This window comes from Bos grunniens, chromosome 1 (genome assembly GCF_055505025.1).
Source record: "Bos grunniens cultivar Pamir isolate PY7600 chromosome 1, Bosgru_T2T1.0, whole genome shotgun sequence".
In the NCBI taxonomy this organism is placed as follows: domain Eukaryota; kingdom Metazoa; phylum Chordata; class Mammalia; order Artiodactyla; family Bovidae; genus Bos; species Bos grunniens.
Genome location: NC_141165.1, coordinates 84179001 through 84287357, shown reverse-complemented (window position 1 = coordinate 84287357; position 108357 = coordinate 84179001). Strand labels below are relative to the sequence as shown.

At 38.7% G+C, this 108357-nt stretch overlaps 2 protein-coding genes and 1 long non-coding RNA gene across 7 annotated transcripts; 2 read left to right on the top strand and 1 right to left on the bottom strand.

The window, feature by feature from the left end:
• Window positions 1-7668: 7668 nt before the first annotated feature.
• LOC147379782 (uncharacterized) lies at window positions 7669-9001 on the bottom strand. The gene is made up of 2 exons (XR_015163597.1): window positions 8829-9001; window positions 7669-8573 (listed from the first exon to the last, which is right to left on the bottom strand). It is a non-coding gene; the product is annotated as an uncharacterized LOC147379782 (long non-coding RNA).
• A 16-nt stretch (window positions 9002-9017) lies between these two features.
• ATP13A3 (ATPase 13A3) lies at window positions 9018-88510 on the top strand. 5 transcript variants are annotated; one of them, XM_086399154.1, is made up of 34 exons: window positions 9018-9512; window positions 10620-10663; window positions 30700-30798; window positions 31261-31434; window positions 32301-32483; window positions 32776-32846; window positions 34607-34687; window positions 35857-35926; window positions 38655-38789; window positions 39468-39540; window positions 42397-42528; window positions 43682-43861; window positions 44012-44169; window positions 44850-45038; window positions 46576-46637; window positions 50354-50504; window positions 52988-53104; window positions 53720-53737; window positions 53881-54034; window positions 54131-54251; window positions 57684-57808; window positions 59478-59653; window positions 60189-60311; window positions 60389-60468; window positions 61391-61433; window positions 61522-61631; window positions 61913-62009; window positions 62925-62997; window positions 64657-64834; window positions 65753-65940; window positions 71897-71985; window positions 76969-77049; window positions 78868-78957; window positions 85099-88510. In XM_086399154.1, exons 3-34 carry the CDS (start codon window positions 30748-30750, stop codon window positions 85294-85296), a joined length of 3771 nt encoding a protein of 1256 aa, XP_086255280.1. In that variant the 5' UTR covers window positions 9018-9512; window positions 10620-10663; window positions 30700-30747; the 3' UTR covers window positions 85297-88510. The 5 variants fall into 5 exon arrangements, with proteins under 5 accessions (XP_086255280.1, XP_086255301.1, XP_086255295.1 ...); XM_086399175.1 differs by lacking the exon at window positions 78868-78957; XM_086399169.1 differs by lacking the exon at window positions 34607-34687 and having other exon boundaries at window positions 9019-9512.
• A 4962-nt stretch (window positions 88511-93472) lies between these two features.
• GP5 (glycoprotein V platelet) lies at window positions 93473-95609 on the top strand. Its single transcript, XM_086399189.1, has one exon. It carries the CDS (start codon window positions 93591-93593, stop codon window positions 95208-95210), a length of 1620 nt encoding a protein of 539 aa, XP_086255315.1. The 5' UTR covers window positions 93473-93590; the 3' UTR covers window positions 95211-95609.
• Window positions 95610-108357: the final 12748 nt, after the last annotated feature.

Genomic DNA, 108357 nt, shown 5'->3' with positions numbered 1-108357 from the left:
ATGGGCTCGATAAAGGACAGAAATGGTATGGACCTAACAGAAGCAGAAGATATTAAGAAGAGGTGGCAGGATACACAGAAGAACTGTACAAAAAAGATCTTCACGACCCAGATAATCACGATGGTGTGATCACTGACCTAGAACCAGATATCCTGGAATGTGAAGTCAAGTGGGTCTTAGAAAGCATCACTACGAACAAAGCTAGTGGAGGTGATAGAATTCCAGTTGAGCTATTTCAAATCCTGAAAGATGATGCTGTGAAAGTGCTGCACTCAGTATGCCAGCAAATTTGGAGAACCCAGCAGTGGCCACAGGACTGGAAAAGGTCAATTTTCATTCCAATCCCAAAGAAAGGCAATGCCAAAGAATGCTCAAACTACCGCACAATTGCACTCATCTCACACGCTAGTAAAGTAATGCTCAAAATTCTCCAAGCAATATGTGAACCGTGAACTTCCTGATGTTCAAGCTGGTTTTAGAAAAGGCAGAGGAACCAGAGATCAAATTGCCAACATCCGCTGGATGATGGAAAAAGCAAGAGAGTTCCAGAAAAACATCTATTTCTGCTTTATTGACTATGCCAAAGCCTTTGACTGTGTGGATCACAATAAACTGTGGAAAATTCTTCAAGAGATGGGAATACCAGACCACTTGACCTAGCTTTTGAGAAATCTGTATGCAGGTCAGGAAGCAACAGTTAGAACTGGACATGGAACAACAGACTGGTTCCAAATAGGAAAAGGAGTTCGTCAAGGCTGTATATTGTCACCCTGCTTATTTAACTTATATGCAGAGTACATCATGACAAAAGCTGGGCTGGAAGAAACACAAGCTGGAATCAAGATTGCCGGGAGAAATATCAATAACCTCAGATATGCAGATGACACCACCCTCATGGCAGAAAGTGAAGAGGAACTCAAAAGCCTCTTGATGAAAGTGAAAGTGGAGAGTGAAAAAGTTGGCTTAAAGCTCAACATTCAGAAAACGAAGATCATGGCATCCGTCCCATCACTTCATGGGAAATAGATGGGGAAACAGTGGAAACAGTGTCAGACTTTATTTTTGGGGCTCCAAAATCACTGCAGATGGTGACTGCAGCCATGAAATTAAAAGATGCTTACTCCTTGGAAGGAAAGTTATGACCAACCTAGATAGCATATTCAAAAGCAGAATTACTTTCAAAGTAATTTCAAAGTAATTCAAAGCATTACTTTGCCAACAAAGGTTCGTCTAGTCAAGGCTATGGTTTTTCCTGTGGTCATGTATGGATGTGAGAGTTGGACTGTGAAGAAGGCTGAGTGCTGAAGAATTGATGCTTTTGAACTGTGGTGTTGGAGAAGACTCTTGAGCCTCCCTTGGACTGCAAGGAGATCCAACCAGTCCATTCTGAAGGAGATCAGCCCTGGGATTTCTTTGGAAGGAATGATGCTAAAGCTGAAACTCCAGTACTTTGGCCACCTCATGTGAAGAGTTAACTCATTGGAAAAGACTCTGATGCTGGGAGGGATTAGGGGCAAGAGGAGAAGAGGACGACAGAGGATGAGATGGCTGGATGGCTTCAGTGACTCAGTGGACATGGTCTGAGTGAACTCTGGGAGTTGGTGATGGACAGGGAGGCCTGGCGTGCTGCAATTCATGGGGTCGCAAAGAGTTGGACACAACTGAGCGACTGATCTGATCTGATCTAGGTGCTAAGGATGGATGAGTTGGGTATCTGCTCATGAAAAGTCAGGGTCTGGGTGCTTCAACAGATAATCCAAAGGGTTTGGATCCCAGAGGCTGGATCCCTACAGCTTCATTTGGTTTTACTGATCAAGAGTTTGACCCTGGAGCCAAGCTTCCTATGTTGAATGCAGGCTGTGTGTTGTTTATTAGCTCTGTGACTTTAAGAGAGTTACTTATTAATAGTATCTTTTCCTACTCTGTAAAATGAAATTTTAAGCTTTCCTCAGTTTCATCTGCAAACATTGAGATGATGATAGTACCTACTTCCTGAATTATTCCAATGATTAAATGAAATGATACATATAAAGCTACCTTCCATTTCCAACTCAGGGATTGAACCTGTCTCTTATGTCTCTGGCATTGGCAGGCAGGTTCTTTACCACTAGTATCAGGTGGTAATCAATCCCTTGGTTGGGAAGATCCCCTGGAGGAGGGCATGGAAACCCACTTTAGTATTCTTGTCTGGAGAATCCCATGGACAGAGGAGCCGGGCGGGCTATGGTCCATAGGGTCGCCAAAGTCAGACACCACTGAAGCAACTTAGCAGCAGCATGAGTGCCACCTGGGAAGGCCATGCAAGGCTTCATCTAGTGCTAGATCTGTAGCGATAAACCAAACCAACTCAGCAGCATGAAGAGATGGCTTCCTGGGAGGGCAGGGGAAACGCTTTCTGTGTCCCTTCCCCTTAATTCCAAAACTCCTTTGCCCTTTATAAACATGGATAACTGATAACTTTTTCAGTCTTATGTAAAGTGCCATGCAAACATAGCCTCAAGACAAACCATTTCCTCTCTCAAAAAGACTACTACTTTTAAGCCCCTTCTAGAAAAATTCTGGCACCGTAATAAGTCCTCATCTTTACAGAGTTGAAATCTGGTGGGGGAGATAGTGTTAAATACATACATAAACTCACAGGTAAATAAAATTGGGATGATGGTTATAAAGAAAATAAATGGAGGGCATCAGAAAATAAAGGAAAGAACGAATAGTTAGGGAAGGCCTTTATCAAGAACTGATGTACACATATTTAAGCCAAGAGCTGAATTTGAGAGGGTTAGCCAAGCAAGGAAACAAGGGAAAGAGAGAAACAAATGGTTGTGCAAAGCCCCTGAGGGCAGGAAAGTGCAATCTGTTTGAAGAACTGAAAGAAGGCTTGTGATTAGAATGAGGTAAAGTGGGGAAAGATCTAGGCTGGGAGGAAGGTGAAAGACAGGAGTGCCAGGAAAGGTGTAATGTTGGGCAGGCCACATCCAACACTGGACTTTATAGGTCAAAGACGTTCACATTTTATTTTCAGTGAAATAAGGAGCAATTGAAAATGTTTATCAGAAGCTATGCTCCAAGTCACACATAGTAATTCACTTTGCTGTCGTGTAAGAATGGGATTGGAAATGGGTAAGGATGAAATGGTTTCTGGGAGGGCAGGCTTTCCTGATGTGAAGAGCCAACTCATTGGAAAAGACCCTGACACTGGGAAAGACTGAAGGCAGAAGGAGAAGAGGATGGCAGAAGATGAGATGGTTAGATAGCATCATAGACCTCAGGGACATAAATTTGAGCAAACTGTGGGAGATAGTGGAAGACAGGGAAGCTTGGCACGCTGCAGTCCATGGAGTCACAAAGAGACACAACTTGGCAACTGAACAACAACAAGGATGAAATTCGAAAAATCAGTTGGAGGGTAAGGCAGTAGTTCCAGGTGAGAGATGCAGGTGGCTTGAATTATTCTAGTGGAAGTAGAGATGGTGAGATATGAAAGGATTTGTAGTGGATTTGAGAATGAATTGGAAAGAATGACCCCTAGGTTTCTGGTTTGTGGAGCTGGTTAGGTAACAGTGCCACCAGACCAGAAAGCCTAGGTGAATGTCTGGTTTGGGGAAGAAGGGCAAGAGTTGAGTTTTGGATGAGTGAATTGATGAGGTACTACTGAGGAATTATGTGACATATGGCTCATGGACATACGGCCCAGGGATTCTGAAGTGAGACCCGGGCTACAGATACATATATATATCATTATGTTATAAATGTACATACAGATGATAGCTATCACCATGGTGATTGATATCATTTGGGGGAGCAAATATAGATAAGTGCTCTTATCCTTTTGGGGGGTTCCAGATGACTTTGAAAAGCTGATAGAAGCTATACTTCTTCCTTTAAAAGTATTTGTTTTCATTCAAGTTTAAGGAACTTATAGACCTCCCGAAGCCCATCCACAAGTTTTGTAAGGTCCATAGATGACAAAACCAAAGCAAACCAAAACAAAGACCAAAATCCAACAACACATCCACACAGACTGTACAAACAGAAAAATGGGCCCTGCATTCAGCCTTGGGGAGCAGCACCGTTTAGAGGTGAGACAGAGGCAGTAGCCACAAGAGTCTGAAATGATACACACAAAGAGGGATGTGGAAATAGGAAAGAGACATCCAGATAAAAGTGTTTCAAGAATGGGAGATAAAGTTGCTGAGAGGGCTGAGAGATAAAGACTAAAAAGTATCCACTGGAGCTGGCAATAGCAGTGACCTTTGGGAGGCCCAGGACTATACTTACAAAGGGTTAGAGCTCTTGGAAGGAGGCACTGTCTGCCCCTCGGCAAAAAGGTGAGCGAAGGAGATACTCCATGCCGGTGTGGGTTAATGCATAGATTTGTGGGTGTTCCCTCTTGATGGTCTACAATTTTTTTTTTCAATGAACTAGAAAGGTAAGATGATGTAAGAGGGGAAGACAATCGAGAATAAGGGTGGAAAGTGAAGTGAGAGCTTACCAAATGACTGAGTGACTAAGCACATGCACACATGGAGGACTGTTACTTATTTGGAGTTGTAATTGGAGGTTGGGTCTCAAGGAATGAGTAGGATTAGAGGAGGGAAGGGCTGGGCTCAGCATGAACAGAAGTCCAGGCCCAGAATTATCTTGGGCCAAGAACCAGCCAGCCTTCCAGAACTTTTCAAGCTTCACTCCACTCCCTTTCCCTTCATCTTTGGCTTCTCCTTTTCTAGCTTATCTTTCCCCTTAACCTATAAACATGCTCAAGCTTTTCCCAGTGACTCAGGAGCTCCTCCCATCAGTGTCCAAATTCTGTTCTTTCCTACCCAGAACATCTGTAACAGAAAACTGTTTGAAATATTCAATTGCCCTTTTTCTTCCTATAGCTTTTTCTTGTTTGGCCATGTGTTGCCTTATTTTGGGGATGTTGGCTGTTTCTTGAAGTTTGGACCTCTCTGTGGTCTTTTAAAGGCAAGAGTGCATTGACAAGTTCCTGTTGCGTTCCTTGGAGATACATGTAACAGCAAGACACCAGGGGGAACTCCTGCAGGATTTTAGATCAGTTCAGTTCAGTTTCTCAGTCGTGTCCAACTCTTTGCGATCCCATGAATCGCAGCACGCCAGGCCTCCCTGTCCATCACCAACTCCCGGAGTTCACTCAGACTCACGTCCATCGAGTCAGTGATGCCATCCAGCCATCTCATCTTCTTTCATCCCCTTCTCCTCCTGCCCTCAATCCCTCCCAGCATCAGAGTCTTTTCCAATGAGTCAACTCTTCGCATCAGGTGGCCAAAGTATTGGAGTTTCAGCTTTAGCATCATTTCTGCCAAAGAAATCCCAGGGCTGATCTCCTTCAGAATGGACTGGTTGGATCTCCTTGCAGTCCAAAAGACGCTCAAGAGTCTTCTCCAACACCACAGTTCAAAAGCATCAATTCTTCGGCACTCAGCCTCCTTCACAGTCCAACTCTCACATCCATACATGACCACAGGAAAAACCATAGCCTTGACTAGACGGACCTTTTTTGGCAAAGTAATGTCTCTGCTTTTGAATATGCTATCTAGATTGGTCATAACTTTCCTTCCAAGGAGTAAGCTTTAATTTCATGGCTGCAGTCACCATTTGCAGTGATTTTGGAGCCCCAAAAAATAAAGTTTGACACTGTTTCCACTGTTTCTCCATCTATTTTCCATGAAGTGATGGGACCGGATGCCATGATCTTTGTTTTCTGAATGTTGAGCTTTAAGCCAACTTTTTCACTCTCCACTTTCACTTTCATCAAGAGGCTTTTGAGTTCCTCTTCACTTTCTGCCATGAGGGTGGTGTCATCTGCATATCTGAGGTTATTGATATTTCTTCAGGCAATCTTGATTCCAGCTTGTGCTTCTTCCAGCCCAGCGTTTCTCATGATGTACTCTGCATATAAGTTAAATAAGCAGGGTGATAATATACAGCCTTGACGTACTCCTTTTCCTATTTGGAATCAGTCTGTTGTTCCATGTCCAGTTCTAACTGTTGCTTCCTGACTTGCATACAGATTTCTCAAGAGTCAGGTCAAGTGATCTGGTGTTCCCATCTCTTTCAGAATTTTCCACAGTTTATTGTGATCCACACAGTCAAAGGCTTTGGCATAGTCAATAAAGTAGAAATAGATGTTTTTCTGGAACTCTCTTGCTTTTTCCATCATCCAGCGGATATTGACAATTTGATCTCTGGTTCCTCTGCCTTTTCTAAAACCAGCTTGAATCAGGAAGTTCACAGTTCACGTATTGCTGAAGCCTGGCTTGGAGAATTTTGAGCATTACTTTACTAGCGTGTGAGATGAGTGCAATTGTGCGGTAGTTTGAGCATTCTTTGGCATTGCCTTTCTTTGGGATTGGAATGAAAACTGACCTTTTCCAGTCCTGTGGCCGCTGCTGAGTTTTCCAAATTTGCTGACATATTGAGTGCAGCACTTTCACAGCATCATCTTTCAGGATTTGAAAGAGCTCAACTGGAATTCCATCACCTCCACTAGCTTTGTTCATAGTGATGCTTTCTAATAGGGCCCACTTGACTTTTAGATACGTTTGTGTTTTAGATAGTTCACTCTGGAGGCTGAGTGGAGGATGAATTTGTCTGAAGAGATTGTTAGGAGGCTACTGTAATAGTTCAGGTTGGAAAGGATGACTGGAATGTTTGCCAGTGGAAATGGAGGTAGAGATTTGAGGCTTATTAAGGAGGTGAAATAGAAATGACTAGATGATTGGATAAGACAAGGGGCTGAATCAATAATGACTCACACTTGGACTTTTCTAATGGTTCAGTGGGTAAGACTTTGCCTTCCACTGCAGGGGGAAGAAGCAGGATGGGTGGGCAGGTTCCATCCCTGGTCAGGCCACATGCCCTGCTGCAAGGCCAAAATAAAATAAAAACACTCACATTCATTCTCAACTTTCTAATTCTGATGGCTGTGGATGCTGGTGCCAACAGCTGAGGGAAGGGCTGCTTTGAAGGCAGAGGGCAAGTTTAGTTTTGGACAAGCTGAGTTTGAGGCACCCCTATGATATCTAGAGCTTCCTGGCAGGCAGTTGGATATTTGGGTCTAACTCTTGTGGAAGAGGTCTGGGCTGCAACTGCTGATTGGGTAATTGCAACGTGACGTTGGAGGTGATCCCCTAAGAGTAGAATGAGAAGAACTGTGGGTTTGGAGTCTTGCATATAAGGTGGAGACTCACAATTAGTGGCACTTAAGGATGCCCCCCAAGGAGGCAGAGGCCTTATTTACTGAGATGTGAGAACTGGAAGAGTATACTCTTCTGCAAACCAAGAGAATGTTGAGATTCCAGAAGGTGGGGGTCATCTGAATTGTCAAATGTAACAGAGAGACCCAGAAAGAGAATGCCTGCAGAATGCCTACTAAGATTTGGGAGAATGAAACTCAGGGGTTCTCTTACCCAAGCAGGATGAGGAAGGGTGTGTGTTGGGGAGAAGAGGGGAAGCTGGAATGCCCAGTGAGGAGAAATGAGGAAGTGGAGACAGCAGAGAGACCACTGTTTAAGAGGTCATGAGAGGGAGTGGAGCCCTTGGAAGCTAACTGGAGAGGGTACTTGGAGCGGAGGTTGGGCGCCATAGTTTTGTTTTTAGGAGCTAAGCTTGTTTAATGGCCGAGGGAAAACAGCGAGGATCCAAGTAGCAGTGAGAGGTGAGGAAGGAAGCTTTATGGGCTCAACCCCACCAAGACAGCTTCTTATAGTTTGCCCAACAACGACCACACTCCTTATCTCATTTACTCATTTGAGGGAGGAAACAGACAGTGAGACTGATCCCATGGGCTAGAGAGAGGGCTACAGATCCATCTGGGTACAGTGTGCGCCACACGACGCGGTACGAGGAAGTGCGCGTAAACTGTCCGGCTCCAGGTGACATAGAGGCCCAGGAGCGTGTTCCTGACTCCTGGTGAGGCGACATCGATGTCATGGGTGTGTGCTGTCTCAGATGAGGTGTCACCACGTGTCGTGGATCAAGGGTAGCAACCCCCGACTTGTAGGATCATGTGCCAGGAACCAGAGCCTGACAGCTCCCAAGGGCGGTGCACCAGAGGTCCGGAGCCTCTTCCGTACTTCCGCCCCTGCAGATGGGAGTTCTGTTGGCCGCGAGGTGAATGACACTAACAGTGATGGTGGGGCCTAAAGGGCACGGGCGAGAGTCTTAGGGCGAAAATATGGCCGGAGCCCGAGGCAGCAGGTGGCTGAGTGCGCTCCTTGTGCGGGTCGCCCAAGGGACGCCGCGAAAATCGAGCCCGAGGCAACAGGTGGCTGAGTGCGCTCCTTGTGCGGGTCGCCCAAGGGACGCCGCGAAAATCGAATTTGCGATTTGCTCACGCGGCCGGAAGATTTGTTCATCTCTGTACCCCGAGATAAATCTTCTGCTAGGGGAAGTATTTAATTTGCATCCAGCGCTGTCGGAAGAAAATCCCTATCACTGGAGGAGGTGTAGTGGGCGCGTGGGAGCTTTCTCTTGGGTAAGCCTTCCAGTCCTCCTCGCAAGGCTGGGCACCGCTGAGTCGGTTGTTAAATGCGATCTATAGTTTTTGGTTTCTGCAAGGGGGAGTGTAATGTTAAGGAACCGCGAGCCGAGCCAGGATCTGACCTCCTCTCCATCATTCTTGTACAAGCTATCTCTGTGACCTTGACTCTGGGCAAGTCAGGCTAGGCCCCTCACTACAACTCGGTTTCCCTGTTCATAAAATGAGGATTTGGACTGTAAACTGGTCTTTGCACGGCGGCCAAGATGGCAAATATCACCTCCTCCCGCCAAAAAAAAAAAAATGCCGTCCTGCGTTAGTAACCTACCCAACACACAGCTCCTCAGCAGCGTTCTTACTCCCTCTTTCTCTTCTGCTCTGGCCTGGGGAAAGGGGACTGAAGGGGAAGATGTGGGCGGGGCCTGGCCATCGCCCCCGCCCACTCCGGCCCCGCCCCTCCCGGCGTACCCTCTGCGCCCCTCCGCCCTCCGCGCTGGATGAGGCAAGCACGTGACCTCACATCCGGCGCGGGAGTCCCGAGCTAGCAGCGCGCGCTCTCCTGTCCGCTCGCTGGCTCTCCCCGCAGCTTGATCCGGGCGCCACCGCTGAGGGGAGGGGGGTTCGCGTCGTCGCTGGCTGCGAGAGGCAGTTTCGGAGTGCAGAACGCCCCCCTCCCCTGCCTATCTCCCCCTGTCGCCCGCCCTTGTTCTCGCCCTGTTGCGGCTGCACGCAGCCGCCGCGGGCGCAGAGGAGGAGAGCGCGGACGCCCCAGCGCCCGGCTCGGCCCGGGCCCCGCCGCGGCGCCTCCCTCCCCTCACCCGGAGCCGCAGCGCGCGGCGGCGGCGGCTCCTCGAGCTCGAGCGACCCGCGGCCGCCGGCGCCGGCCGAGGGCGATGGGGCTGGGCTGAGGTGAAGCGGCGGCGGCTACAGCGGCGAACCCGGCCCCGGCCCCACACGGCTCTTTGGCAGCTCCGGACGGGAGGCCGCCCGGGAGACGGCGCCGGGGCGCCAGGTGAGTGGCTCCAGCTTCCCCGTCACGGCGGAGGGCAGGGTGAACGGGACGTGGAGCGGGTGGTGGTGGTGATGTGGGAGGTTGGAAGAGGTCAGTGGTATTGTTGGGGGTGGCGGGCACCAGGTCGGCCTCCTTGGGCCGGAATTGGCATCATTTTTCGGGAAAGGTGTGTGTAGGGTGAGGAGGGGAGCGCTAAGACTGTTGATTGTCTGGGACAGGTGCGGCGAGAAGAAGGGCTTCACGTTGTGGGTGTGAAGGCCTGGATAGGAAACGCCGCTAGTTGGGGAGGCAAGTGTGTTGGGATTTGAGAGTGAGATGGTGAGGTGGTCCAGCGCTTTTAGAAAGTCATGGAGATGGTGAGATCGAAGGTAGCAGTATTGGCAGGGAGCTTGATGGGTTTGCTTGGGTGCTTACTGAGGAATCACGGAGTAATAGCCTTGCCAGTCACCGCATTAAGCCGAGTGAGGCCCAGAGGGGAAAAGTGACTTAACTTGCCAAAGGCCTCTCACTTCGACTCTAGAAACACCTAGGGCCCTTTCCTCCAGTAGTTACGTGACCGCTCTCTTTATAGCTTTTCCTTCTCCCCACGTCTTCCGAAAAGCTAGGTTCTGATGGATGTGTGACCTGGTTTTTTTCTTTTCCTTTTGCGGGCGTGGGGAGCCCAGGGAATCTGATTTTGTTGTTGTTTGCTCATCAAGTCGTGTCCGATTCTTTGCGACCCCATGGACTGTGGCACTCCAGGCCTCCGTGTCCCTCACCGTCTCGGAGTTTGCCCAAATTCATGTCCATTGAACGGGTGATGCCATCCAACCATCTCATCCTCTGTCGCCCTCTTCTTCTGCCTTCTATCCCAGCGTCAGGATCTTTCCCAATGAGTCGGCTCTTCGCATCAGGTGACCAAACTATTGGAGCTTCTTCAGCATCGGTCCTTCCAATGAGTATTCAGGGTTGATTTCTTTTAGGATTGACTGGTTTGATCTCCTTGCTGTCCAAGGGACTTTCAAGAGTCTTCTCCAGCACCACCAGTGATTGGGGATTGACAAAAATTCAGAGCTTCCGAATTTGGAAAGCTTTTGTAACAGGTGTTTATCATTCCTTTTCCCATAGATCTGAAAGAAACATCCTTGGATCTTGGTGTCTGGACATAGGAGGTATGAATCACTCACATAATTAACTACTTTTAATCATCAGTGTTTTAGAGCTATATTTAGTGGTTATATTAGTGCAAAATGAATGGGTATGGGGTTGTAAACCTAGAAACACAAACCTAGGTTTCCTGCACATGATTCCAAACTAAATGAGTAGAACATTTGTGTATGTAATGGCTATTTTGGATCTCTGAGTCAGGAAGTTAGAATTTTTTTAAATCTTTGAGAAATGCAGGAACATTTAAGATTATTGCAAAATGAACACTTTTCTGAAGACTGCTGCTAATCTGATTTGATTGTCTTTTGAAGAGTGATTACCTAGTTAAAAATGCTCTGCCTTTGCTTAAAATTCAGCACACGTATTAATTTTGTTTCACTGGAATATATGTGGTATTCTTAGGATTGTTGCTTTGCAGAATAGGCTATAGTTGCCAAAATAAAAGTTTGTGAGCATCCCATTATGGTTTAGCAACCCCTTTTAAAGGCAGTTGCTTGAAATAGTGGGCCTATTATTAATCACTGTCATGCAAGTTTACTTTTGCTAGTGTCCTTGTTTTTGCATTACCCACCATTAGATCAGGTGAGGGTGAGACAGCTAAGTGAGATTTTTGAACATTAGAACAACAAAGCCTGTTTTTGATCAGAGAATTGAGTAGGAAAAATGTTGATCCTGGTTACTTTAAATCCTAAGTAGTGCAGTTATAATAAAAATATTAAGTAGCAATTTCTTTTGAAAATAAAGTTGACAGTCGTTGCTTTGACTCCGTGTTCAAATTATGTAGTAAGAGGGCTGAGTTCTTTGTCCAGGAAGCTTTATTTGGGGTAGCTCTGGTTATTAAAATTATCATACTGTTCCTTTGCTTAACTTCCCTGTTCTTTTTCTTTCTTGTTTTATTAACAAAGGAGAATACTAGTACTTACATCACAGTTTTGAGGACCTGCTGAGAGCATATGTAAAGGAAAGAGCACTCTTCCTGGCACGTAGTAAATAGTTTTTTTGCCCCTTCAATTCTATATACTGACTCTGGCTGTGCTTGTTTAGTATGGTGGTTTTGTAACCACTGTAAATATAAAGTTTCAAGATGTGAATATACTTTATTGCTAAAGTTGATGGCAGTCCTAGGAAATGGGCAGTGATGAGTGATATGGGGCATCCTGTGGAATTCTGTCTTTCTTTTGTAACTTTTCCCACTGGTCTAGGTGATGGTGGAAATGGGAACTTCATGCCTGTAAATGACAATGAGGGTTGTAATTTCTAAAATCTTAGGAGACAGAAATACAATTTCGTAATGATATTGATTACTTGGTTCATTTAAAGCTGGTTTCTGTTCACTGGTATACGGAGTAATCTAAGCGGATGACCTTGTGAATGGATCTTAAATTGAATAGGAGTTAGCAGCTTATCACTTACTGAAAACAACATTCTTAAAACAACTGTCAGTGGTATGCTCAAGGAACACAGTCTGATGTCTGAGATCTACTTGGTACATATTCAGGTTTGTTCCAGTGATGGAATGTGTTCTGAATGTGCTAGATAGCTCATCTGGTTCAATCTGGATCTAAGAGTTAGCTGATGAGATTTAGTCTTTGGTTTTGGAACATAGTTTTTCTGTGTGAAATGAAGACCACTGGTTTGTTGGAGAGAGTAAATCTGTAGTTATCAAACTGTATTCTAATTGACCCATTTAACTAGTCCAGGTAATGTGCAAGGAAATGATAGGTAGCGTCTTTTTGTGTGTGTGTGTGATAGTGTCTTTAATCTTCATTTGTTGAGAGTAGAGGAATAAGAGAGGATCAGAATTGGGCCACGTATTTTAACATTGAGGTTAAAAAATAAAAGGTTCTAAGCTTTTTAATCTGGAGAAAAGTCAGTATCATTTATAAGGTAGAATATGTTGAATTAATGGTGAAGTAAAAGTCGTTGAGTCATGTCCGACTCTTTGCAACCCCATGGACTATACAGTCCATGGAATTCTCTAGGCCAGAATACTGCAGTGGGTAGCCTTTCCCTTCTCCAGGGGGTCTTCCCAACCCAGGGATCGAACCCAGGTCTCCCACATTGCAGGCAGATTCTTTACCAGCTGAGCCACAAGGGAAGCCACAGGGAAATTAATGGTAACTAGTAATTATAAAATTGAGATAAAAACATTTGTATTAGTAAGATTAAACATAGAGATAATATGAAATGTCATGAATAAATGCTAATTGGAAGAAACGATCACTATTACAATGGTGAGTTGAAATTACTTTTTGATCTTCAGTAAGAAAGGAAAAAAGTGGAATGAAGGAAAAGGAGAGTTGGCCAGGTGTCAAATGTCTGAGAGTGAGGAAAGTTAAGGATGAGGAATGCTGAAGAGTTTCCATAGACCAGCTCTCCAGAGAGAACTTTCCTAACACCAGACCTCATGATACTTAAACCCAAAGGCTTGTATTGGGGCCTTTGCTAGGTGAGATGGTAAGTCATTAACTCAAATAACAAACTTAGAGACTGTCCAAATTTAAAAAGGACTTAATGTACCATAAGGTGTCTCCCCAAGGGAAGAGTTCTTGCAGATTTATGAGAATGGAGCTGCCCAGAGGCATGTGTCTTTGAAGTTACAGGTGAAAATGCATCTTTCACCCCTTCTGTCACCAAAGGCCACTAAAACTAGGATGAGCTGAGAATGCAGGAAGGAGTAGTACTCTGTTTGAAGTCTCTTTTTTGCATGTGACCTGAAATGCGTGAAGGAAGTTGTAATCAATCTCTTAATCAAAATTTTTGTCTAGTTAACCCTTTCACTTACTTGCTATGGATCTTGCTTTTAAATAATCTGTTGAGGGAATTGCCTGGCAGTCCAGTGGTTAGGACTCTGCTTCCACTGCCAGGGGCCTGGGTTCAGTCCCTGGTTGGGGGACGAAGATCCCACAAGCCACGCCCTCCATAACCCCCCACCTCCCTGGGGAAAAAAAAGCCATTGACAGTCAGATATTAGTTGGGTTAGAAATAAAATTTCCAGGAACAGTGAGTTAGAGTAGAATTTCCTGAGTACATGATGTGAAACTTGCTGATGTCTATATAATCTTTCTCAAAATTTTTAAATAAAAATATTTCTGACTGTTGTTGATAGCGAAGTGAAGAACTGTTCTACCTTAGCACACTTGATTAATTGACTCATACTTAGTTTTTCTTATTTTTTTCACAAAAGATTTATGAGTTGGACATTGAAATAAGGAGGTATGAGATTGGAAAATAATAATGTTGAACAGTCAAAGGTTATTTAGATTAGTCCCTTCTTTTTATAGAAAAGGAAACTGATGTCTGGAGAGGTAAGTGACCGCATGTTGGTAAAGGAGAAGCTTTCTGTTGGTTGGGTATTCTTTTCACCCTGTCTTTAGTTTGAACTGTGTAGTAATGGTACACCTCAAAGCTTGGTGGATGTTTGTGGGTTTGTTTTTTTTCTCCGTTGAGAACCAGCTTTAAAGTATTGCTTTTGATCATTTGACAGACTTCTATTACATTTTTAGTTTATTTTAAAGTAAGTCATGGAACAGCTCTCACATGTGTTTAGTGTGGCTTCTTTACAGCATCCTATTGCTCTCTTTTTCCCACTTGTAAAGTGGGGTGAAAAATAGTAGCTTACTCTGCTATATAAAAGACAAGTGTTTTGGATCCTAATTCTTTCTGATCTGAAGTCCTGAGTAAAGTGAAATCCAGTTTTGTGTAGGGGCTTTGGACTTAAATTCTCATTTAAGGTAAAATCCTGTGTAGTCAAAATTACCCGTGAAAAAGTGGTTTAGGAAGGCACCAGTTTGAAAACTGGTTAACCAACGTACTGTTTTTCAGTTCTCAAAAGCTAGTGTTTTCCCCAGCTGTTAGTACAGGTGACTTTTTTTCTGGAGTCGTAATCTCCACGGGGACTGGACTTTGGATCGACGGAGGAACAGCAGAGTCAGTCTCCATTGCCTGCGCACTCTGGTACGAGGATGTGAAGGCAAGCATCCTACCACCGTTATTTAGAGTGTTTTTCTTTTTTCTTGCAGCACAGATAATTGGATTGATGTAATTAAATCCACGTGTGATGTGATTCTACAGTGTGAATAATAGAGAAAGAAATTAGGTGTTTAAGAAAATCTATTTCCCTAGGGTTATACTGGGTGTTTTATACCACACACTAGCAGAATTAAGGGCTAAGGAATAAAGTTGGGATTATTGGGGCACTGTTGGTACTTTTTGTAATTTTAGGTGGATATTCAGCTACTTTCAGTGTTTTTAAGAGTGAATGTCACCTTACTGGGAGCAAGATTTGCTTTATCTTGAAACAACTATAAGTTGTTAATATTTTCCATGAAGCTTAAAGTATTTGAACTTAATATCACTCTGGGGGTAGCACAGTAAGAAGACCCCATTCTTTAAAGAAATGTCATGGTCTCTAAAGATTTAACAGTCATATGCCCCAGTAGAGGGCATGGTATATTGGTTAAAATGTGATCTCAGAACCTTATACATATAAGAGATTTTGAATTCCAGCCTCATCGCTTAACTACCTCTATAGTTAAGTAGTTTTTAGTTTCTTCATTTGCTGAATGGAGATAATAAAACCTAGAGAGTTCTGAGGGTAAGAGGCCCAGTAATTGGTAAATTACTATTGTTAGTTTAATAATATTTAACATAGTCAAAACAAGCCGCCCTGTGTGTGTGTGTGTGTGTGTGTGTGTGTGATGAGAGAGTGTGTGGATTGTGATTGAGGATTTCTTTTTTCAACTAGAGTAGCAGGCCATAATGACATACTGTTTAATTCAGGCTTTTCATAGGAAAAATACCATGATTTTGTGTCTTTGGTAGCAACATCCTAAAAAGTGTTAATTCCATGTGTCTCTTATACATTTGATGTATATTTTTATCTTGATGTTCCTGGGTGTGTCTTCAGACTCTTCACCCCCCTATCCTCTGTATTACTGTTACCTTTTTTTTTCCTCTCCCTGGCTACATTATAAAATCTAAAAATATGTTTAATTATGTTTTCTTAATAGGACTTTATGTTCCCTTATTTAGAAATTCTGGTTAGTGAAGTATGTCTTCATCTTTTCTTTAAAAAGAGGGCTTGACATTTGTTTCACTTCTGTGGCCTTTGGATTGATTTCGTTAAAATGTGAGTCACTGGTTCTTCTTGGACCAAATATTTTTTCCTTACTATTTTTATTATATCCCCAAGCACCAGAGTTCTTACTTGACTGCTAATTATCATAATATAATTCAGTTTACTAAGTAAAATGTAAAGTACTACAGGCAGGTGGCTTAAGTAGCACTTAAGTACTTGAAAGACTAATCTAGCAAATTCTTAGTTAAAATAGATTTTTATTTTATCTATTTGTTATTTACTTATTTTTATTTATTTGTCATTTACTTATTTTTATTTATTTAATCTATTTTTATCTGAGTTCTTTTGATGTGAAAATATACTTGTTATAATCCACAGGTATTTTCTGTTCAGTTTTTAGTGAGAAGAATAGAAAAACTGCTTAATTTTGTCAGGTTCAAAAGCATCTTAATGTGTTTTTTCCCCAAATCCTTTCTCTGCATCCCATAGCGAGTGACCTTTCTGCGTGTTCTTTTAAAAGTTGTGGCAATTACCACTTACTGTAGTGCATAAGAGTTGTGATTTTATAGGCAGTAAGGAAGGAGGCTGGGTTAGGGCTTCTTAGTTGAGCCCTGAGTTTGTGTTAGCATATCTAACTATTGGATACTTTGTTAGATCCTGTCGGTGCCCAGCACAGGACCGAATGTTGGGTATACACTGATAAGTGAGTTCTGCCTTCTTAGAGGTACACAGTCTAGCAAGGGAACTCAGAACTGCTGCACTGCACCCCGTTCACATTGTATTCTTTGGGAATGTGGGCCCCTCCTCATGGCCTTGGGTCTCTTTCAGTTGAGAGAAGTTCAGAAGCTTCATTACATACAAGTTAATCCATAACTTTATCAAACAAGGTCTTTCATCATAATTTGATTCTGTGCCATCTTTTAAAGCTCCATTTCCAACCATTCCTCAGAGGCCATCCTCTGCTCCAGCTAGTTCAGGCAACGTGTATGCCCTGACGTTTTCTCAGATTTCTTACCTTAGCACTTGTGCATGTGGTAATTCCTCTACTTGGAGTCCATCCCTCTCTCGTTTCCCGTCTTTGTACGGCTTGTTTGCCTGATGAACTTCACCGCTCAGGTCATCAGGTCTTAGATCAAGGGAGAGCTAGCTCTTCTCTGCAGACTTCTCTGTCCCCTTCACGCCTCGTCCTCCCTCCCTGTGCCCCTCCCTTCTCTCAGTGCTCCCGTGATGCATACTTCACTGCAGTATGCAACCGCTTTGTGTGATATGTTTGCTTACTTGTCTAACCTAGATTTGGCTTCTTGAGGTTAGAAATGTAATCTTTGTAATCTCCAGAATGTAGCACGTACTTGGCATGTGTGGACATGACATTCCAACAAATGATTTTTTATGAAATAAGAAGTAGTGATCAACCATAATGATTCTTGCTGGAATGCTAATGTAATATTATTAGATTTATTTTGAAATATTAGAGTACTTTGGCAAAATCTTGGTGTTTTCAATTTGCCTTTCCCTAAATCAAACAATTGGTCTGGGGTTAGATTTCAAGATACTAATACTTGGCTAGGATAAAGGCCCTGTTTTAAGTTCATTGATGAACATGTTGGGAGACTCTCTGTCCATAATAATGAAAAATTGTCTCTAAAACAGAAACAAAGCTTTTCAGTCCAAAAAGAATGAGTGATCCATGGGGTTGCCAGAGCGCCAGCTCCATCTACTGCTGCCAGCAGCACCCCTGCTGCTCCTGGGTGGGAGTGGGTGAAATGACGATGGGGAGACCCTTCAGGGAAACTCAGTCAGATGTACTCTCGACTCTTACATGAGCCAGCCTCTTTGCGTGCTAGAACCACAATGCCTGCTCCATACTTTATAAGAGAAAAATTTCATTTCTTAGAGATTCATCAGAGCTTCCTAGAGAAGGTAGTTGACCATGGTCTGGAAGGACTAGCAGGAGGTCTTCAGCCAGACTAGGTTAGGTAGGGGAGGGCATTTTTTGCAGAAGGAACAACTTACATAAAGGAATGGAATGAGGAATCAGTAGGGCTCTTAGAGGAACTGCAAGCTGTGTTCTGTATAGACTGGATTAAGGTTTGTAGGAGGTGAATAATAATCACTGTTGACTGGAGGAGGATGTTGACAGCTAGGCAGGCCAGGCTCCGAAGGACTTTGTCTTGGAGCCTGTCGGGCCTCTTCTGCCCATTTCCCATGGAGGGCAAACGCATAGTAGCAGTGTGCTGTAAACTTTCCAAAGACTTGCTAGTAAAAGGCTGCTGCACCTTGTTTAGTTCAGTACTTTTCTTCAATTTATATGAGCAGGCAATGCCTTTAAAATTTTGGAGGGACTTTTATCAATTGGGAAATGCTGCTGCAGACAATAGCAAGCTCTGGAAATTTTAAACAAAGAGAAATGATGCTATCTGGTTCTTCTATTGGTTTGAATGAGGGAGACTGGAGAAGGCTCTGGACCCGAGCTGAGGCATGCCTGTGCAGATAGGGGAGGTGGGTATGAGAAAAGCAGAGATGATAAGACAGAGCCCAGATGGATATAGAAGGTGTGGGATAGGTAGGAGTCTAGGGTGACTTCCAAATTCCTGGCATGGCTTTTGAGGCAAGGGCTATCTTATCTGTTAAAGGGGTAGAGGGGAGCTAGTAGTGATGGCAGCAAGTGGGAGAGCAGGTTTTTGGAAGATGAAACAAGCCTTTTTGGTGTTAGCAAAATGTGGTCAGTAGATGTTTGACTCTGTGGGTCTGGGAGAGAGCAGTGCTGACAGTACTGATTGGTGGTTGCCATGGTTGATGGGACAGTGGTATCACCCTTTGCCCCTGACAGAAACATAGAGAATATTTATGGCTAAGAAGTGGGCAGAGGAAGTGGAGGCTCGGGAAATATTAATAATTAAGAAGTGGGCAGAGGAAGTAGAGGCTTGGTCACCTGGCTACCTGCCCCATGACCCAGGCTAGTATGATAGGAAGTAGAATTCAGCTGCATTGTGGTAGGTAAAAAGGTCATTTGTGCTCTGTCTTGGGAACTTAGTCACTGTTTTCCATATGAAAGCATGCATTTCAAGTATGTGTTGCTTTCAGATGAATTTTTGGAAAATGGATGGTGCTATCTACATGACATCCCTTAATGTGTTGGTAAGGCTTTTCTATATAAAGTCATTCCGTGCTTGGCCTTCTAGGGAAAGTGCAAAATGCTGATCTTAGTTAAGTGAAGATTATTTTCCTTCAGTTTTTCAAAGACAATATTGATTGAAAACTGAAAGTAGATAATGCCAGTTAAAATATTTTGTAAACTAAAAATCCTTCTACAAATGTCAGTCAGTAGTACCCAAACACATTGATTTTTTTCTTTAATCCTGAATAGTGGGTTACAGAATGACCACAGGAAATGAGGAAGTTTAGGTTTCTGTGATAGTTGTGCCTTGAGTAAGGCCATTATCCTCTCCAACAGAAACTTAAAGTTCCATATTATTGAAGTATTCGTTGAATGCAGATATAAGGGCTTTATACTTGCTTTCCGTGCTGAGTCAACTTGGGTAGGTTTCAAATTGGAGAAAAAGGAGTAAAGTGGGTTTTCCCACATTCACATAATTGAAAAAAGCTGATCCAAGTGCCTGTCAGTTATAGCTGTAAATTTGCAGGATTGGACTCTTTGTACAGAATGGTTTCCTGGTGATTTTGTGCTTCTTTGTGGTTGAGTCTTTATAATGTTTGGAAGAACGAAATGTGAGCCATACTGTAGTATAGATCATGAGTAAATTTTATATTCTTACAAGCATAATACAGTAATCCTGAAGTGAACTGCTGAGTTAATGAAGAAAAATTATTTGGAGTTTGTTGTTATAAGAAAAATGAACAAATCTGTAGTCCATGTGTGACTCTTTAACATACTGAAGATTTAGAAGTATAATTCTCTGGAAAGTTCTCCTGTTCACCCCTCTTTTTTTTTCTCTCTCTCTACTCTTCTCTGCCCCCGCCCCTTTCTAATCCTAGTCCTTCCTTTCCACCCTGCTTCTCTATTTTGATACTTTTCTGCACAAATGATCACTTTATGTTTTAATATTCAACTACAGTGTAGTCTTTTGGAATACTTTTAATCATCATCTTAAACTGAGCATTGTAGTGCAGTAATGCACTTCACTCAGCTGAAATGACAATGCTATAAACACTGTCCTAGGAGCATGCATTGATGGCTGCATCACTGGGGTCAACTGTCAACTGCAACAGTGACACCTAAGCTATATCCCAGTTGTAACTATGCTAAAATGTGAAAGATGAGTCTTAGAATTAATGTGTCTAGATTTCAAAGACCACCTTTTAAATTGCTGATTGAAATGTCAAACAAGCTATTAGGGATTTGGACTAACAGCATTACAGTTTAGAAGAAATAGTTACTAATTTGCATTAAAATAGAAGAAACATTCATGTATATATTGCTTAATGAAAACCTTTACTGCACCTCTATAAAGTAACTTTTTAAAATTGAAGTATAGTTGATGTACAATATTATGTAAGTTACACATGTAAAATAATAGTGATTCACATTTTTGAAGATTAGGCTTCATTTATAGTTATCATAAAATATTGGTTGTATTCCCTGTTTTGTACAATGTATCCTTATAACTCACTCTATACATAATAGTTTGTACCATTTAATCCCTTAACCCTAAAAGTCTAACTTTTAGTTTGGGAATTACTAAACAATTTGATTTAGGCTCAAACAATTTGATTTATTTACATAGTTATTAGAACTCTTGATTTGTCAGTTTCTTTTGTATCAAATGCCCATGCTATACAGTTTCTTCTGTGAGTGTTTAAAATACTCTCATTTGTTTCAACTAGGTTTTTTGTTTGTAAGTACCCAGTCTCACTCCCAAAGGAAAAAAAAAAGTGCAAAACTTTTATATTCTGTTTCAGAAGTCTAAAAGTGCAGAGAGGAATTTGAAGAAAGGGTTTGTGATAACATACACGTATAGGTACATGTGTGATTTCTTATTGGGATTGTTGGGTCAGAGTATGTAGGAGGTTTAAGTTTTTGTATATCGTCAGTTGATTTCCCAAAAAGCTAGTACAGATTCACTCTTAGCAGCAATGTATAAAGGTGCTTTTGTTGTTGTTGTTGGCAGTTAAGATAAGTAATTTTATCACATAACTTCATACTTTACCTTATCCTGTTCTCCAGTAGGATCATGAGCTTTAACTGTTACTGTTTTCCCTCCTCCCTGGTTCTACAACATTGTACCCTAAATTCTAGTTTCAGATGAGTGTGATTTTGGGAGTCTGTATGAAGGGAATAATATCTGCCTTCCCCTCCCCATTATCATGTGTTTTATGTTTATTGTGATGTCTTATTTTCCATCGAGACACATGCAACAGAAGTTCTATTATGAGAAGCTCCTACTTTGTCATATTAGTATTTGCATTGGTACTAAAAAAAGTGTATAAAATTTCTTACCTTTAATCATACTTAAATCAGTGATTGCCTTGTCCAAGTTGTGAAACCTGTCAGTCTTTCTTACCAATGTTGGAGCACCACCTAATGGTGAAAGAGCGCAACAGCTGGCTATATACACAGGCAATACTTCAGGAGGTCAAAAACTTTCATGGTTGGAATGAATGGTGATTTATTACAACCGTCTCATTTTAGTGGAGAAATTGAAACCAAGATGGGTGAAGGAACTTGCAAAATAGTTCATGTGGAGTTAGTTGACATTTAAGAACAAGTTAAAGCTGACTCTTGAGTTCTGTACTCTTCTTTCTGTTTTGTTTTTGTTTTTTTGTATTTTGGGATAATGTATATCTCTTACTGTTCCTAATATAGTAACGAACATGGCATATATGGTCACTTAAGGTTTATAGATGAATTAGTTTGATAAAATAATTTAAAATTTGCTGTTGCTTATGCTGTATCTCTGGTTAGTACTTTTCCTCAGTGGAGCCAAAATATGGAGGAAATAGAAAAATAAAATAATAAAAAAATAAAAAGAGCCAACTGTAGCTTTCTTGAAATATATTTGTTAAGGGAGCCTTCACATGGCTACTTTACTGTGTCTGGGGTAAAATAACAGTGAGAGAGTGCTGTGCAGGCACAGAGTGGAATGCTTTAATAGAGACCATTGGAGGTTCCCATAGGTTCAGGCCCACAGGTGGCCGTGTGTGGGAGAATTAGAATTCTGTACATATGCTCAGTCTTTCTTCTTTCTCTCCTTATCTATTTAAAAATATTATTGCACATAGATGGTAGGAGCATTCAAAGAGTACTGAAGTCTCTCCCTTCCCATCCTGACACACTAGCTATGTCACCAGTTTACAGATCTGTTCAGCCTTTTGTTTTAGGGGTGGGTGCCAGTTTTCTTTTGAGGCCTTTTTGGTTCTGCCAGTTTTGAATATTCACAGTTTAGGACTGGTCTTAACCACAGTGAGCCTGTCTACTAGTAAAGTTTTGAAATAAATCTAGCAATTACAGTACTTTGAAAACTCTCCTTGAGTAGGGAGTTTTAGAAAGTTGAATACCTGAGGAAGATTTAAGGGGAAGTATAAAAGTGTTAAGATCAGAGTAACTTGAATAAATGAAAAAAATCTCATATTAAGTAAACAAACTTAATTATGCAAACTTAGTTATGATGTATGTAAATGATTAATTTTAGTCATTTCCTTTTTAAATTAAAATAATGAAAATAAAGCATAGATGCCATTTGTCATTTCAAAGGTGCCTTCTCCCAGTTTGTACTGATTAAATGCTATACAGTTGACTGTAATACTCAAAGCCATTATGTTGTGTAATGATAGTCTTACCACATGGAGTTTCTCTGAATAAATGGGTTTCTTTCTTTTTTTAAATAGTGTATATAATAAAAAATTATTAAAATGTATGCACATATGCTATAGTGCAGGTTAAGTTAGAACTCTTAATGTTCTTAAATTGACCCTAAGACAGAAAATTGGATTACCTTTCCTAATTATAACTTATTTTGTTAAGCTATCACATTGTTTTGTAACTCACAAAAAATAAATTATACAAAGACTGCACTTTGCAAATGTAAATACAGTTTTGGTTTGGTGTATATTGGATACAATGGTCTTCCTTAAGCCTAAACACAGAAACAAAAGCATGTATTATAAGAGAAAGTTCAAGATGGGAAGTGATAAAATGGGTATTGAGTAGAGCTTTGTTAAAATTTAGCTGGTATCCTTGTAAAATTTCCATGTATTCACTAAATTATATTATGTCATTCTTATTGTTAGGAGCTGACTTGAGTGTTAAGTTTTACCCTTTTCACAATTTTGTTACTGCAGTTGGGAGATTGAGATTTTTTTGTTCTTTTTACACAAATATTTGTATAGATATTAAAATTAAGGTTGTACAGTGAGTAAAGATTTCATGTTTGTTAGGGCACATTTTATTTCAGTTGACTACTGCACATTTTATTTCAGTAGAACTGTTCTTGAATTGCAGAAGGTCATCTTAATTGCTGAGGATGCTACACATTTGACAATGAAATAATACTCAGAATGCTGGCTGTGCTGTTTATTTTTTAGGATTTTTATGATACCTTTTGCTTTGTGGTCTTGAAAGATGTATTTATCAAATCTTTATTTAACATGAGTAGGTATGTTTAATTCTCCAGAAAAAGAATCTAGAACTACAGAATAAAGTAGGATGATTCATTTTGTTTTTCAACAATACAAGGTAGCCCAAAAGTTTAGTGCAGTTTTAATTTTTAAGACTTCAAAAGTACATGTTTACAAACTTATGAAGCGTATCATTTGAGAACTTTTTAACTCTTAATTTTGTGAACATTAAATAGTATGTTTTTATTTCTTTTAACTCCAGTCTCCCTGAAGTTGGCAAATACCAACTGAAGTAAAAAATTAAAAATATTTATTCAGAATATAGTTTGCTTGAGGTTTTACTTGAGTGGCAGATCATTAATGAAATCACCTTGTAAAATTATCTACTTTGGAATTTTAGGCAGGTACATGTCCTCAAAGAAAACCCGCCACACATACTGTTATAATATTGTTACATACATATCCTCTAGGCACATACATATCCTCAAAGAAAATCCTCCACACATACTCTTACAATATTGTTACAGCTCCTGTGAAACTCAGGTTTGAAGCAAAGATACCTTAAGTTTTGGGATTTCTGTTCTTGTTGAGGCCAACTCATCCTGTTTTAGGAAATGAGATCTGACTCTTATTCTAGATTTAATACTATACAGTAGTAGAAAAAAGTTAACTTTCACAAAAATTAGATTTAGTGAGTTTTATTCCTGATAGCTTCATCTTGTCCTGTGCTGCTGTTCTTACTCAACACAAAAAAATCAGGTTCATTGTAAATGCAAGGAAGGGTTTGGTTAAGCACAATAGCCTATAAGCTGCTTGCTGTTTAGATAACATCAAGGCTCGTCATGCACTGTGGAATTGGGACTTCAATACACTAGCTAGATGCGAGTTATTCAGATATTAGGAGCTCTTCAGTGGCGGTCAGATGGCGGAAGGTATATCTTTTGAAAATCCACAAAAATTGGTGCATTAAAAAAATTCTGAATTTTAGTGTCTTAGTCATTTTGAAAACAGTTCAAAAAGAACTCAAACAAGTACGTGGCAGAAAATTCTCATTTGAATGAATTTTTATGTGTAGTTTTATTTTGTTTTTGTTAAGAGCTGGCTTTTGAAAGTTCTGCTAATATCACAGTTGGAAGGAATGATGATATAGTGCTATTGGTAAGAAAAATTTCTTTGTTTTTTATGATCTAGAAATTGACTTGATTAAAAAACACATGCACTCAAACCACCAGAAGTTATACTTCTGTAAGTCAGTGGATTTTAGAAGTTTGATATCAAAGCTTTAAATATTTAATTAGATAATTAGTAGAATAGTGTTTAACATGTATTTTCACCTTTATAAGTAATATATTTTGAAATGCTCATGTAGATTTTTATCTTCATAGATATGTCATAGAAATGATAAGGGATTTCTATTTATGTACATGTTTTTAAAATTTAAATATATATTTTCAGCATGTTTATGTTCAAATGTAAGCTGTTGCAGTTGTCTCACTGGGTTTTACTAAAAGTTTATGTGAAAAGTGAAATCTTGGTAATTTCCTTTGAAGTATAGTATGTCTAAAGAGACTAGTAATTGGTGACTTTTAGAGAAACTTTTAATTTGAATTACTTAAATTATTTTTACTATTTCAACTTTGGTAAAACTTGGTAAGACATAAGAATTTTGCCTTAAAAAGTAAGTTAAATTTCAGAAAAATAACACTTGTAAAATGAGTAATGAGGTAATATGGTCAAGAATTATGTTTAAATAAGTGGGAATTCAGATTGTTCTAAGCAGTGCATCATGTAATAGCTCATTTAAGTATTTTTGCTGTGGTCATATGAGATGAAAATGTAGTTATCTTGGACTAATGTGTATTCTCTCAGATATTTTAAATAGTTATGAGTATATGAAATTAATGAAAACATTGATTTTTAATGGTAATTCTTTTTCTAAAATTATAAAAGCATGCTTATTTATCTACAAATATATTCTGTGTTGAAAAATTAGAACTTATGTAAGTGAGAAAGTGCATCAATATTTGTAGGCAATGGATAAAAGACGAGAGTGAAGAAGGATTAGATTCAAAACCCAGGAATAAGAGTTTATGGATAATACCTGATACATAATACATTGAGTCAGTAGATTTGGGACTCAGAGGCAGAGTCCTCAGGATCTTATCCCTTCATGCCAGGAATGACTGTTCTCTGAAAATTTTCTTCTGTTTTCACCTCAGATGGGTGGCTTTTTTAAAAAAATTATTTTATTCAAGTATGGTTGATTTACAGTGTTGTGTTAATTTCTGCTGTATAGCAAAGTGATTCAGTTATTCACACACACACATATACATTCTTTTTCACATTCTTTTCCATTATGGTTTATCACAAGATATTGAATATGGTTCCCTGTGTTATACAGTAGGTCTTTGTTGTTTATCCATTGTATATATAATAGTTTGTATCTTCTAATCCCAAACTCTCAATCCATCTTTTATACATATTAAAAAGTAGGAAGAATAGAATAGTATCATTATTAAAGAGTAGAATAATTAGTATAATGAACTCTAATGGACCATCACTGAGCTTTTAAGTGAGCTTTAGTAGTTACCAACTCATGGCCATTCCCTGGTCCATAATAATTTAAAAGAAAAAAATTTTTTTTGGAAGTAAGTTCAGACCTGCAAAAAAGTTGGTATGTTTGTATAAAGTTGCTTGTTGGTTCCTTGATTCTCCTTCTGATGTCTGCATAATCTAAAGCAGTGTCTCCTGCCATAGTGCTAATATTGATAATTGTACCCCCCACCCCCACGTGCAATCAGAAATGATACTTTTATTGATGTCAAAGAACCAGCTTTTTTTCTTTAATTTCATTTATTTCTTCTCTAAATTTTAGTCTTTCTCTTAATTGCTTACACTGGGTATTCCTTACCGTTCTTTTCCTGCTTTCTTAAGAACCTTATGAGAGAGTGCTTTCCTTTCTCAGTGTTCTCTGTGCTGTTGTTGTATATAATTACCCACATAGTTACCATGTCTGGTTTTTTCAGTCCTTTGTAGAGATCTGTATTACCATCAGTTATCTTTTTTACCCCCTGTGTCTGAGGACTTCCTTTAACTTTTTATAGTGTAGGTTTGCTGTTGGTGAATTTTTACCAGCTTTTATATCTGAGAAAGACTTAGTTCAATTTTGATTTTGGAAGATATTTTTTTGCTGGGTATAGAATTCTCATCATAGTTTCTTTTTCTTAACACTTGAAAGATCTTGCTCTATCTTTTTACCTGCATTGTTTTTAGCAAAAAATTTAATGTCATTTTAAATTTATTTTCATTACAATTTTGAGCAGTTTGATAGTGATATACCTTGATGTAATTTCTTAATGTTTTTGCTTAGTGTTGGTTGAACTTCTTGGATCTCTGGGTTTATAGCTTTTCATATAATCTGGAAATTTTGGGGCCATTATAGAATTATTTATTTTTTGTTCCTTTCTACCTTATGTGTATATCAGAGTACTTGAGGTTGTTTCACAGCTTATTGATGCTGTTATGCTAGCTTTTCCCCCCCTCCTTAGTCTATTTTTTCCTCTCACTTTTTAATTTTCAATATTTCTGTTACTTTGTCTTCAAGTTCATTGATTTTTTTCCCCAGTAATATCTAATTTGCTGTTAATTCCATCTAGTATATTTTTCATCTCAGATATTATACTTTTTATTTTGTGTTCAGTTTGGTTATTTTTTATATCTTTCATGTGTCGGCTTCACATGATTAGTCTTTCCTCTTGTTTTTTGAACATGTGGACTACAGTTACAGCAGTTGTTTTAATGGCCTTGTCTACCAATTCTGTTACCTCTGTCAGTTCTAGGTCCTCTTTTGTCCATTGATTTTTCTCATTATGGGATGTCTCTTTTTGGTTCTTTGTAAGACTGTTAAGTTTCAATTGGATAGATAGCAGACATGGTAACTAGATAGTTTGCATTCCTGTAAATCTCCTTGGACTGTGTTCTGTGAAGCATTTACTTGGAAACAATTTTATTCTTTAAAGTCCTAGAAGTTTTGTTTGGCAGGACCAGAGTAGCTTTTAGTTTGGGGCTAATTTGAACCTACTACTGAAGCAAGGTGAAAGTCGCTCAGTCACGACTTTTTGAGAAAAGTCAGACTCTCAGTCTGACTCTTTGTGATCCCATGGAATTCTCCAGGCGAGAAAACTGGAGTGGGTAGCCTTTCTGTTCTCCAGGGGATCTTCCCAGCCAGGTCTCCCGCGTTGCAGGCGGATTCTTTACCAACTGAGCTACCAGGGAAACCCACTGAAGCAAAATCCTCTGGGTCCTCCTGATTCCACGCAACTAATGAGGTTTTCCATTGTGGTTGGTGGGAACAGGTACTCTCCCCCATGTGAACCTGATGCATTCTTCCCTTAAAACCTTTTGAATGGCTTTCTCCTGGTCTTGGTAGTTTTCTCACACAGAAATGCTGATCAGTATTCAATTGAAGACTTGAGAAGAGTCCCCATGTTGCAAATTTTTAGTGTTCATTCTCTGTACACACCTCTTCTCTGGTAATCTGCCTTGCAAACCCAGTCACTTTGGCACTTCCTTAGACTCACAGCTTCATCTCTTCAACTCGGTTGATTGCTGGGCTCCCCCTAGGTTCCCTGTCCTACCTTTTTTTTGTGTGGCATCCTGTAATTACTCAGTTTGTAAACTGGGACAATTCTAGAGCTCACCTAGATACTTCCCATTTTTATATCAGTTTCTTCCGTTGAGTGAAACAGTTGTCAACAGTTGAAAGAAATGGTGACACAGTTGAAAGTGACAGCGTTTTTTTCTTGGCTCAAAAATTACTGCAGACAGTGACTGCAGCCATGAAATAAAAGACGTTTGCTCCTTGGAAGAAAAGCTATGACAAACCTAGACAGTGTATTAAAAAGCAGAGACATTACTTTGCTGACAAAGGTCCATCTAGTCAAAGCTATGGTTTTTCCAGTAGTCATGTATGGATGTGACAGTTGGACCATGAAGAAAGCTGAACTCCGAAGAATTGATGCTTTTGAACTGTGGTGTTGGAGAAGACTCTTGAGAGTCCCTTGGACTGTAAGGAGATCCAACCAGTCAATCCTAAAGGAAATCAACCCTGAGTATTCATTGGAAGGACTGATGCTGAAACTGAAGCTCCAGTACTTTGGCCACCTGATGAAAAGAGCTGACTCATTTGAAAAGACCCTGATGCTGGGAAAGATTGAAGGCGGGAGGAGAAGGAAACGACAGAGGATGAGATGGTTGGATGGTATCACTGATTCGATGGACATGAGTTTGAGCAAGGTCCAGGAGATGGTGAAGGACAGGGAAGTCTGGCGTGCTGCAGTTCATGGGTTCGCAGAGACTTGGACATGACTGAATGCCTAAACAACAACAAGTTTGGTTGACGTCCAGTTCCTTGAAAACTATATAGTTTTAGATATTTTATTAATTTTGTTATTTTATTGGGTTGGCAAAAAAGTTCATTTGGGTTTTCCATAATATCTTACGGAAAAACCCAAATGAACTTTCTGGCCAACCCAGTAGTTAGGATGGCTAGTCTGGTCTGTCTTTACATCTTGGTTGGAAGCAGAACTCTCTTCCATTTAAGTATTTGAATAAGTTCTTCCCCTCAAGAAGCATATTTTAGGTGGTGATGGGAAATGGGTGTCAGAATTATATGTTTTGGTTGTTAAAAATGACTCTGGGAAATCCTGAGTGATGATCCTGAGATTCAGGCCAGGATTTAAGGAAGGAGCACAGATTAAAGGGTAAGAACCCCAGATTGGATTCTTTAGTGGGGACAGTGTCAGAGCAGAGAGTTCCTTTGCCTTATGCTTTGAAGGTAGGCATGTGTACCTTTGAAACCTTGCAGGATTGGACTAAACCTTACAGGCTCAGGCAGCAACAGCTGACCTTTTCTGCACGGAAAGAGGTTGGATTTGCTCATTCTGCATGTAATCTATGGCATCAGGTGTATAGCCCTTGAGAACAACTGCTACCTCAGGTCATATTGATTTGATGGGACAAGCTTACATTGGTGGGATGACTCTAATATTGTACTTTTTTAGGGCTGCAACACACCCTAGTGTGAGAAGAAATTGTCACTAAGTTACCTAAAAGGTTTTGGATGATAATGTGACTTGCTTTCCTCTGAAAAACAGGATAACTCTGAGGCTTCTTTTCTAAGATGGCACCAAGTCCAATGTATATTGTGTGTGTGTATGTGTGTGTGTTTGTCATCAAATTCTTGCATTTTATTTCTGTGGAAAGTCCTGACTCTACTTAACCTCTGGCCCTGTCTTCAGGGCTACCACAAGGTAGAGAAACTTTGAGTGCCCATTCAGGACACATCAGTGTTTTTTATTGGTCATTTTCTTGATGACATAAATCAGGAGATTTCAGTAGTCTGATGTGGGGGATTAAGTTGAAATTCTGCAGTTGGTTTACTTTGCTATTAATTCATATCAGATAAACATTATATAGCTAAATTCTTTATTAGGTCACTCAGGAAGTATTTCTTGAGTACCAGCCATGTGTCAGGATTGTGCTGTCCACCAGGTAGATGAGTGGAGGCATGGCATCTGGAATGAGGGAGGTAACATTTGCACTGTGTTCTGCAGAGGTCAGCCATGTCTAAAGCAGTGGCTCTCAAACTCATCCACCTCAGGGCTCAGACCTTTTTACATTCTTGAAAATTATTGTGAACTCTAAGAAGATTTTGTTTATATGGATTATATCTGTTATTGCCATATAGATCTTTAAGAATATTAACTTACTGAAGCAGTAATAGATAAGTACATTTTCCCAAATAAATATATATATTTTCCAGAATCCAAAAAAAAAAAGCAAGAAAACCTGCATTGTTTTACATTTTGCAGCTCTCTTTAATGTTTGAATTTAATCTTTTTTTAGTACAGGAGATTTTTTTTGTCAATGAGCTCAATAAAGTTTCTCCTAGAAATGAGCATCATGGGTAGTCAGGAACAATAAGATTACTCAGTGGACTTGGAATCAGGGTGGTCTCCAGTAGGGGTCCACGTGCATTAGAGATTGACCATTGGCCAGGGATTGCCATACATGTGATAGGTGCTCAGTAGATGAGTATGGAGAGTGAAAAAGGAAAATACTGTAATTTCTCTTAGAATTTAAATGACTTAGCAGCAGGGCTAGTGCTAGTATAAATTAATTAGTGAAATATATCAAGTTTTATGATAGTAGTAAGTCATTCAGTTTCAAGAATTGGCACACCATTGAAAATGTTACGAGAATCAGTTAGCACTTTAGTGATTACTTAAATATCAGTTAAACTTTTATCCAAACAAGAAGTCTGATAGTATGCAGTTACTATAAGATACTATAATCTACTAAGATGTTTGTTCCTCTTTCCCTCAGTTATCTTCAATTGTTCTGAAGCACACGACCTTTCCAACCACTGTAGATATGGACAAAGAAGAAAGAAAGATTATCAACCAGGGTCAGGAAGATGAAATGGTAACCAGTTTTTACAATTTACTTGTGAAGTGTGAGTTTATTTTTCTAGGGAAGTAGAAAAGTACATTTAAAAAAACACTAAAATAAAATACAATAAAACAGCAGCTAAGTCAGTGTGATTTTTTTCCCCTTCTGGCTGTGTTTTTGAATTGGGATTATGTAATACCTCTGGTATTAGTATGTTCTTGTATGGTTCTAGTGTGCTTCGTATTTCACTTGTGAACTGTTAAAACTCAGAGGAAAATGTTTTTTCATTTGATATAACTTAAGAAGTTATGTTAGCTAATGCTTATATATAGTCCTAAATGCAAAATTTCTAATTTTTCCTTTATAAGAAAGTTTAAAATCAGCTTAGTAAAACTCAACTCTTTCTTGGTGGTGTATGTAGGGGAAAGATAGGGTTGTTATGTTGGAACTCTCATAACATTTGATATGTGATTATTAATCACTGTGTCCATGCAGGAGATTTACGGCTATAATTTGTGTCGCTGGAAGCTTGCCATCATTTCTCTTGGAGTGGTGTGTACCGGTGGCTTTCTTCTCCTGCTCCTCTATTGGATGCCCGAGTGGCGGGTGAAGGTGACCTGTGTGAGAGCTGCAATCAAAGACTGTGAAGTGGTGCTGCTGAGGACTACTGTAAGTCCACAGGATTACTTGTAGTGAATTATTTGTGGGGTAGAATGATGTGTTTATGTGTATTCTGTTCAAAATAAAATATGATGAGAACATCATTGCTAGGATACAATGAGAAATACTAATCCTGGTATTTCTAAAGCATTTGTGTTCCAAGTGACTAATATCCCAGTGATTTGAGTTTAAAGGAATCTTGAAAGTGAAAAAAAAAAGTGAAAGTGTTAGTCACTCAGTCGTGTCTGACCCCTCGTGAACCCATGAACTATAGCCCACTAGGCTGTCCTCTGTCCATGGACTTCTTCAGGCAAGAATACTGGGTGGGTAGCCATTCCCTTTTCCAGGAGATCTTCCCGACCCAGGAATGGAACCCAGCTCTCCAGCATTGCAGTGGATTCTTTACTGTCTGAGCCACTCAAATCTACCCTTTTTTATAGCTCTTGATGCACTGAGAGATTAGATAGATGGCTGGTCTGTCAAGGTTACCCGAAAGGGCTGTATCCCAGATCTCTTCTACTGTGCAGTGCTGCTGCTCCCCAGGTTTTGTTTTGTAATCCTACTTGGAAGCATTTTATAAGAGGCTTTAATACCCAGTCTCAGTATGTAGGTGGATTAAATCAAGAAATTATGCATAATCTTTTATGAGATCCTCTATCAGTAAAGAATGACGTATATAAAATGCTAAGCGATCAAGAACACTTTATGTTTGAATTTGTGCATCTTCATGAAATGGTTTAATATTTAGTGAGTAGAAAGTGACGCTTTCTCATTTAGAGATTAGTGTTAATAAATAATATATCGTGTAAAGAATGGAAACTGTATATATGATTATATATAATTGACTCTTTACCCTTATTCCTTTCTCTTTGAAGGATGAATTCAGAACGTGGTTTTGTGCAAAAGTTCGCTTCCTTTCTCTAGAAACTCCCCCATTTTCAAGTTCAAAATCTCTGGTTAATAAAGTTTCAAATGGCCATGCAGTTCACTTAACTGAAAATCTGGCTGAAGAGAATAGGCTTGAGATGAATAAATACTCACAGCCTCAGTCACAACAGGTATTGTGATCTTATTCTCAATGTTTCTTTAAAAACTGGAATTGTTACATTTTATGCTACTGTAGATAGTCTATAATTTTGTACTTATTTTTAAGATAAAACTATATGCATATAAAATACCCGTTTATCACTATATGTAAACATTTTAAATATTTACTAGAAGAAATGGATTATGTCACATGTGATTGCTTTAATTTTAATAGTTGTTATATGCTAAATTTGTGTTAGTAAACTTAATTATTAACAAGTGATGATAATGCTTTTTGATGTAACCTTTTTATATGTTCTACAGGTTCGCTATTTCACCCACCATAGTATGAAATACTTCTGGAATGATACCCTTCACAGTTTTGATTTCTTAAAGTAAGTATTCTTCTTTTGTTTGGATTGTATGAGTGTCTTGATTATGTTTTAGATAGAAAATAATTCATTTTAGTGTTATATAAGATGGAAGATTTCCCTTCACTTAATTTTAATAACTCCCTGGTGGTGTTTGAATACTCAGTAATAACTCAGTAACCAGTTTAGAATAAACCCCATCTGCAAGTTGTATCCTGGCAAAATTGACACAAAAGTTAAAAGCACCATGCTCCCAAAATCCAGTCTGAGTCCTTTTCTTTTTGAGGATTCATCTCAGAGTAAATTTTGAGTATACCTTTTAGCCTGCCAGAGTATCTGAATTATCACCTCTCAATTTGCTGATGGTTTCATCCATTTGTATTCAGTACTTGAGGGATGGAGTAATAGACAAACATTAAATTTAACTTTCATATGTGGATAAAGATGGGACATGGTCAAATGTGTTAAGCCTTGGGTAGGACAAATTGGAATAATTCTTAAAATTTCATTTTTATGGAGACTTCAAGTTACATCAGGACTGAATTTACTAGGATTTTATTTATTTATTTTTGGTTGCACCACACAACTTGTGGGGTCTCACTTCCCTCACCAAGGATTGAACCTGGGCCACTGCAGTGAAAGCCCAAAACTAACCACTAGGAAACCAGGGAATTCCTTTAGGGTTTTATTTTTATTGCTGTTAAAGTGATTATAGTAAATACCCATTAAGTGTTCTTGCTTGAGAGTGGCAAAGGAATTCTTAATATTAGCAGTAAAAAGAGAATCACCTTATGAACATTTAAAATATTCATGCTTGGACTTTTTCCCTTAGACATTTCCTAAAGAATTAGATAATTCCTAAAGAATATTGCTAGTATTCCTGAAGAATTGGAATATTATGGAATGGAGCAGGGGAGTTCCACCTGCCTAGTTGTAAAGACCATTCCTAGTTAAGAACCATTGCTTATTTTTTAGAGAATACTCCCAGTGAACTGTCATTTTGTGCTTAAAAAATTTTTGACTTGGAGTGCCCTGGGGGAAAATAGCAAACATGTTTGCTGTGTAGCCTTTGCCAACCATAGCAACTTGTAGGATTTAAACTTATTCCAATGATAGCAGTTAATTAGGGAGCTTAGTTTTTTCTTTTGGAAAAAGTAGAAAAAGATTGGAGTTAAATGATGTGTTAGATTCTCTATAGAGTTTTTGGGAATAGTATCTCAGTTAAAATAAGCCTTGAGAGGAAAGCAGGTATGTTAGTCGAATCCCAGTTTTAATCATTACAGATTTTAGACATTGTCTGTGACTTAGACGGATTCTGCACTTCTCCTTAATGAGAGAAGAATTCAGATTGATGCTTTTTGTAGAAAGAAAAATAACTGAGTAGGACTTACTAGTGTGAAGCTTCAACATTTAAGAAGGGAAACTTGATAAAAAGTAAAGTTTGAAACACTTGAGTTAGTCATACTTTACCTTTAATTTTTTTGGTTATTAACTGTTACAGCTTTGGCACAGACTTAAAGGATAATAATATTGTTATATAATCTTATCCCGTGATAGATACATTGTGTAGCTTAGAAGTTGCCACATTTGAGATTTAGGCCTTTTATTACTGTTTATCTTAGGAAGTAGAAATTTAAAAATTGTCATCCATTGTCTCAGTTTTTGTTAGGGGTTTCTATTTGTAAGGAAATCACACTTTAAAATCAGAAATATAGAAAAATGAGGCATTAAGAAATTTGGATATTTTAAACTTTGTTTAAAGTAAAAACTTTGGATTTATTTAGGGGACTGGATGAAGGTGTTTCTTGTACGTCAATTTATGAAAAGCATAGTGCAGGACTGACAAAGGGGATGCATGCCTACAGGTAATCTTTATCCAACTAAAGTTAGCTCTATTATCAAAATTCCGAAATAAAGTAGTATATATAGTTTACCCTTTTACCATATAGTTGTAATGTTAACAATTATTTAAATATTATGACATAGTAATTGACAGCTTATTGATATTTTATTTGGGTGAGACTCTTCAGTTTAAGAATTATAAAAGTGTTGAAGCCGATTTTGAAGTGAATATCCCTGAAAATATACTGTATTTCATCATTTCTAAGGTGCACACTTTCCTACATTTTAACATCTCTAAAAGGAGGGTGTGTCATACAGTGGGTGAAGTGTCACCCTTTACTTGACAGCATTTTAATCTTTCTTGATAGTACATAAAATCATGGAATGTCTTACAATTGATAGCATCTTCGATTTACTGAAATATTGGGAATTGTAAGCATGAGCTCAGATGTACTAAAATGAAAATTTGTAAATTGGGAGACAATATCTTTTTTATAGTGTTATTCTTTGCTAAGGTATAAAAGTATACCAGTGTATTATGTATTGTAAAGATAATGCCGTTTTCAAATTAAATTAGGAATTTTTTTGTACTTCTGTAGCATGTTCTTTTAAAGGGTTGCAATATAAATTCATTCATTCAGACTTCTGCTTCATAAAACACGAGAATTAATTTATCATCTAGAAAGTACTATTATAAGGAATTTAAGTGGAAGGTTTTAAGCAACTTTTCTTAAGCATTAAAAAAAAGTCTCCAAATGTATGCTGTTTTGAAATAAACATTTTTAGTGCAGTATTCTTATTAGAAAAATAGTATAGGACACCTCAAATTACTTATGTAGTCTCTTGAAAAAATTAATTGCAGTTCAGAATTGTTGAGCTGTATTGTGTTTATGGGTGGAAAAGAAGATCTTTTGCTGATATGGTTTATTGTAGATTAGTGGGAGAGGTACTTGTCACAAAAAGGATAAAATAATAACAGTGTAGTTATCCAATATTGACTATGTTGATTTAAATACTGTAGATAGAGAATTTAAATTGTAGAAGACAACTGTTTAGAAAAACGAATGTTTAAGTTCCAGAATTTAGGAGCAGTTGGTGTTTTGAGCCTTATCTAATGCAGTGCCTTTGGTAAATTGTACTGTTATAATACAATATAATGTAATATTATTGTTATTATATTTTCCTGTTATAGAAAATTGCTTTATGGAGTAAATGAAATTGCTGTGAAAGTGCCTTCAGTTTTTAAGCTCCTGGTTAAGGAGGTAAGACAACTGTACCTGTCTTAACATTTGTGATCAATAGGTTTGTCAGTTGAAAAGAGTCAGGATTTAAGTAATAAGAAGATATTCTTGTTTTTTCATTTCCTAACTTCTCTTTGCTTATTTTTTTACTTGGAAGGTCAGAAAGATCTTTCTCCAGTAGATCAGTCATTTGGGGGCATGATTACTTTTTTATTTTGTCTGATTTGTTTGCTTTTCTTGTCGGTAGATTTTTTTCTTATTCTCAGGAGGTTGTGCATCTAAACCGTGCCCTATTTTGCAGATGTGTACCTCTGTCTGCCCCCCCACCCCCCAATTTTAAAAATAATTTATCATGTTTTCTTCATGTGGTACACTCTTAGTGACTAGGCCTCATGCCAGATGTTTGGAATAAAAACATAACATGATGAGTGACAGTGAGGAACTTGCACTTTAGCCTAGGGGGAATGCATGTCGGTAGTTACTGTAGTGGCTTCAGTCTGTAAGAGCCACAGAGGAGGTGTAAGTAAAGGGGTGCGGCATGTAAAGAAAGAGAGTGAGTGGCTTTGCCTGGGAGAGTTAGGCTCTCCAGTCTTCTTTCTGATTTTGGGCTAAAGATCAGAATTAGCTGTACTGGGTCAATACTTTGAGTAGAAGTTAGATTGCCTTCCATCATTTCTTGAGAGTAGCTGTGTAATGGAGCTTTAGAGCACAGCAACATGTAAGGAGTTGGAATTAGAAAGACTGGATTGTAACATGACTCCATCAGTAACTAGCTCTGATCATTAGAAGACTTGCTGCTCTTGTATTGGTAAAATAGTAGTAAATTGTAGTAAATCCTTTAATGGCCTTATTTGATTTTGAAGTAAAATAGGATTACGTATGTAAAAGTGCTTTGAAAAGTACAGAAACATCAATTTTAAGATATTGGAGATTATTAATGAAATTGATAAAAATACTATAAAATTTGGGTAGTCAAAGTCCTTTAGCAGGACTCCTTTTTTTTTTTTTTTGAAGTAAACCTGCCAATTGGTTTTTTATTGGCCAAATCAGATGCAAACATCTTTTAAATTTTTTTAGATTATGAAAGTATGATAACACCTTTACAGGAGACTTGGAAAATGCAGAAGAAAGTTACATATAGTTCCACTATACATTACAATTATTTTTTTAAGTAAATTAAGGTTTTAATTGGAGTTTTAATATCAAACTCTCAAAAATTAATAGAATAAATAGACAGAAAAGTAGAAGGATGTAGTAGACCTAAAAAGCAGTATGAACCAATTCAACATAGTAATAATTAAGATTTATATAATTTTCACATAACAGCAGGATACAAATTCTATACAAGTTCCCATAGACTATAAACCAGAAGACACTGGAACATATCCAGGGACATAAAACAAGGTGGAAAAATTTCATGGTCTAAAGGTATTGAAATCACACAGTCTGTTCTCTTTATCACTGTGGAATTATGTTAGAAATCAATATCGAAATATACTTGAAAATAACACACATACTTTCAAGTGCTATGTGATATTTACCGTTAGAGATCTTTGACTAAGCCATTAAAAGCCTCAGTAAAGTTAAAAGACTGAAAAAAATTCAGAAGGTGATTGCAGAGAAGAAAGGATTTAAATGAGAAATTAATATCAAAGATACTTTAAAGGTCTCATGTATTTGGAAATTGAATGTCCATGTTTAAATGATGGGTGTATGTAAGAAGCCATAGCAAGGAAAGTTAGAAAATATTTGTAATAGAATAAAAATGAAAAGAGAATTTATCAGAATTTGTTGCATGCAACTGAAGCTGCTCAATGCAACTGAATGTGGAGTCTTGAATAAGGTATGAAAACAAAAGAATGGACAGTAGCATAAAATTTTGTGAAATTTGAACAAAATCTGTGCTTTTGTTAATAATACTGTATCACATGTTAATTTCCTGGGTTGTTTTTTTTTTTAATATTTCTTTATATTCTCAGAATTGGATTCGAAATTTCAAACCTCTGTCAAATTTTTTTTTTTAAGTCACTGAAATAATAAGTGTGGAAGTGCACACATGCACATGTTTTCATCCACCCAGCCAGCCTATGTTTTTTGGTTGGTGCATTTAATCCATTTATATTTAAGGTAATTATCACTATGGGTGATTCTGTCACTAATGGTTTTGGGTTTTATTTTTGTAGGTATTTTCTGCTTCTTGTGTTTAGCAGGACGCCTTATCTTTTTTTTTTTTTTTTCATTCAGGTTTTAATCCTTATTTCCTTAGAGAAAGCAAAGCAGTGTAACTTATCTCATATTTGTCTTCTCTTTGGACTTCAGTGAACTTTTGACTTATAACTAAATTAGTGTTTCAGGTTCATAATAAGTAAGTGTTTGTTCCATTTGGTAAAACATTTTGTACTCTTTTGCAGCACAGTAATTATTGAAAGTAAATGTGCTTTATTCCTAAGGCAAAGTGAAAAACAGCTAAATTCACACATTTTAGCTGTTTCTAGCTGAATCTGTATTTGGGTTTGGTATCAATGTAACGGGATGCTCCCGATTTCAGTTAAGCTTACTTAGTCAAATTCTAGTAATTTAATGATTCTTTTCTAAAAAGGTAGTATCTTGCTCTACTCTTTGGGTAGTTAGTTACATGTTGCCCTAGGGTACTATAGAGCTTATCCTATTAGTATCATGTTAGTTATTTCTTAAATCTGTATGGTTTTAAATATCTCATTCAGTTTGACTTAAAATTTTTGTTTTTTAGGTTCTCAACCCATTTTACATTTTCCAGTTGTTCAGTGTTATACTCTGGAGCACAGATGAATACTATTACTATGCTATAGCCATTGTGATTATGTCTGTAGTATCAATTATAAGCTCCCTGTATGCCATAAGAAAGGTGAGTCCAATTTATTATGGTTTTCACAACTGTATTTGTACTTTGTAATAACACATAAGGTGTGCAGAATGATGTTTGGTATAAAGCACGTTCTTGATACAGTTTTTCTTTTAGTTATGTGAATATGTACTCCTTTGCCCTCTTTTTGAGGTGGGGGAAGGCAGATGCTTTTTAAAGTCGGAGTATCACTTGATTGCTTTGGGACTGTAGGGGTCTCTAGTTGCTTATCTTAGACTGGAATACTGGAGGGCTGAATCTCCTGTTTTTAGGCCTGTCTTGTTAAAATGCTTCTTATTTTGTTTGGGGCTGAAACATGGAATGATCTTTGAATCTTTTGGTCTTGACCTTTTTAAAGGTAGAGTAATATGTGTTTATTATATTAGCTTGTGTGCTAAGTCACTTCAGTCATGTCTGACTCTTTGTGCCCCATGGACTGTAGCCCACCAGACTCCTGTCCATGGGATCATCTAGGCAAGTATACTGGAATGGGTTGCCATTTCTGCCTCCAGGGGCTGTTCCTGACCCAGGTATCGAACCCGAGTCTTGCATCTCCTGCATTGCAGGCGGGTTCTTTACCACTATATATTAGCTTAGCTTATTTTATATTACCCTTGCTTTCTAATAGATTGAGGAGTGAGTTTATATTAATGAATTCAAAATTTTTTTCCTCTGATTCAGCAATATATTATGTTACATGACATGGTGGCGGCTCACAGTACTGTGAGAGTTTCAGTTTGCAGAGTAAATGAAGGTAAGTACTTCAGTTTACTCTTAGAAAAGTAAATAGAAAAAAATATCCACTGTGCACTAATGTGTGAAGCAAGCCCAGTATATTATGCATATACACGTAGTTCCATAAGAAACAAAAGTGTGTGTTTGGATTTATAGTCATGTCTCTGTATCAAGTTCATTCATTTAGCCACTATACTAGGCTCTCAGGATGGACATAGTCCTTGCATCATTGAACTTCAGTCTAGTTGGAAAGACAGATGAAAAACAGAACAATGAAGTGTGATAAATGATAGGGAGAGTTCAGGGAACTTAGATGTTAGAGCTCATTTAATATAGGTGTCTTCTATATAGACATCCTTCTAATATAGGATGGCTGCTTTGAACAAGTATATATATTTTATTTTATTTATTTTTAATTTTTAATTTAATTTTTTAACTTTACAATATTGTATTGGTTTTGCCATATATCAACATGAATCCGCCACAGGTATACATGTGTTCCCCATCCTGAACTCTCCTCCCTCCTCCCTCCTCCCTCCCTATACCATCCCTCTGGGTCGTAAATGATTGAATTAGCCAGATAAAGTATAGGTGAGAAAGTGATAAGGCAGGGTTGATGTGAGAGTTGGACTGTGAAGAAAGCTGAGCGCCGAACAATTGATGCTTTTGAACTGTGGTGTCGGAGAAGACTCTTGAGAGTCCTTTGGCCTGCAAGAGGATCCAACCAGTCCATTCTAAAGGAGATCAGCCCTGGGTATTCTTTGGAAGGAATGATGCTAAAGCTGAAACTCCAGTACTTTGGCCACCTCATGCGAAGAGTTGACTCATTGGAAAAGACTCTGATGCTGGGAGGGATTGGGGGCAGGAGGAAAAGGGGACGACAGAGGATGAGATGGCTGGATGGCATCACCGACTCAATGGACATATGTTTGAGTGAACTCTGGGAGTTGATGATAGATAGGGAGGCCTGGCGTGCTGCGATTCATGGGGTCGCAAAGAGTCGGACACAACTGAGCAACTGAACTGAACTGAAAGGGAAATAAGAGGATTCTAGTGCCCAAAGGCCTGGAAATTAAAGAGAGTTTGTTCATTGCAATAACTGGAAGAAATTCAGTGTGGCAGATGCAGCATTTAGAGGGTAGACAGTCTTTTAAGGCTTGTGAAGGAATTTGGACTCTCCCAAAAGGCAGTGGAAAGACATTCAAGGGTTTTAAGCAGGAGAGTGATAGGATCATATTTGCCTATTTGAAAAAATTCTTCCGATTGCCATATTCAGACTTACTTAGAAGGAAGTAATATTGAAGGCATGAAATGAATCAGCGTGAGGGTTGTGGAGATGGAGGGTAGAGAGATGGCTTTGAAAGATACTTAAATGTGGGCATTGAACAAGATTTGCTGATAGAGTGGTGTCAGGCTGGCGGGGGATGGATGTTGGTGTCATTTAATTAAATAGGGAACACTGGAGGAGAAGCAAAATTGTAGGGAAGGATAATGTTTTGGACACATTGGTTTGTCTGGTGAGGTATGGAAGAGGTTAAGGATACAGGGGAGGCAACTCAGTATCATGGGTCTTGGAGACAGCAGCCTCTTTGATTTATCAGGAAAACCAGATCAGTCTGCATTCTCTTCAACTTGATATCCCTCATCCAAGTGTGAACCCAAGTTAGCCTAGCAGGTTGTTTTCTTCTTTGTGCTTCTTGGTCACTTGCTACTTTAGCTGATAATATCACCTTTCCTAGCTGCAGTCCTAAGATGTGTGGTTTATTGGTGTTCTCCCCTTCCCACTCTGCCACTGCCAAAGATGCTGGGCATCTCTCAATGTATTTCTTCCTTACCCCCTCAGTAGTCCAACAGATTATTGATACTTAGTTTCCCATATACCTAAGGGTTAGAATTTCAAGTGGCAGGAGGGTATTGAGTCAAGTTTTTAAAATAAAGGATCATATTAAGAAATGAAGAGTATTATACTTAATACATGCTAAATAACTTTAGAATTCTTTGCTCTTAGCTTAGTAAACTACTTATACCTTTTTTTTTTTTAAGAAAGAAAAGAATATTTGTCCTAAGGGCCAACATCACAAACAGTAGTTTTCTCCTCATCCATCTTTGCTTAAAAACTAGTAGTGTAAGTCTCTTCTAAGCATAGTTTAATAAAATCTAGGGGTAGGGGAAGAAAGAATGCCCAAATATAAGGCCACCTTTTACTTGAGAAGATCTTGGAAAAAGTGTTTAACTAACTTGAATATAATACATAAATTTCTAAGGAAATAATGAACTATATATGATAGTTTTATTTTATACATTTATTTGAAATAATGTCTGAGATATTTGGAACTATTTTAGAAATATTGAGAAGACAATGAAACAATATGGATTATAAATAGTAGCCGTAAGGAAAAGAGTGCTGTTAGAAAAGAAAGTGCTAAAATTTCAGTGCTTTTCTCTGTTTCCAAGGGATTATAGAAATCTGAGGTTATGTACCTGTTGCAGGGGGGTGTCCTGGGTGGACTTACTGCCTGTTTAGCTCACAGGGCTGATAGCTAAGATTGACCATCCACTGTTGAAATGAGTGTTGAAATCCACCCATCTCTTAGCTTAGAGGGGACTTGGCATTAACTGTGTGCGCTTGGCGTACTATCCTGGGACAAACTAGCTGACACGTTATAGACACTGTGCTCTGTTAGCTTAAGGAATAATAATTTTGTCTGTCAGTACTCTTCATCTATTGAAATTTTCTTATTTAACTCCAGTATATTTTTAATGTCTTACTGAGATCAGGTGACCTTTGGATAGATCTTTAGTTTGTTGTATTTTTATTACAAGTTAAAGAATATTCTTTTCAGACCTTTCTTTGTTTTTCTTTCCTTAAATTCAGAAATAGAAGAGATCTTTTCTACAGACCTTGTGCCGGGAGATGTCATGGTCATTCCATTAAATGGGACAGTCATGCCTTGTGATGCAGTGCTTATTAATGGCACTTGTATTGTAAATGAAAGCATGTTAACAGGTAAACTAAATTAAATGAGTAAAAACTAGCTGAGTTGCTTATAATGATATTAGGACTAAGTAGTTACTGATTAAGCTTGTATCAGCATTAACTATGCAGTTTGTATCCTTTACTCACAAATGTCGTGTAATAGATATTGAAGTTTTTTTTTTTTTGAGGGGACCAAATCCTGCATTATACTCAGCTGTAATACTAAAGTATAATGCTGGTGCTTACATCTCTTGTCCAGCTTCTGTTAATTCTTCTGACAGGAGGAAATGCTTTATAAGAAGGGACTAGGAAAAAAGTTCTTTCCCCACAGCATATTTATTGCTGTTCACTTTGATGTGCAAAATGTAGGAATAAAAGAGTTGATATTTTTGTTAAATTGGGGAGAAATAGACTTCAAAATAACTTCCCTTTGGAAATTCAGAATCTAGAGGTAGAGCTTTATACCTTTTTATCATATGACTTTTTTAACTGTCATAGTCAGTCTGGCAAGAAAGTGATTCTTATATAATACATTTTTTAACTATTAAGAGTCTGTCTTAAAACACAGTCATGCACATAAACATCCCTGCACACTTGTTGCCCTTGACACAAGAAGTGTAGATGCTACAGAGCATAACATTGTAGCAGTAAAATGATTTGTCTGTTTGTTACTATTAGAGGATTACCGTACTCCTCTTTGCTCAGATGTCTGTTCTCTTTGTGTGTGTGTGTGTGTGTGTGTGTGTGTGTGTGTGTGTGTGTGTGTGTGTGTGTGTGTTGGGAGGTGAGGGCAGATAGGACTGGATCTTCACATGTTGTGTGTTCTTGGGGTTGCAGAGTGCTTCCCAAGTTAGTTCTCAGGGGTGCTGTGGTGATCACAGAACAGGTGCTGAGGTGATGACAACAACCTTGTCTTCTTATGAAACTTGATGTAATTATTTCCAAGTGATTACATTTGAGTCACAGATGACTTTCGAGAAATACTGTGGAAGACAAGATTTGCTATTTCTGGGTAAGGAAATTGGAAGACAAAAGGCTGATTGATTAAGCTGTATTATTCACATTTGAGAACTTTCAATAACTGTTGTCAACAGTATTTAACATTTAGTAAATGTAACAACTCAAGATTTGTATGTTTGATACTGATTTCTATGCTTTAATTTATGAATTTTTTTTTTAAAAGGAGAAAGTGTTCCGGTGACAAAAACTAATTTGCCAAATCCTTCAGTGGACATGAAAGGAACGAGAGATGAATTATATAGTCCAGAAACACATAGACGACATACTTTGTTTTGTGGGACAACTGTTATTCAGACTCGTTTCTACACTGGAGAACTTGTCAAAGCCATAGTAGTTAGAACAGGTAGAAAATACTTAATCTTTTCTTGCATGGTTTAGCACATTTGATGCTTATTGCATGTTTAAAAAGAGATTCTATTTTGAAAGATAATTGTCATTTTCTTATAGAGTTACTATAGAATCATTTTCTTCTTTACTTTTTTTTTTAAAAAAGGATTTAGTACTTCCAAAGGACAGCTTGTTCGCTCCATATTGTATCCCAAACCAACTGATTTTAAACTCTACAGAGATGCCTACTTATTTCTACTGTGTCTAGTGGGTGTGGCTGCAATTGGGTTTATCTACACTATTATCAATAACATTTTAAATGAGGTATGTATGTGGGAAACCCTTAATAGAGTTTGATTCTTAATTATCACGTGGCTATTGAGGATTTGAGATGTATCTAGCGAGACTGGAAAATTGAAATCCTAATTTAAATTAATTTAACTTAGAGCCATATGAGACTTGTAGCTATTATGTTAGAAAGTACAGATGTAGAACATCACCATCATAGCAGAAAGTTTTTATCAGGTTTAGATGGTCTTTTATTTGCTTTCTTGTGACTTAAGAGAGGAGTGATCACATACTCACCAAAAGCTTTCTTCTTTTTTCTTTTTTTAACCTCTGGCATATACAGCATTAAAATTACCGGTGATTACTGAATTGAAGATATTTCTAAGGGACCTTGTCAGATTTCTTTTTCTATCACTTGTAAAGACTCTGATAGTAGTAAGAGTCAATATCTAAAAATGTTTACTTTGAAGTATGTAGTGTATGAAGTATATGGGGCTATTAAAGTAGGAATTTAAAAAAATAATAGCTCTCATTTCACAGCCCACTGATGATTCATTGAGCTATTTTGCAGCATCTCTAAAGGGGAAAAAAAATTATAAATAATTAATAGATGAATATATATGCGCTTAATAAATATATAAAATTAAAGAAATACTCATTGGATTAATAAATTTTAATATTAGGGGGTCTGACATTTATTTTTATGTTAACTGTAGGTTGAAGTTGGGGATATAATTATCGAGTCTCTTGATATCATTACAATTACTGTGCCGCCTGCACTTCCTGCTGCAATGACCGCTGGCATTGTGTATGCCCAAAGAAGACTGAAGAAAGTGGGTATTTTCTGTATCAGTCCCCAAAGGATCAACATCTGTGGACAACTGAATCTTGTTTGCTTTGACAAGGTTGGTTCAGTTTCATAATCATTCTTAAAGGTCACTTTGTAGTTTTGTAAAGCTAAAGTATTTAGATTAATGGTTTCTGTGTTCTTTATCAACTAATTTGCACACATTTTAAAAGAAATGTTTTTCTAATTTTCCTTTTTTAAAACTTACTTGGCATCTATCATTTTTATATTATTTTTTCATTTTTAAAATTTTTATTACTTTGGATATTGCTTATTTGCCCAAATCTGCAATTAACCAGTTCTTCTAGAATTATACCTTGTAGTAGTAGTTAAATTTATTTGCTCTTTCATGATTTTAACAGAGTAGACTTCATATAGATAATGTTTTCTGGAATGTTATTGCTATGAAGTATATACATTTAGTGTTTGCTCTATGATTTTATTGAATGTGTTATAAAATTACAAAGGACACTGATTATATAATTTCATGTGAAAATGACAGATTTTTTTACTTGTTTGAAATACAGAGGGTTCTCCTTTCCTCACGTGGGATCAGTTTTTCTGAAAGTTCAAAGAACTAAATCTTGACCAGGTTCTTCTGGGTAACTGATATGATACACATTTGATTTTTGTGTATCATCTTTATTATCAAGAAAAAAAAAAAGTGAGGTGTATTTTGTTAAGAAAAAAAGGAAGGTCGTAACTTAATGATTGTTTCATATTAAATTAGTCTGTTCAGAAAATTTTATGTTTGATCTTTTTCGGAAATGTTTAAAAAGTTTTTAAGCAGACCCAGAAGTGGAAAAAAAGATGCAAGTGAAATAAACCCTCATTTACCCATTATCCTACTTAAACAGTTAACCAGCATTTTGTCAGTCTTAACTTTATTGTCCCCTCATTTTGAAGGTGGCAGCATTAGACATTATATTACTTTATCCATATACTTCAGTATGTAGCTCTAGAAGATAAAATAATGTTTTAAAAATACAACACCATTATCACTGCTTACTACTACACTTAACAGAATTAACAGCCTCTGTATTACCTAATATCCAGTACATATTCAGGTTTCCCTGCTTTACAGTCTGTGTTTTCAGTTGTAATCCAAATACAGATCGCAACAATTGCAGTTAATCTGTAACCATTGTTTTTCTTGCCCTTTTTTTCCAGTCATCTTATTGGAGAACCCAGGTTATTTATTTCCTGAATTTGGCTGATTACACTTCTTGATGTCATTTAACCTTGTTCTTCTTCCCTGTTTTGGCTCCATGTGCCCTAATCTCTCCCTCCTGTGTTGGCATCTTTTGTGATAGGTTGAGTGGCGCATTGTTCCACTGTTTAATAACAAAAGCACATAAGTATACATTTCTATACATATCTCCCTCCACCCCACCCACATAGAGGAACTGTACCAAGGGAGTATTCTGCACCCTTTTCCTCAATTTTGTCCTGAAAGTTATTCTCTGTTAACACACACACACAGATCTTACTCATCTCCTTCCCCCTTTTATGTCTGTATAGCACTCTATTATGTAGACATAGCATAGTTCTTCATGATTTGTAAATGTGTGCTTTTTTTTTTTTTTTTTTTTAAGACTGGAACCCTTACTGAAGATGGTTTAGATCTTTGGGGAATTCAACGAGTGGAAAATGCACGGTAATTATTGGCTAGACTTGACCATTTATTGTTGTTGTTGTTGAGTCACTCAGTCATGTCTGACTTTTTTTGACCCCATGAACTGCAGCATGCCAGGCTCCCCTGTCCTTCACTGTCTCCTGGAGTTTGCTCAGACTCATGTGCGTTGAGTTAATGATGCCATCCAACCATTTCATCCTCTGTTGTCCCCTTTTCTTCCTCCCCTCAATCTTTCCCAGCATCAGGGTCTTTTATTAGTTTATTTCTAATAAATATATTAATATATGAAACATTCAGACTTATAGAAAGTAATACGACAGACAGCTCTGTACCCACTACTGAGATTAAACAGTTGACATTTTGCCATGTTTGTTTCAGATCTCTGAAGCAGAAAGATTTAAAAAGATTTAAAACATTACAGATACTGCTGAAGTCTTACCTATCCTTTTGTCTGTCCTTGCTGTTGTTCTGAAGTTGTGTTGTTATCCTTGCCTAGTTTACTTCCTGTGTATCTACCCATAAACAAGATCTGTCCATAAATAAGTATATACGACTGATATGTACTGTATGTGTTTTTGCCGCCTTTTGGCCTCCTAACATTGTTTCCAAGATTCCTCCATGTTGATACGTATAGATCCAAATTATTAATCTTAACTATTGTTTAGTATGCCATTGTGTGACTAAACCGTAATATTTGTGCTTCAGCCCAAGGGCAGTTTCAATTTTTTTCCAGTTTTCTTTCCATACTCCTAAACAGTATTGCAATTAAAGTTCTTAGGGTTACAACTCCTGTGAGTATGTGGTTGAGTTTGAGTAAACCCATTTCTTCACAGTTTCAGTACTGGATCATACAGCACATGCATGGCCACAGCTCTAGTAGGTACTGTCTGCTTACTCTCTAAGTGATGGTGCAAACTCAGTCTCCTTCAGTGTATGGGTGATCCTGTTGCCCCACATCCTTGCCAAACTTGGTTTTTCCAGACTTCTAATTTTCCCAAATGAATAGCTATGAAATGTTATTTTATTGTGGCTTTGTTCGGAGTTTCTTCATTACTTATAAAGCTGAACATTTTTTCACATTTTTGGAAGGAGGATTATTTGGCATTCTGTGTATTGTCAGTTTATATCCTGATTTTCTTTTTTAATGATGTTGTTTGTCTTTATCTTATTCATTTATTAGAAGTCCTTTGTATTTTCTGGGTGATAATCTTTTTCAGTACTATGCGTTATGAAAATATTTCTCCCGTCTTTTTTTTTTTTTTACTTTATTGCTATCTTTTGATGCTTAGAAGTTTTACTACTATAGTTGTGTTTTTGCTGGTTTTTTCTTTTCCTCTCTTGAAAGTATGGAATTTTGGTTTATACAGTTTGAGAGACTGTTGTTTGGTTCATGGATTGTCAGAATTGGCACATCTTGGTAAATAGCATATCACATTGTGAACTTACTTATCCCTAATGAGGCCTGTTGCTTTTAATTCTGTTTCATCGAATATTTGTGTGCTTACATACCAGCTTGCTCTTGCCTAATATATACCTATGTATCTTTTTTTTCCATCTCTTTTCACTCTTTCTCTGCCATTGTGTTCACATTTATTGTGATTTCAGATATATTTGAAATTATTTCTACCACCGACTCTTACCCCAGTTCCCACACAGTTTTCATATTTCTCTCATTTTTTTCAGAATTTATACATCCTAATCTTTATTACTTGCCTGTAAGTTACTAATATTCATATTTAGAGTCTGTGAAGGTTTTTTTGTTTTTGTTTTTTTTTAAAAGATTTTATTGCTTCTGTTCTAAGTTTTGGGTTTTTGGCCCCAAGGCATGTTGGCTCTTAGCTTCCTGAACAGGGATCGAACCTACACCTCCTGCATTGAAAAGTGAAATCTTAACCCTGGACCGCCAGGGAAGACCATATGGGTGTCTTTATTAGTTTCTAACTCCATAAAACCTATGGACTGTAGACTACTTTTACCTCCCTTTTTGTATGCATTTGTTGTATAGCATTTTATGATTTTTATGATTTTGGTTTTGTATACAATCTACATGCTAAGATGTACCTAGGTTGATGGATGGCTTCGGTAACCAGTTTCTTATATCCCATTCCTGTGGATTAAATTGCCATGTTTGTAGATGTCTTAGTCTTCTTTAGTAATTTTTTTTCTCCTTTGTTGTTTAAAAAATACGTCTCTATGCTTGATTTCTGCAGTTTCACTATGATCTCTTTTTTTGTTTGTGTGGGACTAATTTTGCTTCTTGATTCCAAAGATTCATTCTTTTCATAAATTCTGGAAAAGAGTGCAGCTTCTTTTTATTCCCACTGTGGCTTTCCCCCCATTCTTTCTCTCCATCTGGGAATCCTAACCATATCCTGGATAATAAATTTTATTTGGTTTTTTTTCAAATCTGGCTCTCTCCTTTCCCCACCATGGTGTCTTGTTCTTTTTCGAAGTCTATAATTTTAAAATGCCTTCTTTGCATTCTTTCAGATCGCCATTCTATTATCTCCAGTTTATGGGATTCTAATTTTGTCTTTGTTGTGTCTGTTGAGTCATGAGAATTATTTCCTGGTTCATTTTTAAATTATGGATTCATCCTTAGCAGAATTTTTTTGTGAGACTCCTTTGTAGCTGTGTTGTGGGAGTGCCTCTCCCTAGAGTTTTGACCTTTCTTGGCCAAAAGTAGTGTCAGTGGTACCAGGCAAACTTTAATGTTACTTTTATAACTTGGGGATTTCTGGACTGGACAGAAGCATATATATTCAAACCCAGATCCCATCCTGAGCAACTTAATGGTTTAGAGTTCAGGCCCTAACACCAGACCTCTTGTGTTTGAACCCTTGCTTTGCCACCTGTGTGCTGTGGCTTGGCAAGTGGCTTAAACCCTTCGGCTTCAGTTTCCTCATCTATAAAATGGTGATAATAAACACCTTTCTCTGGTATAGGATGAGATGAGGCAAATAAATTTAAAGTTCTTTGAATAGTGCCCAATACATAGTAAATATTACATAGATATTAATTATTTTCTTGAACTTTGGGTGAGGGGAAAGAGATAAGCTTATTCTTACGCATTTGAGTCTATGGGTGAATCTTTTCTTTTTCCAAGGTTGTAGTTCTTCAAGAGCATCTTGGTGAGAGGGATTCTCTCAGTTCCAACTTCCTACTTTGTATGTGGCCAGGGCTTTGTCTCTTGTTCTTGTGTGGTTATTAAAACCCAAGGCCTTAAGGGTACTGAGAGGGCTCCCCTCCCTTCTTCCTTCTCCCCCCGTAGTCACAGCATCTGTTTAAGGTCACACCCTTTTGGTTGTCCTTTTGCTGTTTTTGGCACTTAAAATTTTCCGTTTCTTTCTTACAAGCTCAGTTTTGTATTTGAAAGGTAGTGTGTTACACAGTCATTTTATGTTTTTGCAAGAGAGTTTTTGTGTGTTCTAATTTGCCATATGTCCATAGGCAAGAGTTTTAATTATTATTTAGTATGTAGTATTTTCTGTACTGGTATGTCTGGTCTAGTTATTTAGAATCTAAGATAATACTATATTTTACTCATGTATAATAATTTTCATGGAAGAAAATGTTTTTGAATGTCAGAATCTATAATGAAATGAATACATGCAATATGTACATAAATGCAAACATTTTATTTCTACTTTTAAAATAATAAAACCTGAAAAGTTCTGTTAAACTACTCTCTTCAGTCTTGGGGTTTATGAGTCTAATTCAGTGCATTTTCTGTATAGTTTTCTTTTGCCAGAGGAAAAGGTTTGCAGTGAGATGTTGGTAAAGTCTCAGTTTGTTGCTTGTATGGCTACTTGTCATTCACTTACAAAAATTGAAGGAGTGCTTTCTGGAGATCCACTTGATTTGAAAATGTTTGAAGCCATCGGATGGGTAAGTTCAATGTTTTAAAGTACAGTTAACTTCAGGAAAATAGTAAAAATTAACTTGCAGAAGAATTATTTCTTCAACTTGTTTTGATTTTGGTCTGTCTCATATAAGGAACTATGTAATTTCTAAAGGTGTGTCACCGGGGAGATAGTTACAGTTGTATAGAAATTCTGTTTTAGTTTAATTGACTCATTCAAACAACCTTTCATAGAGGAAGACCTTTAATAGAGGACCTGCTCAGGGCCCTGTTTTATGTTTACAGGATAAAGCGGAATCAGTATCTTGAGGCAGTAGGTCTAAGCAGTAAGGTGATCTCAGTGACTCAGTTTGTTGGCCATAGGGAAGAAGTATAGAGTGGTCATGTGTCTTCAGTCCCCACGTTCTACTTCCTGTGTCCTTTCTCTCTCTCTTTCTCAACACACACATGTCCACACACACATGCTCACAGAGGTTTCTGTTTGTTCACTTCTTTGTTTTGTCATTGATTATTTTAATTTCTGAGTGCTTGCTCTGATTGTTAGTGTTTTCCAGCATCCAGTTCTTGTTTTACAGGTATTAGTTTGTATTTAAAGTTCCCTTCTTGCTTCTGAATTTTTCATTTTCTCTAGGTTCAGTTTTTTTCCCCCTTCCCTATACTTAATCGTCTCCTTTATACTTTTTTAAAAAATTGAGGTGTCATGGACATCTTCTTGTTGATTTTCAGTATATTTCTTCATCCTACTTTCATATTTGAGAGTGAAGGTTTGATTTGATACTCTGGGTAGGTGCTGCAGCAAGGTTTTTATCCTTGCCCATATGTATGTTGGTCCTGAGAAGTATGTTGGTATGTTGGTTTTCCTGGGAAGGGTCTTCCCTGAATGGGAAGGCTGCCTGGGGGAGCCTGTTGTATTGGGGCCCCATCAGCAGGCCTTGAGTTCAGGAGAGAAGCAGTAGTCTTTTGGTTGCTTTCCCACTCTCTTCCACAGTGCTTGCACAAGCAGTACTCTGGAATACTGCCCCTCATTTTAGCAGCCCTTCCTCCTCTCAGGGATGTAGTTTATCTCTCTATAGGTATGACCTCTGTGACTTTTTTTTTTTTGCTTTTGCTTTGATAAGCTATTCTGACTGATAAGTTTGATCCCACCTCTCCTCTATGTCCTTTGTGTTTATCCTGGGCTACTGTTTCCTTATTGCTGTGTCCACCATTGTATTTCAGTTCTACTCTGTTTACTTTTACAGTGTTATTTCTTTTCCTGTGTGTTTGGTTAATATTTTGAAAGGTGGGGGTAGGGGGATGAGTGACAAAGTTCTCTGCCGTCTTCTGAAAGCCCACAGTAAATACTCATCAACTTTAATTCCTTAAAAGAGGCCCACTTCTTTTATAAAGAGTAAAACAAAGTGTAGTTGATTCATCTTGATATTTTCTAAAGCTTTTCTCCAGCTGATTTCAGTAGATTTATTGCTCTGTATGTGACCCTTAAAAAGTGGGCTTAATAAGTCAGTTTGTATAGTAAATAGCGTGCTTTTTTGACTCTGAGATGTTTTGATATCTGATCTTAGCACAGAGTATCTATGGAATGTTTTTACATAACTAGGCACTGCTGTTATTTAAAGTGATTAATACCATGTAAGATGCATGACAATTTCAGAGGTGTTAAAATGTTTCTTAAGAATTGTGTAAAATTGGCTAATTCAGCATAGCTCTCTTCCCCATCATTTTCCCACTCATGATTCCTTCACTTACAGAGTGAAATTAGTTTCTTATTCATATATGTGTATTCAGTATAAGTTTTTTTATTGAATTTTCCACCAAAAATAGTTTAATATTAAATTTCAAGGAGCTAGGATAATTGTGCTTTAATTAGATGTGTTCAGACTGGGAAAACTGGGCTTCCCTGGTGGCTCAGTGATAAAGAACCCACCTGCCAATGCAGGAGATGCAGGTTCAATCTCTGGGTCAGGAACGTCCCCTGGAGAAGGAAATGGCAACCCACTCCAGTATTCTTGCCTGGGAAATCCCATGACAGGAGCCTGGCGGGCCTACAGTCCATCAGGTTGTGAAGGAGTCGGACATGACTTAGCGACTAAACAATAACAACAAGCTGGAAATCTAAATTTACGATTCCTACCTCAGTGAGGTCCTGACCCAGTGGTTCTACTAAACATATCTGAGCTCTGCATATATTGAATCCTCTCCTGTTAGCAAGGAATCTCTGGATGATAGACTAAAAATTTTTGAAACTGCAGGGACCTTCTGTATTTTACAGAACTAGTCTCTAGACTTAATTGGTTATAGGAACAATATTAGAAGTTTTTCTCTATTTCTTTACTAACCTCTGCCTCCCCTCTCCCACAGGTTACTAGGACTTTAAAACTAGCTTTATTTATATTTTGTTTTACTTAAAAAAAAAAAAAACCTTAACTGAAGATAGCCATAATGTTTTATTTTAAAATGGAACCAGTGAGTTGAATTTATGAGTTTCATGTGTTGATTGTTTTCCTTTCAGATTCTGGAAGAAGCAACTGAAGAGGAAACAGCACTTCATAATCGAATTATGCCAACTGTGGTTCGTCCTCCAAAACAGCTGCTTCCTGAATCTGCACCTGCAGGAAGCCAAGAAATGGTATGGAACTGCTTGATAATACTTTCGGTGCTCACATTTTCTCCTCATTTTAAAATACTGCTGGAAGATGGAATCACACGTCCTTTTTAAAACTCTAATGCAGATATGAATATCTTTACTGCATTTATCAGAAACTACGCCTGGCGTGTTGGAGGCATTCCATGTAAAACACTGAGATTTAATTCTCAGTGCTGTTCTTTCATTCCTGCTTACCAAGCAGCTTAGAGCCTTGTGATTTAGATACATGGTGGTGAAGACTTTTAGTTTGCATCTGTATTCCTAGGATTTAATAAAAAGAATATGTGGAAGCCTTTGTTTTTAGGTTAATTTTTGAATATATACCTCTTAGTTCATTTAAGAACTTAATATGTTAATATTCCTAGAATAGCAGAGTGTTTTAAAATACTCAAGAATAAACTTTTCTTTTTTAAGAAATGGGAGCTAGTAGAGAAGCAATCTTAAAACCTGACTTTGAAATATTAAAAATTCTGTGTTGTTTTCCAAATAATTTTTTGAGGATACGCAGTTAAATTTTTTTTTCACTTGAGTGTGTTAATTGACTTAATCTGTACTTTTACTTTATTCTTTTTGTCTTGTTTTTTTTTTTTTTTTTAGGAGCTGTTTGAACTTCCAGTAAGTGAAGAATGTTTACTCATTACCTAAGTATATCTTAAAAAAAATTTTTTTTTAATTGCGGTATAGTAAATATACTGGTATATCTGTTTTAATTCTTTGAAAAATAATGAATGGTTTGTGCATCTTTTGAAATTCCGTAGGCTGTTTATGAGATAGGAATTGTTCGCCAGTTCCCATTCTCCTCTGCTTTGCAACGAATGTGTGTGGTGGCCAGGGTGCTCGGGGACAGAAAGATGGATGCCTACATGAAAGGGGCACCAGAAGTCATTGCTGGTCTTTGTAAGCCTGAAACAGGTAAGGACGCAGCAAGGCTTTGAGTGAAATTCTGGTATTTGTGTAAGCTGGTAATCACAGTTCTAACAATGACCTCCATTTTCTCTTTTTTAAAAGTTCCTGTTGATTTTGAAAAAGTTTTGGAAGATTATACCAAACAGGGCTTCCGTGTGATTGCTCTTGCACACAGAAAATTGGAGTCAAAACTGACATGGCACAAAGTGCAGAATGTTGGCAGGTAAACGTTGATGAATGGTTTTGCCTACAGTTTTTCCAATAAGACATCATTTATGTTTATGAAAGTCTTGTGCAATCATTTATATTCAATTTATTATTTATTAAGTAAATGATTATTGGATATGTGCAAATATATAGCATAATTCAGTGTTTTAGGCAATTGAGATAAAAGTATAACTCCCTGGAACTATTTTTAATTTATTTTTTAAATGTTTATTGAGTGCCTGCTATGTGTTGGGCATGTTCGAGGAACATAATTATGTTTTTGGTAAACATACTTCTACAGAAGTTTATTTTCCAATGATCTACAGTTATTCCTTGGTATCTAAGGGGATTGGGTCCTGGACCTGCCATGCAGATTCAACTGTGGATCTTGTACTGATAGTATTTATTGAAAAAAATCCATGTGGAAGTGGACCCACACAGTTCAAACTTATGTTATTCAAGGGTCAACCGTACTTGCTTTTGCCTAGTAGTTGAAACCAAGTGCTCATTTGACCAGAGTATCATGAGTCACAATAAATACACCTTCCACCCTCACCGCCAAAGGTCAGATGGCCATTACCAACATCACATTTACCTCCAGTTATAGCTGTATTTCACATTCAAGGATTGTCCTGTTATAGTAAAACTAATCTAGCCTGATCTTTTGAAAATAACACTTTTGGTTAGGAATATTTCATGCTGTACCTAGCATTTCAAAGCAGAAGGAAAGATTTATTGGCTCTCCTGCTAATTCTGCCTATCAAATAGCCTTTTCTTTTCACATCCCCACCGTCATTGTCTCTGATTCAGGGACTTAGCTTTTTTCTCCACTTTTTCTTTTGTCTAATCTGTGTACCACACTCTGTCCACTGAGAGGTCTTTAACATTCAAATCTTATACCAGTCTTCTACCTGGAATTCTTATAATAAATGGCTCCCCATCACCTTTCAGAGGAGTTCTTGATCAAGAATATAAATCAGGAAAGAAACAACGAAACACTTAATTTTTAAAAAAGGGTAAATGATACAGATAATTATCAGAAGAGGGCATATAAGTGGCCACTGAACACATGAAAATAATGAGACACTTCAGTGTTGGGGGAACTACAGAATTAACCACAACCAGAGTTTTTTCTTAAAGTTTACAAAATTCAAAAGATTGATGATATCAAGTGTTAGCGAAGGCTTGAGAAAAATTTAACAAAAATACTGCTGCTGAACTATTGTAAATTCATAAAGAACTTGCATAATACCTATTAAAATCTAAATTTACTTATGCAGTTTGACCCAGCATGTACAGTCCAAGGAATTCAGCCTAAAGAAATATGTCTATGTTAGATAAGATTCAAGTTAAAATAGTGTAAATATCATAAATATGATAGTGGTTAAATTATGAAGCATTAATACTTCTTTTAATTATTCTGAGCTCGTTAAATGAAAAGCAAAGTGCAGTGTTTATAGTGCAATTCCATTTTTCTGGATGAAAATTAAGGGAGTGGAGTGGATAGCTAAATAATAACTGAAAGGAAAAGCAACTTTAGGAATTCTACCCATTAAAAGAGAATATTAGGGGGGATTTGGCCTAAGAAGGGGCATAAAAAAAGCAGCAGTAATCAAATGGTTTGAGGCATATTTGTGATTAGGAGCCACACATGTAAAATACTGTATCCTAATTCCTACGAAGAGTACATTAGAGTTGCCTTTCTTTATAGCTTTGCCTTTTGCCACTCCTCCTCCCAGACCTTAAAGACTGAGAATTGAGTTGCCTCTAGTTCTTGAGCCTCTCTTTCAGGCAACCTTCCAGCGTTGGACCAACTATTCCGTCTGCCCAGGATACCCTACTCTCCCTATCAACTCTTCTCTCTCTCTGATTCCCTTCCTCATCTTTCAATCAAGATCGTCTCTGTGTTTCCATTCTACCTGTGGGAACAGGTTTTGGGATTTCTTTTATAGCTTGAACCTGTGTATCTTGAATTGATTATTGTACTCTTCATTAATTAGAGGGCAAGATTTCTATGACTGGTATCATTCATAGAAGAGTTGGGAAACCGACTGCAGGCAGAAACCAGTACCGGAAAATGGTTACAGAGCTTTGACCCAGTAGTTTCACATTGGCACAGCTTTGTGCTTTGAAATGCATTTTCAAGTTTCAAGACTTATTTCTCCTGTTACCTCCAGCAGTATCATTTGTATAAAGTTTTCTAATTATTCTCTTAATATCTTTACCACCCATTGTATAAATTATATAATTTTAAAGGTATTTAGACTTAGTTGCTGTTTACTTAAGCACCCTTATAGTTTAATTTTGTGTAGAAAAATCACTTGGTTAATCCAAGTCTGAAATTTTGGTCCCTAATTTCAAGCCCTGCTTTCTCCATTGAAGAGAGTATTTCTGTAATAGAATCCTATTACTTAGGATTAAACCTATAGGTTTAGTTTAAGAATGCTGCTATCGCTGAACAGACTTCTCCATTACAGTACTGAAGCACATATTATTTTTGTGTGATCTCTTTGCTTGCATGTCTGTTTCCCCACAAAAGGGTCTTGAGAGGAGGAAGAGTAGTAGTGTTAGTCACTCAGTTCTGTCTGTCTCTTTGTGACCCCATGGACTGTAGCCTGCCAGGCTCCTTTGTCCAAAGGATTCTCCAAGCAAGAATACTGGAGTGGGTTGTCATTGCCTTCTCTAGAGGATCCTCCCAACGCAGGGATTGAACCCAGGTCTACATTGCAGGAGGATTCTTTACTGTGTGAGCTACAGGGAAGTTGAGAGTAGAGATCATGGCTTTTCATCTTTGACTTTCCAGTGACTTGTGTAGTACTTGGTGCATAGTAGATAATCACCTCTTTGAAGGAACAGCATCTTGATAACTACTGAAAATTAACATTGTAGAAGACCCATCTCTGGGTCCTGAATAGATCTCATTGTTGGACTGCTAATAGTTTTTGCATCGTACTTCCAAGATTAAGATTTTGATCAAGAGTTTTATAAAATTCCCCAAAGACTTGATAGTGAATTCAGTATAACTGTTGAATGTGCCTGTGGTACAGTTTTTTCCTTTTCTCTTAACATTTAAATTAAGGTATGTTGTGTGAGAGGACAGTAAGGAATAGATATATTTTATGTTCATTCATTTTGTAGGTAGGATACAAGATGAATATTCCTTAGTACTAGAAGAGTTCTGTGTCTTATTACAAAGATATACATTTCCTAAGAATCTTTATATACCCATGTTTCAAAGGGCAGAATTTAATTTCAAAATGTATTTCTTGGGAATTACTTTTTCAGATTTAAATTTTTTGAGGTTGAACTCACAAACTTATACATTTATTCAGCATATAAAATGTTTTTAATTTATAAGTGATGGCTATTTTAAATTGCATTATCAACAAAGTGAACAAATGCTTGTTCTCTTGACTAAATCATTACGTTAAAATTTCTTTTTCTGCAGAGATGCCATTGAGAACAACATGGATTTTATGGGATTAATAATAATGCAGAACAAATTAAAGCGAGAAACCCCTGCAGTACTTGAAGATTTGCATAAAGCCAACATTCGCACTGTCATGGTCACAGGTTAGACTGTAAAAAAGGACACACAAAAAAATTGAGTGTGATTCTTAGAGGTCACGTTATCCAATATTAAGGAATGATCAGTGCATTATAAAAGCCTACTTGCTACTATAGAATTCCATCTAATACTGCATTATTATCTTATAAGTCAAGTAATTAGATTTATCATAGAGTATCTCCATCCTACGTTGCCCTGTTTCAGCTCTGAATACTTTTCTAAGATAGAGGACAACTTCACAATACACTTTGGAAATCCTTTAGATGTGTTTATAATAAGTATAATAAACTAGTGAAGGACATACTATAAATATTTAGCTGTGCTCTTTTTTGTTATCTCTCTTTAATCATGTTTCTTATAGCATTTATTTTCCTTTGCTTGTGTTAGTTATTTGTAGATTTGTTTTCTCTACTAGAATATAAGATTTTTGAGGATTAAGAATATGATTTGACTTATTTTGGGATTGTCTATAATTTTTAGAACTGTGCCACCAGATACATGGGAAATGATTGGTTAGAATTATATTTTTATATATAGAATAGTACATGTATTATTGTTTGAATGTGTAATAGTGAAAAGAGCCATTTTTTGGTTTCTTTCTTGACTACTGCATTCAAAGGATTCTCTTGGTGTTAACACTGTTGATAATATTAGATAATTACCATTTCTTCACTGTATGAAATTGTGGCAGCTCTAAAGTTTTCTTTCTTAGCAAAGAATCAGATTTAAGGCATTCACTTTATAATGTTTATGTGTTCAGTAAGAGACTTAAAGAGAAGATCTGTGTATGTTTTTATGTTTAGAAACTCGGAGGTCCATCTGATACCAGATAGCTTAAGTAACCAAATTTATTAGCGTCCCAGCAATTCTTGGTTCTAGTGACTTTGCTTCAAAGCTCTTTCTGTCTGTATCGCTTGTCCTTGCTGTCTTGCCATGACAGAATATGGTGTGTCCCAAGAGGATCTATCAGGTCACAGGAAGACATGCTTGGAAACAGTGGGTAGGATTAAGGGAAGAGGAGACAGTAGTACCTCTGTTCTGGTAGCAGTGGGCTCCCCAAACCTTTGCCTGCTTCTCCTGTACATTTGTATTTTCCTCCTTGATCTTGTCTTTACCAGTGTCTTTAATACTTTCCTCTCATGACTGAGAAGTTGTCTGTCTTGCTTCTCTTTATGTTTTATAAAGATTGTATACTTGTTACTTTGCCTTTTTTTGTTTTTGTTGTTTTTGTGTGTGTATGTGTGTGTGTAATCTTGCGTTTGTAATTGACTTTTTTCTTTATGTTGTGCTCATATTCTTGTATAGATTACCAGTCACTCCTTGGTTATTTCAACAATACTTATTGAGCACTGTGCCAAGCACTGAAGGGGTACCCCTAGTGCATGACTCACAAAGGTTGAGAATGTATTTGACTTTAACAGTTGTGGGTGAGAATGTTCTGACTATTTAGTATCTATCTTCTTTTGATTTGAGGCTTCCTTTGATATATGTATGTCCTGATTAACTTTTAACTCCAAGATAACTTTTAAATTCCAAGAGTAAGGACTATACATTAACTTCATTTTGCCCAGCCCACTCATGGGGACTGTAGTAGATTCTCAGTAAATACTTGTTGTTTAATACATTTATATTTTCATTTTAATGTTAATGTATTTTCAATGTTTTGAAAATTAGGTGACAACATGTTGACTGCCGTCTCTGTAGCCAGAGACTGTGGAATGATACTACCTCAGGATAAAGTTATTATTGCTGAAGCATTACCTCCAAAGGATGGGAAAGTTGCCAAGATAAATTGGCATTATGCAGACACCATAACACAGAGTAATGATTCATCAGCAATTGACCCAGAGGTAATGTCAAGTAGAGTTTTCTTTTTTGAAGCTTGCTTGTTTTAATTTATTCTGAAATAATAAAAAGTGGCGCATTAAAACTCAACAAAACAAAAAATTAACAAAAACAGAAGCCTGAGCCCTCTCCTCAGAGACTTGGATTCACTAGAATGGGGCCAGATGGAGTATCTCAGTGTTTAAATTTTGATGTTTGTAGCCAAAGTTGAAAAGCACAGTTTTATACTATAAGAATCCCAAGTATTTATCTTATTTTAAAAGTAGTAGTAAATGGTGCAGATGGTCCATAATATTTGGCTCATGGATCATTTCAAATTGAAGCTGATATTTAGACTTCCATAAGTGTTATTCTTTAAACAAACAATATAGATGGATTATCTTAAAATTGAATTTTATTTACCATTCAATAAATGTTTAACACAGCATTTTATATAAAACATCAAATGCAGAAATTTAGTTTTGGGTCAAATATATTCAAAATAGGATTCTTTTACTTGATCTGGCTGCCTAAATACTGTTCTGGATATCTTATACACAGGCTATTCCAATTAAATTGGTCCATGATAACTTAGAGGATCTTCAGGTGACTCGTTATCACTTTGCAATGAATGGAAAATCATTTTCAGTGATTCTGGAGCATTTTCAAGACCTTGTTCCTAAGGTTAGTGATTTGGGTATGTATGTTTTCATATGAATATATGGCAAACAGTATGTTAAAGAAATTCATGTTTTTTCCAGTTGATGCTGCATGGCACTGTGTTTGCTCGTATGGCACCTGATCAGAAGACCCAGTTAGTAGAAGCATTGCAAAATGTAGAGTAAGTATTGGTGGGTCTTGTTTTTGTTTTGTTTTGTTGGCCACACTGCACGGCATGCAAGATCTTAGTTCCGCGACTGGGGATCCAACCCGTGTTCCCTGCAGTGGAAGCTCTGAATCCTAATCACAGAACTTCCAGGGATTTTCCTGTTTTTGTTTTTTAATATTTATGAATTGTAGTTTTGTTTTCAAAACTAGAAAAGTAACTAATATTTCATGTATGTAAATGTGTCAACTCTAAGACAGGTAAACCTCTTTAAAAGAGACTTCCTGGTGGCTCAGTGGTAAAGAATCTGCCTCCAAAGCAGAAGACCGAGGTTCTCTCCCTGGGTCGGGAAGATCCCCTGGAGGAGGAAATGGCAACCCACTCTAGTATTCTCTCTTGGACAATTTCATGGACAGAAGAGCCTGGTGGGCTATAGTCCATGGGGTCCCAGAAGAGTTGGACATGACTTAGTGACTAAGCAACCAACAAGTGCTTATTTATTTAAAGTACATATCTACCATTCCTCTTCTAGGTGATATCCATGAGGTAGAGTTCATTTACTCAGCTTGATAGAAGTCATGTTGCAGTTTTAGTAAATAATGATGTTTTCAAGTTTTCAAAGGAGAAATCTTTACTGATAGCCTTAAAAGTAAGTACTAAAGACTAGGCTGGCCTGAGTCCTTTGTGCTAAAGATTAGGCAATTGAGATGTCCATGTGATAGAAATAGAACAGTGACCCAAGTCATTTGAGTTGTAGGCTGGTGCTATTTGCAGAGTAACATGCCTGTGGTCATTATAATGAAAAGATTCATTAGTTAGCACTAGGGGAATCTTAGTTTGTTAACTCTTCCTAGTACCATACTGGAGGAAATCGGAAATTAAAAGTTGTGTATTTTAAGAAATTAATAAAAATCTTAACGTAATTTTTGTTTCTTAGTTACTATGTTGGGATGTGCGGTGACGGTGCAAATGATTGTGGTGTAAGTATAGACTTTGTGATTTACAGTTCTTTCTCTGGCTAAGTCAAGTACCCAGGACTCAAAAGAATTTTCTTCTTTAATCCATTAGGCTCTGAAGAGGGCACATGGAGGCATTTCCTTATCAGAGCTCGAGGCTTCAGTGGCATCTCCCTTTACCTCCAAAACTCCTAGTATTTCCTGTGTGCCAAACCTTATCAGGTAGTATACATTAGAAATCTTGCTCTATTAATACAGAAAAAAAGGTCATAGAAAATAATATGAATTTGTTTTAACGGTGTGTTAGTGTACTTGATCTGTAATGCTTTAGCAACAGATTGATTGCTACTCCTCATTTCTTCCAGTTCTGCTTTGGCTTAGTTCTTTTTGGCAAAAAGTGCATTGTTGTAACTTGAATGTTGATTTATCTCTCAAGATATAATTGTGGTTTGGAGGAGGCATTTAGAATACTTCTATTCACATGCCAACATTTGTTTTCACAGGGAAGGCCGTGCAGCTTTAATGACTTCCTTCTGTGTGTTTAAATTTATGGCTTTGTACAGCATTATACAGTACTTCAGTGTTACTCTGCTGTATTCTGTGAGTACTGACATTGCCAACAGAGATGGTACTTAGTGTTAAGACATTTAAATTAAAAATATTGGGCATATATGTTTCAATTTGAATATATTCATTAATTGTGAAACTTAAATAACTTAGCACCTATAAATTTTCCTACAGTTTACTGAATTTTGAGTAGCAAATTGAAAATCTCGTTAATCTGGAACAACATTTTCTTTAAGGCCAGCAGCTGTGGCTTCAGCCTTGTGAATAAAAGATAACTGTATTCTTTTTTTGCCTTTAGCACAGATTGGACATTTTTTTTTTTCAGAACTCTTCAAAATGTCAAGCTGTGACATATTTTAGAATTGCAGTTAACTTTGCTATACATTTATAAGAAAAGGCCAGAATGAGAGAAGATGTTTCAGCTGTACTTTTAGGACTTGTGTAAACAGGTGATGTCCCTAGGTACGCCATGGATTTTGTGGTTGAAGTGATCTCACTTTAGATTTTTCTCTGAGTGAACATTGGTGAGATGCCCAGGAGTCTTTGTGAAACTATCCCTTTTTACCATATGTGGAAAATATCAGGAGGGATGGTGTTGGATGTTAAGAAAGCTTCAAGATACTAATTTTCAAGAATGTTGAATGGGTAGAAGTCTGTGCTTGCTTTTTGCCAAAAAACTTTTTAAAGGTTTTTATTGAATGGATTTTCAGAAGCTACCTTTTATACTAATATATTAAATTGTAAATATGTTCTGTTTCACTAATTTAAAAGCAAATGTGTTTAATTTTTAAGCAGGCCAAGTGTTATTTTGAAGTTGTCATTATTGGGGGGAAAAATTAAAACCAAGGAGGAAAAAGCTAATAAAATCAGGGGGAAAATAGTATAAAAATGGTACTATAAGAATAGTTCCTGAACTCTAACTATTTAAAAAAAAAATCCCTTCTGTAGATCTTAAGTAACCTGGGAGACTTCCAGTTTCTCTTCATTGATCTGGCAATCATTTTGGTAGTAGTATTTACAAGTAAGTATTTTGTTTTATTACTGTTTTTAAAGCATAGGAAATTCTGATGTGGCTTATTAAACTTTGGTAAATTTACATGAACAATTATAACACAGTGCACATCTTTCCGTTTTCTATGTAAGGTTCTTTTATTTCTGATTGTTTATATTTTGCCACATTTTTTTTTATTCTTTCTCCATTTTTTTCTGAAATATTTGAGAATATGTTCACATTATCATGCCCTTTTGCCACTGAATGCTTTAGTATATATTGCCCCAAACTCATTCTCTTATCCAGCTAAACACAGTTATAAAGACCAAGAAATTTAACATTGATACAATATTACCTAACTCATACCTGTGTTCAAGTCTTGTCATGTGTTCCAAAAATAACCCTTATACCCATTTCCCCCCCCTAGTCTCTTGGCCTGGGATCTAGTCCAAGCTCACAAACTTCATTTAGTTATCATATCTATTTTATCATCTTTAATTCAGAATACTACGTTCAGCCTTTTGTGGGGGGGGGACTTCTTGATGTTGACATTTTTGAAAGAAGATAATCAGTTATATGGGTTTGTCTGATGTATTCTCATTAGACTCAGGCTATGCATTCTTGGCAGGAATATCAAAGAAGTGATGCTGTGTCCTCCTGAGTACATCATATAAGGAGACAAGGTGTTGGTTTTGTTTCAGTATTGGTGATGTTAACATCAAAATAAATAATGATGGTAATGAGATATGGTCTGTTTAATGGTATGAAAATTCACAAGTCCATATACTGGAAATAAATAAGTAATTGTGAGAGAAGGGAAAGCTCTTCCTTATAGTAAAATGCTAACTAACAATATAGAAGGAATGATCGGCTTATACAGTGGAAAGACCCTGGTCTTATTGACATTTTAGAATAATTTTTCGTTGTGGGGGTACTATTTTGTGTTTCAGGCTGCTTACCAGTATCTCTGACCTCTACTCACTCGATGCCAGTAGCATTCTCCCATTTGTGACATCCAAAAATATCTCCAGACATTGTGGAATGTTCTCTAGGGGTCATACTTACTTTGGTTGTGAACCACTGAATTTGACAGTCTTTAGTGAATGCTAAAACTAGTGAATGGAAGTCAATAAGAAACAGGATATTTTACACAGTCTTTGCATCTTTCTACAAATTACTTATTAATTGCAAAGAGAAAAATAGAAATATTACGGTGGAGAAACTTGGCAGCCACCACCTTAATACGTGATCAAAGTCTTTTTTTAATGTTATTGTTATGTTTATATAGTTCCAAACCTTTGTAAATGTCTCCTTAAGAGGAAGAAATATGTATTATTTTAACTGTAGCTTTACAATTAAAGATTCAGAAATAAATTCTTAGTTAAACATATAAGGGTGGTGATGATATGTGCTTCTATTTAGTATGCTTTTTACTTGTACTAGTGTTTCCTTTGAATTTTAGTAGAGTAAAAAGTACTCCTGAGCCATTTCTTGAAAAAGCTTAAATTGTTCACTTTTACAGATTACTTAAACATGTATGGCATCTGGCTTGGTTTTTGGAGATTTTTCATGTTAAAGATTTGTTAGAGAAAAATAGTTTTTCTAAGTTCCTAAATGAATCTGATTATGTATTTTATAATGACAAATTAATTTAGATACAAACCTTTCCTCTCTTTCTTCTCAATGTAGTGAGTTTAAATCCAGCCTGGAAGGAACTTGTGGCACAAAGACCACCTTCAGGTCTTATATCTGGAGCCCTTCTCTTCTCCGTTTTGTCTCAGATTATCATTTCTATTGGATTTCAGTCTTTGGGTTTCTTTTGGGTCAAGCAACAGACTTGGTATAAAGAATCACATCCATATTCATAGTAAGTTGGTCAATCCATTAAAAAAAAATGTGTAGAGTGTATGGGGTTGCAAAGAGTCAGACATGACTTAGAACGACTGAACAACAACAGCAATGTATATGCATGTAAAAATATGTTTAAATTTATGTAAAAATTGCATGCAGCTTGATTATACATTTAAATTATTTGAATTGCATTTGACTTTATCTGTAGGAAGATGGTCAGGCCAGGTCCTAATAATCATGACCCAAATGGACCAGTTTCTTAAGTTGCTACTGAGCCTTGCTTTCCTTATGTGTAAAATGAGAAAAGTGAAATTAATTACTAGGGTCTCTTCTAAACTCAGAGTATTTATGTGTCTAACTTCTCTGTCCTCACTTTGGGAAATGACATTTTGAAACTTAAAAATTTTGAGTAAAAGTATTAAGGGGATCTTTTATTTGTTTATGAGCTGAATGTTTTCCAGTTCACAAATTATAACATTTTTAAAATTAATTACACATAGATAAACATAAAGTCTCTTTACCTTTACTATGCTGAAAGTGCATGGTCAGTCACTCAGTTGTGTCCGACTCTTTGGGACCCTGTGGACTGTAGCCTGCCAAGCTCTCTGTCCATAAATTCTCCAGGCCAGAATATTGGAGTGGGTTGCCACTTTATCCTCAAGAGGATCTTCCAAACCCAGGGATCAAACCTGCTTCTGCAGTGGCTGGTGGATTCTTCACCACTAGCGCCACTGGGGAAGCCCCATGCTAGAAGTACTCCACAAATTAAGAGTGGGGAAAGGGTTTATTAAAATAAGAGGGGCTTATTAATTAATGAAGTTTCTTTCTTCTAATTTTTTTAAATTGACTGGAATGTGACTAGAAAGAAAAATTGGTTTCCTTTGGGACATAGATACTGTGTTTACTAATACAAGGGTTTTTTTGTGTGTTGTAGTGCTTTTAATACAACAGGAAGCCTAGATGGGAATTCTTCGCATGTGGATGATGAAACCAATCCTGATAAACATAACATAGAAAATTATGAAAATACCACAGTATTTTTTATCTCCAGTTTTCAGTACCTCATAGTGGCAATTGCCTTTTCAAAAGGAAAACCCTTCAGGCAACCTTGCTACAAGAATTGTAAGTCTGGCATTTACTGTGATTTCCATCTTGCTTCCCTTCTTCAAAAGTAATGCAGGAGTAGAGTTAAAGCTGTCCTTTCAAAATAAATAGATCTTCACAAATAGTATGAACCTAGTGATTTAGATGTTTACGGTCTTGTTTTATTCTCGTGATAGCTGCCACCCTAGGTTTAAAATTAAAGTCAGCAGTTCTAAACATTCCTGGTTTTCACATCCTATTCCTCTGGCTCCAACTTTTATTTTTACAGCCCATTGGAAAGTTAGAATTAGAAGCAAGAACAGAGGCTCCTCACTTGGAACAGTGGATATTATACTTTCCATCTGGGTGGTCTGCACAGTACCAGCTCTTTTCTCATTTTTGACACCGTTTGAGCCAGTATTCACCTGGAGTTCTCCATTTCTGTCACCTTTACATCTGCCGCAGAAGGGGCCAGTAGAATGGAGGCTTGTGCCTATGAAAACTTGTTTGCCTGTGGCTGTAAAAGACAGCATTTTGATTGATCACAGTTAGGGTTTTGGGGGGGGTGGAATTATTCACCTTATGTAAGTTGCTGGTTTTAAGAAATTGAAACTGCAGTAATTAATATATCAAACAACGTTAATTTTTGTTTTTTTTTTCATATAGGATTTTAGACTTTTGCAGTATCTTGGGGTGAATAGTGATTATTCTCTTGCTGTAAGGAAGTCCCAGTGTTCTGGTTGGCACAGTGTTGGGTCGCAGCTTTTGGTGTCTCATAGGAGGGATTACTGTGCACATCTCCGTCTCATATAGCGTTTACAAAGCATATTCACATATGTTGTCTTATTTAGTTTTTACTTCTACCCTCTGGTTCTTAGGGCAGGTTTATTACTTTATATTTTAAGCAGGTAAGACTGTTCAAAAATTTAAATGCCAATAATAATTGAAATTTGTTTTTACTTTTTTCCTTAAAAAATGACCTGATATTTCTTATCTATCAAATGAAGACTGTATTACTGAAAATCATATTAAAACCACTGGGGACAAAAGGCCTTGCATAGAAGGTTTATCATTGTACTTTTTAAGAGAACTTCATAACTAAAGTTACATTGTTATAAGATGAATTTGTCAAACTTAAGGTTGATATATTTTATATTTAGTTGGGTATCTTAAAATTATGGCAGAAAGTGAACAGGAACTAAAAAGCCTCTTGATGAAAGTGAAAGAGGAGAGTGAAAAAGTTGGCTTAAAGCTCAACATTCAGAAAACGAAGATCATGGCATCCGGTCCCATCACTTCATGGGAAATAGATGGGGAAACAGTGGAAACAGTGTCAGACTTTATTTTTCTGGGCTCCAAAATCACTGCAGATGGTGACTGTAGCCATGAAATTAAAAGACGCTTACTCCTTGGATGGAAAGTTATGACCAACCTAGATAGCATATTCGAAAGCAGAGACATTACTTTGCCAACAAAGGTTCGTCTAGTCAAGGCTATGGTTTTTCCTGTGGTCATGTATGGATGTGAGAGTTGGACTGTGAAGAAGGCTGAGCGCCGAAGAATTGATGCCTTTGAACTGTGGTGTTGGAGAAGACTCTTGAGAGTCCCTTGGACTGCAAGGAGATCCAACCAGTCCATTCTGAAGGAGATCAGCCCTGGGATTTCTTTGGAAGTAATGATGCTAAAGCTGAAACTCCAGTACTTTGGCCACCTCATGCAAAGAGTTGACTCATTATAGAGTTGACTCATTATAAAAGACTCTGATGCTGGGAGGGATTGGGGGCAGGAGGAGAAGGGGACAGAGGATGAGATGGCTGGATGGCATCACTGACTCGATGGATGTGAGTTTGAGTGAACTCGGAGTTGGTGATGGACAGGGAGGCCTGGCGTGCTACGATTCATGGGGTCGCACAGAGTCGGACACGACTGAGCGACTGATCTGATCTGATCTGATCTTAAAATTTCAAGGAAATACTGAGCATGCCCAAGGGCAGCTAAAACATCTATCAAAGAGCAAAACTAGTTGGTAATAAGCAAGACAGTCACACCAGGAAAGTTCATTTTAGAGATCTAAGTAAGTCCACCCTATTAGAAATTAGATGCCTATTTTCAAATGCATCTTTTATATTATTATGGGAAATTTCAAAAAAAATTAAAGGCTTAAATATTTTTGTATTCCCATTTAACTTCAAATTGATTTAAATAAACTCAATTGTTGATGGCCATACTTTTTTTTTAAATGTATGTTAAAAATGATATTTTAGTAGAAATATAGACACAAAACCTTTGTCCTTACTGTTACCCATTGTGCGTTTCTGTCAGTAGTTATGGAAGTGCATACTGTCATAAAACATGCCTCCTGGAAAATATAATAGAAACAGGAAAGTCAATATATATTAATACATACTCTGCTGATTTTCACATCTTGTCTGTCTGTCTGTGATTGAAGTCCCCTGATCTTGGAATGTAGTTGATACTGGTAAGTAAAGGAAGAAAAGTAGAGAAGAAAGTAAGAAATCACAGAAAAGTATTACTCTATAAAGTGATATACAATGTAAAGTGTAAATATAGATGGAGAAGAGTAGGGGAAAGGTTAAGCTTTCCTAGAGTGGACATTAGCCTTTCCTTTTCTAGAGTACAGAAAACAGGTCTTCAGTGGGGCCTGCTACTTGCTGTTCTAGATATCTAAACAGTATAATATATTCAGTCTATCTTGAGGTGGTTTTTTTTCAAGAATTAACCTCAATCTTAGGCATGTAAGGCTTTATAGGGTTTTTTGCTCACTTGTAGTGGTTCAGTTTGATTTTAAGTAAAACCTAATTTCAGTCTGGTTACCTATTTTTGATGTTAGTTCAGCCTAGTTATATTTTCGTGCTTGACTATGCTGTCATTTCAAGGACCGTGATGACACGGATGTAGTTCTAACACTCTCTCTTAACTAGATGTGATTTCTTGGGATCTGGCTTCAGTTTTTGCTACACTTTAAAAAATTGGATCCCTATAATTTACTGTTTGTGAAATCCAGGTTCTTTTTCAGTTTTTGAAGGCATTATTACTGACTTGCCAGTGTCTCTCCTGTTCAGGCCTGTGTGTTTTTTCCTTGCCTGAATTGCTTGGAGCAGATACCTAGAGGCTCTGAAGGATAAGGTGACCTTGTAAAGACAAGTAACTGGGTAAGGAAGGAAGGATTAGGAATAAAAAGACTTGAAGTTTGTGGCTATAGGTCAGACAATCCTGATTGGTATTTTTGAAGAAGGAGCAAGAGGTATATGTCAGAGCCATAGACAAGTATTTTGGATCTATTTACTCTAAATAGGTTTTTGTTTTTGAGTTACTTACTAAGGTAAATATGAAGGAAATCCTTTATGGTGCCTTATTTTGATGCCATATTCCAAAAAAAGGAACTGGTATTAAGAACAATTCTGTGACGCCAAGGCCGGGACATACGAATAATAAATCTACCCTTTCCTATAGGAGCCTCACCATATCCCCATTTTATAGCTGAAAATTTAACTATGAATGACTTGCTGATGTTCACATAGCCTTGTGGCAGTATCTGAAACAGAATCTAAACCTTTAACTTGTGGAATATTCTCTCAGCCTCCGAGAATATTCACCACCAATACAGAGTTTGATAGCTGTCTTCTGGTGAAGAGTATTCATTGCACTTTGTAGGATTTACTAAGGAATCACTGACTGTGCTAGAAGATTCCAGGAGCTGAGAGCACAGTCTCCTAGAAACTCCTACCTCTACAAAATGAACACCTGATTTTTCCATTCTTGGTTGAAATTCTTATTCATTTTTCCATTTTTGTTATTATATAGATCTGCCAGCCATCTACCACCCTTGTCAAATTCCTTTGAACAGTGCCTCTTTTTCTCCCCTGGCTAAACAAAGGAAGGATTCAATTATTTATTTTCTCCTTCAGATGGAAATCTTGGCAGATTTTTAGAGGTGTGATCAAAGGTAGTGGTTATAGGAGAAAGACAGATGAGAATTTGAGAATATTGTTGAGGTAGATGTAAGAAGTTTTTCAGCTTGAGTAAAAAAAATTTTTTTTTTCTCCTGGTAATGTGTGAGAACTAGATTGAAAATCTGTTTTTGCTTATCATTGTAAAAATGCAGTAGGATTTGGAAAACATTCAATATAGGTTGTTACTTCATTGAAACAAAACATTTTCTGTCTGTGTCTCTCTATGGCATTTATATTTGGACCTTTTTTTCCCCCAGTCCTCTTTCTGATTTAGTCTTTGTGTGTTTTTGTGTATGTTCATGTACTCCCAGCTCGCAACTTTCCAAACACTTTTTCTTTAACTAACTATATAAATATTTGAATGGCTGTGTAACATGTATTACTTTTGTTGCTACATTTATTGAATAGAATGTTGTATTTCCTGTTTGCAATTTAGTAGAAGTTTGGTGTAAAAAAAAAATCTAGAAAAAATTCCTTCTTTTATCTTAAATGGGTTCCAAATTTTTCACCCTGTTGGTCAGAGGCTTGTAGTGAAAAGATTCCTCACTTATGGCATGATTGGTAACACAACTTTCAGCCTAAGCTGCTAGAACAATAAATGTATATTAATATATATACAGCAACAAATATATATATAAAACAGTATTGTTTCTATAGAATAACAGTTGGCCTATAGTTTTCAACTGACATAGTAACAAATTTCATATTTACAAATGTCTCCCACATTTGGAAATATTGAACCCCTCCCCCCCATTTACAGTCTGTAAATAGGATATTAAACTTCTTTACTCAATCTGAAGGCTTCACAATAAGGTTTTGATTATATGTGGTCATAGTAAAGTTTGAGTTTGAAGCTGACTTCAAATAGGAGCTTAGAAATAAATATTCCAGACCAAGGAAAAACAGAGGAAAAAGTTGGAATCTATCAATATAATTGAGATTATCTCTGAGCCCCCCTCATAGCTTGTTATATAAGGGTGTGCTTTTATGTGCATGTGAAAGTATGTATGTACAGTTAACAAAAGCGTCACGAGCAGAGAGTTTTTTGTTTTTGAGTTAGGAAAGTGATACAGAGTGCTGATGGATGGAATTTACCGTCTCTGCCTACAACAGCAAGCCACAGGGTTAGCCCACCCTTAAAGTAGCAGATCAAGCAATTCCTAGGTTTTGGCTAGTGTTTTCTGTGGAAATAGTTTCATGGAGGAGATTAATGAAAAAGTGGGATTCACTTAAGTATAGAGTATAGAAATGTAAGTATAGATATAGAAATATACTTACATTCAACTTAGAATGCTTCTATTTAGGATTATAACTAATACTGATGATAAATGCTATCAGCATTTTTACAATCAACAATAATTGTCTTTGCATATAGTTTTAAATGATAATCTCATTTTGCCATAAACAGTCTGGTCTCCTGTTTGTGAATTATAGATTGGCTTGATTATCTTATAAAGCGGCTATCTGTGATAAGTACAAATACATGTCCATAAAGGTCCATCCCTTATTTTTTTTATAAATGCTGATTATTTTCACATTATGTAAATAAATCCTTTGGGCCTGTATGATCTATCATATTCTAGGAAATATCATATAGCACACATTTTATATACTTCATCCACCTAAATGCTATGCTATGCTATGCTAAGTCACTTCAGTCGTGTCCGACTCTGTGCGACCCCATAGACAGCAGCCCACCAGGCTCCCCCATCCCTGGGATTCTCCAGGCAAGAACACTGGAGTGGGCTGCCATTTCCTTCTCCAGTGCATGAAAGTGAAAAGTGAAAGTGAAGTCGCTCAGTCGTGTCCGACTCTTAGCGACCCCATGGACTGCAGCCTACCAGGCTTCTCCATCCATGGGATTTTCCAGGCAAGAGTACTGGAGTGGGGTGCCATTGCCTTCTCCGAATCCACCTAAATAGAAGTATTCAAGTCAAATTTAGGATTGACACTATACCAGTTGTTAATATATGCCTTTTTACTTGAACTCCCTAATTTAATTGTTTTCCTTTCTTTCCCAGATTTTTTTGTTGTATCTGTGATTATGTTGTATGCTTTCATATTATTCATCATGTTGCATCCAGTTGACTCTATTGACCAGGTTCTTCAGGTAAGGCTTAAGCACATCAGTTATTACTGGTTGTCTGAAAAATGATAGTATCTGGGATAGCAGTGGTTAATAAGTTACACAGATGAGAGTGCTGGGTGATTGCTAGGGCTTAAGATTTATCCCCCTCCGTTGCTCTTATGTTACTGGGGGAAGAGACTAAACTGATTGTGTTTCTTTCTTCTAGTGTGTTCTAGTATAATTTTGAGCATGCCCTCTTCACGTTTCTAAAGTCCCAGTTGTTTTTCAAAGTGTTTGTACCACTGTATGAGAGCTTTTGTTCCACATCATTGCCAACATTTGTCTAATGGGTACAAAAATGTCTCGTGACTTTATAAGTAATTTTGATACACGGATGGGTAGGAGCCGTAGCCTTACCTCACATTGTTGTTTATCGTGATCTTTTTGGCTATTCCTGAGCTTTTCCTCCTCCATATTAATTCTAAGTGTAGTTTGTCAAGTACCAGGAAAAGCCCTTTTGGATTTTTTATTAGAATTACACTGGGTTTATCAAAAATTGAGGGGGAGGCTCTCTCTTACTTCTTCAGAATATCTTTTTTTCTAAAGGTTTTTATACAAGTTTTTATTAGATTTATTCCTGTAGTATTAACAGGGTTTGTTCCTCTGATATGTATCTGTTTAAAATTACATTGTGTGATCCTTTTATGCTGGTGAATCAGCGCATTTATTTGGACATTCATCTCACATCTATCAGCTTTGTCAGACTTTGTTCTTGGATTTTTAGATTCTCTTGGATTTTGTTTTAGACACTTATCATCTATAAATAGTGACTTTTTTTTTTTATCACATTTTAATCCTTATGTCTTCTGTATATTTTTCATGTCTGTTAACAACATGAATGTTGGTGTGATAGTAATGTCCTTATCTCTATGGGGAGCGTTTCTAGTATTTCACCATTGGATATATTAAAGGCTGTAGGTTTCTGGTATATACATTTTACCAGGTTGAGGAAGTTTACTTCTATGGTGTTGGTAACATAAATATTTAGTTTTATCTAATGCTTATTCTACAGCTGTTGAAATGATCACATAGTGTTTCTCCCAGGAGAATGTGGTGAATTACAGTTGACTCATATTCAGATGTTGAACCAGTACTGCATTTGTAGAATAACACCAATTTGGTCATGATGCATTCTTTGTTATATCTGCTCAATTTAGTTTATTAAGATTTTCTTCGGAATTTTTGCTTTTGGTTGCATGAGTGAAATCAGACTTAGTTTTCTTTTCTTGATGTTATTGACAGGTTTGGATATAAAACTTATATGAACTTTATGGAAGAGCTTTATTTCATTAACTTTTCTGTATTTTAACTAATTCCTTTAATGGATATTTAGGTTGTTTCCACTGTTTTGCTATTATAAACAGTGCTGTATTTGCAGATTCTTGCAGACTTCATTAAGAAAGACATATTTAGAAGTTAACGTCAGTAGTAGAATTTCTTGGTCAAAGGATGGCAAGGATATCTAGAATCTGAATTTTTATAAACATTGTATTACTGGACCCTGGAGAATTTGGCAGTTTATAGTCTTACTGACAAAATGTGCTCCACTGGAGAGAGAATGGCAAAACACTTTGGTATTCTTGCCTTGAGAACCCCATGAACAGTATGAAAAGGCAAAAAGATATGATACTGAAAGATGAACTCCCCAGGTCAGTAGGTACCCAGTATGCTACTGGAGAAGAGTAGAGAAATAGCTCCAGAAAGAATGAAGAGATGGAGCCAAGGCAAAAACAACGTCCAGTTGTGGATGTGACTGGTGATGGAAGTAAAGTCCAATGCTATAAAGGAACAATATTGCACAGGAACCTGGAATGTTAGGTCCATGAATCAAGGTAAATTGAAAGTGGTTAAACAGGAGATGGCAAGAGTGAACATCGACATTTTAGGAATCAGTGAACTAAAACGGACCAGAATGGGTGAATTTAATTCATTTGACCATTATATCTACTACTGTAGGCAAGAATCCCTTAGAAGAATTGGAGTAGCCCTCATAGTCAACAAAAGAGTCCAAAATTGAGTACTTAGTGCAATGTCAAAAATGACAGAATGATCTCTGTTCATTTCCAAGGCAAACCATTTAGTATCAGAGTAATCCAAGTCCATGCCCCAACTGCCAATGCTGAAGAAACTGAAGTTAAATGGTTCTTTGAAGACATACAAGACCTTCTAGAACTAACACCAAAAAAAGATGTCCTTTTCATCATAGGGGACTGGAATGCAAAAGAAGGAAGTCAAGAGATACCTGGAGTAACAGATAAGTTTGGCCTTGGAGTACAAAATGAAGTAGGGCAGAGGCTAACAGAGTTTTGCCAAGAGAACAGACTGGTCATTGCAGATACCCTCTTCCAACAACACAAGAGACAACTCTACACATGGACATCAATACTGAAATCAGATTGATTATATTCTTTGCAGCCAAAGATGGAGAAGCTCTATACAGTCAGCAAAAACAAGACAGGGAGCTGACTAAGGTTCAGGTCATGAACTCCTTATTGCCAAATTCAGACCTAAATTGAAGAAAGTAGAGAAAACCACTAGATCATTCAGGTATGACCTAAATCAAATCCCTTACGATTATACATTGGAAGTGACAAATAGATTCAAGGGATTAGATCTGATAGACTGCCTGAAAAACTTCGTGCCACTGTACAGGAGGCAGTGGTCAAAACCATCCCCAAGAAAAAGAAATGCAAAAAGGCAAAACAGTTGTCTGAGGAGGCCTTACAAATAGCTGAGAAAAGAAGAGAAGTGAAAGACAAAAGACAAAAGGAAAGATACATCTATCTGAATGCAGAATTCCAAACAATAGCAAGGAGAGATAAGGAAGCCTTCCTCATCGATCCATGCAAAGAGATAGAGGAAAGCAATAGAATGGAAAAGACTAGAGATATCTTCAAGAAAATTAGAGATACCCAGGGAACATTTCATGCAAAGATGGGCTAATAAAGGACAGAAATGGTATGGACCTAACAGAAGCAGAAGAGATTAAGAAGAGGTGGCAAGAACACACACAAGAACTATTCAAAAAAGATCTTGATGACCAAGATAACCACAATGGTGTGATCATTCACCTACAGCCAACATCCTGAAATGTGATGTCAGGTGGGCCTCAGGAAGTATCACTACAAACAAAGCTAGTGGAGGTGATGGAATTCCAGTTGAGCTATTTCAGACCTTAAAAGATGATACTGTGAAAGTGCTGCAGTCAATATGCCAGCAAATTTGGAAAACTCGGCAGTGGCCACAGGACTGGAAAAGATCAATTTTCATTCCAGTCCCAAAGAAAGGCAATGCCAAAGAATGTTCAGACTACCGCATAATTGCACTCATCTCACATGCCAGTAAAGGAATGCTCAAAATTCTCCAAGCCAGGCTTCAACAGTACATGAAACAAGAACTTCCAGATGCTCAAGCTGGATTTAGAAAAGGCAGAGGAACCAGAGGTTAAATTGCCAAATTCTGTTGGAGTATAGAAAAAGCAAGAGAATTCCAGAAAAACATCTACTTCTGCTTTATTGACAACACCAAAGCCTTAGACTATGGATCACAACAAACTGTGGAAAATTCTTAAAGAGATGGGAATACCATAACACCTTACCTGTCTCCTGAGAAATCTGTATGCAGGTCAAGAAGCAACAGTTAGAACCAGACATGGAACAACAGACTGGTTCCAAATCAGGAAAGGAATATGTCAAGGCTGTATATTGTCACCCTGCTTCTTTAACTTACATGCAGAGTACATCATTTGAAATGCCAGGCTGGATGAAGCACAAGCTGGAATCAAGATTGCAGGGAGAAATATCAATAAGCTCAGGTATGCAGATGACACCACCCTTATGTGAGAAAGCGAAGAGGAACTAAAGAGCCTCTTGATGAAAGTGAAAGAGGAGAGTGAAAAAGCTGGCTTAAAACTCAACATTCAAAAACCGAAGATCATGGCATTTGGTCCCATCACTTCATGGCAAATAGATAGGGAAACGATGGAAACAGTGAGAGATTTTATTTTCTTGGGCTCCAAAGTCAGTGCAGATGGTGACTGCAGCCATGAAATTAAAAGACACTTGCTCCTTGGAAGAAAATCTATGACAAACGTAGACAGTGTGTTAAAAAGCAGAGATACTACTTGGTTACCGAGAAAGGTCTGTCTAGTCAAAGCTATGGTTTTTCCAGTAGTCATGTATGGATGTCAGAGTTGGATCATAAACAGCTGAGTGCTGAAGAGTTGATGCTTTTGAACTGTGGTGTTGGAGAAGACTCTTGAGAGTCCCTAGGACAGGAAGGAGAGCGAATCAGTCGATCCTAAAGCAAATCAGTCCTGAATATTCATTGGAAGGACTGAAACTGAAGCTCCAATATTTTGGCCACCTGATGTGAAGAACTGACTCCTTAGAAAAGACCCTGATGGTAGGAAGGATTGAAGGCAGGAGGAGAAGGGGATGACAGAGGGTGAGATGGTTGGATGGCATGAGTTTGAGCAAGCTCCTGGAGTTGGTGATGGACAAGGAAGCCTGGTGTGCTGCAGTCCGTGGGGTCACAAAGAGTCAAACATGACTGAGCGACTGAACTGAACTGATAGTTCTTTTTTATGAATTTGCTTTAAACAGTATAGAGTTTGAGTATTACCTCATTGTTAGATCAGTGTCTACTTCATTGTTTAAAGATAGGATTTTTTAAAAACTAGGGACATGTTAGAATTCATAATCTAGTAGAGTATGGGCTTTTGAATTTGAATAGGAATTGTCTCTTTAAGTTCAGCCGTTTAATGTATATTTTAAACATTTAGTTACTGCACTTTACATTTTATCATCTGAAAAGTGGATGTAGTATCTGCCTTGTGGCGTTGTTGAGAATTGAGTAGATAGTATACGTGAAAGTGTTTGGTATAAGAGGTATTAAATAAATTTGGAAATTATGATATAATGTTATTTTATCAGCTACATTACTATATTAACTTTTGTCTTACAGATAGTGTGTGTACCGTATCAGTGGCGTATAACTATGCTCATCATCGTTCTTGTCAATGCCTTTGTTTCAATTGCAGTAGAGGTAAGTAAGCACTTCACATAATCAAATGGCTGCCTTGCTGCTTTGTGATTTTTGGTGATTTAATGGTAGTGCAGGAAAAGGATAGGTAACATTATGGAGATCCACAGAGAGTTTGTTTCACTCTAGTTAAATTCATTTAGCCTTCTCTTCTCACTTTTTCTGTGAACTAATAATAGTCATATTAAGAGATACGAGGGAATTCCCTAGTGGTCCAGTGATTAGGACTCCATGCCTTTACTGTGGAGGACACAGGTTTGATCCCTAGTCGAGGAACTAGGATCCTGCAAGCCACGCAGTGTGGCCCCCAAAAAAGAGAGATATGACTTAGGTACCATCATAAATAAGCAGTTAAAAATAAAAAATTAGTGATTGAGAGAAGATTGGTGCTCTGGGCCCATAAACTGGTAAACCGAGGCCGTGAGCTCAGAGTACCACCCGAGTCCTGTGATGTACAGTAAAGCCTCACATTCAAGGGAGGAGAGGGACAGGGCTGTCTCCATGAAGTATAGTAAACATGAATAGTAAGAGAGTTTACTGAAAATATAAAATAATGACTGTTATAAACTTACTCAATTGCTGGAACTTCTCCCTTGGTATTTACTTTTAAGTTTCCCTAGAAGAAAGAGGTCTTAAGTACTCTTTGATCCATTGTATACCATCTGGTTATTCTCTAGGATTGCCGTTAGGTCAGCTTTTCTAAAAGGAGATAGTAAGTTCTCATTTGATGCTTATTAATAAAATTTGGTCTCTTCTCAGAACTACTGTTATAATTCACTCTTAGAGTAGAAGTATATCAAATGAAGAAGGAGATACCGTTGTGATTTTTTTTAAAAATTTATTTGTGGCTCTGCTGGGTCTTTATTGTTGCACATGGGCTTTCTCTGGTCGTGCTGCATTTGCTTCTGATTGTGATAGCTTCTCTTGCTCCAGAGCACAGGTTCTAGAACTTGCAGGCTGCAGTAGTTGAGGCACATGGGCTTACATCTTCCCAGACCAGGGACTGAACTGTGTCCTCTGCATTGGCAGACAGAGTCTTAACCACTGGACCACCAGGGAAGTTCCAGTTGTGGTTTTTTAAGTTAAGGGTTTCATAGAGTAGGCTTTTGAATTAAAATTAGGTATTTGTGGAAAATATGTATACTTTAGAGATAATAGTTCTAGACTTAGAAATTATGTTTAATTTGTTATCTTTCTAAAAAATGACTTTGTATTAAAATTGGGGCCATAGTGGTGGCCTGGTAATATTATGGTACTAATCTTTTTAGGTTGCCCAGTTTAATGTATTTTTGCTATTTTATGGAAAGCACATCTAAGATAATGTATATTAAAAGCTTTCCTTTTTCTATAGTTTATCTTTTCATGTTAATGTTATTTAAGATAAAATATTTTTAAAAAACAGATTTCTGGGGAATCCTTTCTAATCTCCATTGATTTATTCTTGCTTACTATCAAAAGAATTATTTTTCATCATGCTCACATAGGTATATTTAAATACAAATAATTCATTGTTACAAAAAATAATTCATATTACAAAGCATTATTTTAATATGAGAAGGGCCTGAGGATTCATATAAAAGCCATATTTTGTGGAAAATTTAGAGACCCCATTTTACCAAGAATTTTGTGATGATTTATATTTGTTACAAAAGTCCTGTTGTATTCTTTATCCTTTTTCAGTATTAACTGAAATTCTCTGTGTGAAAACCAAATCATGTTTTTCACTAATGTTTCTGCATTGTGAGAGCTTTTTTAAACGTGTGCATTAATAAAGAATGATGTAGTTGTTTTTAATGCTTAACTCACTGGACTGTCTCTCAGAATTTCTTCCTTGACATGGTCCTTTGGAAAGTTGTGTTCAGTCGAGACAAACAAGGAGAATATCGCTTCACCACCACACAGCCACCACAGGTTGGAAATCAGCCTTACTCAATTCTTCACATCACTTGTGTACTCTGCACTGTGTAGGATGTGTAGGATGGTATTCTGTTGTGTGTTGCTCAACCTTTCCCTCTGTGCCTGGTATTTCATTTTTTTGTAAAGACATCCTAGAAAATTCATGGCAAGCATTTGTTACAGATGTTTTAGGACTTCAGAAATTTCAAAATCTCTTTTCCATTCCGATCTCTTTCATGTCACTATGCGAAGGTCTTGTCCTCACTGGTAAGAATTAATTTTCTCATTTCTGTCTGGCTTTAATTTTGTTTCTGGTTTTTATAGAGAGTCCCATTAGAAGCTAAATGAGATGGATGTAAATAAAGTTATGAAATGGAGATTGTTTCTTCATGGATCAGTGTTCAGAAGTCAAAATTTTGAGGAATTATTTCTGATTCTTTGTTAGTTACTATATCTTAATTTTGGGTTTCCCCAATCTCTCATCATTCAGAAAAATTTTCAGAGAGAGTGCTCATTTTTATGCAAACCATGGTTTAGGACTTTTTACTGTTTTTGTGGTAAAAAGGAAAGAGAAACAGAATAGAACCAATTTTTTTTTTTGGTATTAGGATGTTGAAATTCTTGACAGAAAATATAGGTTAGTCTTATTTTTTAAACCAGTACCATTGAATCACAGCACTGAGCCAGCTTACTGAGTGCAGAGAACTTGACAACATAAAGCCTCACTCCCTCATTTTGCCCATTGCTATTTTTAGGTACAGTTTATACACATGAGTTCTAAACTTTTCACTCATCCCAAGCCACACAGATGCTTTCCGAATTCAAGAGGATTCCCTGGCGTGGGTCACTCACTTATTTTTAGCCTTCTTTTACCTGAGCAGCTGTGTTCTGAGCTTTGCTGTGGTAATTCATTAGGCTTGATGCCTAGCATAGTATCACAGGATCAGTTTATAAGAGGTCCTGTAGAGCACCATTTCCTCTTCTCATGCTCGATGATGAGTAGGGATAGTTTTGTAATGAAGTGATGAGTCTGGAATCTGCTTTCGCTTCTGTATCTCAATGCCGTGTAGTACCCAGTTGTCCCCAGTAGTGTGACCAGAGCTGTATTAGAGACTCAAGTCCTGAGCAAGACCTCCTCTGTCCTGGTTACCTCACTGCATTACTTCAGAGGGTTAAGTCTGGGTCATATCATCAGTCCTCATGTAAAATGTCTGTACTGTCAAAGCCTTGGCCCAGGAAAACATTTCTGTTGAGTTTTTAGTTTTTCCAAAGAGATCTCCGACAATTAATCTAAACAGGAAATGCAGATTCTGAAGAGGAACTATACCCTGATTAAGTCAAAAGTGGGTATCATAAAGCTCCTTTAAACCATTTGAATTGGAAAGCCCTCCTCACTTTTCAATCAGAATTAAGTGGCAGAAAATTCTATCATTTGTTATATCTGTTTTCTAAAAGTTTCTAAGTAAGTATGTGTCCTCATTGTTTTTAGGAGTCTGTACCTCTCATGTGAAGCTGTACCTCTGAAGTGCTGTGGGGGAGAGTGAAGGCAGAAGAGTGGTCTAGAGCAGGTGGCTCCAGCAGGCCCACATGTTTACCGGTTCTGAGCATCACTGAGTAGACAAGGATTTTGGTCTTCATTATCTATGGTCATGATTTAAGGAAGCATTTTTAAAATTACTGGCTTTAGTAAAGAGAGTTCTTAGAAACTCTTAGCACAGAATGCTGTGCTTTCATCTTCTAACACTTCCGTTTGTAGTTTACTCTCACCGTTCGTATTTGTGACCCTTGGAGACCGATCAGTTAGTCAGATTACTGTAAGACTCAGTCAGGAATAATTACACTCCCCGCCACACACACACACACACACAAAACAAATACAAATCCTTCCAATCTTAAGGTATTTCTAACTTCGGTTAATACATAAAGAGCATTCAGTCAGCATGCCATGGTTATGCAGTTTATGAGAGTGGCAGAGCTGGGAGTTGAAGCCAGGGTTTCCAATTTCAAGAGGAATGTCTTTTCCACTATGCCACACTGCCTCGTTTTATGGGGCCATAGAGATGCAAAGTAACATAACAATCAAGTGACAAAATGGAGACAAGCAATAGCTACTGTTTCAATACCTACTTTTTATGGTAGACACTGGGAGGTACTTTGTATAAATTCTCTCTAATTGTTACAATCACCTAAGAGATTAGGATAGAGAGATTAAAGATACCCCTGTCTTCACAGATGAGGAAATGGTGTTAGAACTGGAATTCAAATTCAGTTTTATCTGGGTCCAGGAAAGGCTTCAGAGGCTTCAAAATTCTTAAAAAACCAAATAAACTTTTAGGTGTCATTTTATTTAATAGTAGATGTTTTAGATATGGGTTTTTTTTTTTTTTTTTGGCCCACTGAACATTCATGCAGCTAACCTAATTTAGATACAGGTAATGTTTTTATATAATAGTCATTTATTTCCCATATTTTTTATTATTAATAAAATATTAATAAGTTTTTTTCTTATTAACGCTCAGTGGCCTCAGTAAATGTCCGTTGAATCAAATTGAATCAAATGGTTAAATAAACCATTTGTAAATAATCAAAGTTAAAACTTTTATGTAACTATTTTTTTTCCTACAATGATCTTTAGTGGCCCCAGATATTAATACTTATTCTCTGACCAAAAAGAAAAAGTAGAGAAAGGAAAAAAGATTGTTGAAATGGCAGTGATTTTCAAGCAAGGACATTCACAAAATGCCTGAGCTGCACCCTTCATCTGCTGAATGAGGAGTTTTCAGTGGAGAACCCCATCACCTGTGGCTTACTATGCAACTTTCCCCGTGTTTGAGATCTGTGCTGCATATTCTCTTTTAAAGAAGCATTTGTGTGTATCCTGTGTCTGTTAAACCGAGGCTGCTTAGTGTTGGATGTAAAACTAAAGTCATTAATATCAGGTATTTTGATATGCCTGAGAATTTGTCCTGATTTTGTTTTCCTTTTAGAGGGAAAAAATCCAGATGTCAGCCATAGTCTTTATGCCACTTAGGATATTATTCAAGCTTATTTAGATAGAATGCTAATTCTGATTGTCTTTGTTTCATATTCAGGATTGGTATGAAAAAAGACATATGAATACCACAGTACCATTACAACATTTTCCCTGTAGCATAACTTTATATTTTACTTTCTACCCCTGAAAACATTTCCTAAAAGACACTGCTAGGAGTAAGCATTGGGGTTCTGTAATGAACAGCTTGGACTGGTCTAAAAAGCAGGAGAATTTTAACTTTTTGAAAGTTCTTTGTGGTTTCTCTGCTGGGCTGCAGTAGCTACTTTCCCTTTCTCTCAGGGATACACTTGGTTATTTAACCGTTCCTTTCAGCAGCAAGTCACAGGATCCTGTTACTGGGGCTCCTGTGTTCTGCTTCAGCGATTTGGCCTTGATGTTTAGGGAGGCCTGGTGCACACTCTTAGCCCTGTGATGCAGCTCTTCCCTCTCCTTGCACAGTGCTTGCCTTTGTCCTCTTGCCACCGTCGTCTCTCCCTTGATTTAGTTCTCATTTTGGCATGCCTGTAGCACCTTTTATTTTCTCTACCAATGAATTCCATTGTTTAAGGATGTTTGCGGTATGCTTGTGTTTGTAAACTAACAAGTCTATGCTTGCTTATGGTGTATTTTTGTGTATAATGTTCAGGGGAGGTGAAGGCTCAAGAACAAAATATGAATCTAATGGGGAGGGGGGATCCCTAGTGTTCCATGGGACTTAATTTATTATAACAAATGTATGCTGCTTTTAATAGGGACATGGGGATTTTTTTTTAAAAACATACACTTTAAAAAGAATACTATGCAGTTGTGATTCTGTTTGCAATGGAATTTGTTTAAAATGTTATTGCTTGCCTTTCTTTACTGGTGGGGAATGATGGATTTAATTTGTGTGTGTATGTGTGTGTATCTTACTTGAATACACCTGACTGACTTTCCTTAATTCAGCCTGTTATGCATTACTTTCAGCCTAGCTGGCTCATCTGGGCAACAATGCCTATATGTTTCTGGTCCCCCTCTCTTCTTTTTTTTAAAGTCACCTTCCTTCACCATTCGCCCTTTAACCATGTCATTTGCTATAAAGTAAAAAGTGACAGCTTTCACATTGATTTAGGAACAGTGATTTTTTTTTCTGTAGTTAGATTGAAGAATTTGAACAAATCTTGGGGAAAAGATAGGTCCAAGTGGTGAACCATAATTTTAGATTAAATATTAAGGTATGTCGTGCATGTGCCTGTACTGGAAAGGAATTATTCTTTGATCACCTGAAGAATCCTCTGTCTAGTCTCTTCTGTATTCTAAGGCAGATGTTCTCCTGTGGATTTCCTTTAAGGTGATAACTTTTTAGCTATTATATAGAGGCTACTAGATAAATAACCCTCAAATCTGTATCCCCACTCACCCACCCCACCACAGATTCAGTATAGCTTACTTGTGACAGGTCACAGTTTTTGCCTTTAAACGCTTGGTAATGGTGCAGCTTACTGTGTTTTGTCGACAAGAGTAAACTAGAAGGCCTTTAAAAGCACGTCGTTACGGTGTCTGTACATTTCATGGGGTTGCAAAAAGCCAGACACAACTGAGCGGCATTCACTTCTTTCGTGGTGTCTTACGTTCCTGCACGTGCTCTGCCGCGTGCCCATCCCCAGTTTTGAAGGGAGAGAGAGTAGTAGGTCCTGGAGACCTACCGAGTAAAAGTATGAAGAAATTTAAAAAGGTTTTCATTTTAAAGTATTTTTGCTGTTCTCCATTGGCCAATTGAGAAACCTGTGTTTCAGGATCTGTGTTACATCAAATTTGTCTTTCTCCATCATGAAGGTGTTTTGAGAGTTAACATTAGAATGTCTTTGTCAGTTATTCCATTCCGTGAGATTACAGGTGATCCTTGAATATGTCAAGGATTAGGATCGCTGACCCTCCCTGCAGCTGTAAATCTGCCAAGATTTATATAACTTATAATTAAAGAACCCTCAGATAATGGGGTCCCTCCGTACCTTCAGATTCACCCAATCATGGATCATGTGGTACTGTACTGTTTACTGAAAAAATCCACGTGTAAGTGGACCTGCACAGGTTCAAACCCATGTTGCTCAAGGGTCATCTTTACTGCAGTTGAGATTACACCTGGTTGAAGCCTGGGTTATATGTTGATGGCAAAACAAAACAACCTAGGGTTTAAATTTTCTTTGTAGAAGAAACAGTCAAAGTAATTTAAGGATTGACTGTTCTTCAGAGATGAAAGTAACTACAGATCTCAGTATAGTCATTTGGTTTTATTTCCAGTTTCAATTAAGACAAATTCTGAGGACCTGTATTGAATTTACATTTTTTGTACAGTAACCAGGAACTCTGCTTTCTTGTTCTCCAAGAACTATCTAAGATCACATTCAGTAAAAACATTAGGATTGATCAGAAGGATTTCTGTGACAGCAGAGCTTTTTATAGTGAAGTATTACTAAGAAATAGTACTTACTTTATACCTCTCTTTCCAGTTGTGGAGGACCAAGGGGAAACCATCGTTATAAAATAAATTTGTTTTTTTATGTTAATGAGAATGTGGTTTTAAAAGAAGTGATAGACATTAAACATGATCTAAGCTCTGATTTTGACCTAACAATATTTAAATAATACTTTGAAAGCTGATGCTAACAGTAGCAGTGGTATCTTTATACCATTTTCTTCCAAAAATGATCTGGTGGTTAAGTTGCTAGAAGCAATAGCACCAAAAGATAGTTGGGGCTTTCATATAATATTAACAATTTTTTCTCTTTCTGAATAGTTTAAAGTTATTCTCAATACATTAGATGTTTTATGTAATGGAATCATAGCCTCCAGTTATACAAGTTATTTTTTAAATGTGTATGCGTACAAGAGGAGATAGGAACATAGAACTAAATAAAATGAAGTAAATGACATAGATAATTTTAAAACTGTACTCTTAAAAAAAATAATGTTCCTAATTAATTGAAAGCTGACTTTTTAAAGCATTTTTTTTTTCATGATTTCTTGCGCTCAGAAGTCATTTCCTCTTATTTTTCTGTGCTGATGAACTATGCTTTAACAAAACTGTTAAAAACAGCAGCTCTTAATTTACTGGGTGTACCTTTTTTTCCTTATGTTCTTAGGAGTCGATGGATTGGTGGGAGAAATGCTGCTTGTCTTGGGCCCTGAACTGTAGGAAGAAGATGCCAAAGGCCAAGTACATGTATCTGGCTCAGGAGCTCTTGGTTGACCCAGAATGGCCGCCAAAACCTCAAACAACAACAGAAGCTAAAGCTTTAGTAAAGGAGAATGGGTCATGTCAGATCATCACCATAACCTAGCAGTGAATCGGGCTCAGTGGCATTCTAGTAGCAGTATTGAGGAGAGTGTAAATGTAGGACTGTATCTGATCCTGTGTGTCAGAATGGCACCCTTTCAGTTTGTACCCTTCCAATATAGTAGCTGATTGAGAGGTTTTTTTTTTAAACAAAAACAAAAAGAAATTGGCCTGCCAGTTAAATAATTAATTATCTATAAAGTCCTATACCTTCATTCAGTAACTCTAAAATATTATATTTCCAGAACTTGCTTCCTTGTTACCCTCCAGTGATACTCTATAGGGTAGAGAAGAAAGTTGGTATCTGAAAGGTGTTTAGATATTATTTTCTAAGACTTATTAGTTTATGCCTTTATTTTCACAGCCCCCTTTTTAGAAAAAGTCATCATTTATATACAGTCCCTAAATTTGTGATTGATAAATAAAATGGGTGTTAGTTAGCCTCCAATGAAAATAGGTAAAAAGCCCGTTTTCATTTGATTTCAGTATTTCTCCCAAAGAAAACTTTGTATACATACACCAGTTCCCTTTGATAGCCTAGAGTTAGGAGTGAGTCTAGGGTGTTGCTTATAGAACAACTCAGGTAATTTCCATTTATGGTTTTATATTTTCTGTACAGACTGCCTGGGTTTTATTTTTCTATCAGCAAGGTGCTTCACTGCCTTCTTGAGATGTCCCTCAAAGCTATTAAGTGCATCTTGGACTACGTCTGGTGTCAGTAGTGTAATTTGCTTTAGTTATATGTTTAAATATTTTTCAGTAGGAAGAAAGCTTATTTCTTTTGGCAGTAGATGTAGATCTGTCTTTCTAATATCCCTTCATACCTGTTTTTTACCCCCTCTCAGGTTTTATATTATTTTAAATGCCTTTTTATTTTTATTTACGTCTCTTATTACCTAAAGACATAGGATAATTGTCTTTTGGTTTTTTGTGTTTTAGTTTTGGAGTTAGAATTTTCCCTCTTAAAATTTTAAAGGTTTGATGTAGGTCTCTCCTGTCAATAATGAGGCTTAGAAAATGAGCAGCTTTGAATGACTGCTTTTTTTTCAAACCAGTATGAACCTGGTGAGTTTGTTTTATGCCATTAGGTGGCGCCACAGGTCAGAGCGTACCTATTTTGGATTGAGTGTTTGCAAATGAACATACTGGGTTGTGGAAATTTCTGGGAGAAAAAAAATGAAGTTCAAAAAAAAAAAAACATTCATTGAGCCAAAAGAAATGTGGAACATGGTTTTCACCTTTCTGTTTTTCCTGGTTAGCGTTTAAATTCTAAACAAAATTAAGGTGATTTAAAAATGTCTTTATAGGTAAGATCCAGTAGTTTGGCAAAGCCGAGTTCTGATAAACAGGAAAACTGATACTGCTGTAAAGTAGCTACTAAACTACTAAGACTGTATGATCTTATCCTTTGTTCTTCCTTGACCAGTAGCATGCTTGTGCTTTCTGCTTCTAGCTGATCATTATCTTCCTGATACATATTTACCAATTTGATCACATGTTACCCAGAACCGTAGAACCACATGGTTCTCATTTTTTATGCTGCAGAGACCTGATGATGTTTGGTAACTGTAGAAAAATGTAAGTTACACTCAGGATCACTGTTACTGCTATGGCCACTGATGATTCTTACAAAAACATAATCGAAGTTTTCCATCAAAAAGTATGATACTATATTAATACACATTAGATGATAAGAACAGTTGTTCCATGAATGATTCTATGAAGCTATGCATCTTAGACCTCTTGAGCTGTGAATTAGCACTTTTTTCTATAGTTACTCTTTTAATCATTTTATAATTTCCACATTCAATTCACTTTCAATACATATGAGTGTATCCTTTGATTTAAATACTGAAGCATATAATTAATTGCTAAGTAGCAGCTTAAAATCCAATTATTAGATTGTATTTAACATCCTTAAGAGCATGATCATAAAAGAGCTATATTTTTGACACCCTCCCCCCTTTTTTAACTTTTAGATTTTATAAGGGTTTTATATCACATCTTCCCATATTGTTTTCAGAGGAATGAGGTTTTTAGGTAGGTAGACAAAGCATTTGTAGGAGGTTAGATTTGAATATAGACAGGGTGGGTTGTTCAGGTGGTTATTGGATGGCTTCCAGAATGTGATTTGAAGAATGTCTGTGAGTTCAGGTGTGGGTCCTGTTCAGTGCCATAGATAGAGTCCTCTCTCTGTAGGTCACCATTACATAGTAATTTCGATTCTGAATTTCACATTAAATTATTTGAGTGTATACAGATCTAAATTTTAAAATCTGTACATATATTATTTTGATGTATTAAGATTAATAAATATTGCTGATTTAAATTTTATTTATGCATATACTTAAAGGACAGAAATGTCCAGAAAAGTAATTGTTAAATAATATGTAACTTTTTAACTTTTTAAATAAATAACAAGATTTTTAATGTGTGTCTCCCTCAGGGTTGTTTAAAGTTTTTTTTTTTCCCCTCCCTCAAATATAAATAGTGGTAACTATATGTTTTGTAACTTTTAGCACCAACTGCTGTAAAGCGATGCTGCAAATAATGCTTGAATAAAAAGTGGCTAAGCCAACAATAAAATAAAAACTTTTTATATTAGTTTTGTAATCCCTACATTGGAAAGCTTTCCAAATTCTACTTGCATTTAAATAAAACTGTTGCAGTTTTTACTATTTATTTTGTTTCCCATGTTTAAGAAAATAACTGCACAGTTTCAAAGGCATGGAAAATTATATCAGCCTTTATGTACTCTGTTCCCAAAATGGCAGTGTCTAGAGAAGAGCAGAATTCCAGCTTTAGAAAACATTCTAAGATTTCATGCATGCAGTTTTGACATATCTGAAAATAGACTTTTGTATATTTGTGGTGGGAGGTGGTTGGGAACTTTTAACAAAATGTTAATTTTTGTACAGTCTGTGGGCATTTACACATATTTTTAATGCATTAAGATTTGGTAATTATGTGCACATTAAATTAATAGTTACTTTCTGTTATGATTTGTGAATTCACTAAGACTTTGGATTTTTTTAAGTAACTTTATATCAGAAATGATACTGCATCTTTATATTTTTAAAATTGTATTGCTGCTCAAGAATGGTACCCTGATGTCAAAAAGGCATACATTCAAATTGTACATTCAGCACTGTAAATAACCTTATGAATTTTTTTTTGATTGAAGCTGATCAAAATAAAGATTTAAATGAATGATACAACATGTCTTTTTTTCTGTGTCTTTATATACATCTGTTTGCTCTTCAGTTACATGAATACTGCCCACTCTGGATTTATTTTCCTGCTTAATATTTCTCCTGTTTCTTTTTTTTAACTTTGAATTTTTCAAGAAAACAATGCAGCTTTCCACATGTCACATGTCTGTGACCAGCCCATGGTAACCCATCAGTCAGATGCATTGTAGAGCCAAATGTTAGTATCAGGAGATCTGAGGGAAATGGTGAAATAGAAGACTAGGGACTCAGAATTTATTGATAGTTAGGAAGATCAAACTAAAAGCTAATGCCATGTACGCCATGGTACACTTGAGGTGAAGTGGCACCCATGAATGTGAAAAGAGCAGTCCATGGAGTGGGAAAACTTGGAACTAACTACTGACCATAGGAATCCCAGAGAGGGCAGGCTGTACCTGGCCTTCTGTTTGGGTGGGAGGGCTTTCCTTGTATCATAGGTTCTGCAGGAGCTCTGTGTCTTCTGTGAGCCATGTGGATGGTTGCATGGTGTAAGACCTAGTTTGAGCCCAAGTTCCTTCCATTCAGTGTGGGTTGATCCTGTCCCTTGCACCACAGCCTGCTGGTGGTGGTACAGTTGTGCTTGTCTCTCCATCCTCTTCCCCCTCCATCAATTCCAGGTGTATATTGCAGGAGAGGACAGAGGGAGTCCTAGGAGTTTGAGATTGTCCCCATGCCAAGTTGGGGTTGTGGTTACTCTCCAAGCACAGAGAGATCCCTGCTGTGCCCTGGCCTTGGAATCCTCCCCTCCATGGAGGAAGAAAAGCATATCTCATTCCGGTGGATAACCTGCTTTTGAATGGCCAAACCCTGTAAGCCAGGGTTCTGTGACTTTGATCTGGAAGCTGCCACTTAGGACAGCAGGTTCCTGACTTGTTTCATGGATTCAAAATCCAAAGGACTGGAAACACTGGTGGTGTCATTACTTCAGTGCTCAAAGTTCTCAGTAGCTCATCAGTTTGTCCATTGAATGAACTCAGTGTTCCTCTACTGTCCGCAACTTCTGTGCCCGGTGTTCCCTCCTTGGGTGATTGTAATGTCCTCTCTTCAAAATAAAACTTGGAGGTAATTCTTGGAAATCTTCCTGGGGAAATAGGCCAAGGAAGCTTCTCCTGAGTTTGACTCGAAGTTGTACTTTGATCCACAGCACCTCTTCCAGGGCTGGATCCTGGCATTTGATGGGCAAGGGGCCTCTCACTTGGCGTGGCCATGTATGTGCACGACAGACTTCCTGCTGGGGAGCTGGTTTGAGCTCTGGAGTTGCTTCCCTTGATTTGAGTGGGAAGACAGGCCTCCCACAACACCTGGCATAGGCAGCGGCTTTCCCTGTGGTTTAGGACTATATGCCTTAGAAGGTAATTTCAGTCAGTTTAGCATTTAATGGGCTTTGCCTGCATTTGGCTACATCACAGGCTGAATAGATTTCAGTTCCTTTTCTGTTACACCTGCCAGTGTCGGTTTGGGGGACGTTTTTTTTCCCAACCAGGATAAAAGACCATTTCTGTAGCACCACTCCAGTCAATAATTCCAGAAGTTAATGTTTATTCTTTTGCAGTTCAGCCACTGGCTTTTCCCAGTATTTTAAAATACCTATGTTCTTTCCTTTTTTTCTTAAATAATGCCATTTTCCCTTCCAAATTATATTTGCATTAAAATTTTAACAGTGACATTAAGCACATTTGATAAAATTTCAACCTCACAGGTATGTAAGGAAGTCGCCTTTTCCCTAGTTTCTCTCAAAGGGGGACTACTAAAGTTTCTTGGGTGTATTCTAGAAAATATATATATATGCTCATGTTTTTAAAAGTCGTACACATTTGTGTAGAACCCCATTGTTATATGCTACACAGCCCTTGTTTTATGTCATTCAGTGTATTTTAGAAAGTTACATTAGTAGTTGCAGCTCAAATCTGTTCTTTTCAAAGTCTGCAAGGCATCCTATTGCATGGATGTACTATAATTTAAATGACTACTTCCATATTGATGGCCATTTAGGCTTTTTTTTTTTTTTTTTTTTCCTATTCAGTTCAGTTCAGTCACTCAGTCGTGTCCGACTCTTTGTGACCCAATGAATCACCAGGCCTCCCTGTCCATCACCAACTCCTGGAGTTGACCCAAACTCGTGTCCATTGAGTCGGTGATGCCATCCAGCCATCTTATCCTCTGTTGTACCCTCTCCTCCTGCCCCCAATCCCTCCCAGCATCAGGGTCTTTTCCAATGAATCAACTCTTCGCATGAGGTGGCCAAAGTATTGGAGTTTCAGCTTCAGCATCAGTCCTTCCAATGAACCCAGGACTGAGCTCCTTTAGGATGGATTGGGTGGATCTCCTTTTTTCTATTACAATCCTGCAAATAAACTTTTGTGTAGATGTCTTAATGAGCATTTCCATAGTGTGTATTTTTAGTAATGGAACTATTGGACAAAGAATATGTATATTTAAAATTTGGCTGATACAATTAAGTTTTCCTCCCCAAAGTTTGCTACTATTTATATTCCCACCAGTGTATGAGAATGTCTACTTCTTCACACTTGATAAGACGCTGGATATTTTCAGGCTTTATATTTCAGTGTGGTGTTGGCACAGGGATTATCAAGTAGCCGAGAACACAGACCACACGTTCATCCAGTGGTGATCTGTGACAGTGCTGACATTGTAGCTCTGAGGGAAGAAAGGATATATATATAGAACAACTGATCTGTTGGAAAAAAACATTGTACTTACATCATACACAAAAATCAATTCTAGATGGAATAAAGACCTAAATGCAAAGGACAATATTCTAAAATGTAGTAAGTTATTATAGGAGAAGTTTTTTGGTTTGCAAGAAGAGGAATTATTTTGATAGACACAAAAAACAAATCATAAATATTAATAACTGCCTATATTAAGACTTCTGTTCAGTAAAAGACATAAAGGAGGTGAAAAGGCAAAGCACATATTAGATGAAGATATCTGCAACAAACACTTATAATCCACAAAGGATTAACATCCAGAATATATAAAGAATGCCTACAATTTACTTTTTAAAAGACATTTTTCCATATAGAAAAATGGTCAGAAGAACCCAAATTTCTCAGAAGATTGGCCCTTAAAAATGTGAAAAATTCTCAAGTTTATCGGTCAGTAGGAAAATGAAAAACTAAAACCACACAATTCTTTCATATGAATGGCAAAAATAAAAAAAAAATGTCAAGGCATGGGCAGAAATGAAGTACAGGACCTGTCATACGTGGTACGTGACAACATATATTGGTACAATTACTTTGCAAAGCAGTTGGACATTCCTATGTTCAATTGAACATGTGGACACCCTCAACCCAGCAAGGCCATTAGGGAACATACTTGAAAATACTTTTAAAAAAATGAGTGCAGCACTTGAGAATGTCCTTAACCTTATTGTTCTTAAAAGGGGCAGAGGGGAACCTGAGTAGAATTGTAGTGAAGTAGCAGATAAAGGAAGGTCCCAAGGAAGTGTAGACCAACCAGGGATATATGGCTGCTACAATGATCCTTCTGTGTGACACTAGACACACATCACCAGGTCATACTGTGCCATTTATGAAGAAACTGCACCCCTCCTGCTCATCTTTCGGCTTTGGCAGCAGGACTTGGGTTACATACAGTCTCTTTCAGAGTTTGAAGACAGTTGTCATTTATTTGTCATTAAAAAACCAGAATATGCCCTCTGCGATAGGGCTCTTTCCATGACTTTTGTTCTGGGAAAGTCTTTATCTTCAGGATGCAAAGATACTCCTCTCTTCCTTTGGAAAGTGCCAAATCGCATGCAAAGCTCTAAACCATTCAGTTGCTTTGGGGTGCAGCACCATTTCAGGTAAGGCCAAATATTCTAAAAATTAAGTGTGGGTAACTGGACGGCTTGGCTAGTCTGTACAAATAAGTAAAATTTAGTACAAGATGCAGTTTATTTGAAATTACACGTGGGAAACATTGTTTTGGCAGATTAGTATTACTGTGTGTATTTCATGGATAATTCAGTGCCTTGAGTACTAATTTTTAATATAGCATGTTAGAAGTAATAGTTCCTTATTTATGGCACAATCAGAAATACTTCCAAATTCTAGCTCTGTGACCCTGGTTAAGTTACTTACCCTTTCTGTGCCTTCAGTTGCATCATCCTTTAATTGCGGATAACCCAACTCACATGGCTCAGACTGCAGTGAGTCCGCCTGCAATGCGGGAGATCTGTGTTGGAGCCCTGGGTCGGGAAGATCCCCTGGAGAAGGGACGGGCTATCCACTCCAGTATTCTTGCTGGGAGAATTCCATGCACAGGGGAGCCTGGCCTGCTAGGTGGCAAAGAGTCAGACATGACTGAGTGACTTTCACTTTCACAAGGTTACTGTAAGGAGTAAATGCATTAATTTAAATACAGTGCTGAGAGCAGTGTGTGGCATAAAGTGATGAAGTACTGTTAACCTACTTGTCTCAGTGTGGCTGAGACTATTCATTATTTTGAGCGGTCCTGTGTTAGTGGAGTAAGAAGGCACTGTAGATACAGCATGATAGTGATTAAAAGAATCAGGCAGTGGTTGCTGCTGTTTTAACACACTTTGCTGTTCCCTTCAGGGCTGTAGGTTATAGGCACCCCTGGCTAAATTATAAATAATTTAAAAAAATTTTTAAGGTGAACCCCAAAAATTAATAATAACAAAGTCAGGAGCAGCGTTATTTTCACAACGGGCACTGCTCTGTGATACCTCCAAGCTTGATTGTGAGAAAGATTATTTTAGTTCTTGCTATGTAAAGATTTAAAGGTATTATTACCTTTTCCATAGCTTGCAAATGCTTTAATTTTACCGATTTGAATTAAGAGTGGAAAATCAGTGAAACAAGAGGATGAGACCTCGGAGTGCAAAATGAATGTCTTTTCACCACCCAGGAAAAATCAGCACTGCTAAGAGGGAGATGTAGCATATCCGGGTAACATTTTAAGTCAGTGATAATTCGGGTGAAAGGATCATGCAGGATTACGAGCGTTTGCCCTTTTGCTTGTAGCCCACAGATCTGCCGCGGACGCCGTTTCAGACATGCTGAGGAGCGCTCTGCTATGCGCGGCGCTCTGGCTCCTGCGCGCGCAGCCCTTTCCCTGCCCACCCACCTGCAGGTGCGCCTTCCGCGACGCCGCGCAGTGCTCGCGCGGCACGGTGGCCGGCATCGCCGCGCTCGGCCTGCCCACCAACCTCACGCACATCTTGCTCTTCCAAATGGGCCGCGGCACCTTGCAGAACAACAGCTTCAGTGACATGACCGTCCTGCAGCGCCTGTTGCTGTCCGACAGCCACGTTTCCGCCATTGCCCCGGGCACGTTCAACGACCCTATAAAACTTAAAACCCTGAGGTTATCGCGCAACAAGATCACTCATCTCCCAAGCGCACTGTTGGATAACCTGGTGCTCCTGGAACAGTTGTTTCTGGACGGCAATGAACTAAAGAGCCTTGACCAAAACCTGTTTCAGAAACTGGTTCACCTGCAGGAGCTCTTTCTGAACCAAAACCAACTCGCTTTCCTGCCTGCTAGCCTCTTCACACACCTGGGGAACCTGAAATTGTTGGATTTGTCGGGAAACAATTTGACCCACCTGCCCGAGGGGTTGTTTGGGGTCCAGGTTAAGCTTCAGAAGCTTCTGCTCCACTCGAACCGGCTGGCCTCTCTGGAGTCGGGGCTGTTGGACAGCCTGCGCGCCCTGACGGAGCTGCAGCTCCACACCAATAACCTCCGTTCCATCGTCCCCGGAGCCTTCGACCGGCTGCGAAGCCTGAGCTCCTTGACCCTTTCCGAAAACCGCCTCGAGTTCCTGCCCTCTGCCCTCTTTTTTCATTCGCACAATCTGACCTTCCTGACCCTGTCTGAGAACCCGCTGGAGGAACTCCCCAAGGTGCTCTTCGGGGAGATAGGCGGCCTGCGGGAGCTGAGGCTGAAAAGCACCCAGCTGCGCACCCTGCCGGCCGCCGCCTTCCTCAACCTCACTGGCCTGCGCGTCCTGGAGGTGTCGCTGAGCCCGAGGCTGAGCGCGCTCCCGGAGGACGCCTTCCGAGGCCTCGGCGAGCTGCAGGTGCTCGCCCTGAGCTCCACAGGCCTGGCCTCCCTCCCCGCCGGCCTGCTCCGCGGCCTCTGCAGGCTGCGCCACGTGTCGCTGCGCAGCAATCGGCTGCGCGCCTTACCCAGCGCTCTCTTCCGCAACCTCAGCAGCCTGGAGGAGGTCCAGCTCGACCACAACCAGCTGGAGACCCTGCCGGGCGACGCGTTTGAAGCTCTGCCCCGGCTGGCGGGGGTCCTGCTGGGACACAATCCCTGGCGCTGCGACTGTGGCCTGGGGCCGTTCCTGGCGTGGTTGCGGCGGCACGCGGGCCTCGTGGGTCGAGCCGAGCCCCCGCGGTGTCACGGGCCCGGGCCGCACGCCGGCCGACTGCTCTGGACCCTGCAGGCCGGCGACCTCGGCTGCCCGCGCTCCGAGTCGTGGACCCGGCCGGTGGCTGAGGGCCAAAGTCAGGACCATAGCCTGTTCTGGGGTCTTTATTTTCTGCTTTTAGCTGCTCAGGCCCTAATTACCGGGATCATTGTGTTTGCGATGATTAAACTCTGCAGGCTCTTTCGGAAATTAGTCACAGAGCTCTGGTTTGAGGCGGTGAGAAAACCTTGCAATTAATTTAAACGTGACCGGAGTATTTGCGGACGCGGCTCCGGAGAGAGCCCAGACCCGCTGACGCTATCTTCCTCTCCCTTCCTCCTCTGCCATGTCCTTGCCTCCTTCTCTCCTCCCCGTTCAGTGACCCCCCTCCTTCTGAGCCCCCGTACCATTTACAGTGGTAAACCGTGACTGTCTGTTGTGCCTGTCTGCCTACCCACAGTGTGCTCCTGGCCGCGCGGACTGCGAGGCCCCTCCCTGTGCCCACAGTCAGGGGTCGGTGGGTGGGGTGACGACGGCGGTCTCTGAACTGTGAACTGAGGGTTGGGTGCAAAGGAGACAGCCAGCTCCAGGCCAGGGCCTGCTTCCTGCACCTGGTAGATGTCTGGCAAATGTTTGCGAAATGAATAAATAGAATGCATGGGATCCGGCGATGGTGGCTTTTCCTAGGGGAGAAGATGGGTTGCTCTCTTTCCCTTTATCTGAAAAGCAGAACTCTTTCACAGTTCTTTTCGTCCCGTTTTTTCTCACTTTACGTATGTCTGACCTGTCGGATTTGGGGGAAAGTGCTGAACTCCATCCACGCAAGAGTGTGGATAGGCTTGTGTGACTGATGATGGGATGAGAGAGAGACAACCCAGCCCTCCCTCTAAGAGCTCGGTACCCAGCACGGTGCAGGCTGAGTGCCCAGGAGCTGGAGAAGGGCGGGCATCAGGAAGGGTGGGACGTTCCAGGGGCTCTCAGTGTGCTGCTGGGAGATGCTGTTGATCGAGACTGTCCCCGGCTGCTGCGAGCCGAGGAGCCCTGCTCTGCTTGTTCACGTGATGTGTGAGTTCCTACTGGAGTCCCACAAGGGTGAAGTCTGTCATTTCGACACTGGGTTTCATTTCCTGGAACTAAACGCTACCTCATTTCACAAGCATTTACGGGACACCTGACAGTGACAGGTATTCATGAATGTAATGATAAGCTTGGGTTCTAGTTTATTATGCTCGGATCACGTTCTCATTTATTCCAATTGAAGGCAGTAAAACCCTCCTTTCTTTAATTGGGTGTCTGCTTGGGAGAAGCAGTAGTTAAAGCATGGGCTGGAGAAGAGTCAGAAACTGGTGGTTGGGATCCCAGCTCCACCTACTAACTGCATAGGTCTGTGGGCAACACCCCTGAAATCTTCAAGCCTTGGTTTCCTCATCCCTGGAAAGGGATAAATAGTACCTGCCTCTTAGAGTCGTTGTAAGAACTAAAGACAAGCTTCTGATGACTTAGCCCAGTGCCCTGCATACAGTAAATGCTCAATAAATGGTAGCTCTTATTATTAAAGGGCAAGCAATTATTACTGCTGTCATAATTTTAAAAGAGCTTTGAGCTGGTAGGTTTTTTTTTTTTCTTTTTTCCTCTGTTGTATTTAAAGGTGAGACCAAACATCCTGGAATGGGTGCTTACATTCAAGTTAGTCTGTCTTCACTTGTGAGTGGTCTCAGCCCTGTGCGGTCAGGCTCTGTGCTCAGGGTCCAGAGAAATAGATCCTCCAACAACAACCACTGCGTACGGAGCAGGAAGAGCTGGGGGTTTCTGGCATTTGTAGGTGCACTTCATTTTCAAGGTCAGGTTCAGATGTCTCCTCCTGGTGAAGTCTTCCTAGCAGACTAAAAGTGTCCCCTTCTGTGTAATCCCTCTCAGGCTGTCAGGCATTGGGCATGCTCCCCACCCCATCTGACCCGCTCACCTTGCACTCTAGGGGAATGTGTGTATGTGTGTATGTGTGTGCCTCCTTATTTATTTCCACTCCTCCACACTTTGAAACTACGTACAGGATAAAACTCAGACTTTTATTTTTGATGGACTGTGTTCTCCAGTCCTAACTGCCATGCTTTCTTGCAAGGATGAAATAATCCAGGCCACTGCTATATGGGGCTTGATAGAAGTTGGCTATTCGGAGAAGGCCATGGCACCCCACTCCAGTACTCTTGCCTGGAAAATCCCATGGACGGAGGAGCCTGATGGGCTGCAGTCCATGGGGTCACGAAGAGTCGGACGAGACTGAGTGACTTCACTTTCACTTTTCACTTTCATGCATTGGAGAAGGAAATGGCAACTCACTCCAGTGTTCTTGCCTGGAGAATACCAGGGCCGGGGGAGCCTGGTGGGCTGCCGTCTGTGGGGTCCCACAGAGTCGGACACATCTGAAGCGACTTAGCAGTCGCAGCAGCAGAAGTTGGCTATTACTGTGATTTGCTCTCTTAGAACACAGCATGTTCTAACGCAGCTCAATGCCTTTTCGCACATGTGTTTATTCAGCAATTGTTTACTGACAACCTCCTCTGTACTAGGCACTCTTCTAAGCAGAAGGATAAAGAAGCAAATAAAAATAGCAAATTAAACAAAATGTTTACATTTTGGTGTCCCCCTTCAGCTAAAACATCTCCCCCAAACTCCTGGTCATTATCTTCAAACATTCAGAAACGTGTAGAGAATGTCTTTGGACACCTTAACCAGCTGTGTCAAATCTTTATACTTTGCTTTATTTGCTTCAAATGTTTTTTTTTTTAATTCAATTTTAATTAAAAAAAAATTATACATGTGTTCCCCATCCTGAACCCTCCTCCCTCCTCCCTCCCCATACCATCCCTCTGGGTCGTCCCAGTGCACCAGCCCCAAGCATCCAGCATCGTGCATTGAACCTGGACTGGCATCTCATTTCATACATGACATTTCACATGTTTCAATGCCATTCTCCCAAATCTTCCCACCCTCTCCCTCTCCCACAGAGTCCATAAGCCTGTTCTATACATCAGTGTCTCTTTTGCTGTCTTGTATACAGGGTTATCGTTACCATCTTTCTAAATTCCATATATATGCGTTAGTATACTGTATTGGTGTTTGTCCTTCTGGCTTACTTCACTCTGTATAATAGGCTCCAGTTTCATCCACCTCATTAGAACTGATTCAAATGTATTCTTTTTAATGGCTGAGTAATACTCCATTGTGTATATGTACCACAGCTTTCTTATCCATTCATCTGCTGATGGACATCTAGGTTGTTTCCATGTCCTGGCTATTATAAACAGTGCTGCGATGAACATTGGGGTACACGTGTCTCTTTCCCTTCTGGTTTCCTCAGTGTGTATGCCCAGCAGTGGGATTGCTGGATCATAAGGCAGTTCTATTTCCAGTTTTTTTAAGGAATCTCCACACTGTTCTCCATAGTGGCTGTACTAGTTTGCATTCCCACCAACAGTGTAAGAGGGTTCCCTTTTCTCCACACCCTCTCCAGCATTTATTATTTGTAGACTTTTGGATCGCAGCCATTCTGACTGGTGTGAAATGGTATCTCATAGTGGTTTTGATTTGCATTTCTCTGATAATGAGTGATGTTGAGCATCTTTTCATGTGTTTGTTAGCCATCTGTATGTCTTCTTTGGAGAAATGTCTATTTAGATCTTTGGCCCATTTTTTGATTGGGTCATTTATTTTTCTAGAGTTGAGCTGTAGGAGTTGCTTGTATATTTTTGAGATTAGTTGTTTGTCGGTTGCTTCATTTGCTATTATTTTCTCCCATTCTGAAGGCTGTCTTTTCACCTTGCTAATAGTTTCCTTTGATGTGCAGAAGCTTTTAAGTTTAATTAGGTCCCATTTGTTTATTTTTGCTTTTATTTCCAATATTCTTGGAGGTGGGTCATAGAGGATCCTGCTGTGATGTATGTCGGAGAGTGTTTTGCCTATGTTCTCCTCTAGGAGTTTTATAGTTTCTGGTCTTACATTGAGATCTTTAATCCATTTTGAGTTTATTTTTGTATATGGTGTTAGAAAGTGTTCTAGTTTCATTCTTTTACAAGTGGTTGACCAGATTTCCCAGCACCACTTGTTAAAGAGATTGTCTTTAATCCATTGTATATTCTTGCCTCCTTTGTCAAAGATAAGGTGTCCATATGTGCGTGGATTTATCTCTGGGCTTTCTATTTTGTTCCATTGATCTATATTTCTGTCTTTGTGCCAGTACCATACTGTCTTGATAACTGTGGCTTTGTAGTAGAGCCTGAAGTCAGGTAGGTTGATTCCTCCAGTTCCATTTTTCTTTCTCAAGATCGCTTTGGCTATTCGAGGTTTTTTGTATTTCCATACAAATTGTGAAATTATTTGTTCTAGCTCTGTGAAGAATACCATTGGTAGCTTGATAGGGATTGCATTGAATCTATAAATTGCTTTGGGTAGTATACTCATTTTCACTATATTGATTCTTCCAATCCATGAACATGGTATATTTCTCCATCTATTAGTGTCCTCTTTGATTTCTTTCACCAGTGTTTTATAGTTTTCTATATATAGGTCTTTAGTTTCTTTAGGTAGATATATTCCTAAGTATTTTATTCTTTTCGTTGCAATGGTGAATGGAATTGTTTCCTTAATTTCTCTTTCTGTTTTCTCATTATTAGTGTATAGGAATGCAAGGGATTTCTGTGTGTTGATTTTATATCCTGCAACTTTACTATAATCATTGATTAGTTCTAGTAATTTTCTGGTGGAATCTTTAGGGTTTTCTGTGTAGAGGATCATGTCATCTGCAAATAGTGAGAGTTTTACTTCTTCTTTTCCAATTTGGATTCCTTTTATTTCTTTTTCTGCTCTGATTGCTGTGGCCAAAACTTCCAAAACTATGTTGAATAGTAATGGTGAAAGTGGGCACCCTTGTCTTGTTCCTGACTTTAGAGGAAATGCTTTCAATTTTTCACCATTGAGGATAATGTTTGCTGTGGGTTTGTCATATATAGCTTTTATTATGTTGAGGTATGTTCCTTCTATTCCTGCTTTCTGGAGAGTTTTTATCATAAATGGGTGTTGAATTTTGTCAAAGGCTTTCTCTGCATCTATTGAGATAATCATATGGTTTTTGTTTTTCAATTTGTTAATGTGGTGTATTACATTGATTGATTTGCGGATATTGAAGAATCCTTGCATCCCTGGGATAAAGCCCACTTGGTCATGGTGTATGATCTTTTTAATGTGTTGTTGGATTCTGATTGCTAGAATTTTGTTTAGGATTTTTGCATCTATGTTCATCAGTGATATTGGCCTGTAGTTTTCTTTTTTTGTGGGATCTTTGTCAGGTTTTGGTATTAGGGTGATGGTGGCCTCATAGAATGAGTTTGGAAGTTTACCTTCCTCTGCAATTTTCTGGAAGAGTTTGAGCAGGATAGGTGTTAGCTCTTCTTTAAATTTTTGGTAGAATTCAGCTGTGAAGCCGTCTGGACCTGGGCTTTTGTTTGCTGGAAGATTTTTGATTACAGTTTCAATTTCCGTGCTTGTGATGGGTCTGTTAAGGTTTTCTATTTCTTCCTGGTTGAGTTTTGGAAAGTTGTACTTTTCTAAGAATTTGTCCATTTCTTCCTCGTTGTCCATTTTATTGACATATAATTGTTGATAATAGTCTCTTATGATCCTTTCAAATGTTTTTTTAACCAAATAAAATGCAACAGATAAATGTGAAGGCTCCTGTCTCTGTCTTTCCCCTGTTCCTATTCCTTTCCTTAGAGGTAACCACATTAATAAATTGAATTTTTCACATCCCTAGGTGTCTTTTTATACTCTTACTACATGTGCCCACAACTCTCTAAGCAAATGGAATCCTTTGCCTATTTTCAAGATTGTATATAAATGCTACTTTGCATATAGTATTAAAATTTTTTCCTGGGCTCACATTTTTTAGATTTATCCACATGAAGTATTTGGCTCTAGTTCATTGTAATAGCTACATAATAGTGAATGAATACACCACAACTTATCTGTTCTCTTGTTGATGGACATTCACTCCCAGTGTTTTTTTTTTCTTTTCTTTTTATGCCCCATTACTCTACAATTTCACCAACTCTTGATAACATCAAAATTTTAAATTTCTGTCAATCTGAAAAGTATGAAATAATATCTCATAGCTATTTTATATTTCCCTGATAACTAGTGAACTTGAACTTATTTTTAAATGTTTATTGAGTGTTTTGATCTTTCTTTGAATTATCTGTGTATATACATCAACCAGTTCATGATGGGACATTTTGTCTTTTCATTATTACTAATTTGTAAGAACTCTGTACATATCCTGGACACTAATGTTCTGTAAATTATATTCTTTGCAATTATCTTTTTTCACTATCTGACTTTCTTAAAAAATAATTGTATTTATGTGGCTGTTCCAGGTCTTTGTTGCTGTGTGAGCTTTTCCCGAGTTGCAGAGATCAGGGGCTACGTTTTGTTATGTGCTCAGGCTTCTCATTGCAGTGGCTTCTCTTGTCGTGGAGCCTGGGCTCTAGAGCACAGATTCAATAGTTGTGGCGCATGGGCTTAGTTCATCCACGGCATGTGGGATCTTCCTGGACCAGGGATCAAACCTGTGTCTTCTCCACTGGCAGGTGGATTCTCTACCACTGAGCCACCAGGACTGAAGCAATTTAGCACTCATAGACTTTTGTCTTATGGATGCAGTCTCTTGGATTTCTCTTAGGATAATAGAATTTAAAATTTCCTAGTTTTTTTTAAAACTTTTTAAAAAGCCTCTTGATGAAAGTGAAAGTGGAGAGTGAAAAAGTTGGCTTAAAGCTCAACATTCAGAAAACGAAGATTGTGGCATTCGGTCCCATCACTTCATGGCAAATAGATGTGGAAACAGTGGAAACAGTGTCAAACTTTATTGTTTTGGGCTCCAAAATCACTGCAGATGGTGACTGCAGCCATGAAATTAAAAGGCGCTTACTCCTTGGAAGGAAAGTTATGTCAACCTAGATAGCATATTGAAAAGCAGAGACATTACTTTGCCAACAAAGGTCCGTCTAGTCAAGGCTATGGTTTTTCCTGTGGTCATGTATGAATGTGAGAGTTGCACTGTGAAGAAAGCTGAGTGCCAAAGAATTGATGCTTTTGAACTGTGGTGTTGGAGAAGACTCTTGAGAGTCCCTTGGACTGCAAGGAGATCCAACCAGTCCATTCTGAAGGAGATCAGCCCTGGGATTTCATTGGAAGGAATGATGCTAAAGCTGAAACTCCAGTACTTTGGCCACCTCATGCAAAGAGTTGACTCATTGGAAAAGTCTCTGATGCTGGGAGGGATTGAGGGCAGGAGGAGAAGTGGATGACAGAGGATGAGATGGCTGGATGGCATCACTGACTCGATGGACGTGAGTCTGAGTGAACTCCAGGAGATGGTGATGGACAGGGAGGCCTGGCATGCTGCGATTCGTGAGGTCGCAAAGAGTCGGACATGACTGAGCTACAGAACTGAGCTGAACTGATTGCCAATTGACAAACAGTTTTGTGATAGTTTCAGGTAAATGGTGAAGCGACTCAGCCATACATATACATGTGTTCATTCCCCCAAACTCCCCCTCCCATCCACATGAACAGAGTTCCACGTGTACAGTAGGTCCTTGTTGGTTACCCAAAATTTTGAGGTTTTAAAGGCTTCCTTTCTCAGCTGTATCTATTTTCTCTGGGATTTGTTGTTGTTGTTTGCTTTCCTTAAGTGCTTGGTTATTGGCTCATACTTGAAAAGTGAGGCAATAAAAATCACCAACTCTGAGAGCTTTGTGTGCATGGGCAAGCTTCATGTTAAGAGTTCTGGAGTAGCAGGCTGAGTATTATCCTGGGGATCTCGACAGGCCAGAATATTTGTGGAGGGTTGTTTTCTCTAGCACAATGTAATTTTAAAAACTAATTTAGTAGCTTTCAAACAGCCCCCTGGATTTTAATCCCATATCTCATACCCACCTGTCCTGCACTGAGTGAGTGAAAGTCACTCAGTCGTGTCCGACTCTTTGTGACCCCATGGACTGTAGTTCATGGAATCGCCAGGCCAGAATACTGGAGTGGGTAGATTTTCCCTTCTCCAGGGGATCTTCCCAACCCAAGGTTTGAACCCAGGTCTCCCACATTGCACGAGAATTCTTTACCAACTGAGCTATCAGGGAAGCCTAAAAACTGTCCTGCATTGTTCCTGGTATAATCAATTTTCAAACCTCTCTGGAGCTCTGTTAGTTCCATAAATGTGCTGAAATCTCTAGTCCATTGATAATCTTTTTCCATTCCCTGTGATGTAGTGGGTTTATCATTTCAGTTCCTTTACTGCTATCTAAGTGGGGTCCCTGGAGGGAGAGGAGATAAATGGGGACAATCAATTTGCATGTGTAACTGCAAGTCCATTCATTTCTTTTCTCCAAGTTTCCAATCCCCTCTCCCCACAGTGTGTTGTAATTGGCTTCTCTTTCTGGAATGACTGCAAGTTGGACTTTGAATCTCTGCTGACATTGGGATTGACCAAGTCTGTTTTGGGAGAAGTCACTCTGGGCTTCCCAGCTTTTAAAAATCACCATTACTACCAGGGCGTGTCCAAGGCAGGGAGATTCCGAGACTCACTGCCCAGTCATTGCACACACCCTCATTAGGCATCTGGAATGTTACAACATGATTTCCTCACCATCATAAAGAGACAAGCATTAATTGAATTCAGTGGCTGGATCCAGAGTACAGAGAGCCTGAAATGCCCCCAGCAGAGGGAAACAGTAAACAGCCCCTCCCCAATGACACTCTTCCTCCATCCCCTTCCACCTCTCTGTTGATGCTTCCAGGTGCTTCTTGACTTTTATTACCCCAGCACAGATATTGATATTTTCAAGTCCACTGCTTGGGAGGGTTCTGTGTTCCAGCATCTGCCGCATTCAACCAAGCTTTATTAAACATCTAATACATGCTTAGTACCATGAAACCAATTTTCCTAACCCTCAAACTGCCCTGAGAGGTAGTTGTTATTATCCCACTTTATTGATGAGAAAACTGAGGTCCAGAGTGGAGCAGTGATGTACCTAAGGTTATGATTGGCAGAGCTGTCTGTGAGCTCTAGTCTCCTGGCTTCTGGCCTAGACTATTCCAAGCCCCCAGTGCTTCTCCTGGTATGGACAGGTCACCTGCTCAATCCAGGACATGATGATTATGGGAGGCAAGCATCAGGAGGACATTCTTTTGTGGTTGTAGACATCCTGACCTAGGAGTTCTAGTCCCTTAAGCCTACTGGGGGCTCCCTGAGAGCTGAGAGTTATTTGGGGGGCTTTGGTTGCTGAGAAGGAGGAAAGAAGAGAGACAAAGAGAGAGGAATAGGGAAGAAAAAAGAGTGGGAGAGAGGTAGTTGAGAGGAGAAGGAAACAAGAGAAAGGAAGTTCTGACAGTGGCTGCAAGGGTGGCCTCGACCCAGCAGTCACCATCAAGAGCCCACGGGAGGCACTGTTGTGCGGTGGGAGTGGCAGAGGGTTGGTCTCAGCTGTGGGTCTCAGCAATGCCACCGACTGACTTCCCCCATCCTTTTGGGGGTATTATCAGAGTCAAAGAAAGGGAATTCCCTAACAGTCCACTGGTTAAAGCTCCACTGCTGGGTGAGTAGTTTCGATCCTTGGTTGGGAAACTATGATCCCACATGTCGCATGTAGCCCAAAAAAATCGAGTCTAAGATGATCATGGGTGTAAAAGTGCATTGTAAACCAGAGTTCTGTTCAGCAGGGAATGGTCTCCTTGTTGTCAGCACACCATGAGGGCAGGTGGTTTTTGATCCATGGCCTCCACATTTCAGAGAATAACCCAGAACAGTCCTGCTCAACACAAAGAAGACCCAGCATTGAAAAACACAGCAGAGGATGCAAAGGGACAACAGGAACAGTCCTGCTCAACACAAAGAAGACCCAGCATTGAAAAACACAGCAGAGGATGCAAAGGGACAACAGGAACAGTCCTGCTCAACACAAAGAAGACCCAGCATTGAAAAACACAGCAGACGATGCAAAGGGACAGCAGGGACACAAGCCTTTCCCATGGTCCTGGCCTCCCCCCACAGGCCCTGCAGCCCAGAGCACCCACATTCCCCTCGACCACCATAGCGGGGGCTGCCAGACTGAACCCCAGGAGAACCCCGGAGAGCTGGGGGCTGTCTCTGCCTTGACAGAAGGCAGAAAGCTGGGCCTCTTTCCTGGCTCCAAACTCCTAGCAATTCAGATCCTCAGTGACATCAAAAGAGAAACAGAAAATGTCAGTATTTCCGTGTTTTTACCCCCTTCAAACTCAAGGTCAAAGTCAGCCTCAGTTTAAATTCTTTTCAGTTAATTTGTAGGGCAGAGGTAGAGGAGAGGACTGCAGTGAAACCCTGCAGCCCACCCAGCTTTGGGAATGCTAGTGTTCTGAGTTACTGGCCTCGAGTCTCCAGCATCGGCAGGCATGTTCTTCACCACTAGCGCCACCTGGGAAGCCTCCTGCATACAACTACAACGCCTTAAAGAATCTATTCCCACAAGCAATTAGTTATTCCCTGTGGAACACAATGGCCAAAATAATGGCCACCAAAGATGTCCAGGTTTTAGTCCCCAAACCTATGAATGTATAGTTTACCTTACAAGGCAAACGGGGTTTTGCAGAAGTGATTGGGTTTAGGATCTTGAGTTGAGAAGATTATCCAGGTGAACCCAATCACAAGGGTTCTCATAAGTGAAGGGAGGCAGAAGCTGGAGAAAGAATTGAAGATGTGACGACAATGCTATTGGCTTTGAAGATGGAGACAGGGGGCCCTGAGTCAAGGCATGCAGGCAGCCTATAGCAGCTGGAAAAGGCAAGGATGTGGATCCTCTTCTGGTACCTCCTGAAGGAGCCCAACCCGGCTGACACCTTTGACCAGGGAGACACATGTTGGGTTGGTGGTCATTCATTATTACAGCAACAGGAAACTAACTTTTCCCATTTCCATGCCTCGATCACAGCATCTAGCAATGTTTACTGTAATTCTACATGTACGAATCTCCTTAACTGGGCTTCTTGGAATAAAAGCTATATATTAAGTAGCCTTCTGCCATGGGGCTCCTGGGTCTAATAGGTGCTCAGAGCTTGCTCTCCTAAATGAATATTCCTTACCTAATTTGAACTCCAGAATCAGACCTGACAGAGGTCAGCTGCCACACAGATGTCCTGTCTTTTAAAGAATTAAATATTCTTCCTTTTTAAGGTTTTGGAAAATCAGGATTTACCATGCATGTAATTATGAGCATAGGTTCACGTAACTGTTCTCTGAGAAATTGTGGCCTTTGTGTGTGTGCCTCTGAAGCTTAGAGAAGAGATGGCAGGAAGGAGAAGGGGCCTGTGGATAAGCTGCCTCCTTAGGTCTCTAGGAGGGTGATTTGAGATGTTGGCCTTCACCTTGAATGTTATGTGGAACCAGGATTAGTAATTAATCTAGTGGAGGCAGTGTAATAGAAAATGATTAGGGCAAAGGGTGGGAAGGGGAGCTGGTGAAAGACTGGAACCCAGGTATATGGAAACTGGTTGAGATAAGCAGGGGTGTTTAGTCTGGAAAGGAGAGGATTTGAGGGGCTGATCTCTGTGTTTAGGGCTTCCCAGGTGGCATTCATGGTAAAGAATCCACTTGCCAATGTAGGAGACACGAGAGACTGGGGTTCAATCCCTGGGTCGGGAAGATCCCCTGGAGGAGGGAATGGCAACCCACTCCAGTATTCTTGCCTGGAGAATCCCATGGACAGAGGAGCCTGGCAGGTTACAGTCCACGGGGTCGCAGAGTCGGACACCACTGAGCACGCATACATCACTGTGTTTAACCAGTTCAGGGTTGCTATGGGGAAGGGAGAGGGACTTGTTCCCTCTCCCCTTTGGTCCCAAGGGACAGAAGGAGGACCACTTGGCAGGGAACACACGGTGGGTGGTGGGGGAGACGCTTGGCCCAAGGATTGGAGTGGCCGTCACATGGGGGCATGAGCTGTCTCTGTGAGCTGCTCAAGCTGCAGCTGAGCCACCCGGAGATGGAAGGAATTCCAGTGTTTGATGGAGACAGGTGTGAGGCTGGATCATGCCCTTTAAGATCCCTTCTCCCTCACATGGCCTGTGATTACTCTACCTTGCCCCGGTTGACCTGGGCAAATATGGGTGTAACCCACTGCCCAGACTCTGGCCTCCGGAGACACTGGCCATGGCCTTGTTGAGCTGCTTTGAACAAAAAGGAAGAGCAATTTGCTGACACTGTGTTGGTGTCGGTGCCTAATGCCCTGGGGTCAGTCCCGTCCTCAGACTTAAAGCCTGCTGTCCCAACAGCAGGATTTTTGCAGCTTGCTCTTTTCGGGGAGGAGGCCTGTCACTGGCCAGCAGGGCCTCCCAGGGGTTTATATTCCAGATTGCTTTGGAAAAGCTCAGTCCTAGGTTCCCACAGTCCTTTGAGGGCTGGCCCCTGGCCAAAATGTGTGTTTGCTTTTCTCCTCACTTCCTGTGCCCTTCCTCTAGATACCCACTCCCCCAGCTCCTCCACTCCGCCCCCCAGGGATCAGATCCTCACTCTGATACTGACCAGCTGTGTGACTGTGAATGCCTTCTTTCCCTTCCCTGGGCCTTAGTGCCCCCACTGGTAAAGTAAGGGTCTGAATCAGAAGGCCCCTCCCACTCTGATGCTACGGGAGCCCAGAGTCTAGACCATGAAAAAAACACTTCCCTCCTTTGTCCGTCTGCCTCTGTCCTTTCAAAGACAAATCCCTGCCACTTGTCTCCCCACCCTAGGCTGCCCTTGAATAGTTGAGTGTCTCATCTCCTTCCTAATACTTAAGCAACTACAGAGTCTGAGTCTGTCCAAGTGTCTCTGTCCCCATATGCATTCTTATCACCTTTGCAGAAGCGCATTTTAGCGTTGTTCTCATGACTCCTGGTTGGAGGCCACCCGGCGAGGTCCCCTCTGAGCCCTGGGTTCAGTTGGCGCTGTGGCTGGGCCCAGGGCTCCCTGCTAACAGGGAACAGAGCCTGCCTGTCCTGCAGCAGCTGCCTGCTGCCTCATCCCTGCCACCCTCTGGCAGTCCTGGAATCTCACTCATCCTAGCGTAATGGCAAGAGTTCTCTGGGTGATCCTGGCCCTGCTCTCTCCCCGCCACCGATGGCTGGACACAGGTGTTCTTGGAACAATTATGGTGAGACCTGGGTGAGGAAGTGTTTTGTAAGCGGCAGAGTTCTCTGTGAGGAATGACCACATCTGGGAGGTCCACTGGGACAGTAAGGCAGGGCCTCCTGGTGGCTGGGCTCTCCCTGGTAGCATCGGGGGAGGCATGTTAGGTCAACTGGGGCTAGTGGGCTTAGACACGTTGAGTCAGATGCTTCCTGGAAAGAG

Excerpts from the sequence above, each read along its gene's own strand:
- ATP13A3 (XM_086399154.1), top strand. The coding sequence starts at position 30,748 with ATGGACAAAGAAGAAAGAAAGATTATCAACCAGGGTCAGGAAGATGAA. Across the intron at positions 44,170-44,849 it reads TCAATAACATTTTAAATGAG|GTTGAAGTTGGGGATATAAT; the intron begins GTATGTATGTGG and ends TGTTAACTGTAG. Across the intron at positions 61,632-61,912 it reads TGTGTGCCAAACCTTATCAG|GGAAGGCCGTGCAGCTTTAA; the intron begins GTAGTATACATT and ends TTGTTTTCACAG.
- GP5 (XM_086399189.1), top strand. The coding sequence starts at position 93,591 with ATGCTGAGGAGCGCTCTGCTATGCGCGGCGCTCTGGCTCCTGCGCGCG.